This window comes from Lactuca virosa, chromosome 1, assembly GCF_052849685.1.
Source record: "Lactuca virosa cultivar CGN04683 chromosome 1, Lactuca_virosa_CGN04683_v6, whole genome shotgun sequence".
Lineage (NCBI taxonomy): Eukaryota > Viridiplantae > Streptophyta > Magnoliopsida > Asterales > Asteraceae > Lactuca > Lactuca virosa.
In genome coordinates this window covers 219,344,543-219,488,721 of record NC_136426.1, presented here as the reverse complement: position 1 = coordinate 219,488,721, position 144,179 = coordinate 219,344,543, and the positions used below count along the sequence as shown (strand labels likewise).

Below are 144,179 nucleotides of genomic sequence, written 5' to 3'. Positions count from 1 at the left end.
GCTAGAGCCGATTTTGCAAGTGTAAGATTCTCTCAAAGTTTACTCCTTTGCATTTGGTGTTGTGTGAAGCATTTGAGGCATCACACTTGGGGTGCTAGGCTCACAAGGTTTCAAGGATCATAATCAACAACAAGGTAAGTTATTCTATCTTTCATTCAAGTTAAAAATGTTCCCCATGTATGCTAGATAGGAATATAACCTTGGAATTCAACTTTGCATGATTATTAGACAAACATAGATCCAAGGTTATTAGGGTTGCATGTACACTTAGGAAGTGTTAGAATGCTCAAAACCCATCAGTGGTATCAGAGCCTAGGTTTGTTTGTTGTTTTTTTTTGTGCAAACAGCTTGAAAAAAAATCGTTTTTCTGTTTTCTGCTCGTATGAAAGTTTGCACATTTGTTGCTTGAAATGGACTAGAAACATTACCCTAAACTGTTTTGATGTTTTAAAGCTTGTTTTAGATGGTGTAATGTTTATGCTAATCCATTTACAATGGCAATTATTAAAATTACAAGTTTTTTTAAGTGTAATTTTTTGATTCTTGAAAGTGTTCATATTCATGTTCTTGAACTTATGAAGATTAGATGATCATAGGAATTGTTTGTAACCTTCATGGTAGTTTAATTCATGATCATAATGTGTTTTAATGGAGTCCATAACTTGTCCTCAAGTTATGGAAAACCAAAAGTCTCACTTTTATTAAAGCCATTAAAAGAACACAAGAGTTATAAAAATGAAGAGTCTTCATTTTTATTACTCAATTAATTCATAAGTTATAAGAAATGAAAAGTTTTGGTAGTTTACAAAACTTGCCCTCAAGTTTTGGAACATGTAAAGTCTTGATTAAAACTTTAGTTCCAACCCTTAGAATTTTAAAAGTTAAAATTCAACCCTTATACTTTATAATATTATAAGTTACTAATATATATATGTATAACGTCAACTCGTCTTACCGCTAGTACGCCTCATTCACGAAGCCGGTCTATAAGGGGGGTATAAGGTTGTTGCCTATAAAATGGCAACTTAATGGGTGTCCACTCTCACCCACCGCTTCCTTGATCGGTGGAGGGTCGTTAGCCGAACGGGTAAGACAATGACTTATAAATTCTCATTAAAAGTATGATGAATATTATAAAGTAACTAAATGCTTTTATTAAATTCCCAATGTTAGTTACTTTAGGAAAATGTGAATAAGGTGCTAATCCATGAAATTACACTTTACACTTTGTTTAAGTCGTTGGTGGAGCGTGTGTGGTTAACCGGCACACTAACTTGGACTTAACAAGGTAGGTAAAGGGTGACTTAAGGTTTACCATAGCATCGGTGGAGCGTGTATGGTTTACCGACACATCGATTGAGTGATAAACCTTGAGGGTACCAAGTGATTTGCATGGTTACTTCACACCTCGTTTTGTGATCCTCGGTATCCCAGTCACAAAACTTGGAGGGCACACTCGAGATTGAAACATGCCTTTGAAAAGTTCATTGAATCTCAAAAGAATCTAGGAATTTCTAAGAACCAATTAAAAACCTAATATCTATATTTCGTTTTTCATGGTGGAAATTGGTGAATCGTCATTCACCTACCTTTCAAATATGTTATAGCTTGGATTACGGCATACCTCTTCTAAGTTATAATATATTGTGATTGGATTCTAGCCTTAATATTACATTTGGGTGTTTTATTAAGGACTCTCTTAATATCTAAACTAATCTTGTCCTCTTCTTTCAGATGTCTTCAAACAATGTTGCTTCTGGCTCTAATCCTAATGGCTCCTTTACCCTTATGAACTTGTGTGGGAAAGTCACTTTTGATGGATCCAACTTCAATGAATGGATCAGAAACATCAGGATGATTACCCGCTACGAGGACAAAGAATATGTCCTTGACAAGGAGCTTAAGGAGATTGATGAGACCACTGCAACTCCCCAGGAGATCGCTGACTTCCGGGCACATGAAAGGGATGCTACAAAAGTGGCATGCATCATGTTGGCCACCATGACAGCGGAACTCCAAAAGTCCTATGAGGACTTCTACCCTTTTGAAATGCACCAAGATCTGATGGAAAGATACCATCAAAGTGCACGACAAGAGAGGTATGAAATCATATGCTCTATCATAACAACCATGATGAAGGACGGGGAATCCGTCACGAGCCACATGTAGAAAATGCAAAGGTATGTGGATCGGTTGCTGAAGCTTAATGTGAACTTCCCTGAGGAGCTTGCAATAGATATCATTTTGCACTCCTTACCATCGTGCTATGATCAATTCCGCATGACATATCACATGAATAAGGAAGAGGTCACACTCAGCAAACTTCAGGGACTCCTCAAGACCGCAGAAACAGGTCTTAAGGGTAAGTCGGTTGTTAACACTCCTACTCCAAACTCCGCCCCGGTTTTGGCAATCGGGAAAGGTAGAGGGAAGAAGAGGAAGAGCTCTTCGAAGGGTACCAAGGCCAGGACCCTTGATGGCTCTTCTTCAAGTGGAACCAAGAAAGGTTTTGTCACTCCTTCTTCTGACCCTAAAGAGGCTGAATGCTTCTATTGCCATGAAAAGTCACATTGGAAGCGGAACTGCCCAAAGTACCAGCAAGATGTGAAGGATGGGAAAGTTAAACCCAACCATGCAGGTATTTACACTATCTTATCTAATAACTCACCCCATTCTAACTCTTGGGTCCTTGATACCGGTTGTGGTATTCATATATGTTCTGATTTGCAGGGACTAAGAAGAAGTGAGAATGTGGAGCATGGAAGAATAAACTTAATCATGGGGAATAGGAAAGCTTTACCGGTCACCAAGATTGGAGTTGATACTTTATCGCTAAGTAGTGGGTTTAGTTTAGATTTGAATAAATGTTGTTATTCGCCAGAAATGGCAAGAAATATTATTTCCTTTCATGCATTGTATAAACAAGGTTTCACCTTTTCATTTGATAATGAAGTTGGTTCGATTAATGCTTTCTTTAATAATGTTCTTTATTTTAAAGCATTGCCTTGTGATGGTGTGTATGAAACTGTATCTGTGGTTGATAACTTAGGAAATAATGTATTGTGTATTGATTCTGTTAATGATAATAACTTGGATAAAGCGTCATTATGGCATTGTCGTCTTGGACATATAAGCAAGAAACGCATAGGCCAACTCCAAAAGGATGGAGTATTGGAGTCATTTGACCTAAAGTCAGATGATAGTTGCGAATCATGCTTACTTGGAAAAATGACAAAGTCACCATTCACAGGTTCTTGTGAGAGGGTTGAAGGTTTGTTGGATCTTATACACACGGATGTGTGTAGGCCCTTCAAACATGCCACAAAGGATGCTAATCGTTATTATTTGACTTTTACTGATGATTACAGTAGATATGGATATGTCTACTTAATCAAGCATAAGTCAGAGACTTTTGAGAGGTTTAAAGAGTTTAAACAAGAAGTCGAGAATCAATTGGGCAGGAACATTAAGATGCTTCGATCCGATCGAGGTGGTGAGTATCTTAGTTCAGAGTTCCTCGACTATCTTAGGGAATGTGGGATTGTCTCACAATTGACACCTCCCAGGACACCGCAGTTGAATGGTGTAGCTGAGAGGCGTAATCGAACCTTGTTGGATATGGTTAGTTCCATGATGAGTCGAGCTTCGCTACCAATCTCATTTTGGGGGTATGCCTTAGAGACTGCCGCCCATATCCTTAATCTAGTTCCCACAAAGAAAGTTGCCAAAACTCCTCATGAGATGTGGACTGGTAAAGTACCCAAACTAGAGCACATTAAGATTTGGGGTTGCGAGGCTTTCGTGAGACGCGAGACTCATGATAAGCTCGAACCTCGAAGTGAGAGGTGTATTTTCATCGGCTACCCACAGAAATCCTTTGGTTACCTCTTCTACAAACCTAGTAAGAATGTGGTCTTTGTAGCTAGGAGGGCTTTCTTTCGAAAGAGAGAGTTCATAAGCCAAGGAGACAGTGGGAGGCAAGTTGACCTTGAAGAAATTCAAGAGTCAAGTGGTGAAGGAACTTCAAAACCTAGCACTCAACTTGAGGAGGAAACTCCTGTTGAGCCAATTGACAAGTCTGTACCACAAGGGTTAGGAATGCACCTGAGCATTACTATGGATTCCATATTACTGCGGAAGGTGATACACTTATTAGTGATGAGACACTGATAGGTATGGATGATAAGCATCTCCAGCATGCTCGGAGCATAGGGCTGAAGGATGATATTAGATTTAGTAGTTAGATAACCTTGAAATTTGTAAAGTGTAATTGACATTAGATGATGAATAAAAGGTGTTTTATTTATGAGTAAAGTGTTGCTATCTCTTGTCGATCGTTTACTATATTTCTTTTGCATGTTTTGACTTCCAGAATAATTATGTTTGGTATATCATATTATTCGAACCTCCACAGGCGGTCATATGTCGGAAGTAGGTATGAATCAAGACTGTCATGATTGGTTGCAGAGGTCTAAGTTGTTGGACATGGCTACAACACTCATGAGTGCTCATAAGTTCTGAGCATTGGAATCAACCCACGCTCACTGGAATTACTTCATGGAATTTATCTCGAGTGATCGTGAGACGGTAATATCATATAAGTCTTCAAACCTAGATATATGATTTGTTACTTATGAGTTGGTTATGCATTGATTGTACGAAAACGCATTGGTAACTCGATGTTATAAAACGTGCTCTTGTGTATAATTCAATGAGTAGTAGAACAAACATATGAGTCGAAGTTTATCTGTTCCTTCTTGGATTAGAAGCTGATATCTGGGCCCCTCGATGATTTTGTTTTGACCTATGTACCGGGCCCGGTCAGAACTAAGTTGATGTGTTCAATTAAGTTCTTTGTCAAACAAATCGGAAATCGGGAAACAAACTGTTGGACAATAAGTAAGACATTGTTCCATGTATTTGTCCGGCTGATATCTAGAACATAGGATTATATGATCACTTATCTTAAATGGCGTATCATCATCTTCTCAGTTCCGAGAGACCTTGAAAGAGCTACGATTGCCGATCGGTTCCTGAAGTATTGCAGTTATAGTTATTAGACTTATCCAAGTGGGAGACTGTTGGATAAGGTGTCTAAGTCCATAACTATTTCTGGTATGTACTTGACCTGACCCGACATGGTCCATTTGGGTTGCATGGCATCATGCAATTGGATAAACTAAAATGAGAGAAATAACACTTATGGTTTATTAATATATTATAAGTTCTAATATATTAATAATATTATTTAATTAGTTTGATCAAGAATTAATTTAGAATTAATTAAGTGATCAAAAGATAACTAATTAAATATATGGGTAGATTATGTAAATCTTCCATATCTTATATAGTGGGCTAAGAGGCTCCATGGATTATCAAGTTGGGTTCCACCCATAGGATGCTCCATGGGAGTTACAAACCCATGGGTCAAGGAAATGAAGAGTCATGACACATTAGGGTTTACATGGTGTAACCCTAGATGTGTCAACACTATATAAGAAACCCATTCTCCACCAAAATTGGCTACACATAAGAAACAAGAGGGCTAGAGCCGATTTTGCAAGTGTTAGATTCTCTCAAAGTTTACTCCTTTGCATTTGGTGTTGTGTGAAGCATTTGAGGCATCACACTTGGGGTGCTAGGCTCACAAGGTTTCAAGGATCATAATCAACAACAAGGTAAGTTATTCTATCTTCCATTCAAGTTAAAAATGTTCCCCATGTATGCTAGATAGGAATATAACCTTGGAATTCAACTTTGAATGATTATTAGACAAACATAGATCCAAGGTTATTAGGGTTGCATGTACACTTAGGAAGTGTTAGAATGCTCAAAACCCATCACAGCCATCATAGCTTCTCTAAACGGATCCTTTAGTTCTTTTGAATACCGTGACTTGTTCCTATGAGTAAGTTATTATAATTACTTTTAAGAGTTATCCCCAGGTCTTAATCTTATATAAATATAAATTAATTTTTAAAGCAATTACTAAATCGAAACGTACCGCTGCTCGATGGCGACTCCGAGGTCGATTCTCCTGCGGTGATCATCAGAATTCTTCCATCTGCGCCTGAGTTCTTTGTTATCGGGTAGTCCCTCTGGTAGTGTCCAGTCTCGCCACAGCCATAGCAGGCCTGGTTTTCTTCAACTCCGGGGACTTGGGAGATCGGTTGAGCCGGTGCCCTGCAGAAACGGACTGTGTGTCCTATTCTGTGGCAGTTCAGACACTGCATTTTCCGGCATACTCCGGTGTGGTGATAGTTGCATTTCCCACACTTTGGAAGGGTTCCAGCATATCGACTGGCAGGTGCTGGAGTAGCAGGTGTTGTGGCGGCGTACATAGTACTCGTTCGTTCCTCCTGGGGGTGTCCTGTGTTGTTTGCTTCTTCCTCATATTGTTCCCCGACCTCTGATTATAGTCCTCCCCTTTTGATGGCTCGGGGGTCGGGACTTCTATGTCATGGCAGACTTCATGGTCGATGAGTAGCTGGCCCAGGCGTTTGGCACCATCGAATGTGGCTGGGTTAGAAGACAACACATTTCCTTGGTTTGGGGCAGTCAGGCCCCTGATGTATCTTTCTATCTTCTTGCTCTCTGGGGTAACCATCCCGGGGCACAGTGCTGCCAGGTCGCTAAACCTGTCACTGTAGGCCACTATGTCTGAGCCGACCATCTTGAGTTCCCATAGTTCTTGTTCTAGCTTCTGTACTTCGCCCCTTGGGCAGTACTCTCTCATCATCATTTCCTTCAAGTTTTCCCAGCCCATAGAGTTTGCCACTGATAAAGTCAGTGACTTAACATGGCTATTCCACCATGTTAAGGCTCTGCCGAAGAAGGTGCAGGCAGCAAACTTCACTTTGCTCCCTTCGGGGCACGAACAGATCTCGAAAATCGACTCTGTTCTCTTGACCCATTATATCAGAGCGGTGACTCCACCATTTCCGTCGAAGGACTTGGGTTTGCATTTCATGAAGTCTTTATACAAACATTCCCTTGGGTGTTCGTGGGTATCTCCGTGGTTGTTTAGGTGAGCAACGCTACCAGATCCACTGATACCACTTGCGCGAATTTGGGTTAGGGCGGCTGTCGTTTAAGGCCATGGTTTGGTGTTTACGGCCAAGGGATTTTACGGCCGTAAACTCATGGTCAAAGATACATATGAGGGTGTTTGAAGGCTAGGGAAGCTTGAGGGAATTTTGCTCTACACAAGGATGTGAAAGACCCACTCAATGGAGAGTGTTGAGGAGTTTACGGCCCAGGGGAGTTTACTCCTAGCCGTAAACTCTCTAAATGGTCACATTTAGGGTCTTAAAGGTAAGGAGTCTCAAGGGTCTAGAAGTGTTTAAGGTCCAATACTTGACCATCAATGGAGTTTACGGCCAAAGGTGTTTACTCTTGGGCCGTAAACTCTCTAATGATGGGTTGGGTGATGATTCAAGGTCTTACAAAGCACATGGGAGTGTTCTAGCCTCAAATCCAAGCCTTAGGAAGAGTTTATGGCCAAAATGGCACCTTTATAGGGGTTTGCATCCTTGGGAGATGGCTTGGCCGTAAACTCCTTTTGGTCCTTAAATCTTGATGTTTTCAAGGTCCTAAGCACGAACCTTAACTGGATATCAAGTATAGGGAAGAGTACTTACGATATAGAGGCTTGAAAGGGTCGATTTTGGCCAAAAACACTAGTGTGTGTTCTTGGTGAAACTTGAAGATCTAAGAAAAGTTGATTTCCATGGATGAAATCAAAGAGTGTAACTAGGAGATGAAGTGTAACAACAAATCAAGGAAAGAACACTTACGTTTTTGATGATCTAAGATGATGAACTCGATGATACTTGAGAGGATTTGGAGTGTTCTTGAGGTTGGAATGCAAGAAATGGCTAGAAATGACCAAGGGCCATATATATGGACTTGAGTTTACGGCCACATGAGTTTACGGCCGTAAACTCATTGGCTTTGTGGCCGTGAACTCATTATGATGAGGGTAAGGCCCTAATGTTTGCACAGTGTCTATAGCAGGTACATTCTAACACTTATTCCTTAAGTGTACTAGGCTTAAAACTCTTTAGAATGACCTTTAACCAGGCTAGAACTCATTACCAATGAGTCTGACACTCAGTTGAGTTGACTGACTGAGCTTAAAAAGCAAAAAAAATTCGGGTTGTCACAGAAAAGAAAAGTATAAACCAATATTTTTGTCCCAACAATCTCCCCCTTGGTTTATAGCTTTCTTTTCTTTTGACCCAACAAACTCCCCCTAAAAATGTAGCTTGCATTTTCTTTCTCAAGCTCAGAAACTCTAATGTCTAGAGTTCCAATCAAAACATCTTTTTCAATGAGCTCTTGGTTTAAGAATCCAATCTCCTTCTTGAGTTCAAAAATCGTTGAGTCTTCTTTGTCAGGGCTCCCTCCACCAATTTATATTCCTTTGCCCCTGGGTGCAGGATCAACACATTCACGAGCCAAAAATCTGGCAAGCCGTTCAGAGGCTACATCGTGCGTAGGCTGAACTTGTTGCCTAATAAGCACTCCCGGCCATGGATTTGCTCTTCTTCTTTTAAGTGGAGGCTGGGAGGTTTGTGCCTCTTGTAGATCACTCTCAAATGAAATAAAGGTTGGAGTTGCAACTGCTTGGGGAGGAATCCTTGCAGTTGAATCCAGTTTAGCAATTACGTCGGCCATCTGATCGGGTGTTTGAGACGACAGCTTGAGAACATTAGAATCTCCCTCTGTCTTAGTTGGAGAAATCCCAACTTCATCGACATAATCAAAGAACGAACTGAGGTCTTCATCATTCGGCTCGAAATCAAAGCAGAAATAACCTTCATCAAACCCTAATGCATCACCCTCTTGATTTATCTCAACTCCTTCATCACCATCATCTTCTTCATCATCATCACCAGCATCATCAGAAACATCATCATCATCAACATTGATCATTGGAACATGTTCCTCTGCAACAATTGCTACAGGAGGAGTAGTGTCATCTTCCTGATCAGAAACAATAACTTCATCATCTTCATCATCTGAGACTTCTTCTGAATCTGAACCCTCACAATCTCAGCAAAACAACCAAACTTCTCTAAGGGCTTCGTTCCTTGAAACACAAATTTCGAACCCTTGCGGTTCTGCTTCATTAGGCCAAAAGTGCTAGGACCCAGAGACTTCAGATCCAAAGTTTCTCCCCTTCCTTTCAATTCTGGATATTTGGAATTAATGATCATCTGGAGGAACCTTGGGTACATTAAAAATGTGTCCTTTCTCTTCCCCTGTAGATTATTCTTCATTTCATTCAACACATATCTTGAAAAATTGAAGTCAAGATCCATGACTAGAGTAGTGATGGCACCGGTATTCAAAAGATAAATTTCATCTGCACCTGCTTTCCTTCCAGATATGTATATAACAAAGGAATGGGAAAGAAAGCGCCAGTATGGAGGTAACAACTTCTTTATTGTAGGAGGGAAGACTCCTTCATAACCCATCCGATTGAGGATCTTCTCGATTTGATCCACATGAATTTTAGTTGGAAATCATGGCTGATCGTTAAATTGAAGAACATCTCGAATAACCTGCTCAGACACAATAATTTCTCTGCCTTGAATAAATGATTCCACTGTGCCTTCCCCATTCACTCCCTTTTTGTTAACAAAAGCTTTGTCCCAAAATTGCTTCACTAATTCCTGATAGATAATGGGATTTGATTGGAAAGCGTGAGCAAGTCTGCAGTTTTAAGTCCATGAACCATGGACCTAAATTCTTGATGTGCCATTAGAGGATCTGGCAAACATGCTGCAATGTTGTGGTTTTCTGAGAATTTTAGGTCTGCCATTTATCTGCATCAACCGAGCCAAGTGAGAATATTTAAAAATTTAAACAATTAAGATTAATTTTCTCAAATATAGGTTGATTTGGCTCCAATTTAATTATATTCAAGTTGAAAATAAGGTTGATTAGGGTTTTTGGCCGAAAACACTACACTTAAAATTTAAAAACATTTGAATATTGGTTTTCGGCCGCAAATGGTTTCCAGTCGCAAATGCGTTTTCGGCCGCAAAAGGTTTTCAGCCGAAAACGTTTTCTTTTCCAGTTTTGACGAAGAACACCGCTGGGATAACACTTTGGCTTCTAAAATCTGCAAAAACATGGTCGAATCTCATGAAGATTAGTAGTGTGGGGTTCGCCTTCATTATACCTAGAAGAATCGATGGTTAATTTCAGATAACAACCACAAACAGTGAAGAATCGATGAAGAGGATTGAAGAATAGTCAAGAACACGAGAGAGAGAATGAGAACGGTTTTCGGCCGCAAATGATAAAGTGAGGGATATCAACCGAAAATCCCTCCTTTAAAGTCGTATACCATTCTCGGCCCAACACCCATAAGCATATGGGCTGTAAACGGAAAACCTTTAAGACAAAACCAATAAATCCAAAATTTTAAAAAAATGAAACATTTTGAAGACACAAAATTAAAAATTGAAATAAAAAAATAAAAAAAAAATCTAAAAATTTAAACTCAAACCAAATTTTTAATTTTTAGAAAATAAAAAAAAATAATAAAAAATTAGAAAACAAAAATCCAAAAGAAAGAAAGCATATTGCTCCTTATTATGCTCAAGGTAGAAAACACGAGTCATGAGGAAGATCTCTTAAGAGAAAGTCCTCAAGATCTCATTCTGTTGACGGTGATTGGAACATCAATAAAGAAAGAAATCAGGCTGATCTTGAAAAGAACAAAAAGTTTTTAAACAAAAATACAACAGGTACTTTAACGAGACCAAAATTGGTTAAGCCAAGATCGGTATCGTCAAAGTCATCATCCAGGTCTTCCTCTAGTAAGAGACAGATACACAAACGATCCAAATCAAAGAAAACCATTTTAAAATCACCTGTTAATGTTTCTAAACCTAACTATAAATGGGTGCCCAAAAACTCAAATGTTAAATTACCTCAACGTCCTTTATGTGCATCTGGTAATCAATCTGTCTTAAAAACTGAAAAGACTAATTTTGCTGCTAATAAGGGAAAACCCAATGTTTCTATGACCTGGGTTCCAAAATCTAATTAATCCCGCACATCATGTAGGAACAACTACTGAGGAATATCGTCTGACCTTGGTATGTCGATAGTGGTTGTTCCAGGTACATGACAGGAGACATCTCCCAATTGCACGACATTCAGAATTTTAATAGCGGGTTTGTTTCCTTTGCAGGAGGAGAAGGTGGAAAGATCACTTAGAAGGGTACCGTGACGAATGGTGTGCTTAGCTTTGAGAATGTTAATTATGCTCCCGAGCTGAAACACAGTCTGTTGAGCGTATCTCAGATCTGTGATAAAGGCTATTCAACTTATTTTACGAACAAAGAGTGTCTCATTTTGAAGCCCGAAATCATTATACCTTAAGAATGGATTTTGGTTAGATCGAAGAGGGACGGAAATGCTTACATCATTGACATGAATCATAACATTCCTGAAATCATAACATTCCCGAGCAAGTCACTTGTCTTTTCTCAAAAGTCTCTAAACACAATGCCATGCTCTGGCATCGTCGGCTCGGCCATGCAAATGCCAAGAGCCTCAATGGTCTTGCTAAAAATGAGATTGTGCGTGGACTTCCTATCAAAGACTTCATAACCTTTGAAATGTGTGTTGCTTGTGCTCAGGGAAAACATCATCGCAAGACATATAAGCCAAAGTTGGTCAACTCAATCAACAAGGTTCTTCAGTTATTACATATGGATTTATTCGGTCCGGTCAACGTCCTCAGCATCAACAAGAATTATTACTGCCTGATTGTGATTGATGATTTCTCACGGTTCACATGGGTTTTCTTCTTATCCAACAAAAGTGGGATTGCTGACATGATCAATAAATTCATTGTGATGATTGAGGATCAGACAAATGAAAAGGTGAAGGCGCTTCGAACTGATAATGGCACAGAGTTCAAGAGTGCTATTCTGGATCACTTCTGTGCAGAAAAGGGTATAATGCGTCGATACAGCTCTATTCGGACACCACAACAAAACGGTGTTGCAGAACGGAGACATCGTACTCTGATGGACGCTTCAAGGACTATGCTTTGTGATTCCAAATTACTTGTCTTCTTCTGGGATGAAGCAATCAACACTGCTTGCTATGTCCAGAACCGTGTTTTGATCAACAAATCTCAGATGAAGACCCCATATCAAATTATATATAATCACAAACCATCGGTCGCTTATTTCAGAATATTTGGAGGTCCTTGCACCCTTCTTCACCTCGAATCCACTCCCAAGTTCAACTCAAAGGCCGATGATTGCTATTTTGTGGGATATGCCGCACACACCGCTTACCGAGTGTACAACAAAACCACCAAGAAAATTATGGAATCCTTGGACGTGCGTTGGCTGGAAGAGAATGAGACAGATACGAGAGTTGGACCTGACTGGTTATTTGATTATGCATCATTGTTTAAATCCTTTAATGTGTATTCATAAAATGTGTCAGGTTCCTGCTCACGTACAAGTGCAGATGTTGAAGATGAAGAGGAAGATGTTGTATACAGACCACCCTTGTGAATCCCATGTCTCCTTTAGTAGATGAAGCTGCTTCAAGTACTTCCTCAGTCTCTCCAAGCCAATGAATTAGTTCTGACGCTCAAGCAACTCCACTTTCCCCTGCTGAAAGAGAATTCATGACAAGAGATTCTTCTGCTGCCACTCCATCGTTTGTGGAGCTTCTTTTTCATGAACCTATTTCAAATGAGTATGTGGCAAGTACCTCTCACGGTCCTAGATCGTCTGAGGAGAGTGATTCAGCTGAAGACTGATTTATCACTATCAACAACCTTCCTGTCTCATTCAATGACATTAGCCATGAAATTCCTACCAAAGTTCAACGCAATCATCCTATCGAAAATGTCATTGGTCCAATGGCCGACGGAGTTAAAAAGAGAAGTCAAAGTGGAGATGTCAATTCGTGTCTCTACTCTTGCTTTATATCCCAGATCGAGCCCAAGAGTGTCGCCATGGCTTTAAACGAACCAAGCTGGGTAGATGTGATGCATGAAGAACTGAATCAATTTGAAAAATTGGGAGTGTGGAAGCTGGTTGAGTTACCGAAAGGCAAGAAGTCTTTGGACATGCGCTGGGTTTTCAGAAATAAGCAAGATGATTCTGGGGTGATTGTGTGCAATAAAGCTCGATTGGCCATTCGTGGATTCAGGCAGATAGAGGGTCTTGACTACACATAAGTATATGCTCTGGTAGCGCGTTTGGAAGCCATTCGTATTTTCCTAGCATATGCTTCGTACATGGGCTTTACAGTTTATCAAATGGATGTCAAGACCGCCTTCTTGTACGAAGTTGTGAAAGAGGAAATTTATGTTGATCAACCTCCAGGGTTTGTCAATTCAAAGTTTCCAAATCATGTTTACAAGTTGGACAAGGCTCTATATGGGTTACATCAGGCTCCTCGAGCTTGGTATGCAACCCTCAAGGAACATCTGCTCGAGCATGGATATACAAGGGGAACGATTGATCAGACCTTATTCATCAAGCATGTGGATGCCGACTTGATTCTTGTACATATCTATGTGGATGATATCATCTTCGGGTCGACAAGTACATAGCTATGCAAAGAGTTTGAGTATGTTATGAAGAAAAGATTTGAGATGAGCTCGTTGGGTGAGATGATAATGTTTCTAGGTCTTCAAGTTCGATAGGATTCAACCGAAATCTTATTACATCAAGGCAAATATGTCGAAGACATGCTCGAGAAGTTTGGTTTTAAAGATTCAAAGATTGCTTTGACTCAATTGGCAGAAAGACCATTGTTGACTCCAGATCCAGATGGGGAATCCATAGATCAATTAGAATATCGATAGATGATTGGATCTTTGATGTATCTGACTGCTAGCAGACCCGACATCATGTTTGAATTCTGTCAATGCGTTCGTTATCAGGCTAATCCTAAACCTTCTCATTTAATTGTTGTCAAAAGGATTTTTAGGTATCTTAAAGGTAGCCCTAAACTGGGTCTTTGGTATCCTAAAAATCCCAATTTCGATTTGTATGCATTTGCTAACAGTAACTATGGAGGATGTGAGCTTGATAGGAAATCAACATCGGGTGGGTGCCAGTTTTTAGGAGATCGGTTGGTGTCATGGCAATGTAAGAAACAACAAACTGTGTCAACTTCAACAGCTGAAGCTGAATACGTTGCTGCCTTTGCTTGTTGCTCTCAAGTCATCTGGATTCAACACCAACTTCTGGATTATGGTTTGAATTTTCTTGACACTCCCATCTTCTGTGACAATGATGCTGCCATCCAAATCGCTAAAAATCCAGTCCAACATTGCAAAACCAAGCACATCGATATCAAAGTTCATTTTATTCGAGACTGTTATGAGTGTTCGCTCATTCGTTTGGAACAAATCCACACTGATAATAATGTGGCAGATTTGTTTACCAAGCCCTTCAATAAAGCTCGATTCGATGTGCTTGTGAGCTTTCTAAAAATGATTCGTTTTGAAGACTAATTTTTCCTTAGCTTAGTGTAAATTTGCGCATTTTATTTTCATTTTCATTTATTTTCTCTCCTGTGCACAAATTTAGGGGGAGAAATCAAAATAAATAAAAACTTAGAAAAGCAAAGCATAAACCAATATTTTTGACCCAACAATCTCCCCCATGGTTTATAACTTTCTTTTCTTTTGGCCCAACAAACTCCCCCTAAAAATGTAGCTTGCATTTCTTGTCAATCTTCACTTTGAGCTTGGCTTCAGCGTTTCTCTTCGATTTCTTCACAACTTCAAGATGAACAAATGAATGTTCTATTTGAATGACTTCATATTGAAATGTTGGGCATTTCTTCAAAATTTGACATTGAATGCACGTTGGGTGTGGAGGCTTCATGTAGAGATTCTTGAAAATCAACACTTTCAGCTTGAGAATCTTCAGAGTGAATAGAGAACAAAACTTCTGGATCACTTCAGCAGGTACATAGATAGCAACAAATTTATTGAGGAGGCTTCAATGCAACTTGTCACATAATCTTCAAGTCAGTTTCACCTTGCTTCTGGGGTTGAAACATTGTATGTTGAAAAATGATCTTCACTTCTAGTTCCTTTGAATAAATGTTCTCGAATGATCACCGTTGCGCCTTGGAAGTAACAAAAGACTAAAAAGTCCATGTGGATCACAGAAAGAATCATAAAGACCTTTCTCACCACAGTTGTTCAAGAAAGAGACTTCTCGCAGTATCTGTGTGAACTCGGAGGAACGCACTGCGATTTGTTGAGTATCAGAGAAGTACTATTGGCTAGTTTTGATGTTAGCCCCTGTATATCCTTGATCATAGATCTCAATACAATTATCAAGTTAACAAGTTAACTTGGCCCTTGGCGAGACATTCAACGATACCTGTTTCCCTGTTGGGTGAATCGCCCTCGTGCCGTAACAATTCTTAGGTAGAGAAAGCTGACAAGACCAATCTGAAAATTTTATACCGTTTCAGTCTTTCAATTCCTTAGATACGACAGTTCTTAGAAAAAAACTGCCTGACTGGCATTTTATACAGTGTCACACCAGGTATGAGCCATTATCCGTCAATTCATGGGTGAAATCTAGAACATTAAAAATATTGTTCACCGTCAATTCAGAATTAAAATGGTTTTGGATTTTGGGTTTCACTTAGAGTCATGCTGACAATGACATCTAAGATAAAAGACACAGACTTTTTTGTAACCGTCAGCCGAGTTGTTTTATACTCGAACCTCAAGGGGTACCGGTACGTGGAAATGTTTTGATTGGGTGAAGAATGGTTGGGTGTTTCACATTGGTCATGGTGAAAATGACCTTTGATCATTAACATTTGATGCGAAGACTCCTATTAAGACTGGTATATGTCTCAATATGGAAGAGTCTATCACTCGCATTTGAATCATCCGTGAATTCCTTGTGAAAGTGGTGTGAAGTGTAATGACCGTCAAATCCTTTCCACTTTCAGGTTTCTTCTCCTTGCTTAGAATATTTGGATGCAGTCACCTTGAGTTTCATCTTCTTCTGAATTCACTTTTCAAGACAAATGAAATTTTGAGGTAAAAACAAAATAAAACTAAACTTAGCACACAAATAAAGCAACTAAGAATAAAAATAAAAGGTAAAATACGCTCAAAAACAATATTTTTGGATAAACATAAAAATAAACATATTTTTGTATTTTTGAAAATTTCTGATTTTTGTTTGTTTTTTGTTTTTTTTTTTTTTTGAAATTTCTCCCCTAAATTTTTGCATATAATAAAATATGAACAAATTTAATAAAAAACAAAAGAAAAATACAAAATGCTTTTGGGATCAAAGTTGTCAAGCAATTGAACTTTCCCTTTATCACTAAATCTCATATCATTTCCCAAATAATATCTACCAAGGAAAGACACATATTTTTTATTTTTTTTACTTTATATATATATATATATATATATATATATATATATATATATATATATATATATTGTATTTTGATTTCTCAACCTTAAATTGAGCATGGGGAAGAAATAAAATAAATGCACAAAATTAAAAGAAATTTGTCTTTGAAACAAACATCATTTTAAGAAAAACTCAGGAGTATAGAAAGAATGCAAACCGAAAGTCAGCAATTGAAGACGCAAGCAACAACAAATTCAGCCTTAGCTGTGTTTCAATTCTCGGAACAGATCCAAATTTTGTTTTTCAATTTCATTAAGCACAAACCCCATTTGTGATCTTCTCCTTTCTTCCTTTCCCGCAAAAGGACACATACTCTCACTCAAAGTTCTGAGTGTTGTACAGTTGAGAGATGCCTCCTATCATGTGCTTGGAACAGCAACTATCAACAAACTGGAGTCTGATGATATTCCTCCATAGCTCCTCCAACATAGTGCATGATTAGTTGGTCTTTGGAACCCAATCCATTTTGAAACTGGATTGACCTTTGTCATCAACGCAAGGTACTCTCTCCCATGACATATCCTGCTTATCACAAACAGAAGATGAAGAAATGTTAGAATCATTTGAGGATTTGGGAGTGTGAACCTTTGGTACCCATCTGTAGTCGGGTTTAACCCATGTCTTGTTCGATCGGTTGGGTCCCTTATCGCTTGCTTTGGAACTTGAAGTCGATCGCTGATATGACTTTAACCTAACCGGTCTTGGTTTCACTGGAGCATCTCTTGAATTTGGCTTCTTGGCCGGGATTCCCATCTTGTCCTTGGGATTTTGATTCTTGGCCTTCGGAGTTGGATTCTTGGCCTTCTGCGCGTTCCAGTCACCATTGCACGATTGTGACCTTGAAGGGTTCCTTTTGGAGAATCTCCCTCTTGGCGCATTCTACCATCCTTGTGCGTAGTAGGGAACATATGCACGATTTGGACAATTTCTGGCTATGTGTCCAGGTGTTCCACAGTGAAAACATGTATGTTTCTTCACGTAGGATTTGTTTCTTCCAGCCCCTGGTGGTGTACTCTTGCCTTGTCTCTGATTGTTCCCACAAGCACACTTGCAGCAAGTAGTCTGATTCGCTTGTTTTGGTGGCATGTATATACCAACAACAGGTTGATTAGAAGTAACCAAGTTAGAAGCAATAGATTCAGAGTTCAAGGATACATTGGTTTGACAGTCAGTAGAATTAACAGAACTAGAATTAATTATGTTCTCCTTGTTCTCTTCTTCCACTACTTTACTTGCACAGGAAGTAGAAACATTAGAATCCTTCGCCTCAACACACTCAGTTGGGCTTGATTGTTCAGTCTTAACAGAAACTGGTACAGGGGGTTGACCATACTGAGTAGGTATCTCTTCCTCGTTGGTCTCAAGGGGTGTGGTATAGTTGTCATTTAAAGGAGGTGGAACACCGTGATACCCTAGACCCTTGTTTTGATTATCTTTGAATGTTAGTTGTTTTTATATCATCGATGCAACTACCTCACTTGACACATCAAATTTCTTAAATGTAAAATTTGCATCTTTATATTTAGCTTTTAATGTATCAAGTTCGGCAGTCAAGTTAGCAAGCTTTTCCTTAACATATGTATAATTTTCACATTTGCTGTTGTATTCCTCTTGAAGTGTTCTAAAATCCTTGGTTTTGGCCTCTAGTTGTGTTTTCAAAGTTTTTTGGGCCTTCCTAAGAGACTTAATCGTAGCTTCACAAGATTGAGAACATGAAACTTCATTGACCGGGATTTTTGAAGAAGTCATTGTTTATCAAAAGTGCCCTTTGACTTGAAACCAAGAAATTCAACCTTAAAAGTCAAGTTTAAAAAGTCAAACTTAAAAGTCAAACCGAAAAGCTAAATGTGAAAACTTAAAAGTTAAATGAGAAAGTCAAAGTTTAAAATCAAAGGTCAAACTTGAAAATCAAAGTCAATTTTTAGGGTAAAAAGTCCAATTAGAAAGTCTAAAATTAAAAGTCATAACTTTGGATTGAAAACAAAACTTAAAATTCGAAAAAATGAATTTTGGGCCAAAAATGTCAAAATTGCGAAAACTTGGACCGAAAATGCGATATTTGATCCGGATCGGGAAAATGTTAACCATGTGGCATACTAGCCCGATTGGTAAGGGTGTGGGTTGCGTGTGTGAGAGACCCGGGTTCGAATCTTGTTCCACTCAATTTTTGAATATAAGCTGCTGACCGAGAATCCAAAGACCACAAACGCGTTCTGACCGAAAGCTCGCTTTGACCGAACACATGCGCGACTGCTGACCAAACACGTGCGCAACCGAACACGTGCGCAACCAAAAATACGAAGCGAACACCGCTTCGGACTGCAAACTCGCTTCGGCTGTAAACGCTTCGGACCACAAACCGGCTGCGAACCCTCGTTTTCGGCTGCAAACTGCTAAACCGCAAATGTGATTGCGGCTGCAAACCCTCGCAAACCCTAGTTGCTGACCGAAAACCGCCGCCACCCCTTACAGAAGCTTGCTGTTTGTGCGAAAATGGCCGCCGGAACTCGCGTTTTTTCAACTTTTTAGCACCAAAACTCGATCAAAAACTCATTTTTATGAAAAACACGAAGAACAAACCCCCAATATTTTGTCCAAAACTATTCAAAAACATAAGATCCTTTAAGAAAAAGTGGAAAACGCTCCATATCTTGCCAAAAAGATTGATACAATCCAAGCTCTGATACCAATTGTAAGTCCCCAAAACTAAGAACCAACTAGTGATCAACACAATGAACAAGTCAAAATGATAAGAACAAGAAGGAGTAGAGGCAAGATCAATCCAAATGCACACGTTTTATATCAACCGAAAACGTCAGGTACAATGGATGCAATACACACACTTAAGACCGCAAACGGCTACTGACAACTGACATGCTAGGACACTATTTATAGGGAACAGTAAAAACAAAAGAGTTTCCAGCCGAAAACACCACATGGACCGAAAACGTGTTTTCGGTCCACCCAACCGAAAACCCACAAAACACCTATACAAAGTGTAATAAAGCCTATAAAACATGTATGCCTAGCACAAACCAACAAAATAGCTTCTAACAGGTTTCCACCTGAAAACCCTAGCAGCCACAACTATATATAGGACCCTATACAAGGGGATTTTCGGAAAAAGCATTCAAGAAAGAGACCCTAGCCGAAATCGTTCTCTCCTAAGTCATCCTCCTTGCATTGGTGTTTGTGACTCCATTAGAGGTGCAACACTTGGGCACTAGGCTTTCAGAAGTCAAGATAAAGAAGGATTATACTTGTTATTGCTACATAACAAGAGAGGTAACGATTTTAACCCTTATCATATGTGATTTTCGATATATGTATGCTAGTCATAGGGTTATTGCTTTGGCATTCATAGTTGTATGTTTAAATTAGAAAAACCTAGATCCAAAGCAATTAGGGTTGCATGAACACCATAGGAATGATGTAATACTAATAACCCATCAGTGGTATCAGAGTCTGGTTCGTTTTTCTATTGAATAGATGCAAAAGTGATCTTGCCAAAGATCAAAAAGTCGAGAATTTTGCTGTCTGACAGGTCTACACGACGAGTCCATGTATGGACTCGATGAGTTGCATGAACTCGATGAGTTCCATAGTGGACTCGGCGAGTCCAGGGTTCTGTTTCCGGGATTTTCGATTTTTTGGCCAGTTTTTTATTAGGATAATTACAAAAACTCGTTTTTCTTGCCTAAAATCGATTTTTATGATTGGTATGAGATATCCTTACCAAAATTGGTGGATTTGGTTAAATATGGATAATATATGATTATTTTGATTCAAATATTTAACCTAGTAATTTTGAAAAAGTTTTAAATTACACCCTTTAGGTTTTATAGTTTAAATTTGAAATTAAAAGTTTTAGTTTTTGAAATTTAAATAGTTAAACCCTAATATTTTGAAAAGTTTCAAAATTTTCCTCAAGTTTTGGAATTTAAAATTTAATTGAAAGGTATTAATTTTGAAATATTAAATTCTAAAACCCTAATATTTTGAAAAGTTAAAATTACACCCTTATGGATTTTATTAAATTAATTAAGTGTTTAATTAAAAGAAAGAATTAATCAATCCATAATAATATGGCTTAAGTTTAATCAAATTAAAAGTATAATTTATTAAAAGATTAAACCACTTAGTATTTTAAATGTATAAAATACACCCTTATACTATATAAAATTAAAAGTTTAATATATTATATGTATAAGTAAAAGGTCAGTCTTACCGTTAGTAGGCCTCATTCACGAAGCTGGTCTATAAGGGGTGGTTAAGGAAGCGGCCTGTAAAATGACCGCCATTAGGTATCCACTCTTACCTACCGCACCCTTGACTAGTGGAGGGTCGTTAGCCGAACGGGTAAGATAGGACACAACCTTCCATTATAAGTATAATGAAATACGAAGTAACTAAACACTTTTATAAATTCCCAAATCTTAGTTACTTTAGTAAAAATGTGAATTTGGTGCTCATCCATGAAATTGCACATTGTACCTTGTTGGTCGTTAGTGGAGCGTGTGTGGTTAACCGGCACACTAATATGGGACTAATGAAGGATGGCAATGGGTAGCTCGTAGATTATCATAGATCAATGGAGAGTGTGTGGTTAATCGGCACATTGATTAGGTGATAAACGTCTTCGAGAGTAACAAGATAATTTACATGGTTATTCACACCTTGTTTGTGATCCTCGGCATCCTAGTCACAAACTTGAAGGGCATAATCGAGATTAAACAAGCCATTGAAAACTTCAATGATTCTCAAAAGATCTAGGAATTTTAATTCATTTAAAACCAAATGTTCTTTTTCGTTTTTAATGGTGGAAATTGGTAAATCGTCATTTACCTACCTTCAAATATTTTACAATTGGATTACGGCATACCTCTTCCAAATTGTAGAATATTGTGTTGGATCCTAGCCTTGATATTTCATTTGGGTGTTATATTAAGGACTTAAATCAACTAACTTGAATTTCTCCCTTTTGTAGCTGTCAAATTCTAACAACTATTATCTTCTCGAATCCTTGGGAAAAAGCTTTTCACATGAAGATGATGTTCCACGATTGGATCATGGAAATGGAAATCATTCTTCACTTCCTCCACCTCCTCCAATAGTTCTCCATGACCCACATGTTCGAAGACTTGAAAAGTTCAAGGTCACTCAAGCCCTATTGGCAAGCAAACACGAAGATGAAAAATCTATATGTGCTCACGTCTTAGGGATGAAGTTGCATATTGACAGGCTGGGAATGTTGGGTGTCGATGTCTCCAGGAAGCTGGATGTTGACTTGGTTCTTCAATCACTTCCTAAGTCATATAGCGGGTTCATTAAGGACTACTATATGGGAGACCACGACGTGACCCTTATTGATATAACCTATTTGCTTAATGCTGCTGAATCAACAATGATTTGGCACACTGGTAAAGCAAATTTGACTGGTAGATCAACCTCCCAAACTTCCATGGACATTGACAATGGAAACATTGGAAGTCCAGAAAAGTTTTCTCGTCCCAATGGAAAGGGATTTGCCATGGTCAAACTGTTTGACCGAATGGTAAAGAGAAAGACTGAATCTGAGATTGTCCCATGTGCCATTCCAAAAGAGTATGTTTGCTTCTACTGCCAAGAGAAGGGGCATTGGTTACAAAGCTGCCATACTTACCTGAAAGATCGCAAGGATGGGAGAGTCAAGATGTATGACTCTACTTCAGGTAAAATCCACTATCTAACTCTATTAAGTTCCTATTAGTAGATTCTTAATACATGATGTGATGAGATTACATAGTTTTCATTTGTAACTGAAAGGAAGCTTAAAAGAAGAGTGAGCTGAGTCTGATTGCGAAGAGATGGATTTCGATCGCTGGTTCGATGATCGGATTTTTGAGATGCTGCATAGGAGTTATGATTGATTGCTTAGGAATATTTAGTAACATATTTTTCATTTGTAATTGCGTTGTAAGGAAGAGTTTTTTCGCGTTTTTTATAAATAAAATAAATTTTGATTTTGTCTTATTTATATAAATCCTTGCAATGACTTTTGTGAAAATTAATGTTTGTATGTTTTTATTGTAAGCAATATTGAAAAATGGATGTGATTCTTGGTTATGTTATTTGTGGTAGTGTTGAAAATTTACCAAATAAGGAATGATTCTCATCACCCAAGTTTCAATTGAACAGAAACTTGGAATCATGCAACCGGTATTGTATGATGAATGAGAACCTTTGTATTTGGGAAATTAAGACTAATTCCTTGTTCACATAAGTATGGTAGTCAAGTGAAGGACTAGGGGATCTAGTACACATTGTTGTGCACTAGGTCAAGTACACCACAAAGAACGATAAGAATATTCATCATGATTTGCTAAAAGTTTAGTAAATATGGTTATGCTTATATGATTAAGTATAATTCTGACACTTTGAAAAAGTTTCTGTCACACCCCCAAACCAGAATGGAGGAAACATTTGGGGGCGGATGACTTCATGTAGTATCATAACAGTTGAATATTTGTAAAGAAAATAAACCCAACCATCATAAATATAATAAAAAGTTACATTGTTGCATGTAATACATGTTTCAAAAGAATATTACAAACATGATGATTTAAAATGTTTTGATAGCTGACGCCTTAGCGTTCCTTCTCCAAAAGCTGATGTTTACCTGTATTACTGATTCCCTGAGAAACACAAGTAGTTTTGAAAAGGTGTTAACAATTAAGTTGGTGAGTTCATAAGCGTTTTTGTACTAAAATTTGTATGTTTTTTGGTAAAAATAATTGAACGTGTTTTTCCAGAAAATCTAATATTTTCTATGTATGTGTGATAGTTTGAAAAGGTTCCAAAGGCTGGAATGCAATATTATCTTTCATGCTAAATGGTGAAAGTGGATTTATACATATATAATGTAATTATTGAATGCATTTAAGAGTCTCGTAAATCAAAAATATTTCAATACCCCATGTGAGTTTTATAACCATACTATTGACCCAGACTGCCTGTAACAACGTTCTTCAGGCGTTGCAGTGTTATAACGTTTGTCACTCCAGACCTGCCGGTCTAACTGTAGCTAACAGTTTAGGTGCGGGATTGTCAATCCCGTATAGATCTATACACAAGTATTATGCTCTCCCTACAAGAGATTATGGTTTATAATACAAGACTTGAAATGCGTACTTGAGAGTACGGTGAAGCTGGATGTCTCACAAAACTTAGTATCAATAGATTTACGGAATGAAAAGTCCACGTTTCTTGTAAACGAAAGTGTTCCCTTTTTACAGTGTTTATGTAAAGATGTCATGAATAACTCGTAAACTATACCCATTATAGTTTTTCAAAAGTGTGTTCTATTTGGTGATAAAAACTCGATGTAATACCAACTTTGCATGTAAAGTGTAACGTTGGTATTAATCTTGTTTAACATTTATAAAAAAAATGTAGGTAAAATATTTGAAACCATTTATATAGATGCGTATTTTAACATAAGTTTTTCTCGTGTTTCACTTGTATTTCCCCCCCTAAAACATGAAAAATACGTGAAAAATGTAAGGGTATGAACTCACCTGGAAAGTGTGGTGATTTGAAGAAAACGAGATTTTCTCGGGCAGCACTTCGACCAGGAAGTGGTAAGTTTCTCAGGATTCTCGGAGCTTCGGACCTTCGTCGGAACTTGGATATGTAACCGGAGTGTCGGGGTCGTCTCGGGATGCTAAACGTAGAGTAGAAGTGAGAGAGAAGAGGGAAATGAGCAAGGGAAGTCGGAACCCTCGCATCTTATTTATAGGGTGAACTTTCGGGAATCACGTCGTGAGCATGGGATGGCTCACGTCGTAAGTTTGGCCCATAGACGCGACGACTGGTGGTCTAGCTCTGGCACACATCAGTCATAGACTCACGTCGTGAGTCTTCGGATAAGGTTGTTGTGCGTGCCCCGAACTTCAGAAATTCATATCTCTCGCATACGAGCTCCGAGTCCAACGTTCTTTATATCCACACATAGGTGAGATTATGCTCTACAACTCGTTTAGACCCCGTCGGCTAATTTTGATTTAAGTTTTTAATATTATATTTTTAATAGGCCGGGACAGGAAAAATTCATTAAAAATTCATAACTTCTTCATCCTATGTCCGTTTTTGTCTGTCTTTTTACCATTGTACTACTAATGTTGAGATCTTCAATTCTCGTTTAGGTTGCGTCGGCTAAAAATCGTTCGATCTTTATTTCGAGTTTTTAGTTGTCTACTGCTATATCCGAAACTTCGAAAAATCATAACTTCCTCATACGGAGTCAGATTTGGGCGTTCTTTTTATACACGCTCACGGTTTAACATAATCTACAACTTTCATTTAGATACATAAGGCTAAAAAGTATTTTATTGAAATTTCACTTTTTACGCTTAACAGTGTTTTACCGGTTGTGTCGCGGATTTTCGATTGGTCCTAACTTCTTCGTTATAACTCGGATTTGAGGGTTCTTTATATTTCTGAAAACCTTGACACAATATCTAACATTTTATGTATCCCAATTGAGACTTTAGAACACTTTATTTTTGACGCTATTTTTAATGATTCCAAAATAGATTATAACATTTGACTTTTAAACAATACATTGATTTGGAATATCGGGTTCTCACATCATCCCCCGTTAGAGGGAATTTCGTCCTGAAATTAATTCTACATTAAGTATTTAATGACTAGGGAAAAGATGCGGGTATTTTTGTTTCATTTGATCTTCGCGCTCCCAGGTGTATTCAGGGCCTCGTTTGGCATTCCAACGGACCTTCACAATGGGTATGCGACTTTGTTTTGTTCTCTTAATTTCCCGATCCATGATTTCTACAGGCTCTTCCACGAAGTGGAGACTCTCGTTGATTTCAATTTTCGTCCAGAGGGATGACGAGGGTCTGATCGGATAAGCACTTCTTTAGGTTCGACACGTGAAAGGTAGGGTGTACTTTATTGAGTTCCTGCGGTAATCGAAGTTTGTATGCCACCGGGCCGATTCTGGCAAGGATCTCAAAGGGTCCGATATACCTTGGGTTTAGTTTCCCACGCTTTCCGAAACGTATTAATCCCTTCCAGGGTGAGACTTTCAATAGCACCCGGTCCCCAACCTGGAATTCCAAGGGTTTTCGTCTTTTATCCGCATAACTCTTTTGTCTATCTCTTGAAGCCTTTAGGCGTTCTCGGATTTGGACAATCTTCTCGGTGGTTTCCCTTATGATTTCCGGGCTAGTGAGAGTGCTGTCGGGTACTTGATCTCTAGCAAGTTGTGTGTCACCCACTTCAGCCCAACACAGAGGTGATATGCACTTACGGCCATAGAGGGCTTCGAATGGGGCAACTTTGATGCTAGTGTGGTAGCTATTGTTGTACGACAACTCAACCAATGGTAAATGGGCATCCCAAGCCTTACCAACATCAATTACACAAGCTCTTAGCATATCTTCCAAGGTGTGAATGGTTCTCTCACTCTGACCATCGGTTTGTGGGTGGTAGGCGGTACTCATGTCTAGCCTCGTTCCTAGAGATTTTTGTAGTGACTGCCAGAACCTCGAGGTGAATCTGCTATCTCGGTCCAAGATAATGGATATTGGTACACCATGCAGTCATACAATCTCCCTGATGTATGTTCTAGTTAGTTTCTCCAGCTTATCCGTTTCCTTTATTGGTAGGAAGTGCATGGATTTGGTTAACCTGTCGATGATCACCCATATGGTGTCAAGTCTACCCGTTGTCTTGGGTAACTTCGTTACGAAATCCATGGTTATCCGCTCCCACTTCCACTCGGGTATTTCAGGTTGTTGCAATAATCCCGAGGGCTTTTGGTACTCTACCTTGACTTTAGTGCAAGTCAGACATTTGCCTATATAGGTAGCAATTTCGGCTTTCATGTTTGGCCACCAATACAGTTTCTTGAGATCCAGATACATCTTATCTGAACCGAGATGTACGGAGTGTCGAGTCTTATGGGCTTCATTCATGACAACATCTCTGAATCCGCCAAACTTCGGCGTCCAGATCCGATTCATGAAGTAACGAACCCCGTCATCCTTGACTTCAAGATTCTTATCCATTCCTATTAAGGCTTTATTCGCCACATTTTCGGATTTCAAGGCTTCTATTTGAGCTTCCTTGATTTGTGCGGACATGTGTGAATGGATCGTCATGGTTAAGGATTTCACTCGGCGGCCCGAGTATTCCTTTCGGATGAGGGCATCAGCTACTACATTAGCTTTCCCGGGATGATAACGAATTTCGCATTCGTAATCGTTTAGTAGTTCTACCCACCGCCTTTGTCTCATGTTGATTTCCTTTTGATTGAGGATGTGTTGAAGGCTTTTATGATCGGTGAAGATTGTACATTTCGTGCCATAGAGATAGTGCCTCCAGATCTTTAGAGCGAAAATGACTGCTCCTAGTTCGAGATCGTGCGTGGTATAGTTGACCTTGTGCGTCTTGAGTTGTCTCGAGGCGTATGCGATGATCTTCCCTCGTTGCATTAGGACACATCCAAGTCCCTGGTTTGACGCATCACAGTAGACCACAAAGTCTTATGTTCCTTCTGACAAAGATAATATAGGTGCGCTGCATAGAGCTCGCTTCAGTGTTTGGAACATAGTGTCTTGTTTTTCTCCCTGGCTGAAGGTTACACCTTTTTGAGTCAGGGTGGTAAGTGGCTTAGCAATCTTTGAGAAGTTTTGTATGAACCTCCGGTAATACCCGGCAAGGCCCAAGAATTATCGGATTTCCGTTGGAGTCCTTGGCGTTGTCCAGTTCTCGATTGCCTTGATTTTGGAAGGGTCCATGTGTATCCCCTCCTTGCTGACCACGTGACCTAGGAAATCTACTTTCCGAATCCAAAATTCGCACTTTGAGAATTTTGCGTATAACTTCTCAATCCTTAATGTTTCTAAGACCTGTCGGAGGTGTTGGCTATGTTCCTCCTTGCTCCTTGAATAGATGAGTATATCATCTATGAACACGATCACAAATTTATCCAGGAAAGGACGAAATACTCGGTTCATCAAGTCCATGAACACCGCCGGTGCATTTGTCAATCCGAAGGGCATTACTACAAACTCGTAGTGACCATAGCGAGTTCGGAATGCCGTTTTGGGAACGTCTCCTTCCAGGACTCACAGCTGGTGATACCCAGATCTTAAATCGATCTTTGAGAAGTACCTCACTCCTTGTAGTTGGTCAAACAGATCGTCTATGCGCGGTAAGGGATATCGGTTCTTGATCGTGAGCTTGTTCAGTTCTCGGTAATCAATGCACATGTGAAAAGATCCATCCTTCTTCTTTACGAACAGAACCGGTGCTCCCCAAGGTGAGAAGCTTGGTCGGATGAATCCTTTTCTTAGAAGCTCGTTCAGCTGGCTGGATAATTCCTGCATCTCTGCCGGTGCTAGCCGGTACGGCGATTTTGATACGGGGGTAGCTCCGGGAATCAAGTCGATTCTGAACTCGACTTGACGTTCTGGTGGGACTCCTGGAAGATCTTCAGGGAAAATGTTGGGGAAATTACATACTTCCGGAATGTCTTTAATGTCTTTCAATTCTCGTATCTTGTCTACCACGTGGGGTAGGAAGGCATGATATTCTTTGCGCAGGTATTTTCGGGCTTTGACGCAAGAGATGATTTGTAAATTGGTACCGGGTTTGTCACCATAAATGACAAGAGTTTCGCCACTTGGCAGATTTAGGCGAACAACCCTTTCGTGACACAAAATATCGGCATGGGGAAGGCTAAACCAGTCCATACTGATGATGATATCAAAGCTTCTTATAGTGATCGACATTAGATCGATTTGGAAAAAGTGTTCATTTAGAGCTAGCGTACAGCCTACATACAAATCGTTTGTGCTTTCTGTTTTACCGTTTGCCATTTCTACTATAAATATCTTATTGAGTGCTTGGGGTTTTTGATTAAGTAAGTGTTTGAATTTATGACTCACGAAACTTCTCTCTGCACCACAGTCAAAGAGTATGCATGCATAAATGTCGTTGAGGAGAAACGTACCCGTAACCACTGTGGGGTCGGCTATTGCCTCGTTCTGCCCTATTGCCAGTACTCTTCCTACGCCGCCAACATTCTTTGCCTTAGGGAAATCCCTCTTGTAGTGCCCAGTTTCCCCACACCCATAACATGCCTGGCTTACTCCAGCACCAGGAACTTGGGTGATTGGTCGCGCCGGAGCCTTACAGAAACGAGCAGTATGCCCTTTCCTGTCGCAGTTTTTACAGTGCATCTCCCGGCAATTCCCGTTGTGATGGTAATTGCATGTGTTGCACTTTGGTAGGTTCCCAGTATATCGTTTCGCTGGCGTAGGGGTAACAGGGACAACAGTTGGGGCAGTAGCGGCATGGACCGCCACTATCTGTTGTTTCTTTGAAGGTTCTTGCGAAGATTCACCTTTCCTCTCGTTCCAAAGCTTCTTCTTGTTGTTGTTGTTGGCATTGCTGTTATTGTTGTTGCTTCCTCTAGTTGGTTTCGGGACGACGGTCATGACATTTTGGCAGACCCCATGATCAACGAGGGACTGTGCCAGTTGTTTGGCACTGTCGAACGTCGTGGGTTTGGAAGCTAGTACACTTCCTCGAAGCTGGGGCGACAGCCCCCAGATATACCTTTCCACCTTCTTGCTTTCTAGGGCCATCATCCCTGGGCAAAGTATCGTCAAGTCACTGAACCTATTCGTATAGGTTGTGATGTCCGAGCCCACCATAGTTAGGCCCCAAAGCTCCTATTTGTATAGGCAGTACTCTCGCAGTACTCTCGCAGTGGCATTTGTTTCAAGTTCTCCCAACCCATGGAGTTTGCCACCACCAGAGTTAGTGACTTGACGTGGCGATTCCACCACTTTAGGACCCGTTCGGAGAAAGTACAGGCGGAAAATTTTACTTTGCTTTCTTCGGGGCATGAGCAGATTTCGAATACGGCTTCCGTTTTCTCTATCCATTGGGATAGAGCCATTACTCCCCCGGTTCCATTAAAGGGGATGGGTTTGCTGTTGGAGAAGTCCTTGTAAGTACATTCCCCGGAAAGACCCTAGTTTTGGCCATTAGTAGAGCTATTTATTCCTCCTCCTGATCTGTTGTTACTCATTTGTGCCATTGCTATGGTTACGGCAGCTGTTACAGCAGCCTGAAAGGTAGCAGCATCCATCGATGGAGGTGGTGGTGGAGGTGGTGTTGGTGCTCCTTTAGTATTGAAGCGTCGAGGATTCCTTCTTGGCGGCATGATTCTGCCATAAGTTAAGAGACAAATTCTTGATAAGTCTTCAAAAATGATTATGGAAAGTCTTAGTATTATATGTTTTGCGTTCCGAACATTACCGAGTTTAATGGAAACCTTCAATAATAAGTGTATGATTTCCTTAGTATTTTAAGAACTTAATGGAATACTCAAAGAAATAATAAATGCGTGTCAATTTCATTGATATTAATATTTGATACAACGATCAGGAAAATTTGACCTTACATGGGTCTAGGGTACATCAATGAAAATGGGAAAATTTGATAGCATTTGGGCCCCCAAATTGTGCACTCACAATCCGTCGGATTTACATTTAGAATGAAAGAGTAACACCAACATTTAGTCGATAAGTATATACATAGCGCCAGAAGTACGCGCTCTACTCCGAGCGGGTAGCACGCTGCGGGCCATGGTATGTGGTTGTGGAAGTCTGAGCTCGGGCTACTTGACGTTCAGCCTCGATGATGCGCCTCTCCATTGCAGCTTGGCTTTTACGGTACTCCCTTACTTCGGCTCTAGTAGCAGTAATGTCCTTCTGAAGGGAAAAGGTGTGCTCTATTGTTCGCTCATGTTCTTCGTCCAGACGACGAAGACGTACCGCAGTGATAGCAGCGGTGGCCCCAATGTCCAAGAGTTGGCTGGCATTCACTCTTGCTTGCTCGCCTTGGTTGTCAATGCGACGAACCATGACAGGGAGTGCCCTGTCAGCTGAACCCCCGTTGCTGAGGTTATAAAAGCCTCGTCCAGTGCCGTAAGGTGGTCGTTGTCCTTGTTCCTTTCTCCATCGTTTCAGGTCTACAGCCCAGCGGGGCGCCGGGCCCTGAAAGTTCCTTCGGGGAATTGCTGCTTCTCGGGGAGGATTGTAGATCTCCGGTTCCGAGTCAGTGCTCCCACCATCTCCTTCCTCTTCCGATTCTTCGTCTGGGTCCTCCTCGGGATCCTCTTCGGAATCCTCTTCTGGCTCTTCCTCGGGAATCTCTTCGGGATCTTCCTCTGGGTCTTCCTCAATCCAGCCCCCATTACCTTGGTTAGGGTAGTAGGGATCCCCGGGAATGTGAAATCCTGCCATTTCGTCTGATCGAGAATAGAGGTACGAGAATTATATATAAAACTTGGGAGCAAAAAGGTAATTTTTGATAATATAAATTCTATTTATTTGACGATTTCTATTTCTAACTAAATATCGAGGTTCGCATGATTATAACAGTTCTTTTAGTTTTACAAAATACTCCTATAGTATTTCAAAATTGTAAGTTTGATTTTAGTATTTTCTTTGGTAAGTTTTTGACTTGTTTCTCACTACGACCATTCCTCGACATACGTTGGTCACATCTAGGATAAATATAGTTGATCAGGCTATATTTATTCTCGATCAGATTACATACCCCGAGGCCTAATCGTAGCGTCGCAACTTGCCTTAATACTTTTGTAAAGTTTTAGCTATGATACGAGACCGATGCATGCATGTACTTATACTTTTATAAATATATATATATATATATATATATATATATATATATATATATATATCATTTTAATTTATTAAAAGTATAGTTTGTGAAAACGTTTTGTCAGAGGGTTTTACTCCCTTTGCATTTATAGTTTGTATATCTTATGTGGTTCGATATACTTAGTTCACTACAAACAATGATCTGATACCAATCTGTCACACCCCCAAACCAGAATGGCGGAAACATTTGGGGGCGGATGACTTCACGTAGTATCATAACAGTTGAATATTTGTAAAAAAAATAAACCCAACCATCATAAATATAATAAAAAGTTACATTGTTGCATGTAATACATGTTTCAAAAGAATATTACAAATATGATAATTTAAAATGTTTTGATAACTGACGCCTTAGCGTTCCTTCTCCAAAAGCTGATGTTTACCTGTATTACTGATTCCCTGAGAAACACAAGTAGTTTTGAAAAAGTGTCAACAATTAAGTTGGTGAGTTCATAAGCGTTCCAAAGGTTCCAATATTTTCGGTAAAAATAACTGAACGTGTTTTTCCAGAAAATACAATATTTTCTATGTATGTGTGATAGTTTGAAAAGGTTCCAAAGGCTGGAATGCAATAGTATCTTTCATGCTAAATGGTGAAAGTGGATTTATACATATATAATGTAATTACTGAATGCATTTAAGACTCTCGTAAATCAAAAATATTTCAATACCCCATGTGAGTTTTATAACCATACTATTGACCCAGACTGCCTGTAACAACGTTCTTCAGGCGCTGCAGTGTTATGACGTTTGTCACCCCAGACCTGCCGGTCTAACTGTAGCTAACAGTTTAGGTGCGGGATTGTCAATCCCGTATAGATCTATAAACAAGTATCACGCTCTCCGTACAAGAGATTATGGTTTATAATACAAAACTTGAAATGCGTACTTGAGAGTACGGTGAAGCCGGATGTCTCACAAAACTTAGTATTAATAGATTTACGGGATGAAAAGTCCACGTTTCTTGTAAACGAAAGTGTTTCCTTTTTACAGTGTTTATGTAAAGATGTCATGAATAACTCGTAAACTATACCCATTATAGTTTATCAAAAGTGTGTTCTATTTGGTGATAAAAACTCGATGTAATACCAACTTTGCATGTAAAGTGTAACGTTGGTATTAATGTTGTTTAACATTTATAAAAATAATGTAGGTAAAGTATTTGAAACAATATATATAGATGCGTATTTTAACATAAGTTTTTCTCGTGTTTCACTTGTATTTCCCCCCCCCCCCCCCTAAAACATGAAAAAGACGTGAAAATGTAGGGGTATGAACTCACTTGGAAAGTGTGGTGATTTGAAGAAAACGAGATCTTCTCGGGCAACACTTCGACCGGGAAGTGGTAAGTTTCTCGGGATTCTCGGAGCTTCGGACCTTCGTCGGAACTTGGATATGTAACCAGAGTGTCAGGGTCGTCTCGGGATGCTAAACGTAGAGTAGAAGTGAGAGAGAAGAGGGAAATGAGCAAGGGAAGTCGGAACCCTCGCATCTTATTTATAGGGTGAACTTTAGGGACTCACATCGTGAGCATGGGATGGCTCACGTCGTGAGTTTGGCCCGTAGACGCGACGACTGGTGGTATAGCTCTGGCACACATCAGTCATAGACTCACGTCGTGAGTCTCTTGCTCACGTCGTGAGTCTTCGGATAAGGTTGGTGTGCGTGCCCCGAACTTCAGAAATTCATATCTCTCGCATACGAGCTCTGATTCCAACGTTCTTTATATCCATGCGTAGGTGAGATTATGCTCTACAACTTTCGTTTAGACCCCATCGGCTAATTTTGATTTAAGTTTTTAATATTATATTTTTATTAGGCCGGGACAAGAAAAAATTATTAAAAATTAATAACTTCTTCATCCTATGTCCGTTTTCGTCTGTCTTTTTACCGTTGTACTACTAATGTTGAGATCTTCAATTCTCGTTTAGGTTGTGTCGGCTAAAAATCGTTCGATCTTTATTTCGAGTTTTTAGCTGTCTACTGCTATATCCGAAACTTCGAAAAATCATAACTTCCTCATACGGAGTCAGATTTGGGCGTTCTTTTTATACACGCTCTCGGTTTAACATAATCTACAACTTTCGTTTAGATACCTAAGGATAAAAAGTATTTTATTGAAATTTCACTTTTTACGCTTAACAGTGTTTTACCAGTTGTGTCGCGGATTTTCGATTGGTCATAACTTCTTCGTTATAACTCGGATTTGAGGGTTCTTTATATTTCTGAAAACCTTGACACAATATCTAACATTTTATGTATCCCAATTGAGACTTTAGAACACTTTATTTTTTACGCTATTTTTAATGATTCCAAAATAGATTATAACATTTGACTTTTGAACAATACATTGATTTGGAATATCGGGTTGTCACAGTTTCAAAGCATAACATAACGAATAAGAAGAATCAATTAGGCAGAAAGATAAAAGTTTCTCTAATCTGAAAAGAAGGGAGAGTACTTAAGTATCGTGTTTTATGATTAACTTAGTGATTATGAAACCGTGTCACAATTGATCCTCTAAGGATACCTTAGTGCACTAGTATAGCTAAGAAAAGGAATCGGGAATTGTTCAAATAGTTAAATCGAAAGGTGAATCATACTTCTTTCCAAAATCGAGTCATAGAGTCATACTCCAAGATTGTGACTTGAGTGACATAATCTTTATTAGGAATGTTCTTACTCTTGCACATTTGAAATTGGTAAATTGTGATGTCTTGGATAAGACAAAGACCAACTAAGACCAATTGTGTGAAGTGTTTGTCTTGATAAAAAAATCCGCACTAACTCTTGATGTTTTGTTTGTCAAGGAATGTTTCTTGACAAGAGAATCTTATAGGTCAAGAGGTCAGTGGGAGTCTTAATGGTCTTGAATAGCTTCAGGAACTAATCAAGAATAAACCTATTGTCTATCACTAGCACACGACTTGAGGTTTATAACCTATCGTGTTGACATATTCTTGTTTTCTGTGCCATTCCAGTTAAGTTAACTATGCATGTGAGTCCTAAGAGTTCTCAATTGATTGTATAAGACAAATCACCTTGATTGGTGAAAGGTCATTGATCTATATGGGTGAGCTACTTGACTACTTGGAAGACATGGTAGGCCCTTGTACTGCCAGGTGGCAAGAAATTAAGATTGGACAAGTTCGGTCCATATGAGTTGGATTTGTCACAAACATTGTCTTGTGATAATGGTTATGAAAAATTCACATGGATAGGAACGTATACACCATAAAATCTAAGTGGTAAGGTTTCTCTCCATTTCATGAAAATGATTGTGAGGAAACGCTTTCACTAAGAATATTTTAAGGAGATAGCGATTGTAGTATTTACATTCTCGAATTCGATTATAATTACATCATCCCTCTTCATAGTTCGAATCGTGAGAAATGGCAAAAGGTTTAAACATTTAGGACTTACTGCTATAAGCTCTGAAATAGTTTAGACACACATATGAGCTTTCTAATAAAAGGTGTATGAGCTTAGATAAAGCTTATCGAAACATCTCGTATTAGAAATCTGAACTTTGGTAAAGAAGTCAATAAGTAGTGATTTCTAGAAAGTCCAGCTAATTTCTGAATACATGTCAAAGCTAGTGGGAGCATAAGTGTTATGCTGGTAACGATATAATTATCATTTTAGTGGGAGCATGATTATTGTGTTAAGTGTTGTGAGTTAGCAATATTAATTATAGAAAACAAAAGTTTCAATTCGCAAAGTTGCAGAGGTTGAAAAGTTGTTTTGCTATAATTAAGGGAGAGGAACTTTTACTTCATTTCAAATCTAAAAGCTTAGATTGAGAAATTTTAATCAAATTTAGTCAAAGGACATATATGAACGTTATATTGAAAAGGTTCAACATAAGGAAATTCTATATATGGCTATTTTATAGCAGGAGACTGGTAAAGTATCATGTCTTTATGTAAGACATTATGAATCGTATCCCATACGCTTCAGGTATAGGATCGATTGTATATGCTATAATATTCGACCGTTCTGATTTTCCAAGTGCCTAGGGCATTAAGAGGGAAAAGGGACCAGAACCGGATATGGCTAAAGTAGTTAAACAACTGTCAAGGACGATCTAAGGTTCACTAAGGATTGGTCGCTTGTGGGCAGTTGGAAGTAAAGTATTGAATGGAACATATTGACATTATTATGAATAGATAGGATTCTATTAAGAATGAGTTGTCATATGGCAAATATTGAAATATTTCCATAATGGGAGTTGGATATTAAGAATCTATGTAGATTAGAAATCTTTATGCAAGAAGGATTTTCAAAGGAATGTACTTTGAATGTGAGACTTCATATATGTGGAGTTGCCTTGTTACAATCTCAAATAGAGCGCTTTGTAATATCATTGGCAAAGTCTTTGTGACTTTTGTGTTATGTCATTACAAAAGGATCATTGCCTAAATTGTTAGAATCTAAAATATTCTAATAAGTGGCAAGAATTTGGTATTCTTACACTTTTGATAAGGATTGGGAATTGTGAAATGAGCATCATTGGAAATGTGTTCAACTGATCTATTTCACAAAGTAATGACCATAGGTAAACACAGTGTGCATGCTTGGATGACTATTGTTTCAAATCAAGTATTAAGTTGATTATCCGAAACATTATATAACGAATAATGTGTAATCAATATGGTGATTAAATAAAAGGTGTTTTGTTTATACTCAAAGTGTTGAGGCCATATCAGATTCAATTATTCTTGTGTTTCACTTTGCATGTTTTGACTTCCCGAATAATAAGATTGTTCAAACATCCACATTCGATCATACGTTGGAAGTAGGTATTGAGACAAGACTGTCATGAATCCGACTGTAGATTGTCTAAAGCGTTTAGACATAGCAAAAGTTTGCTACAGTGTTCATGAGTGCTCCTAAAATAAGATTTGAGTATTGGATTAAACCCACACTCATGTGAATCACTTCATGGATTTTATCATGGGTGATTGTGAGACGATAATATCTTATATTCTTGAAACGGAGAGATATGAGTTGTTGTTTGCGAGTCAGTTGCACATTGATAATGCGTAAACGCATCAGTAACGTGATGTTATAAAACATATTGTTGTGTGTGATTTGATGAGTAAATGGTACAAGCATATGAGTCGACGTTTATCCGTTCCTTTTACCCAAAGTGGGATAAAAGCGATATATGTGGGCCCATCGATGATTTAGTGATGACACCCCTAAGCGCTTGGCCAAGCCTGGACTAAGTTGATGTGTTCAATTGTAGTCTATTGTCAGTCGTCATAAATCGGAAATCGAGAAACAACACATGAACAGAGAGAATGATTATAATCCATGTCTCAGTTCATACGATATCTTGTAGAATGGAGGAATATATGATCCCTTATCTAAAGGACGTATTGCTGATAAGATCAGAGTTCGACAGTGGCTTTTGAAAGATACAATTGCTAATCAGGTTCTGAAGTCGTACTTACAATAATAGTTATTAGACTTATCCAAGTAGGAGACTGTTGGACTAGGTGTCTAAGCCCATAACTATTATTGGTATGTACTTGACCCGATTATGAGGATGGTCCTTTTGGGTTGCCTTCACTCATGCAACTTGATAGGATGACAATAGGAGAGAGAGTTGAATTTATTATGTGAATAATATATTGGTACTCAAAATGGTTTTGTTAATATATTACAAGATTAATATATTATTTGGAAATCATATTATTTAATTAGTATTTATCAGAAATTAATTTGGAATTAATTTAGTGGTCAAAAGAGTCTGATTAAATAATTTGGGGACTGTTATGCAAATCATTGATAGTTGCATAAATGGGCTGATGGACTCCATAGAGTGGAGTGGACGAAATCCTATAGGGAAGCCCTATAGATTTCGTCCATGGGCTCTAAGGAAGGAGTTCATGGGCTGCTTGTTGCCTAAGTTAGGTATATAGGGTTTCCACCTGAAAACCCTAGCAACCACAACTATATATAGGACCCTATAGAAGGGGATTTTCAGAAAAAGCATTCAAGAAAGAAACCCTAGCTAAAATCCTTCTCTCCTAAGTCATACTCCTTGCATTGGGTGTTTGTGACTCCATTAGAGGTGCAACACTTGGGGCACTAGGCTTTCAGAAGTCAAGATCAAGAAGGATTAAACTTGTTATTGCTACATAACAAGAGAGGTAAAGATTCTAACCCTAATCATATGTGATTTTCGATATATGTATGCTAGTAATAGGGTTATTGCTTTGGCATTCATAGTTGTATGTTCAAATTAGAAAAACCTAGATCGAAAGCAATTAGGGTTGCATGAACACCATAGGAATGATGTAATGGTAATAACCCATCAATAATAACATTACAAACTATAGAAACTATCCAAGACATTCGACACCTCACAACACTATTCGACATCTACATTCTCCCCCTTTGTGAGCAGTGACGAATCAAGACATCAACATATTTACAGCTTGATGGATAACCCATTGAATCTCAGCATACCAATTAACAATCTTCTGAATTTCATCCTTCCCCTTATCATTGTTCTTGGCACAACTGTTCATTCGCACCATGAGATTTGTGTAATGAGGCGTGGTATACCTTTCGACATCACACACTTGAAATAAAAATTTTGAGTTGTTTCCTTTCTTGTTTTTGCCAACAAACACAATTCCTAAAGGTTTCAAGCAAATCTCTCCATCTTTGAAAATTTTCAAACTAGCCTTACTCATAAGCATAGTCTGAGGAACTGTGATCTCTTTGTCCAATGATTTTGCCAGTTCGACATCAGTTAAGGCCAAAGCACCATAGTATCCATCTATAAAAACCTTCAAATGAGCAAAACCATTTAAAAACTCTTCTTTGTTGGTCACTTGCAGCTTCGAAATATCAACACTCTTCATCATCTTCACAACAACCGGTAGATCATGAAGATTCATCAAAGGGAAGTCTGCAACCGAGAAGTCGAATCCAACTTTGTTGGCTTGGACTGCATGATATCGATAATTCTATAACATACCCTCGAATAGAACATCTTTGGATATGCCAAGAACTCAAACTATCTTGACAAGAGACCACATCTCCTCCTCCCCTTTTCCAAGTACAACGTGTTATCAAAACTTCAAACGCTTAAACTCAACTTTGTCCTTGTATTTATCAGCAATTTCGAACTGCTCATCCAAGAACATCATTCTGTTTACTGGAAAGTCCAACTGATTCAAGTTTGTGTTCTCAGTGTTGAAGCTTTTCTTAGGAGCCTTTTCGAAGTCTTGCATCTCCCCTATAATTGTTAAAGCTTCGATATTCTCATAAGAATAAAGCTTTGTAGGATCACCTTTGTTGAGACCAGGAGGATCATTTTCTCTTTGACGAAGAACACTTTGTAGTTGTTTCTGTTTTTCCATTTCTTGTTCAAAGGCAGCTTTCTTCCCCTCTTTCGAAAGCACAACACTAACACCTTTTTCCTTCCCTTTATCTGCTTCAGTAGGCTTGGGTTTCGAAGAAGTTGAGTCTCCAATAACAATTCCTTTTGTCAAAGGCTTTGTTGTTGTTTTTTTTGTTGTTGATGATGTTACAGTGGAAGTTTTTGGTAAAGAAGTTGGAATCTGAGTAGGTAAAACTTTTCCAACTACTTTCGCATCACCACCTGCATTTCCAGAACCTCCTTCGCCTTTATTGATGCCAACATTCCTCCTTTCTCCCCCTTGCACCCCTGTGACAACAGGCGGGACATTCATTGGCATGAAGTTTGCAAACTTCGCAAGTGGAGCCAAGTCATTATGAATGGCTGACTCTAGCAAGCGAAATTTCTCAGTGAAAAATTCAGGAGAAAGTAATGAAGACTTCGAAGATTCATACTTTGACATAAGATCCTTTAACTCTCCCAACAACTTATCAACATTTCCAAAACTTGTAGCATCCACTTCAGGCTTCTTATCAAGTTTCAGAGCTATGGATTGATACCATTGAACCATTTTCGTGACTTCATCAACATATATATCAACCTTCGTGAGAAGAGAAGAATAATTGTGAGTCAAGTCAATAATCTCTTTCTCCATATCAGCTCTCAACTCTTCGATTTTTCTATTCACATCCTCTCGAACAGTCTTGACATCTTTCACAAACAGAACATGCCTTTCCTTCGCAAAAATCCTCAATTCTTTAAGTTCTCCATTAAAAGAATCAGATTGAGCTTTTATTCTTGACGCATTGCTCTGGTCAAGCTGATCAAGTTTATCCTGAATGCGATGCTCTTGAGCTTTCAACATCACATCCACCTCAATTCAAGATACCGAATGTTTTCCCCCTCCATCTTCTTGTAATTATAGAAATGAATTAAGTTTCCTATTCAAAATCTTAAATTGCTTCCTGGACATCAGCATGTGATCTGGGATGTTCTCTTCTTCAGAATCAAACTCTATTTCGGCAAATGAACCCTCAAATCCACCATCATCAGTTTCATCATCGTTAATGGTTTTTGGACCTTCTGTGGATTGGGATGGGAATAAGGAAGTAATGGGTTGTTGCAGGACATTTTTGAAGGTGGGTGAGTAGGTTGAGGTAGGTATTTGAGATGAAGTAGGAAGAATAAATGGTGGTAAGGAAACTGTGGTATCAACAACAGATGTTTCGAAAGTAGAAGAGACAATGAGAGTAGGATTACCTTGGGCTTCTTTGTTCGATACTCCTTCACCCTTATCGATATTTGCATCCTTATCAGATACGTTTGCAGTGATTCCTAAAGTGCGAACCTCCTCAAATATTGATTCAGCTGTCGACACTCCGTGTGGTGTGACTATTGTCTTCTCAGGAGTAGAAATTTTCGGTTGTTCACCGTGATTGATGGTTGTGTCGACTTTAGAAGCTTCCACATTGCCACCAGGATTTCCAGTCGCCTCGAGATTCGACTTGACTGGAGAATCCCTCACTTGTGAAGAATTACCCATTTTATCATTTCTCAAAGGAGATTCAGGAACTACTTCCTCATCAATTGAGTCTTCATTTAGAATTAACTTCCTTGGTTTCTTCTGCTTCTTCGAGATTCATTTGTCCATGTCTTCAACACGCCTTTTCTTTGATCCTGGAGAAACTAGTGTTGGAATTTCACGCAATATAATCTCCTTTCGATTAACATGAGGCTTGAAAGAATATTTTGGTGAAACACTTGTGGATCGTTTAGGTGAATGGCGTAGTTTATGAGCCATTTTCTTCAACCTTTTCAATACACCTGACTTCGTAGGAACCACCTCCTTCGAAGGTATGGCAGTTTCTTCAACAACAAGCTTTTGAGTTTTCTTCGAAGATTTGTCTCCTTTATTAGCTTTCTTTGGAGACTTAGCCAATTTTTCAACTGATACAGGACTAGGTTTCGAAGGACTAGCCTGATCATCTTTCTTCGATCCTTTACGCTTCTTTGAAGGACCTTCATTTGACTTTTCTAACAACACGCCTATTTCAATGGAGGGATTGATAGTCTGCAAATATTCTACCAATATGGGATTGGCTGGATCAACGTTTTGAAGCATCGCATCAGGGATACGAGCAACAGTTGTAAATACATCAATATCATCTTCAACTGCTTTGGGATAATGATACATTGAGAATTCAGCTGTTTCTTCGTTTGCAGGAACCATAATTCCTTCCTTCTCGTAGGCAAATTGCAAAATTAGGCTCCAATAGCGAGCAAAAGAAATCCCATCGACAACATTTGTATTCCAGATGCTTTTGACAAACTCATCCCACAATTGTGTTGCATAGTCTACTTATAAGTCATAGTAAATACCAGCCACCATAGCATAAACTTCCAATCGAGCTTTATCCAACCCCACAGTTCTACCCGTCAAACATCGAATGTATATGCCAAATAAGAAATTCCAAAGACAAGGCAAGCCTGATTTCTTAAATTCACTGATCTTTGTAAGAGTAGGTTGATAACCTATCTCATTAAACATATGAATGACTTGGGCATTCGTTACCTTGTAGAAAGGTTCAACATTGAGGATATTGAGAATCTGAGCAAAAAGCTTATTCGATAACTTGAATTTCTTGTCATTCACCATCTAGAATGTCACAATCTTCATCGTCTTGCTGTAAGTGGCCGTAGAACCAACAAGTGACAACCAAGAAAGTGGTACAAAAAAAGAACTGAACATTGCGGTGGATAACACTGAATGTTGAAGAGCAACAATCAGCATCTGTAAGCCCTCTGGATAAGCACTAACATCAGATTGAACATGATAATTGGTGCTTTGAATCTTCATGATGGGTTGAGAAGAAATATCTTCTGTGGTGTGGGAATGAACATGCTTAACCGCCATGGTTAGGGTTTTGAAATCTTGAAGAATATCAGAGAGAAAAAGGGCACCAATCGTTTTAGAATTTTGAGTGAGCGTAAAATTGGAATTGGATCCCCAATCCCTTTTTATAGGTACACCAAATTTGAATTCCAAACGGTTTGAGCATTAAATGCTAATCCATGTGTCACCAAGAAAAGCAGACCTAGTGTCGTAAAGATAGCCACGTCTGAAAAAAGTGATGATCATTTTTCCTTGAAACCCGTGCAGTAACTAGAACGTCACATCCATCAGTCTGTTCGATAGCACCAAGAGGATAAGAACCGTCAGAAACCTTCGGAATGGAGGTTAGGATCTTTCACTTTTGGGATGAGAAGCAAAGTGATGTGCCAGACTTTCGAAATCATCAGCCTGAGTTGGTATTATTCAGAATCTCAAGGATTTCGTGAGTGCAAAGTGTGCCAAAGAAAAAGATAAGAAGCAAAATAAGAAAATTTTGGTTTTGTGATGTGAAAAATATTTCGACTCAAATGCAGTAAGATCCCAGACAAAGATCACTTCGCTAATCATCAAGAGAGGCGACTAACAGCTTGTGTGGTTTCCCGTGAATTACAAGTGAATACTTATTGATAAGTATCGAAGGGCATCTTTTTATAAGGCTTCATGGACGGCTAAAAATTTCGTTACATTTCACATCTAAACATAAGAGTGAAAAATTGTAAACGAAAGTACATGTTTGACCAGTGTAGTCATTGACAAGTATGCTTTGGAAAACAAATTTATGAAGTAACGAAGAATCAGATTGATACTCATACTGAAATCATATTCCACAAAACAAAATTATTCCTGGAACATGTTGGGTAAAAATTTTGTGGGTTTCGAACATTTTAGCAAGACCACGCAAAAAGAAAGAATATGATTTGGAGTATCGGAAAGTCGTACTGAAACAGAAGTTTCATTAAAATCTGGAACAAAGTTCCTCGTCAATTCCTTTAATGGTTCGAAATTTCGGGTTTCACTTTCATCACAGGTTCATGAAGCCAGATCATTAACACAGATTGTTTACATACCTATAACCTGATTGGTTTCAATTAGAGATGTATTGGGTATGTGTCTTTGTGTGTGATCATGAAAGAACTTTAGGATGAAAAAGAGTGGTGCAAGAATCGAAAGTACCTCTGCTATGATTGGACCAAGCAGTTAACTCTTAACTCATATGTAAAGAGTAAGGTAGCTCAGAGACTATTGTGAATATAGCCTAATTGGGAAGGATTTTTCGTGATGAGATAGTCCATTAAGGCTTTCGAAAACACATCGAGTCATGGAGGCTTGGGTCGACATGCTGTAGCATGCTTCTAGGGACATCTTAACTAATCCAAAGTTTCGAAGATATACCTTTCCCTAAAGAATCAATCATGAGTCATCAAGAATCTTCGCTAATAGCTACACAAGAAAAATTAAAAGAACAAAAAAAATATTTTTAGATTTTTGTTTTTCTGAAAAAAAATTACAAAAATAAGAAAATCTTTTTGATATTTTTGAATTTTTGGAAAGGAAAGACAAAAATGAAAAATCTTTTTGTTGTTTTTGATTTTTAAAGAAACATAACAAACAATAAAAGAAATGTACCTGAGTAGTGAAAATTGGAAAATAACAAAAGTAGCGAAGATTTTTGTCAAACCATTGTGCATGAATGTCAAAAGTGAAGCATGTCGAAGCGTTGACTGTGAACAGTAACCACTGAATACTGAACAGTAACCGCTGAATCGACATTTTTCCACGACTTTGGCTTTTAATCCTAACGAACTTTGTCCAGGAACTGAATTTACATCGATCATTCCTAAACCATTCAATATTCTCACGAAATATTTTTCATATAAAGGTTTTGTAAAGATATTAGCAAGCTGATCAGTTGTCTTTACAAAATGAACTTCAATGTTCCCATCTTCAACGTGATCTTTGATAAAATGATAACGAAGAGCAATGTGTTTGGTTTTCGAATGTTACACAGGGTTATGGAAAATGAGAATGACACTTTGTGAGTCGCAATACAATGGAATTTTCTTCATATTGATTGCATAATCATGCAGTTAACTTTGTATCCATATGATTTGAGAAGTGCAAGCAGCAGCAACAACATATTCAACTTCTGTTGTGGATATTGAAACACATGTTTGCTTTTTGGATTGACAGCTTACTAACTTCCCATCCAACAGTTGACATCCGCCACTTGTGATTTTGTGATCAAGTTGACAACCACCCAAGTCAGCATCCGAAAATGCTTGAATGAAAAACCCTGTCTTCGAAGGATACCATAATCCTAATGAAATTCTTCCTTTGAGATAGCGAAAAATATTCTTGACTGCAGTTCGATGAGGTTCCCTAGGATTTGATTGGTACCTAGCACAATTGCACACATAAAACATAATATCAGGTCGACTTTCCGTAAGGTATAGTAACGAACCTGTCATGCTTTGATACATTGTGAGATCAACAGCTGGTTTATCCAAAGATGGACTTAGTCTTGTTCCAACTGCCATCGGTACTCTTAACTCTGTGCTATTCGTCAATCCAAACTTCTCAAGCAGATTTCTTGTATATTTTTCTTGATTGATGAATATTCCTTCTCTGCTTTGACGAATATTTAATCCTAGAAAATTGTTTATCTTACCCATCATGCTCATCTCAAATTGGATTTTCATTAAATTTTCGAATTCTCTTGACAAAATAGGGTCAGTTGAGCCAAAAATATTATCATCAACAAAAATTAGAACAAGCATAAGATGATTCCCAACTTTCTTTCGAAAGAGAGCGAGATCCACTGATCCTTGTTTAAATTTTGATTGCTTTAAGAAAGTGGCAAGAGTTGCATACCAGGCTCTTGGTGCTTGTTTTAACCCATATAAAGCTTTATCTAAGATATAACAATGATGAGGGAATTCTTCGTTAATAAAACCTTGGGGGTTGTTCAACGTACACTGTTTCTTAGTTCACCGTTGAGAAACACACACTTGACATCCATCTGGTAGACATCGAAATCCTTGTATGCTGTATAGACTAAAAATATTCGAACAGTCTCGAGTCTTGCGACATGGGCGAAGGTTTCCTCATAGTGTATACCTTCTTGTTGCGAATAACCTTTAATTACAAGCCTAACTTTGTTTTGAACAACATTACCATCTTTATTATTTTTATTTTTAAAGATCCATTTTAAGCCCACGATTGAAACATTATTTGGTTTGGGAATTAATCTCCAGACCTTGTTTCTTTCGAATTCAGCAAGTTCAGATTGCATAGAAACAACCAAATCAGGATGTTCCATATCAGCCTTGACTGATTTAGGTTCAATTTTCGAAATAAAAACATTGAACATGCAAAATTCCTGGTGTACATTAAGTACCTCATTATTTGAACGAAGTTGAGCTCGTGTTAACACTCTCATAAGGATCACTAAGAACTTGTTCCTTTGGATGACTTCGAGTCCATCTATCCATTGGAGGATATGCAGGATCAAAGTCCAAAGGTGAATATTTGAACATTTCTTCAGTTTTAGATCCATCACCTGCATTTGACAAATAATCATTAATATCATGAAATTCATCATTTTGAACATTCGAAACATTTGTATTATTTCGAACTTTCTCCCCCTCGACAATTGGATTATCATTAGGATGCTCCCCCTTGCAATCAACAATCATTCTTTATCTCTCCCCCTCGAAAGTATGCTCCCCCTCAACTTGAGCAGACAAATTCAAGTGCTCCCCCTCTACTTGAACATTCGTTACAACAGGTAGACTTTCGTTATTGCTTGAAGAATGTGTTGATGAAAGCGAATCATTGTTATCTTGTGTGAGAGTGGAATCATCAGAATGTTTTGATGCTTCAGGCACTTGATTGTCATCAACATTAACTTCTGCATCAATAGCCCGATCTGGAACACCAAAAATCAAATTATAATAAAAATCTAACGAATTCAACGATTGAGATTCATTATTTGATTCATTCATAATTGGTTGTTGTTCAAAAGTCTTTTCAACTTGTTTAACATAATAATCATCAAAAGTGAGATTAAATGTTTCTTCAATTTTCCTCGTTCGTTTGTTTAACACCGTGTAAGAAACCGAATTATGAGAGTATCCCAAGAATATCCCTTCATCAGCTTTTGACTGAAATTTCGAAAGATTGTCCTTGAGATTCATAATAAAGCACCTTCATCCAAAAACATGAAAGAATTTAACATTAGGTTTTCGGTTGTTGATAATTTCATAAGGAGTGATGTTAAAATGACGATGAATAAAAGATCGATTTTGATTAAAACATGCAGTAGAAACTGCTTCGGCCCATAGATATTGAGGAAGATTCGTATATGTAAGATTTGTTCTTGCTGCTTGGCGAAGTGAACGATTTCTCCTTTCTACAACACCATTCTGTTGAGGAGTGTAAGGTGAAGAGAAATTATGAGAAATTACTTTGTTGGTTAAGAACGAATCAAGAACATTGTTCTTATATTCTAAGCCATTATCACTCTTGATCTTTCAAACCTTTTTTTCAAACTTAGTTCAATATGCTTGCTGAAGTCGATCATTGCTTGAGCAGTTTCAGATTTTAGTCTTAGAAAGTATACCCAAGTAAACCTTGAAAAGTCATCAACAATGACCAATATTTTTCACTTCTTGTTGAGAGTCTCAACAGCCGAGGGTCCATAAAGATCAATGTGAAGAAGTTCCAAAGGTTAAACAATCATTGAATCAATAACAATCGGATGACCTTGTATGTGTTGCTTTCCTTGTTCGCAAGCTGCACACAAAGTATCATTATAAAATTTTAACACAGGTAAGCCTCGAACAAGATCATTTACCACCAATTTATTCAAATTTCAAAAATTCAAATGAGAAAGTTTTTGATGTCAGAGCTAGCTAACATCAGATGAAGCTTTCGAAAGTAAGCACACCGAGGGAATCCTAACAATTGGTTTGATGTGGAGAGTAAACATATCACCTTTTCGTTTTGATTTGAGCAATACTTCCTTTGTGTCTATGTTCGAAATCACACTTCCTTCTTCATTAAAAACCACTTGATTGTCAGTGCCAACAACAATTTGCGAAACACTTATCAAGTTATGTTGAAGACTTTCGACATAAGCTACCCTGTTCACTGTGAATTTCCCATTTGTTACTTTTCCATAACCTTTCACATAACATTTGTTATTGTTGCCAAACTTCACCACTCCAGCATTATCTAGACTTCCATAATCACACAAGTTTTCCTTCTTTCCAGTCATGTGACGAGAGCAGCCACTATCGATATACCATTTGTCATCATATTGCTCCTCACTTAAAACTTGTAATCAATGAAAGAATTTAGGTCCCCTAGGCTGTTTGGGTCCTTGGTTATTAGATTGAAAAGCATTGTGAAAAGAAGATCCTATGATCCAATTGCGAACTTTAGATTTGAGACTATCAAGTAAGTCAACTTCGTTAGTTAAAGGCACAAAATATAATCATTCACAGGTTTAGGATGATCACTGACTTTTGCCTTTTGCTTCTCAGTTCGTTTCTCATTAGCCTTTGCTTTCGGAATAGCTCTCCATTATTTGACTGAAGGATTCGATTCCTTGGATGAAGAACTTCTATTCAAAGATTCATTCAGATATTGTTCATAAGCATCCTTGATTTGTTGTTGAGAAAACTTCCCTGATTGAAATGATTACCCTTTTCCTTCGAGCCAATGGTTAATGTTTTTCACATCTGACTTTCCTTTGACATACGAAACTTTGGAAAATTGTTTCGTAGGAGGATTGGGAAAAGTGGATTCACCTGGTGTGAAAGTCACATTTCTTTTTGAATGGAATTTATCAAACTTTTGAGTTGAAAACACCGGTTTCATTTGAGAATAAAAGCGATTTTGAACATTCGTTGGTTTATTCAAAAAATGGTTTTGTCTTGAAAATTGATTTTGTGAAAACCGTGTTTGTTGATTTGAATTGAAACTCCTTGTTGATTGATGATTTACAAACCTCTTTGTATTTGATGTTTGACCTTTTGTTTGGAAATCTGATTTTGACTCATGAGTTTTAGACTTTGAAAAATCATTTTCTGGTTTATGTGGAGACACATCTTTTCGAGTTAAAGCGGGATTTTTCTTATTTTCAACTTTCTTTTGAACAGAAGTCTGAACCGATTTAGACTTTTTCTGTTCAGATGATTTATTTAGCATAACATTTGGTTTCTTTCGAGACTCATTGGTTTTCCAAAAAGCTTTCTTTCTTGCTTGTCTCTTTGAAATACCACTTTCTTTCGAAATCTTGTCAATTTGTTCCTTAAACTTTTGAGAATTAATTTTGACATGTTGAGAAACAATGTCATCTTGTTTTGAAACATCTTTTGATTTTTTAGATTTTTCAACCCAAATTCGTTGTGGTTTTTGTCGTTGAAAAGTGTAATAATTATTTGTTAAATTGTTTTCGAAACATCTTTTGAAACATCTTGTTTTTAGATTTTTCAACCCAAATTCGTTGTGGTTTTTGTCCTGAGTCAGTATTTTGCCTACTTAGATATCGGTTCTCATCAATAACACTCTGTAAGTGAGCTACACTTACTGTGCCTCCATGTAATTTATAAATATAGTTATAAGTCGTTACTAGGAACCAATAATTAAGATTTATCAGTAATTTCAAGTCGTTATACTAACTGATCTACTTATGGGAGAGGTGTCTAGAATGGTCATGTTGGCTTGGTTGTTGGATTTCAGAAAAGCTATATGCCGAAATGGTCCTGCCTCCTAATTGTCCGGCCTAGCAAATCCTTATTTACTAGAACTATCGGTAGTCATTGGGATTAGTTTTAGGTCTAGCCTACATTACAAATTCTCATAGAACTAAAAACTATAGTAATATAGGTTAATCTTCGTTGAAGTGTTGGCCGTCAGCTAAACTATCCGGTTAACTATTGTATTTCAAGGTGAGTTCTTCTCACTATATTGTATACTCTAATATGTATCCTATGCGTGTTAGGAAATAGTTACCCCATAGTATGCACTTAGGCAATTAGGCTAGGATAGTTAGTTGCATGCTATGTGGATTGTTGCTATATGTATGTTGATATATATATATATATATATATATATATATATATATATATATATATATATATATATATATATATATATATATATATATATATATATATATGGACTTAAGGGAGAACTAGCCCATTGGTGAAGGCTAATAGACTCGGGCGGACTAGCTTTAGGCTAAGGGCCAAGGTGCGGTCCAGCTATATGTTGTAGGCAAAGATAGGGCGGACCAACTTTATCCTGAAGGCCAGGGGCGGACCAGTTATATGTTGAAGACCACTATGTGTATGCATTGTATATGTGTTGTGGTATGAAATATTTTAAGGGAATTCACTAAGCCTCAGCTTACAGTTGTTGAATATCTATTTTGTAGGTTGTTTAACAGGCCGTGGAAAGGTTCCCGCATGATTGTATCAGCATCGAAGCATCAGTAAAGCTTTATAGTCTTCCGCTAATATACTCTTTTATATAATAATGAATTGTGATGATTTTTAAAACTAATATTTTAATAAATAAAAACGAAAAATTTGCCTTCGAATTTCGCGACGTAACACAATCCATCCCCACGATCACCATGCTCTCACGCAAAGGAATAGGAACCAAATCAATGGGGTATCTCTCTCAGAACAGCTCAAGGGTATAACCACGATGAACCCTCTATAATCTCCCTAAATGATCATCAACGATTTCTACCTCTAACGGCTAATCAAGCTCCCTAGGAGCATCAATCTCTTGCTAAGCGCAAGGGAAACAAAGGATCGGGTAGCGCCCGAATAAAAAAGAACTAGAGTAGGAAATTTGTTCACTAAGAACGAACCTAAACATTACAACACAAAAAATAGGCATAAACAATAATGAAAGCGCGTAAATAAATGGAAAACATACCCGTAACCACGTCACGAGTCGCACGCGCCTTCTCAGCCGTCAGTTGAAAAGCCCTGCTCTTCACTATAGAGGTCTCCAACTTGCCCTCCAAAACATCTATGATCCTTAATGTCGCCGAAGAGCATGTTGCAACCGTTGATATCGTTAAACTCGGGAAATCAGCCTTCTTGTTGCCCTTCTGATTGCAATAAAAGAAAATCATACCTCAAGCATGGGTAGTGGTTGTGGTGGCAGTGCAATCCCTGCCGAAATGCTCTGTCTTGCCGCACTTATAGAAACCTAAATGATCCTCCCTTCCTCTTTCCAATGTGCTCCAAATCAATTTCCCCTTCCCGAGCCCTGGATATCATGTCCTCCAATGTCGTACATGCTAAATAACTAACAAACTACCTGATATATGATCTCATCATGTCGTGGTACCGAGCCTTCTTCATCTCCTCATCTGCAACATATTAGGGTACCAATAAAGCTCTTTCTCGGAACTTGGCGGTGATCTCCGCTACAGTCTCAGTCGTCTGACGTATATCCTGCAACGAACCTCACCTTCGATCGCTCAAGGTAGAAGCTAGTCATCTAGGAACACTCCATGTCTGGTATCCATCCCCTGAAATCCTTGAAGGAGAGAGCGCGGGCTCCGTACTAACCAATAGCTAACTTGACTCTAAAGGCCCAAAAATGCTCCACCATCATCTCGATTATACCTTCCTTGATCATCTCGAACATCATCGGGGTCGCATCAAGGATACTTCTCGTAATATTAGACACGATGAACTCACACAGTCCCTCATTAATTGGTTCGTTGCCCGAGCCTAAACCAGATCCAGATCCCAAACCTCCTGATCCACCACGTGTCATCACCATGATGAAACACAATACATAAACAATCAGTACACGAACGAAGAGGTTTACACTCTTGAAGTTTCTCGAAATCATCAACGCCTTCCTTGTCTCGGGTATAGATCATGTTCTTTCAGTAGTACGACCCCAATACTACCATCCACACCTATCTATATCATCCTCAAGGACGGTCTCAAATCCTCCACTTCACTTCCCTACTATAAATTACTTTACTTTCAATATAGAGCTCCTTACGCGCTAAAACGCTTCCTAGGATTTCCTAGGGTTCCTTTCCCTCCACTCTCTGCCATTAGCTGCAGAAGAGACTCCCTACAATACCTTCTAACTACCTCACAAATACAATTACATGTTACCGGCACAAGATAATTTTTGACTGCTAGGTCCCACCCTACAATTGTTTGACTCAAACAAGAGTTGTGCAATAGGGTTGAACATACCTTCAAAAGTTATCTACTCCCCACAACATGTATCTTAACATATTCACTTAGTAATTACCTGAAACCAGTGGAGTCCCTAGAAGCACAAAGCAAGCAACATTCAAGCATTGAGATCTAAACCAGTGCACTACCAAATTAGTCCACTCGGTCTAACTATCTGAATTGTGTACTAGCGTGCATTTTTAAAGGCTCATACAACCAACATAAAAAGACATCTCTCCTAGCATCCTACCATGCGATTCTGAGTAGCTCTATAGCCCTAATCGAGAATGTTATACACATATACGTATACTGAAACAATAAACATGTATGGGTATTTTGGGAAATAGTTATTTGAGCTCGACTGATTGTATTCATCACACCCCTTTTCTTTATAAAAATATATTTAGAAAACTCATTTTCTTTCAAAAAATATTACCAATTCCTCAGTTTGAGTTTAGACACACCCGAGAGTGTGCTCAAATCCCTCAAACCAAGGCTATGATACCAACTTGTTGTTGGATTAGGTTTCGAAGCCCATAATTATAGTTGGTAAAACTTGAATTGATGGTAGCACAGTCCTTTTGCGTTGCCCTCAAACCTAGCAATTGGACATGATCTTTTGAAGATAAAGGTTGATTTATTATTTGATTAATAAATTGAAATAAATAATTTCCTAATATATTATAAAAATAATATATTAATTAGAAATAGTAATATTTAATTAATAAATCATAAATTAATTGGAATTAATTTGGGATTAATAGAATTAATTAAAAGTGCAGGGGTTAAAGTGTAATTATTCAATAGTTGAGCAAAAGGCATTCTAGAACCTCCCTAGGCTGTGGACAGTTTTGGGAGTGTTCTAGATGTTCTAGAATTATCCTTGGAGGATAATCAGGAAGCTGGATAATTACCAATTCAAGATAATATTATTATATTGGGTTTGGGTTCATCTAGGGTTTCCTGGCTGCACAATATAAAGGCTCCTAGGTCTTTGATTTTCGGCACTCATTCCTTAGAAGAGCAAGGCCGAAATTCTGATCTACTCCCTCCTGTCTCCTTAATATCCTTCTTGCTTGTGTTGGGTGTGAACCACTAGAGGCACGACACTTGTGGTTCGTGCTTCCAAAAGGTCAACAAAAGGATTCTTGGTTTTTTACTTCAACAATCAATAAGGTGTGTATTCTTACTAATGATTTCAAGCTTGAATAGAAAAATTTTGTAGTTTGATAGTTCATAGTATATTGCCTTTATGTGAAAGACATAGATGCTTCTTAGGTTGCATGTGCCCTAATCATTTAATTGTTAAATGTTTTTCCGCTTAGAGCATTTCTTTTTGTAACCTCCATAACGCATCACTTGTAACATCCCAAAATTACTATGTAAAAATTTTATTTTTAAAAAACTATCAAAACCATCATTCACTCATTCCAAAATCCATGAAATTGCAATCTTAGTTACTTTAGGAAAAATGTGAATTTGTATGCTAACCCATGAAATTGCACATTATACTTTATACTAGTTAGTGGAGTGTGTGTGGTTAACCAGCACACTAATAGTGACTATAAAGAGTAATAATGGGCATCTCAAAATTATCATTGATTAATGGAGCACGTATGGTTAACCGGCACATTAAAATGAGATGAAAAATGACATTGAGAGTGCCAAGCATGGTTATTCACATATTGTTTGTGATCCTCGGTATCCCAGTCACAAAAGGGAAGAGCATAATCTGAGATTAAACATGCCATTGATAAGTTTCAATGAGTCTCAAAAGATCTAGGAATTTCACTTTACTTAATTTCGTTTTTCAATGGTGGAATTGGTAAATCGTCCATTACCTACCTTTATAAAATTTAAAATTAGATTACGACATCCCTTTTCTAAGTTGTGAATTTTTAGTTGGATCCTAGCCTTAATATTTCATTTTTGGGTAGTTATATTAAGGATTGTTCGTATCTAACAAAAACTACATTTCTTTTACAAATGTCTACTCCAAATGACGCTTCTGGTTCCTCCTCCTCCAATCATAACTTCTCGTTGCTAAACATCTGCTCAAGGGTGACATTGGATGACACCAACTATAATGAATGGATGCACAACATCAAGATGGCCCTTCGTTTCAAGGACAAGGAGTATGTCCTTGAGAAAGAGTTCAATGAAATTGACGAAGAAAAGGCCACTCCTGAAGAACTGGCCGCCTACAAGAAACACTACAATGATGCAACAAAATTTTCTTTCATCATGGTGGCCACGATGACTCCTAAATTGCAGAGATACTATGAGGATTACTGGTCGTACGAGATGAACAAGGATCATATGGAAAAGTACCATAAGCGAGCTTGTCAAGAAAATTATGAGGTGGTAAAGTCCTTTATAGCAAGCAAGATGAAAGAGGGAGAATCTGTTAGCAACCATGTGCAAAGAATGCAACGATACGTGGATCGGCTTGTCAAGCTTAATGTTAATTTTGATGAGGATTTGGCTATCGACATAGTCTTGAACTCTTTACCAAGCTGTTATGATCAGTTCATCTTGACATTTGATTTGAACAACAATAAGACCACTTTTTCTTAATTGCACAACCTCCTGCGAACAACTGAAGCAGGGATGAAGGGAAAAAGTGTTGCCTCCACTCTTGCTAGTGATCCCATTCTGGCCATTGGTCAAGCGAAAGGGAAAAAGCGGAAAGTTCCTCCAAAGCAAAACTGGAAGGGAAAGTCTCAAGCTGGGTCGTCAAGCAATGGACTCAAAAGTAAATCCAGTTCTGATGCTCCCCCTGTCTCTGATTCCAAAGAGGCCACCTGCTTCTACTGAAACGACAAAGGGCATTGGAAATGAAGTTTCCCAAAGTATTTGAAAGACCTTAAAGATGGCAAAGTGAATCCGACTTTTGTAGGTATATACACTATCTTATCCAATAACTCATCAGCTTCTTGTTCTTGGGTCCTTGATACAGGATGTGGATTTCACATTTGCTCTTATTTGTAGGGGATAATGACACAACACATTATTTACTTTCATGCATTGTTTAAACAAGGTTTTAGATATTCTTTTAATGATGACGTGGTTCTATATCTGCTTATAAAAATGGTATTTTTTATTTTGAAGCTTGACCTTATGATGGTGTGTATGAAACTATGATGTGTGTAGACAATATAGGAAATAGTGTATTTCAAATTGATTCGTCTAATGGTATAGACAAAGCAAGCTTGTGGCATTATCGTCTTGGAGACATTAACAAGAAACGCATCGCCCAAATCCAAAATGATGGAGTGTTGGAATCATTTGACCTAAGGTCAGATGATGAATACGAATATTGTCTTTTGGGTAAGATAACAAAATCACCTTTCACCGGTTCTTGTGAAAGAGGTGAAGGTTTGTTGGACCTCATACACATAGATATGTGTGGGCCCTTCAGATCGACTACAAGGGATGTTAATCGATTCTATGTGAATTTTACTGATGATTATAATAGATATGGTTATATATACTTAATCAAGCATAAGTTAGAAACCTTTGAAAAGTTCAAGGAGTTTAAACATGAAGTCGAGAATCAACTGGGCAGGAAGATAAAGATGCTTTGATCAGATATAGGTGGATAGTATCTTAGTATCGAGTTCCACGACTACCTCAAGGAATGTGGAATAATTTCACAATTGACACCTCCTAGGACACCACAAGTTAATGGTGTGGCTGAGAGGTTAAGTCTTGGCTTGGAAAGTGTTTCGCTATGAAGGATCTACGAGAGGCTGATTATATTCTAGGGATAAAAATTCTTAAGGACAAGAATAAAAGACTAATTGGACTTAGTCAAAGTACATACTTGGAAAAGGTGCTAAAATGTTTTAGCATGGAGAATTCCAAGAAATGAGAACTGCCTATACAGAGTAATTCCAAATTGAGTAAGACTTTGAACCCGAGTACCGATGCTGAGATAGGAGAAATGAGTAGAGTTCCATACGCATCCACCATTAGATCTATCATGTATGCTATGACATGTACTCTCCCTGATGTGGTATTTGCTTTGAACATGGTCAGTCATTATCAGGGAAATCCAGGTAGAGCTAATTGGATAGCAGTTAAGAATATTCTCAAGTATCTACAAAGGACTAAGGACTGGGTCCTAGTACTTGGTGGCAGTGATACATTGAGGGTAACTGGGTATAGTGACGCTAGCCTTCAAAAAGACAGAGACAACTTCCGTTCTCAATCTGGTTGGGTGTTTACCTTAAATGGAGGAGCGGTAACCTGGAAATGTTCCAAACAAGAGACAGTGGATGATTCTTCCTGTGAATCAGAGTACACAACGGTGAGCGGAGCATTAAAGGAGGCAATTTGGTTGAAGAAGTTCATCGGAGACCTTGGAGTTGTTCCAAGCATCAAGGAGCAAATGGAAATTTTTGTGATAACGAAGGAGCGGTTTCCTTGACAAAGGAACCAAGAGATCATGGCAGATCAAGAAATATTGATAGAAAATACCATTTCATCCGACATAGAGAAGAAGAAGGTCACCTCGTAGTAAAGAGGATATCATCAAAAGAGAATCCTACAGATCCCCTAACAAAGGGTTTGAGTAGGGTGAAACACATTCAACATGCTAGGATCATTGGTCTGAGAGATGATATTAGTTTTAGTAGTTAGATAGTTAGTTGAAACTTGTAACAAAGTAAATGTAATTGACTTTTGGTGATTAAATAATAGAGAATTATTTATGAGTTTGATTACTACTGTAAGGACCCAATTTTCAAAAGAAATTTTTCATTTTTAATTAACCAAAACACGTTCCATCAATCATGTAATCCCAAATACAATTGTTTTCAAATTCATAACAACAAAAATTTTTATTTTAAAACATCAGAGTGTCCCATGATAACGACTGAGAGAGAGTGCACCCCGCGCCATCACGCCTTGCCTTTGCCCTTGGGCTCAAATGTACCTGAAACAAATCCACAAACTGTAAGCTAATGCTTAGTGAGTTCCCCAGAGCATACCACACATACACAATCCACATGGTCTTACATCCAAGTGTCATGGGCTCTCCCATGGTCTTCCATACAAACATACCACATATACCACTAGCCTACTTCCTAGCTCATACCAACTAACATGCCACATAATACAACTTCATCTAGGATACCACATATCATAAAATGGGCCAGCGTTGGTGCCTTACACCCATTGGTATGTTGAGGAGACTCACATCTCGAATGTTGAGCTGAAGGCTAAGATAAGATGTATCCCACACACTGCTCCTTCTCACTGCCTATAACCCACATATGATTAACATGTTATAATCCCATAATTACTCTCAAAGTCAACCCTGGTCAAAGTCAAAGTTAACAGTCAAGGTCAACAGTCCATGTTGACCTCAACTCGTCGAGTGCATCCAAGCAACTCGTCGAGTTCCTACCGTTTTCATTCTACCGGATCCCGCATCAACTCGCCGAGTCACCCTAGTGACTCGTCGAGTTCATAAAATGTCCAGAAAGTTAAAGTCCGTTCAGACCAAAACCCTAATCCTTCACTGCACCTATCCAGAAACTCAGAGATGGACAAACCCTACTCCGACTCGTCGAGTCAACTAAGGGACTCGACGAGTTTCTTCAGTCCTTTTCAAGTTTAGCCCTTTTTAATGGGGTCTAAGGTCTCAAACTCCAGATCCAAACTCTCCTAGTGCAGATACCACATAAAGTTGCAAACTTTACGTCCATGCAAGGCCCTTCAAGGCCATAACATCGAAAATAGGCTTCTTACAAGGTTTTTGTGCATGGAAAGGGGCTAAGCTAAATAAAGTGAGCAACTTTATATCATTGGGGACCTAGAGAGGTCCAGATCTAGAAACATATCCTTGTGATAAGTCCAGATCCGATTTTGACTCCATTTTGCACCAAAAATGGTCATTTACTTCCAAGAAAAGGGATCTAATCAACTAGAGATCAAGGTGACGACTTTATACCTCAAGATGATGGCCAATACAAAGTATATGTTAGATCTACTACTTCTCTCCTTGTGGATCCTCTTCAAGCTCTATAATCCTTCACAAATACCCCAAAATTTCTAACAAAAGCTCTTACTCTCACTCAAGAAGGTACAAGGTCGAATTAGGGTTTTCTCTGTCTAGAAGGGTGATAAGGGAGGCCACAAGAGGTGGATTATGTTCTTTAAATAGGGTGCAAACCCTAAAAACTAGGGTTTCTCTTTACAGCTCCTACTCGCGAGTCGGGGCCTTCCGACTCGTCGAGTAGAACCCGAATCCTGTGTCCTCATAATAGTCTCTACTCGACGAGTTGGAGCACCCCAACTCGCCGAGTCCATGCACAAACCCTAAAAATCATATAAATTAGTCAATACCTGGAACAGGTGTTACAAGTCTCCCCCACTTGAACTAGACTTAATCCTCGAAGTCTGCTGACCCAAATAAATCCGGGTAGTGGTCTCGTATCTCGTCCTCCGGCTCCCAAGTCCACTCGGAGCCCCTGCGGTGCTGCCACTGCACCTTCACCAGCTTCACTTCCTTGTTCCGAAGAACCTTGGTCTTCCTATCTAAGGTAGAAACTGGCCTCTCAATGTAGTTCAGGATCTCATCCACCTGAATGTCATCGAGAGAAACGACTACAGCCTCGTTAGTGACACACTTCCGAAGCTGTGACACATGGAAGGTGTTGTGAATCTGGCTAAGCTCGTCCGGTAGATCCAAGCGATATGCCACCTTGCACACCCGAGCCGTAATCCTGAACGGGCATATATATCGGGGTCCTAGCTTGCCCAGCTTTCGAAACCTTATAACCCCCTTCCATGGTGACACTTTCAGTAGCACAAAGTCCCCCACCTGAATCTCAAGATCCGATCGCCGCTGGTCAGCATAACGTTTCTGACGGCTCTGCGTGACCCGCAGTCGGTCGCGCACCTGTTGAATCTGTCCGGTAGGCTTGAGCACTACTTCAGTGCTCCCCATGACCCAGTGTCCAACCTCGCCCCAACTAACTGGGGTCCTGCATCTCCTACCATACAACACCTCAAATGGAGGTCGGTCGATACTGGCGTGGTAATTGTTATTGTATGAAAACTCTGCCAATGGGAGGTACTTATCCCTACTCCCTCCAAAATCCAACACACATGCACGAAGCATATCCTTAAGTGTCTGGAACGTCCTCTCACTCTGGCCATTTGTCTGGGGGTGGTACGTCGTACTAAAATGCAGCTGAGTGACCAGTTCCTCGTGAAACTTTTTCCAGAACCTAGATATAAACTGAACATCCCTGTCAGAGACTACCGACACTGGCACCCCGTGTCTAGACACCACCTCTCTTACATAAATATCCGCCAACTTCTCAGCGGATATACTCTCAAAGATCGGAATAAAATGGGCACTCTTCGTCAGTCTGTCTACAACCACCCATATGGCGTCCACACCCATCGCCGTCCTCGGTAACTTCATGATGAAGTCCATAGTGATCTCTTCCCATTTTCACATGGGAATGGGTAGTGGTTGAACCTTTCCATGAGGCCGTTGATGCTCGGCCTTGACCTTCCTGCAGGTCAAGCACCGCTCCACAAACCAGGCGATCTCCCGCTTCATGCAGGGCCACCAGTAACTCAGTCTCAAATCCCTATACATTTTCGTAGCCCCTGGATGTATAGAGAACTTGGACTTGTGTGCCTCATCCAACATCTTCTGTCTCACTCCTCCAGTCACCGGTACCCATACCCGTCCACACTGTGTCTGAAGACCTCGTTTATCCTTAATAAACAAAGGATATTGTCCCCGAATCCGCTCAATCTTCCAATTTTCTTTCTTCACACCCTCAACCTGGGTCTACTTGATCATATCCAACAGTGGAGAGATCACCGTCATCCTTAAACAAACGTTCCCAATCGGGGAACCTGCCGCCTTGCGGCTCAAAGCATCGGCCACCACGTTGACCTTCCCTAGATGGTACAAGATCTCACAATCATAATCTTTCAGCACATCCAACCACCTCCTCTGCCGCATGTTGAGGTTCTGTTGATCCATCAAATACCCCAGACTCTCATGATCAGTATAAATAGTACACCGTACTCTATACAGATAGTGCCTCCAAATCTTGAGGGAAAACACCACTTGCCCCAATTCCAGGTCGTGAGTAGGGTAATTCGCCTCTTGAGGCTTCAACTGCCTCGAGGCGTAAGCTATCACATGCCCCCTCTGCATCAGTACCGCACCTAACCCTTCAATCGATGCATCACAGTACACCACCAAATAATATAACCCCTCAGGTAGTACTAGAATCGGATCCTCGCATAACTTCCGTCTCAAGGTCTCAAAAGCCAACTGCTGATCCGTGCCCCACCAAAATGCCACATTCTTCTTGGTCAAGCGAGTCAATGGCACAACAATCTTGGAGAAATCCTGGATAAATCTCTGTTAAAAGCCCGCTAAACCCAAGAAGCTACAGATCTCGGATGCATTCTTCGGTACTTCCCACCGCATCACTGCCTTAACCTTGGCTGGATCAACCGAAATGCCTTCTTGGTTGATGATGTGCCCCCAAAAACTGTACCTCCCGCAGCCAAAAATCACACTTAGAGAACTCGGCATACAACCTCTTCGCTCTCAGGGTCTCCAATACCTCCCTCAGATGCTGCTCATGTTGCTCCCTGGTCTTAGAATAGACCAGAATACCATCAATAAAAACGATCACTGACCGATCCAACATCGGTCTACACACCCTGTTCATAAGATCCATGAACGCTGTTAGGGCATTGGTGAGCCCAAATGGCATCATCACAAACTCATAGTGCCCATATAGAGTCCTGAAAGCTGTCTTCGGTATGTCCTCGTCCCGAATCCTCATCTGATGGTATCCTGACCGAAGATCAAGCTTGGAAAACCAAGACGCGCCCTGCAGGTGATCAAACAAATCATCGATCCTCAGTAATGGATAACGGTTCTTCACCGTTAGTTTGTTCAGCTCTCGATAATCAATGCACATCCTGGGTGATCAATCCTTATTTTTCACGAACAGGATTGGAGCTCCCCACTGGGAACTACTCGGTCGAATAAACTCTCGGTCTAGCAGCTCCTGAAGCTGCGTATATAGCTCCTGCATCTCGGGCGGTGCTAGTCGGTACGGTGCCTTTGCTATTGGTGCGGCACTCGACACTAAATCAATGTGAAACTCCACTTGCCTCTCCAGAGGCACTCCTGGTAACGTTTCAGGAAAGACATCCCGAAAATCCTGTACCACCGACACACTGCCCACATCTGTCGTGGTCTCAACCCTCGTATCCGAGATATAAGCCAAAAATCCCGTACATCCCTACTGCAGAAATCTCCTAGGCCCCGTAGCCGAACAGAGGGTTGGCCCTTGTGAGGCCCTCTCACCATGTATAACAAGTTCTCCCCCACTTGGGGTTCGAACCCTCACTAGCTGGCACTCGCAATCGATCATGACCCCATTGGGCCCTACCCAGTCTATCTCGACAATCACCTTCAGTCCTTGCAACGGTATCGGGACTAGATCCACACGAAACCTTTCCCCAAGCACATTCAGGACACAGTCCCGATAGACACGCGCCGCACTCACGGTGCGGTCATCCGCAATCTCCACCTCGAGCGGGGAATCCAATGTTCCTGGCGCATCCCGAAATGTCTTGCTAAGCGCAAGAGACACAAACGATCGTGTAGCTCCCGAATCGAACAAAACATGAGCCGACATACCATTGACCAAAAAGGTCCCTATACATATGCACAATGTACACACAAGCAGTGCAAATAAATATAGAGTACAGAAGAGTAAATACATACCAGCCACGACGTCTGGCTCTACCCGAGCCTCCTCGGTAGTAAACTGAAAGGCGCGACTCCTTACCGTTGGAGCATCCGCCTTAGCAGGGCGGCCATCTGTGATTCTCAGTGTGGCGGGTGCAGGCACCGCCACCGCTCCACCCCCTCCCTGCAACTTCAGACAATCGGCCTGCTTGTGGCCGGTCTGGTTGTAGTGAAAACAAAGCAAGCCATTCTTAGGGAAATCCCTGATCATGTGGCCCGATTGGCCACATGCATCGCATCCCGAGCCTGCCACCCGACAAGCCCCATTGTGCGGTTTACCGCACTTGGCACACCGGCCACGACCCTGCTGGAAGGATCCGAGGTCTTAGGCTTTTTAACCTGACCCACTGCTGTCTATGCCTGCTCAAGCTTCCGCTTGGTGCGGAAGTCCAACTCCATTTCCCGCTCACGGGCCTTCTCTACCATCTCGTTCAGGGTTTTGCATCATCCCTCAGCATGGAATGATATCTCATTTACCTCATATCCTCATCTGTAGCGTACTGTGGAATCAAAAAAGCTCGTTCCCGAAACATGGTGGTGATCTCCGCTACAGTCTCGGTGGTCTACTGAAGGTCATGAAACTCCCTCACAAGCCATTGTACCTCAATAGATGGTGCAAACTCCGCATCGAATCGCCGAACAAACTTGCCCCATGTCATCTCAGCCACACCGACTGCTCCCACCAGGCTGGTCACCTCTCCCCACCGATCTCGGGCTCTGTCTCTCAGCATACATGAAGAAAAACCCACCTTTTCCGCATCAGGGAAAGAACTCATGCACTGGGCGTTCTCAATATCTGCCACCCAACGTCGGATAACAATGGGGTCCCTGACCCTGAAAAACTCCTCCCCCCTGCACGCCTTGAACTCCCAAAACGAGGGAGCTCGGACCCCGACCTGGCCCGCATAAATCTCAGCTCTAAATGACCTGAGCCTCTCCTCCATAATCTCCATCACACCCTCCTTGATTGTCCAAAGATCACGGGGGTAGTGTCAAGGATGCCCTTCGTCACTTCGGCTGCAATGAGCTCGTGCAGCCTCTCATCAACAGGCTCAGTACCACTGCCCGACCCGGATCCAGATCCCGATCCTGATCCCCCTCCTTCAAATCGTGTCACCACCATGCTGAACTAAAATGTCATGAATCATAATAATCAGGATACATAATTGTAGGATTCTCTCACACCATTTCTCCTTAGAGCTTATAGATCTAACAATGGTTCGGGTACAGGTCCTGTGCTTTCAGTAGTACGGGCCCAATACTACCTTCCACACCTACCTGTACCTTCCCCAAGGCTCTACCTGCTAACTCTAATTCATTCCAAAAATAAATCATATCCCATAGACTATCACATATCTCAAATCCCAGGCTATCCTAAGATTCGCTTTACTCACATCAATCAAACCAATCATAACGGGTTGCCTTTATGCATGCAAATTATACACAAAAAAAAGATCAAATAGACTTTCGAATAAGAGATTCTACCCTAGGACCACAACCAAACAAGGAATAGGAAATAAGGCCAAATCAATCATTCTAAGGCTATAAGCTCCTAACCGTACACAATTTTAAAAGCATACACATAGCAATATCCATACAGTTATCATGGCTCAAATATCAGTATAACATGGCTAATCATATTGGGGAACTACTTACTTGGCTCGGCCGATCACGCGCGTTGCACTCTCAGCTTTTCCATCCTTTAAAAGTTTTAACTTTTATTTTATTTTTGAAAACAATTTTACCATTTCCTTAGTTTGAGTCCTGACACACCCGAGAGTGTGCCTGCATCGCTCAAACCAAGGCTCTGATACCAACTTGTAACGACCCAATTTTCAAAAGAAAATTTTCATTTTTAATTAACCAAAACACGTTCCATCAATCATGTAATCCCAAATAATTTTTTTTTCAAATTCATAATAACAACAATTTTTATTTTAAAACATCAGAGTGTCCCATGATAACGACTGGGAGAGACTGCACATCGCGCCATCAAGCCTTGCCCTTGCCCTTGGGCTCAGATGTACCTGAAACAAATCCACAAACTATAAGCTAATGCTTAGTGAGTTCCCCAAAGCATACCACACACACACAATCCACATATCACATATCATATTAGCTATAGAAGCTACATATATATCACATAAGCCATGCATACAACAAATAGGGATGCCTTGGGCTCGTCCCCAGGGTCTTACTCTAGGATGCCATGGGCTCCGCACATGGTCTTACACCTAAGTTCCATGGGCTCTCCCATGGTCTTCGATATGAAAGCCATGTGCTCTCCACATGGTCTTACGTCCAAGTGTCATGGGCTCTCCCATGGTCTTCCATACAAACATACCACATATACCACTAGCCTACTTCCTAGCTCATACCAACTAACATGCCACATAATACAACTTCATCTAGGATACCACATATCATAAAATGGGCCGACCTTGGTGCCTTAGACCCATTGTTATGGTGAGGAGAGTCACCTCTCGAATGTTGAGCTGAAGGGTAAGATCAGATGTATCCCACACACTGCTCCTCCTCACTGCCTATAACCCACATGTGATTAACATGTTATAATCCCATAATTACCCTCAAAGTCAACCCTGGTCAAAGTCAAAGTTAACAGTCAAGGTCAACAATCCATGTTGACCTCAACTCGTCGAGTGCATCCAAGCAACTCGTCGAGTTCCTCCCGTTTTCATTCTACTGAATCCCGCATCAACTCGTCGAGACACCCTAGTGACTCGTCGAGTTCATAAAATGTCCAGAAAGCTAAAGTCCGTTCAGACCAAAACCCTAATCCTTCACTGCACCTATCCAGAAACTCAGAGACGGATAAACCCTACTCCGACCCGTCGAGTCACCTAAGGGATTCGGTGAGTTTCTTCAGTCCTTTTCAAGTTCATCCCTTGTCAGTGGGATCTAAGGTCTCAAACTCCATATCCAAACTCTCCTAGTGTAGATACCACGTAAAGTTGCAAACTTTACGTGCATGCAAGGCCCTTCAAGGCCATAACATCGAAAATAGGCTTCTTACAAAGTTTTTGTCCATGGAAAGGGGCTAAGCTGAATAAATTGACCGACTTTATGTCATTGGGGACCTAGAGAGGTCCAGATCTGGAACCATATCCTTGTTATAAGTCCAGATCCGAGTTTGACTCCATTTTGCACCAAAAATCGTCATTTACTTCTAAGAAAAGGGATCTAATCCACTAGAGATCAAGGTGACGACTTTATACCTCAAGATGATGGCCAATACAGAGTAGAGGTTGGATCTACTGCATCTCTCCTTGTTCCTTCCACTTCAAGCTCTAGAATCCTTCACAAATACCCTAAAATTGCTAACAAAAGCTCTTACTCTCACATAAGAAGGTACAAGGTCGAATTAGGGTTTTCTCTGGTTAGTAGGGTGATAAGGGAGGCCACAAGAGGTGGATTATGCTCTTTAAATAGGATGCAAACCCTAAAAATTAGGGTTTCTCTTTACAGCTCCTACTCGTCGAGTCGGGGCCTTCCGACTCGTCGAGTAGAACCTGAATCCCGCATCCTCATAATAATCTCTACTCGACGAGTTGGAGCACCCCAACTCGCCGAGTCCATGCACAAAACCCTAAAAGTCATATAAATTAATCAATACCTGGAACAGGTGTTACAACTACCTTTTATCAATTGTTTATTATTGTGTTTCATTTTTTTTTGCATGTTTTACTTTCTGAATAATTCGATTATTCAAACTCCACAATCGATCATACTTTTGGAAGTAAGTAGTGAATTAAGACTGTCATGAATTATATTATAGATTGTCTAAAGAGTTTTAGACATAGCAATGGCATTGCTACAATGTTCATGAGTACTTTGAAATGGAGATTTCAGTATTTGATTAACCCACACTCATAGAATTACTTCGTGGAATTTATCACGAGTAATTATGAGACGATGAAATCTTATAATCTTGAAACGGAGATTATGAGTTGTGGTTTACGAATCATTTGTGCATTGATGATACGAAAACGCATCAGTAACTTGATGTTATAAAACTTATTGTTGTGCATGATTTGATCAGTAAATGGTGCAAGCATATAAGTCAAAGTTTATTCGTTCCTTTTGCCCTAACAGGAAAAACGATATCTTTGGGCCACTTAGTGATTTGGTGTTGACTTATAGTGTCAGGCCCGACCATGACTAAATTGATGTGTTCGATTAGAAGTTCTATGTCATTACAAATCAGAGATCTGGAAACAAAGTATTGGAAAATGAAATTGATTCTATTCCATGTCTCATATCTGAATAATATCTTGTAGAACGGAGGATCATATGATCACTTATCTTAGGACACGTAACTGACTGGGTCAGAGTTCGATAGCAGCTTTTGGAAGCTACAACTTGCTGATCAGTTTAGAAGTTATACTAGCAATTATAGTTACATACTTATCCAAGTGGGAGACTATTGGATTAGGTGTCTAAGCCCATAACTATAATTGGTATAAACTTGAATTGATGGTAACACAGTCCTTTTTGGTTGCCCTCAAACCTAGCAATTGGACAAGATGTTTAGGAGAGAAAGGTTGATTTATTATTTGATTAATAAACAGAAATAAATAATTTATTAATATATTATGAAAATAATATATTAATTAGAAATAATAATATTTAATTAATAATTAATCAGAAATTAATTAGAATTAATTTTGGGATTAATATAATTAATTAAAAGTGCAGGGGTTAAAGTGTAATTGTTCAATAGTTGATCAAAAGGCATTCTAGAACCTCCATGGGCTATGGATGGTTTTGGGAGTGTTCTAGGGGTTCTAGAATTATCCTTGGAGGATAATTAGGATGCGGAATAATTACCAATTCAAGATAATATTATTATTTTGGGTTTGGGTTTGGGCTTATCTAGGGTTTCCTGGCTGCACTATATAAAGGCTCCTAGGCCTTTGATTTTCGACACTAATTCCTTAGAAGAGCTAGGCCGAAATTCTGATCTCCTCCCTCTTCTCCCCTTAATATCCTTCTTGGTTGTGTTGGATGTGAACCACTAGAGGCACGACGCTTGTGGTGCTTGCTTCGAAAAGATCAACAAAAGGATTCTTGGTTGTTTACTTCAACAATGTGACAACCGTCAAAATTCGAGTCAATTCTAGATTTGATAAACTTAGTTGCACGTGTAGGCACGACACATACTAGACTTAGTAACTAGAAGGTAAGTTATAACCTAATAGAAACTTGGAAACAATTAGAAACGATGGATAGTGTGCTAAGATTTCACATTGATATGTGAATTCTGCAACTACTTAACTGTAGTAACTATCCATATTCGGGTCACTCTTTGACTCGGACACATTTTCATGAATCATATACACACATCATGCATTTGACCTAGTAATAGAAATTAGGTCCGAGTCTCGTCGGAACTTAAGTCAAAGTTGAAAACTAAGACTAGTATATTGGGAGACTATTGGATTAGGTGTCTAAGCCCATAACTATAATTGGTATAAACTTGAATTGATGGTAACACAGTCCTTTTTGGTTGCCCTCAAACCTAGCAATTGGACAAGATGTTTAGGAGAGAAAGGTTGATTTATTATTTGATTAATAAACAGAAATAAATAATTTATTAATATATTATGAAAATAATATATTAATTAGAAATAATAATATTTAATTAATAATTAATCAGAAATTAATTAGAATTAATTTTGGGATTAATATAATTAATTAAAAGTGCAGGGGTTAAAGTGTAATTGTTCAATAGTTGATCAAAAGGCATTCTAGAACCTCCATGGGCTATGGATGGTTTTGGGAGTGTTCTAGGGGTTCTAGAATTATCCTTGGAGGATAATTAGGATGCGGAATAATTACCAATTCAAGATAATATTATTATTTTGGGTTTGGGTTTGGGCTTATCTAGGGTTTCCTGGCTGCACTATATAAAGGCTCCTAGGCCTTTGATTTTCGACACTAATTCCTTAGAAGAGCTAGGCCGAAATTCTGATCTCCTCCCTCTTCTCCCCTTAATATCCTTCTTGGTTGTGTTGGATGTGAACCACTAGAGGCACGACGCTTGTGGTGCTTGCTTCGAAAAGATCAACAAAAGGATTCTTGGTTGTTTACTTCAACAATGTGACAACCGTCAAAATTCGAGTCAATTCTAGATTTGATAAACTTAGTTGCACGTGTAGGCACGACACATACTAGACTTAGTAACTAGAAGGTAAGTTATAACCTAATAGAAACTTGGAAACAATTAGAAACGATGGATAGTGTGCTAAGATTTCACATTGATATGTGAATTCTGCAACTACTTAACTGTAGTAACTATCCATATTCGGGTCACTCTTTGACTCGGACACATTTTCATGAATCATATACACACATCATGCATTTGACCTAGTAATAGAAATTAGGTCCGAGTCTCGTCGGAACTTAAGTCAAAGTTGAAAACTAAGACTAGTATACTTGATTCTTTAATTTCGCGTGAATCTCGAAACCACTACATAGAATGCCAATAAACCAATAAAATAAGTTACAAACATTATTTATAACTATAAAAGAGTTATAATACCATAATATAATTTAAACTCTCAAATATTTTATTTATTTTGATATCCAAAGATTTACAAACTCTCAAAAACCCTAAAAACCATAAAACCTAAATTTTATAAAGTTTAACATCAAGAATTCTATAAAAATAGTTATGAAACTTATAATATTATCTTAAAATAATCAAGTTGGGAAATATAGTCAAGGAAATCATAGTTTAATGTACCAACATCTATCCTTATTTTATAAGTGGAAAATCAAGGATTTTATAAAACAATGTAAAGCTTAAGCATATTTTATAAAAACTTTAGAAATTTATAAAAATTGGGGGTACTGATTTGAATGGGATTTATGAAAGAGAAATCCTCTCTCCTTCTCCCAAAAATCGGACCCATCCCCCCAATACACCATTTTTCCATGTCATTAATAAATTTCACTCATTCACTCTACCTCTCATTCTCTCTCACACTCTTCATCACCACCACTCCATTTCTCCTCTTTACCTCTCACAAACCCACGAAATTTCTGGAAAAATAAGATCAAATAACACCTATAATCATGAAATCTTCATCATCTTAAAGTATTTTTAAAGGTAAACCCGAAAATCTTTCAATCTCCTTCACTTTTCTTTCTAGTTTTAAAGGTTTTTCTTACACTTTCTCCTTTTTCTACTCCATTCTATGGTAAAATCATGAACACTTGCTCAAACTCACGGTTTTGATGATGGTGGTGGTAGGATTTCACCTAAAAACAACGTGCATGTTGTAAATGGTGAAATCCAAGGACCAAAACCTAAGTCAAAATCAACATGATGCACTTTTTCTACAAGTTTTGTGTGAAAAACACCACATGCATCCAAAGTTTTCTATCAAAAACGATTTCTGAACATTTCAAACTCATGAATGGTCTTCAAACCAACATGCATGTGATGATCTTCAAGCTTAGATGCTTGATGATCAAAGTTTGTTGTTAAAAAGCTTTCAAATAGGTTTATAAAGGATTTATTCCCAAGTAAATATCTAAAACAACTTTTCTAATCAAATCCGATTTTTCCCTGTATTCCACCAATAAAAGGAGATGTTCTACAAATTTTCAGAAAATAATTCATTTTTCTCGAATTATTATAATTATTGCAATAAACTAGGGCAATAAATCATATAAAATACTTTCTGAGGTTTATAAATCCTAGGTACGTTTGTGGATGACCCCTATGCTAAATAATGATTTCTCACTAAGTTTCATCGATTTTTGTTACTGTTTAGCATGGTTTTGAATTTTCTTTTTGTTTAGCCCCAATAAATCATAAAACCACTTTAGACAATTTGAAAAGGGTATCTAATAATTTTCGCAGCTCCTAACCTATTTTTAATACTTAGAAAAATATTTTCGGAATTTTTCATAATGCATTCCTATTTTTCCCTGATTTTTGTATTTATAATGGACTAATAATGGGAAAAATCTTAGTACTCATCCAAAATTCATGAACATTTACCAGAAGACCTTAAAATATATTAGAAATCTAAATAAAAATTGTGATGATTTTTCTATTCAGTATACTATTTTTCTACTATTTTCTAAGATTAAATACACTTAAATCTACAAAATCGGATTCCAGTAGATAAAAACCACCTTTGGGATTTTTCCTAGATTATTTACACTGTAAATGAACTATACAAAATTTTTGGTAATTTACTTTTACTGTTTAATAATTATTCTTCAATTAATGATTATTTAAGAGGATTAAACAAAGAAAAATAGCAACACTAATTGAAAAATATCTTTTATATTTTTCACAGCTTCTATATATATAATAACAGTGTTACAAAAAGTTTGGGTAATTTTTGAAACTGTTTTCTATTTATTTCAATTTGTATTAGAATAAATGCTCAAAAATCATAAAATTGGGTTAAATAGTTTGGACATCCATTTTTATATTTTTCCCAGCTTAAGTATGTCTAATGGCAGTATTGTAAAAAGTTTGAGAATTTTTATCATCTGGATTCTATTTTTCACGAATTTATATTGTTATGAAGGCATAAAAATTTGGAAAAATAGTTAATCGCATCAAAAATTCAAGAAAAAATTTCTGGAAGACGTCTACTGTATTTGGAACAAAAATGTAAATTTTGATGAATTTTGAAAACTGTTCGATAATATTTTTGGATTTTTAGGAGTTTAAAACATCTTTAAATGTATTGAAATACCCTCAATTAATATTACAAAAATATGGAAAATGATATCCAAAATTATCTTAATCACATGATTTATAAAAGTTCACCATTTCAGAAAAATGTTTGTAACTTAACAGTATTAAATTTTGACACATTATTAGCATAATTCTATTGTAGTAGTAAATATACTAGTATTAGATTTCCATTAGAGACTCATTAGTGTGTAACATCGTTGTAGGAAAACGATAGTGGTACGAGTGGAGCGTAGTTCAAGGCACCATTTGCATCATCTCAATACATATTGTGAGTATTCACGACTTCCCCTATTTTCGATTTTAAATGTTTTGGGGTGGAAAAGCATGTCCAAAAACTGTTTATGTTCGTTGTATTTATTTTGACTCGTATAAACTTGGTTGCTATATTTTTCATGTATGTGTATGTTACTTTAATTCATGAGGACTGTATCGCTGTTAAGTCCCTAGAATCATTCGACACAACTCATTAACTCTTTTGAGCCTATGGTTATTATGGATAGCGCTATCAGGAGGTAGACAACTCCTCACTCGCACGATTCGCTTCAGTGCATTTTACCATTTTATACACTATGTTTGCGATACACATAGTAGTCAATAGGGCACGATTCGGTCATTAGGCTTGGGTTGTGAACTCATGAATGGAAACTTGATGCATATACGAATCTTTATACACATACGAAACTTGTATTCTCATGTTAGCAACGACACTTGTATACTTATTTTTAGTAATGAAACTTGTATACTTATTTTAGCAACGAAACTTTTATGCTTATTATAGCAACGAACTTTGTTTCTCATTATAGCAACGAAATTTTATTACTGAAAACTTATATACTTGTTTTAGCAATGAAATTGTTTGCTCCTTGTAACAACGAATATTATTTCGATTCTTGAAAACTCATTTTAGCAATATACTTTTATATATGGAAAATTTTATCAAAACTTTTAAATCGATTCTTGAAACCAATATTATTTTTAATCTGTGAGTACTCACCAACTATTTTTATAGTTGACGCTCGTTTTACATGCTTTTTCAGGAATCATCGAGTAAGTGGCACTTAGGGACACATCACTTTTAGGAGCATTCGCATGTGTTGTATTTTAATTTTCATTGTAATTTCTTTTAAAAGTTGTTCAAACCCATTGTGAATTTGTAATGATTTTTAATACTATGGTTGGTGTTGTCTTTTAACTTTTGCTATGAAACCCTTTATACTGCCACGCCTCGTGTTTCCGCTTTAGCGGGGTGTGACAGAAAATGGTATCAGAGCCGAAGGTTATAGAGAATACCGGTTTTCCTTTGGAGATCCACAGCTATAGCCAAAAATTTTCAAAACGTTTTTAAAAAACTGAACATACTACTGGTATAACTAATGCGAGTACGCATTATTGGGATTTAATTAAGTATAGCCTGGCCAACTATGCTTAATTAAGGAAAATTTATGTGAGGCTGGAAACGGTTATAGTAGAATTATGTTCAAAACAATTTTCAACTTAAACTTTTGAAAAACAAAATTTTTCGGTGTGCGTGTGGGCATTGCATATTATAAGCATTCATCTAGATACACTTAGAAACTAAGTGCACTTTTATAACAATGCATTTATTTAGAAATATTCTTATCGCTTATAAAGTGTTAGGTTAACCACTTAGGTTATATCACTAGCCACTCTAGGAGCAATGCACTTAGTACTGAGGATGAGTATTCCTCGGTAGCTATTGACTTTAGATGTAAGGTTAGTAGCTAGATATACACTAGTAATAATCTTAAGTCGAAACCTATACCGATTATTTATCAATACCTCTTCATCGTCTTCGTACTAGAGTTACAACTAGGAAAGCGTTCCTATACCAACGCGGATGAAAATTGGAGCATCGGGTAAGGAGGTAGATGAGTCGTTACTAAGTAATCACTTGGATACCATTGGCGGACATTCCAGATTTGAATCACGAGGAGACACGGAGGTTTAACCCATACGTGGGACCTTATTACTACGTTACGACTTAGCTCTAGGTTGTTTCCACCTTGAGCTTAAAACTTAACATATGATGTCCCTTTGACCTCTATAAAAGGGTCATAAATTGCATTGACACCATAAAACGTTTTTCAAACAATTTTTCTTGTCCTTTATCTTGGGGAAAAAGACATTGGTACTCGTCTTATACTCACCTTGTACTCGCCTTAGTATTTAGGTATGATTAGCTACACTAACATACTTATTCCTTACATTTTAATCTTCCATCGAAAAGTTATTTCGTTTCATTGGTTTTATTTATAATCGATAAAATACTTTATAAACACTTCATACAACTTATTAGACCTTTCCTAACAATGTAAGTCATATTCTCGCTAAAATCTTTTGACAACTTGCTTTAACTTAACACTTTTCTTCTAAACTCAATTTAACCAATATTGGTTTTAACATTGCTATTTCAATTTCATTTCAAATCCATTTCAATGGATAGATGTGCTTTTAAGGGCATATAAACCATTTTAAACCTTGCTTACCATTTTGACACGTTTTCGAAAAACTTAGAAACATTTTCTTTTATAAAAGTGTTTAAACTTTATGCTATAAAACTTAAACATATGACATTGAAGTTCATATTATGTGAAAAAGTTTCACCGAATCTTCAAAACACTTTTGTTTTGACACTTTTAACAGCTTTCTCATTTAGACATTGTGATTTACTTTAATGTGTTTCCTCGAAACCCAACATGATGTTTATGCAAATTTCTACTTCAAACATGTTTATAAGACATATCTAATGCTTGTATTTCAAAACATACCGTATTTGTGTACTTTGCTTCAATATAGTTTTATAATCTATAAAGTTTTTGAAATTTATAGCATTTGAAAACTTAGTGTTCACTTTTAAATTTCCAGTGATACACTCTCAACAATGAATAATTATTCTTCTAAATATATTGAGTCTTTACCTTATCCATTTTAATCATAGTTGGACTTCAGTCTAAAAAGTCAAAATTGTCAGATTTTCAATTACCATTTGTAGGGCTTCTTCTTTTTCACAAATGGAGTTTAACATAATAGATAACTTATGAATTTTTAGCAATCCTTAGCAAACACTTTAAAACTTCCACATTTATATCTAATCATCAAAATACACTAAGGATTGAATTTTGAAGTATTTCTCAAGCCATATTTTTTTTATCTACCTATATGTATTGTTCTTAAAATGTTAACAATAGCAATCATTGCTGCTACCTTCCTTTTCTTTCCCCCGCACTTGATTTCGCCTTCTCCTTCTGATTTTAGATCTCGCACACCCCTAATAATAACATAATACATTGTCTAACTTTATTTCTGTCTATTTTGCTTCTCTTGGTACCATGTTCGTACACATATAGACTAGAAGTCTACCCTTTCGTTTTGAGCGATTAATACGTGTATAGTCGTGAGGAATAATTTTGATTTAGTCAACTTTGATATATCCAATTACGCCTTTTATCACATACATTTTATTTTTATTATGAAATCTAGAGTAAGTAAGTAATTTGTATTTACATTTGCTATTTCGTTCTAAATTTAGAAATTTGATTTAAAATGCAATTTCCATTGTATTTTTCCTTATAATTTATACACAAGATGAATACCTTTATGCTTATCATATTTTCTAAAACCGGAAAGTATATGTGAAGGATAAATTTTCTTATGTTTCTTCTTCTTAAAAACATAAATATATATTTTTTTAAATATTACGATTATCTATCCTTCAAATGATTGTTTTTGGTACAATCACTGAATTGAGAAAGCACTATTTTCGATGATCGATATTTTTACTCACTTCTTAAAATAACATTCTACTTTTCAATTTCTAGTGAGTTCCTAAACTCTCAAACATGTTTTCATAAATACTCTGACTCCTCATAAACTAGTATTTGTCCTGACTTAGACAATTGGACAATTTCTCAAAAATTTAATACAAATATTTCTATACAAATTCCTTTAACGACGACTTAAACCTTTAACCTTAATTAATCTTTATATTATTTTACTACTTCGTTTGATCGCCACACATGTATCTTCATTATCTTGGAATTATTATACATTTTGATAATAATGAGATTAATTATCACTTCTAAACACTTAAAATGCTATCTACACAATGTGATTTAATTTATCATAAACTTTCATCGCCTCCATTTGGAACAATGACTCTCTAATTATATATACTCTTCGAATAAGGTTTTATTATTGTAAGAGTAACCGTAGTAGTAATTATAACCTCAGAGATCCTCAATCATTTCGTAATTTATTTTGTCGGCGACACTTAAATAGCCTTTACATTCGAGATGTACCAAAACTTCGTTGCCTACCCTTAATACGTATCATTAGGAACTTACCGTAGATTGCTTCTCTTTCATTCGTCCTACCCCTTCTTATTTCAGAATATATATATTTCCAGATTTAGTAGCCAACCCGGAAGGGAACAAATTGTTCCTAATCTCTTCTTTATTAGACGACGAATTTACACTTAGTGCTAATTTAGAATGCAACTTAAGGATCAATGTGGATTTAACGTTGAATGCAGTTGGTGCTTCAGCAAAAATTATAGCGCTCTTTTAAGTTAGATAATATCTAACTAGACGATCTTTTTCTACTACGTCGCCATGGTTGGATCATGATTTCCATGATCCTAATTTCTCGCAATCTAGACTGTAGAACTCGAATTAGGGAAACACTAATTTGATTATAGCTAAAAAGTTGGGCTCTTCCCTTGAGGACTTAACCCAAAATAATCAAAGAACTCTTCAAGTCACCATCTCTCCAGCTATACCATTGTATTCAGCTAAGTTCTAATAGAATACATCACGAATTGAATTTCAGGACGAAATTCTTTCAACCGAGGGAGACTGTGACAACCGTCAAAATTCGAGTCAATTCTAGATTTGATAAACTTAGTTGCACGTGTAGGCACGACACATACTAGACTTAGTAACTAGAAGCTAAGTTATAACCTAATAGAAACTTGGAAATAATTAGAAACAATGGATAGTGTGCTTAGATTTCACATTGATATGTGAATTCTGCAACTACTTAACTGTAGTAACTATCCATATGCGGGTCACTCTTTGACTCGGACACATTTTCATGAATCAAATACACACATCATGCATTTGACCTAGTAATAGAAATTAGGTCCGAGTCTCGTCGGAACTTAAGTCAAAGTTGAAAACTAAGACTAGTATACTTGATTCTTTAATTTCGCGTGAATCTCGAAACCACTACATAGAATGCCAATAAACCAATAAAATAAGTTACAAACATTATTTATAACTATAAAAGAGTTATAATACCATAAGATAATTTAAACTCTCAAATATTCTATTTATTTTGATATCCAAAGATTTACAAACTCTCAAAAACCCTAAAAACCCTAAAACCTAAATTTTATAAAGTTTAACATCAAGAATTCTATAAAAATAGTTATGAAGCTTATAATATTATCTTAAAATAATCAAGTTGGGAAATATAGTCAAGGAAATCATAGTTTAATGTACCAACATCTATCCTTATTTTATAAGTGGAAAATCAAGGATTTTATAAAACAATGTAAAGCTTAAGCATATTTTATAAAAACTTTAGAAATTTATAAAAATTGGGGGAAATGATTTGAATGGGATTTATGAGAGAGAAATCCTTTCTCCTTCTCCCAAAAATCGGACCCATCCCCCCAATACACCATTTTCCCATGTCATTAATCAATTTCACTCATTCACTCTACCTCTCATTCTCTCTCACACTCTTCATCACCACCACTCCATTTCTCCTGTTTACCTCTCACAAACCCACGAAATTTCTGGAAAAATAAGATCAAATAACACCTATAATCATGAAATCTTCATCATCTTAAAGTATTCTTAAAGGTAAACCCGAAAATCCTTCAATCTCCTTCACTTTTCTTTCTAGTTTTAAAGGTTTTTCTTACACTTTCTCCTTCTTCTACTCCATTCTATAGTAAAATCATGAACACTTGCTCAAACTTACAGTTTTGATGATGATGGTGGTAGGATTTCACCCAAAAACAACGTGCACGTTGTAAATGGTGAAATCCAAGGACCAAAACCTAAGTCAAAATCAACATGATGCACTTTTTCTACAAGTTTTGTGTGAAAAACACCACATGCATCCAAAGTTTTCTATCAAAAACGATTTCTGAACATTTCAAACTCATGAATGGTCTTCAAACCAACATGCATGTGATGATCTTCAAGCTTAGATGCTTGATGATCAAAGTTTGTTGTTAAAAAGCTTTCAAATAGGTTTATAAAGGATTTATTCCCAAATAAATATATAAAACAACTTTTCTGATCAAATCCGATTTTTTCCCTGTATTCCACCAACAAAAGGAGATGTTCTACAAATTTTCAGAAAATAATTCATTTTTCTCGAATTATTATAATTATTGCAATAAAGTAGGGCAATAAATCATATAAAATACTTTCTGAGGTTTATAAATCCTAGGTACATTCGTCGATGACCCCTATGCTAAATAATGACTTCTCAGTAAGTTTCATCGATTTTTGTTACTGTTTAGCATGGTTTTGAAGTTTCTTTTTGTTTAGCCCCAATAAATCATAAATCCACTTTAGACAATTTTAAAAAGGTATCTAATAATTTTCGCAGCTCCTAACCTATTTTTAAGACTTAGAAAAACATTTTCGGAATTTTTCTAAATGCTTTCCTATTTTTCCCTGATTTTTGTATTTATAATGGACTAATAATGGGAAAAATATTAGTACTCATCCAAAATTTATGAAAATTTACCAGAAGACCTTAAAATATTTTAGAAATCTAAATAAAAACTATGATGATTTTTCTATTCAGTATCCTATTTTTCTACAATTTTCTAAGATTAAATACACTTAAATCCACAAAATCGGATTCCAGTAGATAAAAATCAACTTTGGGATTTTTCCCAGATTATTTACACTGTAAATGAACTTTACAAAAATTTTGGTAATTTACTTTAACTGTTTAATAATTATTCTTCAATTAATGATTATTTAAGAGGATTAAACAAAGAAAAATAGCAACACTAATTGAAAAATATCTTTTATATTTTTCACAGCTTCTATATATATATAATAACAGTGTTACAAAAAGTTTGGGTAATTTTTGAAACTGGTTTCTATTTATTTTAATTTGTATTAGAATAAATGCTCAAAAATCATAAAACTGGGTTAAATAGTTTCGACATTCATTTTTATATTTTTCCCAACTTAAGTATGTCTAATGGCAGTATTGTAAAAAGTTTGAGAATTTTTATCATTTGGATTCTATTTTTCACGAATTTATATTGTTATGAAGGCATAAAAATTTGGAAAAGTAGTTAATCACATCAAAAATTCAAGAAAAAATTTCTGGAAGACGTCTACTGTATTTGGAACAAAAATGTAAATTTTGATGAATTGTGGAAACTATTCGATAATATTTTTGGATTTTTAGGAGTTTAAAACATCTTTAAATGTATTGAAATACCCTCAATTAATATTACAAAAATATGGAAAATGATATCCAAAATTATCTTAATCACATGAGTTATAAAAGTTCACCATTTCAGAAAAATGTTTGTAACTTAACAATATTAAATTTTGACACATTATTAGCATAATTCTATTGTAGTAGTAAATATACTAGTATTAGATTTCCATTAGAGACTCATTAGTGTGTAACATCGTTGTAGGAAAACGATAGTGGTACGAGTGGAACGTAGTTCAAGGCACCATTTGCATCATCTCAATACATATTGTGAGTATTCACGACTTCCCCTATTTTCGATTTTAAATGTTTTGGGGTGGAAAAGCATGTCCAAAAACTGTTTATGTTCGTTTTATTTATTTTGACTCGTATAAACTTGGTTGCTATATTTTTCATGTATGTGTATGTTACTTTAATTCATGAGGACTGTATCGCTGTTAAGTCCCTAGAATCATTCGACACAACTCATTAACTCTTTTGAGCCTATGGTTGTTATGGATAGCGCTATCAGGAGGTAGACAACTCCTCACTCACACGATTCGCTTGAGTGCATTTTACCATTTTATACACTATGTTTGCGATACACATAGTAGTCAATAGGGCACGATTCGGTCATTAGGCTTGGGTTGTGAACTCATGAATGGAAACTTGATGCACATACGAATCTTTATGCACATACAAAACTTGTATTCTCATGTTAGCAACGACACTTGTATACTTATTTTTAGCAATGAAACTTGTATACTTATTTTAGCAACGAAACTTTTATGCTTATTATAGCAACGAACTCTGTTTCTCATTATAGCAACGAACTTTTATTACTGAAAACTTATATACTTGTTTTAGCATTGAAATTGTTTGCTCCTTGTAACAACGAATATTATTTCGATTCTTGAAAACTCATTTTAGCAATATACTTTTTTTTATGGAAAATTTTATCAAAACTTTTAAATCGATTCTTGAAACCAATATTATTTTTAATCTGTGAGTACTCACCAACTATTTTTATAGTTGACGCTCGTTTTACATGCTTTTTCAGGAATCATCGAGTAAGTGGCACTTAGGGACACATCACTTTTAGGAGCATTCACATATGTTGTATTTCATTGTAATTTCTTTTAAAAGTTGTTCAAACCCATTGTAAATTTGTAATGATTTTTAATACTATGGTTGGTGTTGTCTTTTAACTTTTGCTATGAAACCCTTTATACTGCCACGCCTCGTGTTTCCGCTTTAGCGGGGTGTGACAAACAATCAATAAGGTATGTATTCTTACTAATGACTTCAAGTTTGAATAGAAAATTTTTGTAGTATGATAGTTCATAGTATGTTGCCTTTATGTGAAAGACATAGATTCTTCTTAGGTTGCGTGTGCCCTAATCATTTAATTGTTAAATGTTTTTCAGCTTAGAGCATTGCTTTTTGTAACCTCCATAACCCATTACTTGTAACATCCCAAAATTACTATGTAAAAATTTTATTTTTTTAAAACAATAAAAACCATCATTCATTCATTCCAAAATCCATCAAGATGTGATAATGTATAAAATAGTCATCAGAGTACAAATCATATCATAAAATGCAAAATACTGGTGGATGCGGTGCGATCATGTCGGGCCCTTCCCTTTCGAACTGGAAGTACCTGAAACCATAAATATAAAATTGTAAGCACAAAGCTTAGTGAGTTTCCTCAAAATACCCCATACAGAAACATACATATCAGTCAGAAACTAGGCTAAGCCTATTTCACCCCGGAGTCTATTTCAACTCCTTCGGTATCTTTCAACCGGTATTGGGTCTATTTCACCACTTAAGTTTATTTCAACTCCTTCGATATCTTTCAACATGTACTGGGTGTATTTCACCCCCTAAGTCTATTTCCACTCATTCAATATCTTTTAACCGGTACTGGGTCTATTTCACCCCTACATCTGAGCATACAATAACATCAGCAAGAGTTACAAAGACAACAAGCACATACAGACATATCAACAAGTGTCACAAAGACAACTATCATTCTACAAATAATTCAATCGGCCAGTATGGGTGCATTTGACCCACGAGTATAGTGAATAGACTCAGCTATCAAACGATGATCAACTGCTATCGCTTCTACTGCCGCTAAAACAGATGCTATAAACCACTTATACAGCCATACAAAGTACACCCTTAGCTTACCTTCCAAAGCCACGGGTTTGACCACAAGTCAACGCAAGTCAAAATTCAATGGTCAAAGTCAACGAAAAGTTGACTCGCCACGTCGTGACCCTCAAAGGACAAAACAGACGCGACTTCCCCCAGTCGCCACACCGTGGCAACCTAGGGCCACGCCGTGGGAATTGTTTTCAAAACATCTTAATGAGTTAAGCTGCTTCCTTCAGCCCCAAGAGATCTAAAGCTCAGATCTAGTCTGAAATATGGTCTAGAAGGATAAAGTTTCCAACTTTATCCATTAGTTCACCCAAAAGAACAAAATCTCAAACCCTAGGTTCCACAAGGCAAAAAACAAAATGGTAAAGACTCAACCATTTAACACTTAATCCTGAAGGTCCTTAGTCCAACTTCTCCAAAATGCTACGAGGACCCCTCATGGTCCATAAAAATCCAAACTTTATGGACATGCGCGACCCATGCATGTCCTTCTTCAAACTAGGTCAAAAGGGGAACAATATGACCCAAAATCCATGCATGGTTCATAACTTACCACACAAATCTAGATCTATAAGATATAACATTCAAGGGATATTGAGAAACCATAAAGTTGCAAACATTATCTCTTATAACCACTCAAATCACTCCAAAAGGACCAAAACATGCTCCAAAACCTAGATATATGAAGAAGAACACAAAAAGATTGAAGCTTGAAGAGTTACAAAGAGTCCAGAAGACGCACACCAATAGAGGAAAGGATCGTAAGCTGAACCAATGCACTAAATCTTTTTCTTCTTCCTTCAAAACCACCACAAGTTTAAAAAATGATCACAAGAGCGCCAGGAGGATTAGGGTTAAGGTTTATGGGGTTGGAGTATGATGGAGGCTGAGAATGAACAACCCTAGCCTCCCACTTTCCTTTAAATACACAGAAAATTAGTGTTTAAGACGTCAGCGGTGGCCACGCCGTGGCCTTTACTTGCCACATCGTGACGAGTTAAAATAGACCCGCGACCAAAAATGTCTCACCACGCCATGGCGGTCCTTCCCCACATTGTGGTGACTCCCAAAATCAAATTTTTAATAAAAATAAAACATACCTCAAAAACCAGATGTTACAACTCCCAACACTCTAACTCATTTAACCATGGACAATAAAGCATAAAACTGTAGATCTAGCAACAAGAAACCATAAAGCATGAAGCTTGAATACTCACAAGGGTCCATAATGGTTGCTAGAAGATGGTAATGAGGCTTGCAAGCTGAATCTATGCTCCAAAGATGATATCTTCACCTTCAAATCACCATTCACCAATACCACACGAAATGTTCATGAACTCATAAATGGGGCTAGGATTTTGTTTTAAATGAGTGGAGGTTGAAGAAGATACCCTAGGTCATGAGATAAGGTCCTTAAATATGGGGAGAACCCTAAAATTCGTTGGCATAGGCTGCAACCACTCTCATGATGTGACCATTCTCTTGTCATGTCATGACAAGCCCTCTGGAACACGCATTTCATTTTAACTTTTCGCGTCGTGACCTCGCTATGATTATGTCGTGACACCCGATGTTACTCAAAAACCATGTCTTTGACTTTTTGATGCCATAAACTGACCCGTTCTGGAAACTGAGTGTTAGAATAGTGACTTTTGGATTAAACTTCATTGTTGTGGTTTACAAGCTAAAAATGTCTGAAATGAACATCCATTCCTTTCATAAGCGTGGAAGACTTCCATGAAACGAACCCTCCATATAAGGATTTCCATTCATAGATTTACTTTGACAAAGGTTTTCAAGTAATGTTCGGGAAGTCTCTCTCCCAAACATTTTTTAATAATTCAATTCACCTCCTTTGAGTTTCTCTTATTATCAGTATGAGGTGAACAACTTCCTTGAGACCATGACAAGTGTGCACTCATAGGCACCTTTTTGACAATAATTTCAATTCACTTTAGTCTTGTTCATTTTGGTTTGACATATAACTACTTCTCATAGGCACCTTTTTGACAATAATTTCTGAATTTTATAAACTTATATTCATTTTCGTTATAGGAAAGTGTGCACTCAAATCGTGTAACGTGATATCGTATACAAATTCCTAATCATGAGAATTTATTCTTTATCGAAAAAAAAACTAAAAATTTCTAAATTCACAACTTCACATTGTGAATGCTAAAAAATAAATTATATATATTTTTCGGTACACCATGTGAATTCAGACTCACATTGTGAATCTGCACAGTTCACACTGTGAATTTGACGAAAAAAAGTAAATATTTTTTATCGAATTAGATATCATTGGAAAAAGGATAAAAAGTTATGAATTTCTATATTTTTAGTTTTTTTGATAAAAAATAAGATCTAAAAGTTGAAAAAATTATCGGTTCTTTGGTTCCATGGTTATATATATATATATATATATATATATATATATATATATATATATATATATATATATATATATATATATATATATATATATATATATATATATAACGCTAGGTTAATGTATTTCTTACATTTATTGTGTGGTAGAATGCACCAATAATAATTTAGTAAAATTCAATAATTATTTAATTAAATAAAAATAGATATTACATTATTTCCGTATGTATATTAAATGATATCCATAATTATAATTCTCTTTTTATGGAAACTAATTAAATTCGTCATTAATGTCAGCAATAACGTCATTTCAGAATGAATTCGTGTCTAGGTTTTTATGTATGAGTTCGTTTTTTGTTTCAGGACTCACTCACTTAAAATACAATAAAATTGCATGGAATATGAAGAACGAGAGTGTATTCTAGTAGAATACACTCTCATTCTACTAGAATAAATTCTTATTTTTCTAGATACGAATTCATTGTAAAAGAATATTATTGTTGTCATTAACGACGAATTTAATTAGTTTCAATAAAAAAGTATTATAATTATGAATATAATTTAATATACATATAATTTTTACTAAATTCGTATTGGTATATATATATATATATATATATATATATATATATATATATATATATATATATATATATATATATATATATATATATATATATATACTTCAACCATTTATCTTATATAATCTAACGAGGGTATGATCAAAATTTAAAATAGTGATATATTTGGAAGTAAATCAATAGACGTTTCAGATGCTAATATATTTTACATCGTTCAATAATTTACTTTCGGCAAAATTTTCTAATTCTCCAATTAATGACTTCTTTATTGTGCTTTTTTCAATCAATATTTTATCGTACCCGATGTCAAAAATTGCACAATAAACATGCAAGTAACAAATATTTAATGTGTCAAAATCAAATAATACTATTTGTTCATTCTTTTAGAATATTTGATAATAGGCAAATCTCATATTACTATCATCTTTAAGAATAAGTAATCGTATAACTTATTACAACCCCATTTACTTCATAACAACTAATCATTCTTTAACGACCTTATAACATAAACAACATCTTCTTAAATCATTATCATGTGTGCATTCTTAAATAATATTGTAAAATTTGCAATAATTGTTTTCGAATTAGTTGAAAAAGAGAAATTAACAATGCAAAATGTTAAATGGAGAGACAAGAATTCTTTTAGATTTTTAGACACTACGTAAATCTATTATTACTCAAACTATTTGTGAAACTCATGTATTACATGAGTTAATTTAAAAAAATAAATAAATATAAGTGTATAAATATTTGAGAACTTCGAATTTATAAGAATATATGAAAAATAATGAATTATTAAAATTGAAATGTTTTTTTTATCTTTTAAATTTAAACAAATAATTTAAATAAATAAACAAAAAAATAATGAACTTTAATTTGGAAATTCTGAAATTAGAAGGTAAGTCCATTAATGAAATTGATATCCATTTATTATTACATTTATTGTAATTATTACATTAAAATATTATGTGGAATTTAATAAAATAAGAAACCCATAAAATTACATGTGGAAAAAAAACTTAATTCAAAATAATTATAAAATGACATTTGACAAATTAAATGAGAGTGTGACATGTGACAAAAAATCTTCATTTATTAGAGTAGATCATTAAGAATTAAATAATTTTATAACTCATGACAACCTCATATACCCCATAACATATAATCATTCTTTAGGAACCTTATAACATAAACAACAAGAGTGTTTATTACAAAATTACAAAGTCATTATCATGTATGTATTCTTAAATAAAATTACAAAATTTGTAATTATTCTTTACGAATCAGTTGCAAAAAAGAAGTTAACAATGTAGAATGTTACATGGATAGCCGATAATTCTTTTAGAATATTTGATACTAGGAAAATCTCATATTACTTCAATCTTTAAGAATTAAGTAATTTTATAACTCATTACAACCTTATATATGACATCACACATAATCATTCTTTAGAAACCGTATGACATAAACACTACCTTCTCAAATAATGTGCATTAAAAGATTACAAAGTTCATTATCATGTGTGTATTCTTAAATAAAATTATAAAATATGTAACCATTCTTTATGAAATCAGTTGAAAAATATAATTTAACAATTTAGAATGTTAAATTGATAGAAAAGAATATTTACCTCCTCATCAACAGTCTCTCTTTCAACCGTATCCAACTCCTTATCTGTGTCACTACATTCATCTTCATGCTCATCATCTTCCCTTCCAATGAACTATCCCATCCCAAGAGCATTCACAATCACCTCAAAGTCCTCAACCTGTTATCTCCAATAACATGTGTTATAAAATGTGTTTTTTTTAATTTAATGCTTTTACTGATACAACTATTAAAGACATAAACCAATTAGAAAAATATAATAACATATACATTATAAACTAATAATCAATTGTATTTAAAAATTACGTTCATACCAACAAATACGGTAATAGGCCCCAAAAATAGCAAAATCAGTTGTCCTAATTCCACAATTGTTTCCTTGTCAGCAAGCTATCAACCATGTACTAACACCAATCGATAGTTGAATAGTCTTCTAACATAATTAACCTCTAAACAGTTTTGCTCATCTTAGTCGATGACATTCTACTGTTTAGTCTACCATTGACAATTATTCTTCATCTTCCGATTTTGCTAGGGAGGTAGCTCTATTACGACACCTTCTGTCAGTGAAAACAATTTACAAAATGAGTATTAGTTAGCTGAACCATTACAATTCTTTTACAATAGTTTAAAGTAAACCATTCTACTAACCTACTGTATTCACAACAAAAAAAATTGATATCTTATTGTGTAATTTTTTTTCACAGTATTCTCAAAGAATAGTTAACTTCAATTACTATCCCACTCTATTCTCAAATAACTGTTTAATTTCCTGTATTATAATAGAATACATAACAAAATAATATGTGCGCAAAAAAACCAATCTACTAACCCATCAATATATAGACAATCATAAAAGCATGCTTTTAAGCAATTAACCTGACAACCAAAACCATTTTCATGTACACACATTACAAACATAACATTTTATAACCCAACCTTTCTCTAATATTATCCTTGTACAAGCAAAACCAATATACAATCCAATAATAATAAAACTAGTTCATCTGAACAAACAAAAGCATTCTAATAAACAATTTATTATTAGAGAATTAATTATACATGCACAACGGAATATTTGAAGAGCTACTAGCATTACCAACAACACCAACAAACCTAAAATGTGCTTAACATTGTAAAAAAATAAAACTTTTTCTAAACTCTAACTTGTTCGAACTCAAACTTGTTCAAACCCTAACTTGTTTTAAACTAAAATTTCATACCACATTCTACAAGAATACGTGTAAATCCACAAAGAATGTATGTTTCTTAACCTTATTCTGGAAGAATAAACTGCAAAAAAGACAAAAACCTACTGGTGGTGGAGCGACAAAATCATTGTCGTCGCCGTCGAGCATCAACGGAGTAAATGTTGTGTTTGTGAACTTCCATTTTGTCACACCCCCAAACCAGAATGGCGGAAACGTTTGGGGGTGGAGGACGTCATGTACAGTGTCACAACCATTGCATAATAGTAATCAAGCAAACACAACCATTACATTGATAAAATATAGTATTTACATCTGTTCAATACATAGTATAAAAGACGCGACTCTATAAGCTCCGCCTTCTCAAAACCTGTGGGTGTATCTATCTACCGGTTCCCTGAGAATACAAGTGGTTTTGAAAGTGTATCAACATTTAAGTTGGTGAGTTCATAAGTATGTATTTGAGATGGAAAACTTGTCTTTGTTCTTTGAAATGTTATAGTGTACTTCCAAAAAATCCAATATTTTCTTAGTGAATGAAATGTAGTCTTAGGCCTTACGACCAAAATTTATGTAGTTACTGTATTCTGAAATAGTGAATTGTATTCTGAAATAGTGAACTGTAGTCTTATTAATAAATAAAACAATGTCATGAATGTTTCTCGAAATTGTATCTAGTACTAGTGTACTCTATACTAGAAAAGTAGTGTACTGTAGTAGTGTTTGTAGTAGTCTCTGTAGCAGTGTTTGTATGAAAACCTTATTGTATGAGTACCTGGAATGCACCAGCTGTAATGTAAATAGTGTATTGTGGTTTCATTATTTAAAATAAAACTCTTTGTATGAATGCTTGGAGATCCACCAGCTGTAGTGTAAATAGTATACTGTAGTTCTATTTTTTAAAATAAAACCCTTGAAGAAATGTTAATCCCGTAAACAAATGTTTTAGTTAATATTATTGTGAGTTTCATATAACCATGCTTGATATGACCTAGTGACCTCTACGACGTTCTCCAGGCGTCAGAATGTTATGACATTTGTCACCCCAGGCCTGTCGGCCTAGCTGTTGCAAGCAGCTCAGGTGCGGGATTGTCAGTCCTGTATAGATCTATACACAAATTCACGTTCTCCCTCCAGGAGACTCTGGTTATAATTTATAGGATTTAGACCTGTACTATGTTCCCTTTTGCTCGGCATGTTACAAAAGGGTTAAAATATATAATAAATATATTTTGATATTTGTAGTGATAAAAACAATTGAAAATGGTTTGTAACGGTTTGAAATCGTTTGAATGATATCACAAGAGTCCTTGTGTTCAACTTGTCCCCCCCCCCCCTAAAAACATTGAAAATAGTGAAAACGTAGGGGTATGAACTCACCTCTAATGTGTGTTAAAGTCTGGATAGTGGAACTGTAGGGATGATCCTCGGGCTAGCGTATGTGGAAAGAACGATATCCTAGTATTATTTAAACACGTAATCGTATTTAAATTAGCGAAATAATTAATTAAAGTTTTAAACAACACTTAATTTATGTAAGGAATAATTACCGAGAATTATTTGGAGTGATGATAAGGGTTTTCGGTCTAGCCTTCACCGAAATCCCTTGATTTCGGCCTTAAACCTCAACCGAGAACCAAGTTCTCGGTCTTAAGGTGTTCTCGGTCAGGAACGAGTTCTTGGTCCGGGGTGTTTTCGGTCAGCTTGAAGATTTGAAGACTGTTCTTGGTGTTCTTGGTGAAAGTTATGAAGATTTGAAGGATTTTTCTTGAAGATATGAAGGTTCTTGTATGATACTTGAGAGCAAAATGGGAGTGTTTCCGGCTGGAAAAGTGAGAAAATGACTATGTTTTCGAGTGAAACCATATATATAGGTGGGTTTTCGGCCGGAAAGGGGTTTTCGTTCCGAAGGGTTTGCGGTCCGAGGGTTCTCAGCCGAAAAGAGGTTTTCGGTCCGAGGAGTTGGACCCTTCGCACGTTCTTGGTTCCTATTTTGGCCCCTAAAATTGCGTTTTGGTCTAAATGTTTTTATCCCAAACATTAAAATACTTATATTAAAACATCATTTATATAATTTAAGTCATATTTAACCCTTATGATCTTAACAAAATAAATAAAATCAATAAAATTCGAGTTTTTATTTAAAGGGGTTTGGCTTTTATTCACTTGAAAAATAATGGGTTGTTACATTATCCCTCCGTTAGAGGGAATTTCGTCCCGAAATTCTTTCTGTAGTGAATACATCATGGACTAGGGAAAAAGATGAGGGTACTTTTGTTGCATCTGATCTTCTCGCTCCCATGTGAATTCAAGTCCCCGCTTGGCATTCCAGCGAACCTTCACTATTGGTATGCGACTTTCTTTCGTTCGTTTGATTTCCCTATCCATGATTTCTACTGGTTCTTCCACAAATTTAAGGCTCTCGTTTATCTCAATTTCATCGAGTGGAATCACAAGAGTCTCGTCAGATAGACACTTATTTGGATTTGACACGTTGAAGACAAAGTGTATGTTGGTAAGTTCTTGCGGAGTTTGTAAGCCACCGGGCTGATTCTGGCGAGAGTCTCGAACGACCCGATGTACCTTGGGTTTAGTTTTCCACGCTTTCTGACGCTTATCATGCCGTTCCAAGTCGAGACCTTCAACAGAACACGGTCACCCACCTGGAATTCCAAGGGTTTTCGTCTCTTGTCTATGTAGCTCTTTTGCCTATCCCTAGAGGCTTTCAGTCGTTCTCAGATTTGAACGATCTTTTCTGTGGTTTCTCGAATGAGATTCGGGCCAGTAAGAGTGCTGTCAGGGACTTGCCCTTTTTCTAGCTGCGTGTCACCCACCTCAGGCCAGCACAGAGGGGATCTGCACTTACAGACATAGAGGGCTTCGAACGGGTTAGCCTTGATGCTAGAGTGGTAGCTATTGTTGTATGAAAACTCGACAAGTGGAAAATGGGTATCCCATGCTTTAATAAAGTCAATCACACATGATCTCATCATGTCTTCTAGTGTTTGAATGGTTCTCTCACTCTGCCCGTCAGTTTATGGATGGTAGGTTGTGCTCATGTATAGCCTCGTTCCCAGAGATATCTGTAAATGACTGCCAAAATCGAGAGGTGAATCTATTGTCTCTATCCGAGATAATAGATATGGGCACACCATGCAGTCATACTAAGTCTCTGATGTAAGTTCTGGTTAATTTCTCCATCTTGTCTGTTTCCTTTATTGGTAGAAAGTGAGCGGATTTGGTTAATCTATCGACGATTACCCAAATAGTGTCATGACCACCCGAGGTCTTGGGCAACTTGGTTATGAAATCCATTGTAATCTGCTCCCACTTCCACTCAGGTATCTCTTGTTGTTGAAGTAAACCTAAGGACTTTTGATATTCTACCTTGACTTTTGCGCAAGTTAGGCACTTTCCCACGTAGGTAGCAATCTCAGCTTTCATGGTTGACCACCAATAGAGTTTCTTGAGATCCAGATACATCTTATCTGAACCTGGATGAACGGAGTATCGAGTTTTGTGGGCTTCGTTCATGACAACATCTTTGTAGCCACCAAACTTCGATGTCCAGATCCGATTCATGAGATAACGAACTCCGTCACCCTTAATTTCCAAGTTCTTTTCCATTCCTCTTAAGGCTTCACCTGTCACGTTCTCGGGTTTCAAGGCTTCCAGCTGAGCCTCTTTGATCTGAGCGGACATGTGTGAATGGATTGTCATAGTTAGAGACTTTACTCGGCGGCTCGGGTACTCTTTCCGACTAAGGGCATCTGCTACTACATTGGCTTTGTCGGGATGATAGCGAATTTCACATTCGTAATCATTGAGTAGTTCTACCCATCGTCGTTGTCTCATGTTCAATTCTTTTTGATCAAAGATGTGCTGGAGGCTTTTGTGATTTGTGAAGACTGTGCATTTCGTACCATAAAGGTAATGTCTCCAGATCTTCAGAGAAAAAACCACTGCTCCCAGTTCAAGGTCGTGTGTGGTATAGTTGACCTCGTGGTTCTTAAGCTGTATCGAGGCATAGGATATGACCTTTCCTCGCTGCATAAGAACGCAGCCTAGACCTTGCTTGGATGCATCGCAGTAAACTACAAAATATTTTGTCCCTTCCGGGAGGGACAAGATCGGGGCGCTGTAGAGGGCTCGCTTTAGTGTCCGGAAACCAGTTTCTTGTTTCTCCTCCCAACTGAAGGTTACACCATTCTGAGTCAGAGTGGTGAGGGGTTTTGCGATTTTGGAGAAGTTTTGTGTGAATCTGCGGTAATAGCCAGCAAGTCCTAAAAATTGGCGAATCTCTGTTGGCATTCTGGGTGCTGACCAGTTCTCGATTGCCTTTATTTTGGAGGGGTCCACGTGTATTCCTTCTTCGCTGACCACGTGACCAAGGAAATTTACCTTCCAAATCCAAAATTCGCACTTTGAAAATTTCGCATAAAGCTTTTCCGCCCTTAGAGTTTCTAAGACTTGTCTTAGGTGCTGGCTATGATCTTCCTTACTTCGTGAGTAGATAAGTATATCATCTATGAACGCTATCACAAATTTGTCTAGGAAGGGACGTCACACCCGATTCATTTGATCCATGAATACCGCGGGTGCATTGGTTAGACCGAAGGGCATTACTACAAACTCGTAGTGACCATAACGAGTTCGGAATGTTGTTTTGGGAACATCATTCTCATGAACTCGTAATTGGTGATACCCTGATCTCAGCTCAATCTTTGAAAAGTAACTGGCTCCTTGGAGTTGATCGAAGGGATCGTCTATATGCGGAAGAGGGTATCAGTTCTTAATGGTAAGGTTGTTCATTTCGCGATAATCTATGCACATTCGAAAAGATCCATCCTTTTTCTTAACGAACAGGACTGGTGCTCCCCAGGGTGAGAGGCTCGGTCGAATGAATCCCTTACTGAGCAGTTCATTTAATTGGCTGGATATTTCTTGCATCTCTGTTGGTTCTAGGCGATACAGGGATTTGGCTATGGGGGGTAGCTCCAGGAATCAAGTCGATTCGGAACTCGACTTGGCATTCAAGAGGAACTCCTGGAAGATCTTCGGGAAAGATGTCAGGAAAATTATAGACTTCGGGAATCCTCTCGAGGTCTTTTACTTCTTGTTTTTCGTTGACTACATGGGCTAAGAATGCGTGACACTCTTTTTGCAAGTATTTATGGGCTTTGATGCAAGAGATGATACAGAGCTTAGTACTGGGTTTGTCGCTGTAGATAACGAGGGCTTCGCCATTTGGCAGATTAAGGTGAATGGCTTTTTCGTAGTATATAATATCGGCACGGTGAGAACTTAACCAATCCATGTCGATGATGACATTGAAGCTTTTTATAGAGACCGACATAAGGTCGATTGAGAAAGATTAATCATTTGGAGTGAGGGTACAGCCTATGAATATGTCGTTAGTGCTCTCTTTCTTTACATTAGCCATCTCGACAGTGAATGTTTCGTTTAGTGATTGTGGTTTGTGTTTGAGTAAGGGTTTGAATTTATGGCTGACGAAACTCCTCTCCGCACCACTATCAAAGAGTATGCATGCATAAGAGTTATCGAGAAAGAACGTATCCGTGACTACTGTGGGATCCGCTACTGCCTCTTCTTGACCCATTGCTAGCACTCTTCCTGTGTTGCCAACATTCCTTGCGTTCGGGCAATCCATCTTATAGTGCCCGGTTTCACCACAACCATACCAGGTCTGGCCTACTCCAGTTTCGGGAGTCTAGGTATTAGGTTGCACGGGTGACTTATAGAAACGGACAGTATGCCCTTTCTTGTTGCAGTTGGTGCATTGCATCTTGCGAAAAGGCCCGTGGCGGTGGAAGTTGCATTTACTTCACTTCGGTAGGTTACCAGCATATCGACTGGGAGGTGCTGGAGTAGTAGGAACAACATCAGGAATGGTAGCATTGTGGACTGCCACTGTTTGCTGCTTCTTTGAGGGCTCCTGCGAAGATTGGCCCTTTCGTTTGTTCCAAAATTTCTTTTTATTGCCACTCTCTTTGGGCTGTTCAAGAATGGCTATTACGGAGTCTTGGCGATCTCCGTCATCCACTAGTGTCTATGCCAGACGCTTGGCACTATCGAAAGTAAGTGGATTGGCAGCTAGGACATTTCCTTGAGTCGGGGGAGTTAATCCCCAGATGTATCTTTCCACTTTCTTTCTCTTCGGGGAGACCATCCCGGGACACAGAAGGGCCAGGTCACTGAACCTAGCAGTATAAGCGTCGATATCGGAGTCCTTCATCTTCAGACTCCATAGCTCCTGCTCTAGTTTTTGCATCTCGCCCCTCGAGCAGTATTCTGCTAGCATTAGTTCCTTTAAGTCATCCCAACTCATGACATTGGCTATTGGGAGAGTCAATGATTTGACTTGGCTATTCCACCAAGTGAGGGCTCTGTCTGTGAAAGTGCATGCTGCAAATTTCACTTTGCTAGATTCGAGGCACGCACAGATTTCGAATATTGATTCGGTCTTCTCGAACCAACGCGTTAAAGTAATGACACCTCCAGTTCCATCAAAAGATTTGGGTTTAGCTTTCATGAAGTCTTTGTAGGAATGCTCCCTTGGGTGGCCCTGACTATCTCCGTGGTTAAAAGGGTTGGCACCACTACCCGACCCGCTATTACCGGTTGCATTGATCTGAGACGTGGCGGCTGCCACAGCGGCGGTTACCGCTTCTTGGAAGACATCAGGGTCGTATTGAGGAGGTAGTGGCGGTGGTGGATTTGTTGGAGGGTTGTTTTTCTTCCCGTTGGACTTCTTTGGAGGCATATTTCTCTATAATGATTTAAGAGAAAATGATGATAAGTCCCCTATAGTGGCCATGAGTCAGGTGATAATGAACAAGATATATCTTATCCTGACTGTTATAGTCTTCTATTAAGCGATTTACAGTGGAAGTCTACTAATAGAAGTAAACAATCGCCCATTTCATTTATAGAAACACTTGTAAAGAATTTGTATAGTGTGACTCGCACTGGTCTCTCTATAGTCACCTAGTGTACACAAATTATGTAGAACTATCAAGATCTAAATGTTCTTGTTCTAGTGTTGTAAAATGATCCTATAGTATTTTATCTTTATGTTTGGTTCTAGAGTTTCTCTTGTATGTATTGTTGGTAAGTTTTAGACTTGTTGCAATACCGCAATCACTCCCAACCACATGTTGGTCGTATCTCAAATAAATGTTGCTGATCAGGCCATATTTATCCCAGATATGATTACATAACTGTCCAGGTTTAACCGCAGTGTTGTAGCACCTGGTTCCTGGTATGTATTTTATTTAAGTAAAGTTGCATTTTGGCCTGGGACTCGGCGATTTGAAGGCCCAACTCGCCGAGTAGAAGCGGGATGAGACGTGGGATTTAAGTGATGGACTCGTCGAGTCGGGTCCCGGACTCGACGAGTAGGCTCTGAGTGGACAAAACCCTAATCTGAAGGTTTGCACCCTATTTAAACAACCTTATACAGCCTCCATCGCCCCTTTATGCTCCTAGAAACCCTCCATAGCAAACCCTAAGTGTTTTGGTGCAAGATCTAAGGCTTTTGAGTGATTTTTGGTGGTTTTGTTCACAAGGAAGAAGGAAGACCATAGAAGGATCAAGAGGAAACTGAAGGATTCGAGTTTGGTTCATCATTTGCAGTCTTTGAGAGGTATAAAGTCTGTACCTTGCTCTTTCATTTGATAGATCCCTTTTTGGGGAGATTTAGGGCTTTTATAAGCCATTTTTGGTAACCAACCATGATTGCAAATATGGTTGGGGGTTGAGGCTTGGAATCAGGTCTTTAAAGGGGTCACAAGGCAGATTTGGGTTGCTTTTGCACCCAAGGAAGGCCCCATGCAACACTAGAGCCATTTTAGAGCCTTTGTGGCTCAAAAGTCTCATGCATGCACGTAAAGTTCGTAACTTTACGTGCTAGATCGAGCTTAGGGGCTTGGATCTATCGTTTGGTCAAGTGTTGTACATCTGAAATCCAGGATTTAGGGTGTGGATGTTATCGACTCGGCGAGTCCGTTCTTGGGACTCGACGAGTCCAAGGCTTTGAGTCCCATATCTGTTGAGGGTCAAAAGAACTCAGATGGGTGTTAGAAGGGTTGTAGCAGGACAGAAAGAGTGACCCAACGCGTTGGACTTAATTTTAGACCTGGAGTTCATGGGACTCGACGAGTGCTAGAACAAACTCGGCGAGTCCAAGGCAATCTCCTTATGTTTGAAGATGAACTCGACGAGTTGTTCATACAACTCGGCGAGTCAAGGTCAGGACTTGTTCATCAGTTGAAGGTGAACTCGGTGAGTGTTCACCCGACTCGGCTAGTAGGATGAAGGTTCATTGATGTTCGTAAGGAAGGGGAACTCGTCGAGTCATTGCCAAACTCGACGAGTCGAGTCATGGATAAGGTCGAGTAAAGGGAAGGGACTCGACGAGTTGACGTCCCAACTCGGCGAGTCGGGTCAACTGGAAGTTGACTTTGACTTGGACTTGGTTAGGGGTAAAATGGTCATTTTACCCTAAGAGTAGATATCAGTTTCTAACTAAGTGTTTTGTGGGGATTGTAGCCGGAGGATTTCCGGAGCAACAGCGGACAGAGGTTTCCCGCACAGATTATCAGCAGCTACTCGTACGAGGTGAGTTACCTTTCAGTAGGGGTGGGTCTAAGGCCACAATGCCGGCCCACCAAAGAGGGATATTTAGAAGATGATTGTCTTTGTGATAATTATCTTGGTCTGGTTACGTGCTTTGGTCATGAGTTTTATCTGTATGATATGTTACGTGTATAATAGGGATTAGTTTCCCTGACGGCGGTCCTTAGGACCGAAGGGTAGGTCAGTACCCGGATATGCCTGACTGTATGCTTATATCTTGTTGTTGTATGCTAGTGGTAGGGGGTGGAATAGTCCCCAGTTATCGGTTGAAAGATACCGATGACAGCTACCGGTTGAAAGATACCGATGATGTTTACCGGTTGAAAGATACCGACGATGATTACCGGTTGAAAGATACCGATGATATTGTATGGCATGATGATTACCGGTTGAAAGATACCGACGATGAGTACCGGTTGAAAGATACCGACGATAATTACCGGTTGAAAGATACCGATGATATTGTATGGTATGTGGTATGATGGGGGAACTCACTAAGCTTTGTGCTTACGGTTTCAGTTTTGGTTTCAGGTACCTCTTCGTCTAAGGGGAAGGAGCTGGCGGCGTAGCATCGCTTCACACACACACACATGATTTCCGCATGGAGTTTTCTGGGATTGTACTCTGATATGTTATTATTTTATGACTTGGGTTTTCAGACATGATGCATTGTTTTATGAGATGATGTGTTTCCACAGTGTTTTCTTATGAATGTTTTTATGAGACAGTTAATTAAAAAGAAATTTTTGGACTTGAAAATTGGGAGGTTACAAGTGTCGACCATCTAAATACTTTTGTGTAGTTCTTTCTATGATACTGTTTCTGGTATGTATGTATGTTTGTATACTTCTTATAAAAAACTTAGATTTTAAAAGTATACTTTTAGTCAGAGCACTTCGACCCCATTGCGTTTATAGTTGTATATCATGTAAGGTTTCATATACTTAGTTCACTATAAACAATGCTCTGATACCAATATGTCACACCCGCAAACCGGAACGGCGGAAACGTTCGAGGGTGGAGGACGTCATGTACAGTATCACAACCATTACATAATAGTAATCAAGAAAACACAACCATTACATTGATAAAATATAGTATTTATATATGTTCAATACATAGTTTGTATGACATCAAAAGTGTATAGCAAAAGAATAAAAGACGTGAATCTATAAGCTCCGCCTTCTCAAAACCTGTGGGTGTATCTATCTACCGGTTCCCTGAGAATACAAGTGGTTTTGAAAGTGTATCAACATTTAAGTTGGTGAGTTCATAAGTATGTATTTGAGATGGAAAGCTTGTCTTTGTTCTTTGAAATGTTATAGTGTACTTCTAGACAATCCAAACTTTTCTTAGTGAATGAAATGTAGTCTTAGGCCTTAAGACCAAAATGTATGTAGTTACTGTATTCTGAAATAGCGAACTGTATTATGAAATAGTGAATTGTAGTCTTATAAATAAATAAAACTATGTCATGAATGTTTCTCGAAGTTGTATGTAGTACTAGTGTACTCTGTAATGTAAAAGTAGTGTACTACAGTAGTATCTGTAGCAGTGTTTGTATGAAAACCTTATTGTATGAGTGCCTGGAATCCACCAGTTGTACTGTACATAGTGTACTGTGGTTTCATTATTTAAAATAAAACTCTTTGTATGAATGCCTGGAGATCCACCAGCTGTAGTGTAAATAGTGTACTGTAGTTCTATTATTTAAAATAAACCCTTGAAGAAATGTTAATCCCGTAAACAAATGTTTTAGTTAATATTATTGTGAGTTTCATATAACCATGCTTGATATGACCTAGTGATCTCTACGACGTTCTTTCGGCGTCGGAATGTTATGACATTTGTCACCTCAGGCCAGCCGGCCTAGTTGTTACAAGCAACTCAGGTACGGGATTGTCAGTCCCATATAGATCTATACACAAATTCACGCTCTCCCTCCAGGAGACTCTGATTATACTTTATAGGATTTAGACCTGTACCCTAATGGGTACAATGAAGTAGTGCCTCACAACCCTGTATTAACTAGTTTACGTGCAGTGTAGTAGTGTTCTCTTGTACTTGGAACTGTATGTATTGCCTTGTAGTAGTGTACTTTGTAATGTAAAATAATTATACTTAAATAATCATTTCTAGTAGTGTATCCTTGAAATAGTGGGATAGAGTAGTGTTCCATAAACTATATCTATTATAGTTTATATACTTGTCTCTGTATAGTGTTATTGTACTTGTAAAATAGAGTAGTGTTTCCCAAACTATACCTATTATAGTTTAAATGTATGTTCTTGTATCGTTTGTTGACCTTATCAAAATAGTGTAGTGATTCACAAACTATGTCTATTATAGTTTGAATGTATACTCTATAATGAATGAAAACCTTTGCAATTTATCAGTGTGTATAAAGCAGAAATAAAAGATTTGTATAACGTTCCCTTTTGTTCGGCATGTTACAAAAGGGTTAAAATATATAATAAATATATTTTGATATTTGTAGTTATAAATTGGTTTGAAACAATTGCAAATGGTTTGTAATGGTTTGAAATTGTTTGAATGATATCACAAGAGTCCTTGTGTTTAACATGTATACCCCCCCACCTCTAGTGCGTGTTAGAGTCTGGATAGTGGAACTGTAGCGATGATCCTCGGGCTAGCGTATGTGGAAAGAACGATATCCTAGTATTATTTAAACACGTAAGCGTATTAAAATTAGTGAAATAATTAATTAAAGTATTAAACAACACTTAATTTATGTAAGGAATAATTACTGAGAATTATTTGGAGTGATGATAAGGGTTTTCGGTCTAGCCTTCAACGGAATCTGTTGATTTCGGCCTTAAACCTCAACCGAGAACCAAGTTCTCGGTCTTAAGGTGTTCTCGGTCAGGAACGAGTTCTTGGTCCGGGGTGTTTTCGACCAGCTTGAAGATTTGAAGATTTTTCTTGGTGTTCTTGGTGAAAGTTATGAAGATTTGAAGGATTTTTCTTGAAGATATGAAGGTTCTTGTATGATACTTGAGAGCAAAATGGGAGTGTTTTCGGCTGGAAAAGCGAGAAAATGACTATGTTTTCGAGTGAAACCATATATATCGGTTGGGTTTTCGGCCGGAAAGGGGTTTTCGGTCCGAAGGGTTTGCGGTCCGAGGGTTCTCGCCCGCAAAGAGGTTTTCGGTCCGAGGAGTTGGACCCTTCGCACGTTCTCGGTTCCTATTTTGGCCCCTAAAATTGCGTTTTGGTCTAAATGTTTTTATCCCAAACATTAAAATATTTATATAAAACATCATTTATATAATTTAAGTCATATTTAACCCTTATGATCTTAACAAAATAAATAAAATCAATAAAATTCGAGTTTTTATTTAAAGGGGCTTGATTTTTATTGACTTCAAAAATAACGGATTGTTACATTATCCCCCTGTTAGAGGGAATTTCGCCCTGAAATTCTTTCTGTAGTGACTACATCATGGACTAGGGAAAGAGATGCGGGTGCTTTTGTTGCATCTGATCTTCTCGCTCCCAAGTGAATTCAGGTCCCCGCTTGGCATTTTAGCGAACCTTCACTATTGGTATGCGACTTTGTTTCGTTCGTTTGATTTCCCTATCCATGATTTATACTGGTTCTTTCACAAAGTTAAGGCTCTCGTTTATCTCGATTTCATCGAGTGGAATCACAAGAGTCTCGTCAGATAGATACTTATTTAGTTTTCCAAGCTTTCCGAAGCGTATCATGCCCTTCCAAGGTGAGACCTTCAACAAAACGCGGTCACCCACCTGGAATTCCAAGGGTTTTAGTCTCTTGTCTGCGTAGCTCTTTTGCCTATCCCTAGAGGCTTTCAGTCGTTCTCGGATTTGAATGATCTTTTCTGTGGTTTCTCGAAGGATCTTCGGGCCAGTGAGAGTGCTGTCAGGGACTTACCCTTTTGCTAGCTGCGTATTACCCACCTCAGCCCAACACAGAGGGGATCTGCACTTACGGCCATTGAGGGTTTTGAATGGGGCAGCCTTGATGCTAGAGCGGTAGCTATTGTTGTATGAAAACTCGACAAGTGGAAAATGGGTATCCCATGCTTTACCAAAGTCAATCACACATGCTCTCAACATGTCTTCTAGTGATTGAATGGTTCTCCCACTCTGCCCATCAGTTTGTGGATGGTAGGTTGTGCTCATGTCCACCCTCGTTCCCAGAGATTTCTGTAATTACTCATAAATTCGTTTTGTTAAATCAAAAACATGGATTTCTTCACATTGTGAATCTGAACTATATATATAATTTAGTTTTCAAAATTCAAAGTGTGAATCTGATTTACTATTATTAACACTGTAAATATGAGCAGATTCATAATGTGAATATGAGCATATTCGCAGATTCACAATGTAATAATTTCAATTTTTTTAAACATTAATACGAATCTATGTTTAAAGAGTACCAAAAAAATATGAATTTTGATATATTTATTAATTTTTTTGATAAAAAATAGACCTTAACTTTTCAAAAAACAAAGAAAATGATGTGAGATTTTTTTTTAAAAAAAGTTTATTTTTTATATATTAATATGGATCTCTATGGAAAGAGAACGAAAAATCATGAACAACGGTATATTCAATTTTTTTTTCGATAGAAACATGACCTAAAAAAATTAAACTAAAAGAAGGAAGTGGGTTTTTTTTTATAATTTGGTGCATGCACGTCCATTGTAAAAGTCTACAACCCTTCATTTTTCTATTGATCGCTTTAAATTCCGACACTTTGGATTGGTTCTTTGGTTCCTTGATTAATAATGGTTCTGTATTGAACTTTTCTCTCTCTCTCTCTCTCTCTATATATATATATATATATATATATATATATATATATATATATATATACTAGTTTATAACCCGTGAGAACCACAATTATAAAATCAAATAAACTATCATATTAAAAAATCAAAATTATTAATCAATTATTTTAAATAAATTATTACTTAAGAGATATTTTTTTAGTTATATAAAATTATAATCGTTGATTTAAATAAATACGTGAAGTTATATCACCTTATAATCTGTATTAATTTTATTTTATTTTTTAATATAATGTTATTAATTTAATATAATTAGAGTGAGAAAATTTAAAATTTGAAATTTAAAATAAAGAATCAATTATTAATTTAATGCAATTAGAGTGATAAATTTAAAATTTGAAATTTGAAATTAATGATTGATAGGTTGACAAGTAGCATGATAGGTGACATATAATATTAATGAGGAGTTCTAATAGTGTAACACTTGTCAATAGGAGAATAAACCTATTCCTTTATTAGAATTGGGATATATATATATATATATATATATATATATATATATATATATATATATATATATATATATATATATATATATATATAGGAGTATGATCAAATGAGAACACCTCAATGGTTGAGAACGCAAGAACAATCGAGACCATCTAAATATTCAAATATAAGGCTATTATCAAACAAACAATTTATGTAAATTATGAAATTGTTGGTATTAAAGTGTAACTTTAAAAATATGATAAGGGTATGATGGTAATTACAACTTTGGTCCATTCTTATAATTTCTCACTCACTCTTATATTTCCTTTCAAATTTCCCGTAACTTTATTTACCTCTCTTTGTATATCTATGGTTTAATCAATAAACTGTCTCCTCCACACCACAATCTCTTCTTTTCTCTAACTCTAAACCTTAATCTAACTGTTTTTGTAATGCCGACCACCTCCTTCAGCATGTCACAACCACCTCCATCAACATGTCACGACCGCTTGCCTTCATCATCTTTCAATGTCTTCATTATCGATCAAAGGAGACAAGGTTTTGAAACATAGAAGCAACACCAAAATAATCACCACCACTGTTGTGTGTCACCTACTTCTGTTTTCACACACCCATTGTTAATAAACGTCAAAGGCTCTGCAACGATGGCTCTCAACCCAATTTGTCGTTAATGGTGTAGATAGAACTCCGGTTGCTGTGGTGAAAGGAGGCTTGTGGAGACAAACCGTTGTTGTTCGTGATTAACAAATCGGTACATAACTTTTCTCCTAACCTAGAGCTTATTCATCTCGATTCAGTAGTGGTGATTTGCTCGTGATTGGCAGATTAGTGAAATTTGTTAATTTTTTTATTTTTTTCAAAATAGTGTTTCGATTTTTTTTTAATATAGCTCGTGGTTTTCTAATTAAGGTCTACTGATGTTGATATGTGAGGAATGAATTTCATATTCCAATTTGCCATATATTCTATTACCATGCTAATGCTTAAATAACTCCCCACTATGAACAAGTGAATTTATACCCTCATTAATTGAATTTGGTACCTTCATTTTGTAAGTTTTCATGAACTTTTCTCAAATTGTTAGTATATTTTTTTAAGTACTTGTGTACACACTTATGTATCTGAATCCGTAAAGGGAAAACAAGATTCAAGACAAGACGTGAACTTTTGTTAATGAAGTGTTATGGATATATTGATTTTTTTAAGTTCGTATATTTGTTATTAATATTAATCATGAACTAGTATAAAGTGGCTGTTGAAATCGCATGTCATTATTAAATTTATTAGAAGTGTATTCATTTGTGATTAATGATATATATTTATTTATGAATATAATTACACTTATAGGAATTCATATGTATTATATAATTTGTTCATGTTTGTTCATTTATAATTTGATGTCATACGTGTTTTTCTAATTTTTTTTCATTTATTTAATTAGTAATTGTATTTATTTCTTTATTTGACGGTGTGTAGAGGAAATCGTGATGTTTCTACAATGGAATGTTGGAGTGCTAATATACAAACAAACACTACAAAGTGGAAAAGATCTTGCCTTATTCATTTATGATTATAGCATAATAGTTAACTATTTTTATTATAATTTTTGTTTATGTTCTACTCATATGTGATTATAGAAAAATAAATATTTATTACATTGTAACTTTTTGTGTTATTATTTGGGAATAGATCTATAATCTCTCTCTCTCTCTCTCTCTATATATATATATATATATATATATATATATATATATATATATATATATATATATCCAATGTGTTTTATTTGTTTATGATTATAGTTGTATTGTAGTTTTTTCTCTATAAATTGTGTTATATTCGTTTATTATTATAACTTAATTCATTTATTCATTTAAGATTACAACCGAATTCATATATGATTACATATATGTTTTATTCTTGTATGATTACACATATTCAGATAAAATGATTAATTCATCAATATTTTTGAAATACTAGTAAAAATAAAAAAAAATAAAAAATACGTTTTTTTAATTATTGTAAAAACTTTTTTTAAATAATTTTATTGATTAAAAATAGATTAAATACATTTCTAGTATTTAGGTAAAAAATCAATTAATTAGATAACATCCCATGATTAGGAATTATTAATTATTTATATAATTATAAAATTCATTTTATGCCTTTATGAAATGATTGGTCTAAAATTATTCTTGTGTTCTCCACCTTTTAAGTGTTCTAATTTGATCTTCTCCCTATATATATATATATATATATATATATATATATATATATATATATATATATATATATATATATATATATATATATATATATATATATATATATATATATATATATATACTATCTTATAAAACATACATAATCAATAATCAATGTCTTAAATACAAATTTTTAAGCTTATGGTACAATACAAGAAAGCATATTTAAGAGAATTGTCTTAAAGACAACCTATCAAGCATAATGTACAACCCCTTCAATTTTGGTAAATTGGGCGCTCACTCGAATTTTGAAAATTCAAACCCTTTTTCTCTGCCAATATCTTGTCACTTTCCCCACCACACAGATTGGTGATCCATGTGAAAGGATTTAAACCAATCAAATTTAAGCATTTAAAATATACAGCTTTTAAAGCTAAAATACCTCATATTAAGCACAAACAAACACAAAAACAATTCAACCAACAACACATATTAGACCCTTTTATAAAATACTCTCTCACAAACACTCTCAGCCAAGATATTCAACCAAACACTCCCATTATGAATTTACACACAAACAAACACGTAAAAACACACACATACACACACTCTCTCTCAACCTCAACCATCAATCTCTCATTAGAAACCCAAATCTAGCAGTCTCTGTCGTCACCACCATAAGCCACCACCTTCGTTATCACCTTGAGCCATTACATCCGCTGGTGCTATGTCACCACTATGTTCTCTATATTTCATCACCATCATCAAAACTGACAACCGCTACTCTGTTAAACCATCACTCCCACTATGAACATCTTTTTTTCTGTCTCTAACCACCCACATCGGTCGTCTTCTCTAGCCTCACCTTCACTGGCATTTGTGTCGCTTTTGCACACCATTAAACCACCGTCGAGAACCTTCATCCATGGTCACTTTCACCACCGATTGCCGCCAGGCTATGAACCACTGATAGCCTCCACTTGAAACGCCACTTGCAACCTTCGATCTTCACTACCCCGTTTCCGTCGATTCAACCTTCAGCCTCGACAACCAGCCACCTCATCATCATCATCATAACATACTAGATCGTACACGGCTCGTGTGGTTTGAAATCACCACTTCTGAACCAAAACAATGTTTCCGTCGTTTTTACCTCCAAACCGAAACCCACGAACCACAACAGTTCCAGCCTTTACCTACGAAACCCACACCTTGTGAAAGGCATTAAAACCGACAATCACTCACCTCTTCCTTTGTTCCAGCTTCTTCGAACACATCGTAGCAATCCTTCACTTTGCCGAGAGTCATCTCAACCTGAGATCCTCCTGCTACCATCGAAAAACAAAAAGGAAGAAGAAAGAAAAAAACCAAATCAGTTCCTTTGTTGTTGATGTTGTAGATCGAAACAAAATAGAAGGAGAAGAAAGAATGAATTGTTGATGTTGTTTTGGTGCTGTCGATCAAACCAAATCAAAAGAAAAGGAAACAAATAAATTTGTGTTTGTGCTCTTGTGATTTTCCATTAAAGCAAAAGGAAAATAAAGTGTTTTAATGTGTTTGTGTAGAGCAAAAGAAAAAGGGAAATTAATATTTTGATTCTTATCAAAAATTGTCGGCCATGATGATTTATGAAGGAGAGCCTAATTGTAAATCCAAGTAAATTTGTGAAAATAAATAGATTTTTATTTGTTATTTACAATTATTGTCAAAGAAATTTTTTTTTATAAAATTATATTCTATTGTATTTTCAACATTATTATTTATGATGGTGATGTGTTTAGAATATTTCTTAGTATTTAACTTATGTGGTTGTATTTGTCCAAGTAATATCAATGAAAACTAATTTATTTTTATGGATAAGTAAGATTATCTTTATGAGCAAATAAAAGATAAAATGGGTGGAAAAAAACCTATTGTCAAAGTCAAAAAATTATGTTCTACAGATAATATCATTTTATTTATTAAAAAAATAAATAAATAAAATATTAATTACTTGAATAACTTTAAATTATTTTCCCCGTAATTAAAAAAGATTCATTATGATTCTTGACGGTTGTTGTTATTTATAGACATAGAAATCATTATTATATTAAAAGAGATTCATCGTAAATATAATCAAATCTTTAATGTTCCACTTGCAAACTCATTTTGTTGTTTATCATTAAAATTAAATACATTTACGTTTTATCGTTTAACATTATAAACTCATTTTGTACAAGTAAATAATTAAATCTATCAAATGTAGATACAAATAACAAATTATACTAACACTAACTATTTATGATAAATATAATATAAAAAATACAAAATATCTAGATGTCACAGAAATTCTAATTATAATGGAGGAAGATTTTAAATAACATTTTCACTCGGTTAATAATCAAATTTCTTTAATTTAACTAATGTTTGTCTTTGCTTTCACTACTGTCAAATATACTAAACTTTTGTTTTTATCATTATAAATAAATAATATAAGTTTAAAGGATAATATATTAAAAATATTGGTCGATTGTTAAAAAGAATTAATCATTGCATACCGTATTTTTATTCTGTTCTTTTATTTATATCCTGAAAGAGCTTCTAAAAACAAAATACTAATTGCCGAAGAAAAAAAAATACTAATTGCCGAAGGAACTATTCGACGCCGATGCACACCACATCGCGCAGGTATTCGTTAAATGAAACTAATCGCCGCCCGCTGCCAGATAAAGAGTAATAGACGGAAGTTACTATTTGTTGTCCGTCTACAGACAACTGATTGCCGAAAGGAACAAATCGCCGAAATGAAACAAATCCAAAAGAAACAATTTAACGACCGTCAAAATGACAATAACTTTCGTCCGAAAACTAATCGCCGGAATGAAACAAATCGCCGCCGCCGCATCGCGCGGGTATGCTACTAGTATATATATATATATATATATATATATATATATATATATATATATATATATATATATAATCTCTAATTTGCAGCCACCAACCTTCATTTCCAGCCTCCATTCTTAAGATATATTATTTTAGGATTCTTATCCTTGGAGGTGTATTGAAGAAAAGAAGAATATTGAATTGGTGGGTCTTCTTGGAGGATTTTTGGTGGAACTTTGAAGATTCTCTCCTAGCAATCCTCCTTGAGATCATTACTAGAATTTCCAGAAGGTAAGAACTCCTTCCATGAGTTCATCTTGTTGTCCTAAGAATCACACACAAGTAAAGACCATGAATGATGCAAAATTCTTGGTCTTGGGGTGTTAGATTGTCCAACTTTTGTCCTTATCATTGTACTCACTTAGAAATGATCTTGAAGGGTTAAGATAACCCAATAGAGATTTTGATCGGAACAAATTTAAGCAAACGAAGATCATAAATCGATAATCAAGAATCTATAATTGCCCAGTTTTCAAGACGTGAACATCAGCTTGTCACGACGTAACGACGAGACTTGAAACGATTTTAATCGCGTCTGTTTCTTAGCCACGACGTGAACATCCCCTTTGTCATGTCGTGATGGCGTGGATTTGACTTGTCCAATCCTAACAGTTACTTTGTGTCATGATGTGGACATCCTAGTGCCACGACGTGATGATGAAACTGATCAGGAGAGAATCGCGATAGACCCTTAGCTCACGACGTGACACCTCCTTAGTCACGACGTAAGACTCGTCTGGAAAAAATAATTTTTATTTTATGATCTGTTTTTGATCAATTCTTCGAGTATTCTTTTAGGGTTGTTACAATACCTTTGAGAAGGTGGTTTTACTCTTTTCATAGCTCCACATAACTTGGACTAGAGGTGAGTCATTTCTTATGTGGTTTAAGAACTAGTTTAGAAGGATAACAAGCACCTATACTTGTGTTCTTGTCTATTTGATGTTATGTGATGTTCTAAATTGAATGTCAAGGGTAAAATATTGTTGGATTAATGTCTAAGCCCATAACTATATTTGGTATGTACTTGAACCGGTTGCGCATGGTCCTTTTGGGTTGCCTTCACCGAAACAACTGGACATGATGATTTTTGGAGAGAGAGAGAGAGAGGTTATTATGGTTTATTAATATATTATATGATTAATATATTAAAGGAGAAATCATATAGTTTAATTAATATTAGTGAAGAATTAAATAAGAATTAATTTTGTGACTAAAAGAAATTAATTAAATAAAGGGGACTGGAACTGTCAATTGTGTGATAGTTGGTTTTGGGCTGTGAACTCTCATGGACATAAGAGGGACGAAATTAGGAGTGGAAGCCCACTCTAATTTCGTCCAAGGAGGCCTTATTCCAGAAGGTTCTCAAGCTGCTTAGGGCCTAAGTCATCCAATTAGGGTTTTGACTGAAACCCTAGCTCCTCAGCTATTTAAGGGACCCTAGGGCTTCAGTTTCGGCTACACCAAGAAACCTTAAGGTTACTATAGCCGAAATTGTGCCTCTCTTATCCTCTCTCCTAGATCATCTTCTTGCTTGTGGTGTTTGTAAGTCATTAGAGGTGTTACACTTGTGACACTAAGCTTCTTGAATATCAAAGATTCTTGCAACTATTGACAGGTATCATCTAAACTTGTTATATTCTAGATTTCGTGTTAATAGTATGCTAGATTAGGGTTTCAAGCATTGGATAAATTTGCATGTACAATAGAGAAACCTAGATCCAAAGTTTTAGGGTTTTGCATGTGCACATAGGGTGTTCTTTTGCTTAAAACCTATTAGTGGTATCAGAGCCTTGCTTGGTTTCTATTGTATTTGATGCATTGTATGATTATTCATTGCTTGAATTCGATTTTTTGGCCTTCTTTCTGACAGACTCGTCGAGTCCCAAAGAGGACTCACCGAGTAAGATGAACTCGACGAGTCCAGTAAGGGACTCGGCGAGTTGGGCAGTCAAACAGAGGGAATTTCGGGATTTTGCTTATTTTGACTTGGGATAATTACCATATGTGTTTCTAATTGATAAAATCCGAATTTTATTAATTCTATATGATTATCTTTGTCAAAATAAAAGATTTTTGTCAATTAATTAAATAATTATTACCTTATTTGATAAATGTTAATTATTTGAATTATTTGATCATTATCTTGCATGAAATTGGATTAGGTCAAAATTAGATAACCACCAAATTAATTATTTATTTGTATTATTAGAATTTTGATCTAGATATTTTTGAAATGTTTCAAAACTTGCCCTCAATTTTTGAATTTGAATATTTGGATTAAAAGTTCAATTTTGAAATATTTAAATTCTAAACCCTAGAATTTTACAAGTTTAAAATTCAACCCTATACTATTATAATATTATAAGAATAACTATTATATATGTATAAGTTAAATGCTAGTCTTACCGTTAGTAGGCCTCATTCACGAAGCCGATCTATAAGGGGGTATAAGGTTATGGCCTATAAAATGGCCGTTTAATGGGTGTCCAATCTCACCCACCGCTTCCTTGATTGGTGGAGGGTCGTTAGCCGAACGGGTAGGATAGGGCAACCTAATTCCTCATTAAAAGTATAATGATTAATAAAGTAACTAAATGTTTTTATAAAATTCTCAATCTTAGTTACTTTTAGGGAAAATGTGAATTTGATGCTATTCCATGGAATTACACTTTGTACCCTTGCTAAGACGTTAGTGGAGCATGTGTGGTTAACCGACACACTAATATGGCTCTAAGCAAAGGTGGAAAAGGGTGACTTGTTGTTTGTTATAGATCAATGGAGCGTGTGTGGCTAACCGGCACATTAATTAGGTGACTATAACATCGAGGGCACCAAGTACATTCGCATGGTTATTCACACCTTGTTTGTGAGTATCCCAGTCACAAACTTGAAGGGTATATCGAGATTTAAACATGCCATTGAAAAGTTCAATGAATCTCAAAATATCTAGGAGTTTTCAATACATTTAAAACTAAATTTCTTTTTTCGTTTTTCATGGTGGAAATTAGAGAATCGTCATTCACTTACCTTCAAATTATTTGTTGTTTAGATTACGACATCCCTCTTCTAAATTGCAAATAATGTTGTTGGATCCTAGCCCTAATTTCTCATTTGGGTGTTTAATTGGGGATTCTTATCTAATCAAACTTTGTCTCTTTTTTCTTTTCAGATGTCTAACTCAAACAACATCAACCTCTTCAGGCTCATTCTCACTCATGAATTTGTGTGGGAGGGTGATTTTCGATGGGACCAATTTCAATGATTGGATCTGCAACATTCGAATGGTTACCCGCTACGAGGACAAAGAATATGTCCTCGACAAGGAGCTGAATGAGGTGAATGTCAACACTGCTACTCCAGAGGAGATTGCTGCCATTGAGGCCCAGGAGCGAGATGCTACGAAAGTCCATTGCATCATGCTCGCGACTATGACTGCAGAACTCCAAAATTCCAACGAGTACTACTATCCCTATGAGATGCACCTGGATTTACTGGACAGGTACCACCAGAGTGCCAGGCAGGAAAGATACAAGATCATCACTTCGATGATCACGACCAAGATGAGAGACGGAGAGTTTGTCACTGCTCATCTGCAGAAAATGCAGAGATATGTCGACCGCATGCTGAAGTTAAATGTTAACTTCGATGAAGAGCTGGCGATTGATATTATTCTTCACTCACTGCCACCCTACTTCAACCAGTTTCTCATGACCTACCACATGAACAAAGAGGAGGTCAGCTTGAGCAAGCTTCAAGGCTTGTTGAGGACTGCTGAGAGCAACCTCAAGGACAAATCCGTTGCACCAACTCTTACTCCTACTGCTGCCCCAGTCTTGGCTATCGGGTAAGGAAAGGGTAAGAAGAGGAAGGCTCCTTCAAAGAGCCACCATAAGGGAAAGTCTCACGATGACACCTCTTCTAGTGGAACCAAAGCTGGTACCACTGCGCCCTCCTCCAACCCAAAGGATGCAGAGTGCTATCACTGCCACGACAAAGGGCACTGTAAATGAAGCTGCCCGAAGTATCTGCAGGACATCAAGGATGGAAAGATAAAACCATCCTACGCAGGCATTTATACTATTCAATCTAATGACTCATCGCATGCTATTTCTTGGGTTCTTGATACAGGATGTGGTTTTCACATTTGTTCTGATTTGCAGAGCTTAAGAAGAAATAGGGATGTGGAGCATGGGAAGATAAACCTGAACATGGGAAACAGAAGATCGTCGCCTGTCACCAAGATTGGAGTTTACTCTTTAGTGCTTAGTAGTGGGTTAGGACTAGAGTTGAATAATTGTTGCTATTCGCTAGAAATGGCTAGAAACATCATTTATTTTTATGGTTTGTATAGACAAGGATTTAGATATTCATTTGATAATGAAAAGGGTTCTATTAATGCTTATCTTAATGGTGTTTTCTATTTTGAAGCATTTACTTGTAATGGAATATATGAAACTGTGATGGTTGTAGACAATTTAGGAAATGATGTATTGCATATCGATTCTTCCAGTGCTTTGGATAAAGCATGCTTGTGGCATTGTCGTCTTGGACATGTCAACAAGAAACGCATAGCCTAACTCCAAAAGGATGGAGTGTTGGAGTTATTAGACCTTAGGGACGATGACGTTTGCGATTTTTGTTTACTTGGAAAGACGACCAAGTCACCCTTCACTGGTTCTTGTGAAAGGGGTGAGGGTTTATTGGATCTCATACATACAGATGTATGTGGACCCTTTAGATCCACCACAAGGGATGCAAGCCGCTTCTACGTGACTTTTACTGATGTTTATAGCAGATATGGCTATTGTTGGATAAGGTGTCTAAGTCCATAACTTGTTTGGTATATACTTGACCCGACCCGGCATGGTCCATTTGGGTTGCACTTCACCCAAACTGTTTATGGATAATTTTATGAGAATTGTATACTTACGATTTATTAATATATTATAAGTTATAATATATTAATATAAAGTCATGTTATTTAATTAGTTTTAATCTTGAATTAATTATGAATTAATTTAGTGATTAAAAGGAAGACTAATTAAATCATGGGCTATTATATTTATATGGTGTGGGCTAATACTCATTTGTTAATGGGCTAAGCTTATGTGGAAGTCCATGGATGATCCATGGAGCTTTTAACCCATGGATCCTTGGAAAGGAAAAGACATGGGTTATTAGGGTTTCACCTTAACCATGCACACTATATAAACAAGCTCATGTTGCATGAAATAACACCCTAGTGTGTGTGTAATAGTGGTGGCTGATTTCTAAGTGTTAGTATACTCTCTCATACATTTTCCAAGTTTGTGGTGATTTGTGATTTCCATTTGAGGCATTCACATTATTGGTGCTTGGCTCTCAAACTCCAAGGAATCAACAATCAACAAAAGGTATGTAATTCATCTAGTCCTTTTATGTTTAAAAGTACCCCATGCCATGCTAGATAGGTTATAAACCTTGGAAAATAATATTTTGCATGTACCTTAGACAAACATAGATCCAAGGTTTATTAGGGTTGCATGTACACTTAGGAAGTGTTAGAATGCTCAAAACCCAACAGTGGTATCAGAGCCCATGCTTGTTTGTTTGATACTTGATGCAAAATAGTGATAAAAAGTCGATTTTTTGCTTTCTGACTGATGAACTCGCCGAGTCCATGGGGGGACTCGCCGAGTTCATGTGTAAACTCATCCTACTCGCCGAGTAGCTTCGTGCACTCGGCGAGTAGGAGCCTCAGAATGCAGATTTTCGACTTTTGCTGCTGGAAATGGACTAGAAACATTACCCTAAACTGTTTTGGTGTTTTAAAACTTGTTTTAGTTGGTGTAATGGTTGTTCTAATCCATTTACAATAGCTTATATCAAAATTTCATGCTTTGTATGTGTTCATATAATTCTTGAAACTTTGATGATCATGTTCATGTTCTTATGAATTTAGAAGATGATAGGAATTATTTGCTGAATTGTTTAGGATTAATTCTTGATCATTTATGTGTTTTAATGGAGTCCATAATTTGTCCTCAAGTTATGGATATCCAAAGGTCACTTCTTTTAAACACACACTTAAAACACATAAGTTACATGGAAATGAAAAGTCTTCATTTTTATGAACCTTTAATTCATAAGTTATGAAATGAAAAGTTTTGAATAGTTTCAAAACTTGTCCTCAAGTTTTGGAATTTGTAAAGTTACACACACTTTAATATACTTTAATTCCAAACCCTTAGAGTTTTAAAAGTTAAAATTCAACCCTTATACTATTTATAAATAGTTAATTATTATATATATATGTATAAGATCAAAGTCGTCTTACCGCTAGTACGCCTCATTCACGAAGCCAGTCTATAAGGTGGGTATAAGGTTGTTGCCTATAAAATGACAACTTAATGGGTGTCCACTCTCACCCACCGCTTGCTTGACTGGTGGAGGGTCGTTAGCCGAACGGGTAGGACAAGGACTTATAAATTCTCATTAAAAGTATAATGAATATTATAAAGTAACTAAACCTTTTATAAATTCCCAATCTTAGTTACTTTAGGAAAATGTGAATATGGTGCTAACCCATGGAATTCACACTTTGTACCTTACCAAGTCGTTGGTGGAGCGTGTGTGGTTAACCGGCACACTAACTTGGACTAGTAAGGATCACGAAGGGTGACTTAATGTTTATCATAGATCGGTGGAGCGTGTGTGGTTAACCGGCACATCGATTAGGTGATAATATTAAGGGTACCTAGTGAGTTTGCATGGTTATTCACACCTTGTTTTGTGATCCTCGGCATCCCAGTCACAAAACTTGAGAGGGCACAATCGAGATTGAAACATGCCATTGAAAAGTTCAATGAATCTCAAAAGATCTAGGAGTTTCAAATCCAATTAAAACCTAATAAATTATTTCGTTTTTCATGGTGGAAATTGGTGAATCGTCATTCGCCTACCTTCAAATATTTTATAGCTTGGATTACGGCATCCCTCTTCCAAGTTATAAAATATTGTGTTGGGTCCTAGCCTTAATATTTCATATTGGGTGTTATATTAAGGACTTGAATCAACTAACTTGATTTTCTCCCATTGTAGATGTCTGGTTCAGACAACTATGATCTTCCCAAATCGCTTGGAACAAGCTTTCCTCTTGAAGATGATGTCCCTCAACATCATGCTTCACTCCCTCCACCTCCTCCATTTATTCTCCCTGACCCACAAGCCCGAAGACTTGAAAGGTTCAAGGTCACTCAAGCTCTACTAGAAACGAAACATAAAGATGGAAGACCTGTGTGCACTCATGTCTTAGGAATGAAGTCACACATTGACAGGTTGAGAATGTTGGGTGCTGTTATTTCAAGGAAGTTCGCTGTTGACTGGGTTCTTCAGTCACTTCCTGAGTCGTATGGTGAGTTTATTAAAGACTACCATATGACAGATCCTGACATAACCCTAATAGATCTTTCTTATTTGCTTGTTGCTGCTGAATCAGCAATGATTTGGCGCAATGGTCAAGCAAATATTGATGGAAGGTCTAATTCTCAAACTTCCATGGACATGGACAATGGTAACATTGGAAGTCCAGAAAAGCTTTCTCGTCCCAATGGAAAGGGATCGGCCTTGGTCAACCCGGTTGACCAAAAGGTAAAGGGAAAGGCTAAGTCTGTGATTGTCTCGTGTACCATTCCCAAAGAGTCTATATGTTTTTATTGTCATGAGAAGGGACATTGGAAGCGAAGCTGCCCTGAATACCTGAAATATTTGAAAGCAAGTAGAGACAAAATGTTTGACTCGGCTTCAGGTAAGTCCACTATCTAACTTTGTTAAAGTTCCTAATTGTTGATTCTTATTACATGATGTGACTAGGTTGCATCTTGATGTTTAGCAGGATCGAGCAAAGGAAGGTTAAAAGAAGAGTGTGCTGAATCTGATCACGAAGATGGATTTCTATCGCATGGTTCGAGGATCGGATTTTTGAGCTACTACTTAAAAGTTGTGATAGATTGCTAGGAAATATGTAATAGCATAGTTTTCATTTGAAGATGCATTGTAAGGAATATTTTTCCGCCTTTTATAAAGAAATAAAAGTTTTGTTTAGTTTATTTTATATTACATCCCCTAACAATGGCATTTATGGAAAATTGATGTTTGTATGTTTCTAGCAATATTGGAAATATGAGTTTGATTCTCTCATTTGTGGTAGTGTCTGAATTTACCAAATGAGGAAAGGTTCTCATCACCCAAGCTTCAGTTAGACAGAAACTTGGAATCATACAAGTTGTATTGTATGATGAATGAGAATTCTCATCTTTGTAAAATTGAGACTAATTCATTGATCACATGCATATGTGAGCCAATTGAAGGACTAAGGAGTTAGGCACACTGGGTGTGTGCTGGTCAAGGTCCACCACAAAGATCGATTCGTCATGATTTACTACAGATTAGTAAATATGGTTATACTTATAAGGTTAAGTATAATTCTGTAACATTGGAAAAGTTTCAATGTATGGCAGAACGGATGAGAAGAATCAAATTTGGCAGAGAGATAAAAAGTTTCTCAAATCTGAAAAGATGGGAGAGTACTTTAGTATCATGTTTTATGATCATCTTAATGATTATGAAACCATATCACAAATTCATACTCTAAGGACATCTTAGTGCATTGTTATGACTAAGATGAGGGGTCGTGAATTGTTGGAATGGTTAAAATCAAGAAGATGGATCATACTTCGTTCCAAAAACAACTCTTAGAGTCATACTCCAAGATTGTAACATTGAGTGACATAAAGTAAGGTTTAAAACACATATCAAATGTAGTGTAAAATGTTTTCTACTCCTGTACATTTGAAATTGGTAAGTTGTGATGTCTTGGATAAGACAAAGACCAACTAAGACCAATTGTGTGAAGTGTTTATCTTGATAAGAGTCTGCACTATCCCTTGAATACTTGTTTTGTCAAGGAATGGTTCTTGACTAGGGAAACTTATATGTCAAGAGGACAGTGGGAGTCTTAAAGATCCTGAAAGGATTTCAAGATTTAATCAAGAGTAAAACCTGAGTTTTATCACTAGCACACGACTTAAGGTTTGCAACCTATTAAGTTGACATAATTCTTGTTTCTGTGTCTGTTCCTATTGAGTTAACTATGCATATGAGTTCTGTTAGTTCTAAACTGTATGCATAACAGCTTGGAAGCATTGGTGGGACTTGTGTTACCAGATGACAAGAAATTAAGATTGAACAAGTTCAATCCATGTAAGGCTGAATTTGTTACTAACCTTGTCTTGTGATTATGGTTTTGACAAATTCACATGGATAGGAACTCATACACCATAAAATCTAAGTGTCATAAGGTTTCTCTCCGATTCATGAAAATGATGGTGAGAAAATGCTTTCACTAAGAGGATTTTAAGTAGATAGCAATTGTGATGATTGCATTCTCAAAGTCGTTAGTGGAGCGTGTGTGGTTAACCGGCACACTAACATGGACTTGTGAGAAATGGCAAAGGTCTAAACAATTAAGACTATGATTACGGCATCCCTTTTCATAGTTCTGGAAATTGTTTAGACACACATGTGAGCTATCTAAGAAAGGGTGTACGAATCTAAATTTCAGAAGTCCAGCTGATTTCTGGAAATATGTCAGAGCTAGTGGGAGCATAAGTGTTATGCTGATAATCATCATGTTAGTGGGAGCATGATTATTATGTTTAGTGTTGCAAGTTAGCAATGTTAATTATAGAAAACAAAAGTGTCAATTCGTAAAGTTGTAGGGGTTGAAAAAGTTGTTTTGCTATAATTAAGGGAGAGGAAATTATACTTCATTTCAATTCTAAAAGCTTAGATTGAGTTCTTAATCATCTTTAGTCAAGGATATATATATATATGAATTTTATGTTGGAATGGTTCAACATAAGGAAATTCTATATATATTGCGTTCTCAAATTCGATTATGATCACGACATCCCTCTTCATAGTCGATTTTTGAAAACATGGAAAATAAAAAAATATTGTAGCAAAAGACTGATCCAGTATCAGGTCTTTATGTGAGACATCGTGAATCGTGTCCCATATGCTTCGGGTATAGGATCGGTCACATGTGCTATAATATTCATCCTTTCTAAATTTTCCAAATGCTCAGAGCATTAAGAAGGGAAAAGTCTAGAATTGGATAAGACTAAAATGATTAAGCAATTGTCGAGGACTATCTAAGGCTCACCAAAGATTGGTTGCTCAGGGACAGTTGGAAGTATAATGTTAAATTTTCGAAGGACCATATGGATATATTCTGAAAAGAGGTAGCTCTTGTTCAGATATGATAATCAAAATAGGAATATGAAAATTTTCCATATTGGGAGTTGGATATTAAGAATCTATGAGAAAGTTAGAAACTTTTATGCAAGAAGGATGTTCAAAGCAATGTACTTTGAATATGAGAGTTCGTTTCCATAGAGTTGATCTCTTTTAGAATCCTCTGTAATGACTGATGACAAGGTTTTGATGACCTTGTGCATAATCATTACGAGAGGATCAGTGCATATAAGTTTAAAATCTAACAGTTTTTTTGGTAAATGGTAGGAATTAGGAATTCTTACATTTACAATAAGGATTTGGGATTGTGAAATGAGCATCATTGGAATCATGTTCAATTGATCTATTTCACAAAGTAAAGATCATAGACAAACATAGTGTGCATACTTGGAGTATGGCATAACTATTGTTTAGAAAAACAAAGTGTACGTGCTAGGAGCATGGGACGACTGTTGTTTTTGTTCAAGTATTAAGTTGATTATTTGAAACATTATACAATGAATAATGTGTAATCAATATGGTGATAAATAAAAGGTGGTTTTATTTATATTCAAAAGGGTTCTGAGACCATATTGGATTCGATTATTATTGTGTTTCACTTTGCATGTTTTGACTTCCAGAATAGCTAGGTTATTCTTTCCGAATAACTAAGTTATTTAAACACTCCACAGTCGTTCATATGTTGGAAGTAGGTATGAATTAAGACTGTCATAATCGAGTTTGTAGATGGCTAAACGTGTTTAGACATAGCAATGGTTGCTACAACATTCATGAGTACTCATAAGTTATGAGTATTGGAATTAACCCACGCTCACTTGTTTCACTTCATGGAATTTATCTCGAGTGATCGTGAGACGGTAATATCATATAAGTCTTCAAACCTAGAGATATGAGTTGTTACCTATGAGTTGGTTGTGCATTGATTGCACGTAAACGCATCAGTAACTTGATGTTATAAAACGTGCCTTTGTGTATAATTCAACAAGTAGTAGAAACAAGTATATGAGTCGAAGTTTATCTGTTCCTTCTAGTCCTTGGAGGATTAGAAGCGATATCTGGGCCCCTCGATGATTTTGTTTTGACCTATGTACCGGGCCCGGTCAGAACCTAATTGATGTGTTCAATTTAGTTCTTTGTCAAACAAATCGAAAATCGGGAAACAAACTGCTGGACAATAAGTACGACGTTGTTCCATGTATTTGTCCGGCTGATATCATGAGAACAGAGGATTATATGATCACTTATCTAAAATGACACTTCATAGTTCAACAGAGTTTTCGAGAGCTACGATTGCTGGTTGGTTCCTAAAGTAACATACACAAATACAGTTATTAGACTTATCCAAGTGGGAGACTGTTGGATAAGGTGTCTAAGTCCATAACTTGTTTGGTATATACTTGACCCGACCCGGCATGGTCCATTTGGGTTGCACTTCACCCAAACTGTTTATGGATAATTTTATGAGAATTGTATACTTACGATTTATTAATATATTATAAGTTATAATATATTAATATAAAGTCATGTTATTTAATTAGTTTTAATCTTGAATTAATTATGAATTAATTTAGTGATTAAAAGGAAGACTAATTAAATCATGGGCTATTATATTTATATGGTGTGGGCTAATACTCATTTGTTAATTGGATAAGCTTATGTGGAAGTCCATGGATGATCCATGGAGCTTTTAACTCATGGATCCTTGGAAAGGAAAAGACATGGGTTATTAGGGTTTCACCCTAACCATGCACACTATATAAACAAGCTCATGTTGCATGAAATAACACCCTAGTGTGTGTGTAATAGTGGTGGCCGATTTCTAAGTGTTAGTATACTCTCTCATACATTTTCCAAGTTTGTGGTGATTTGTGATTTCCATTTGAGGCATTCACATTATTGGTGCTTGGCTCTCAAACTCCAAGGAATCAACAATCAACAAAAGGTATGTAATTCATCTAGTCCTTTTATGTTTAAAAGTACCCCATGCCATGCTAGATAGGTTATAAACCTTGGAAAATAATATTTTGCATGTACCTTAGACAAACATAGATCCAAGGTTTATTAGGGTTGCATGTACACTTAGGAAGTGTTAGAATGCTCAAAACCCAACAGCTATATCTACTTAATCAAGCACAAGTCAGAAACCTTTGAAAAGTTCAAAGAATTCAAGCAGGAAGTGGAGAATCAGTTGGGCAAGAAAAGCAAGATGCTTTGATCTGATCGAGGTGGAGAGTACCTTAGTCTTGAATTCCACGACTACATCAAGGAATGCGGAATCGTTTCGCAATTGACGCCACCTAGGACACCGCAGTTGAATGGTGTTGCTGAGAGGCATAATCGAACCTTGCTTGACATGGTTCGTTCCATGATGATTCGTGCTTCACTACCTATCTCATTCTGGGTGTATGTTTAACACCCTAATTTTTTTTAAACTTTAATATGCTATGGTTTTAAAAACATTTGGGAGTTAACCCACATTTAACAAAAACCGGTACCACAAAAACATTTACAAATTTAAAACAATGGGTGTTACCATTAAGCATCAATACAACCATAGCAAGCAAATAATAATTACATCAATACAATTAATAAGGAACTTAACAAGTTCCACTCCATTCTCTATCACTTGACTTCTAGCTTCCATCTATCATTTTCTCTTCTTAAGTGTAACCTGAGATACATGGCATTAAAAAAGATACATAAGACAATAATGTCTCATGAGCTACGTGGGTTTGAGACCCAAAACATTTATCACATTTTCATCAAAAACGTTTCATCCTTGCAAAACATAGTTTTAGACCATAAAATATTTTCAAGCATTTTCAAGGAAAACTCATTTCATACATTTCATATCTTCTCATTCCATTTCCTTTTATTTCATTTCAAAAGCCATATTTCCATATTTCATTTTCTTTTATCATTAAGGGCTAATTCCGGTATTATACCGTTGCCATTTTTATACTTAGGGTCTACATCCAATAAAGGAACCACTCCCAAGTCTAGACCAAGATGGAAAAACAAATAAATCCACCAAGGCATCATTTCCAAGGCCAAGGTGGAAAGAACAAATAAATCCACCAAGGTATCATTTCCAAGGCCAAGGTGGAAAGAACAAATCAATCCACCAAGGTATCATAATAGGACATCTATCTCGAGAAGGGGAGGAGCCACCCCGATAGATTCCTCTAGTGCCTCTCACGAGGTATCATGGCCCGGGCAGTTTTCATTTCATTACTTTCCAATTCCTTTCATTACTTTCCATTCTTTTTCATAACTTTACATTTCTTTTCATTACTTTCCATGCTTTACACATTTCATACATTAGTGTCATAAAATCATTTCAAAAGTAAAGCACCTATATTTCAAAACATTTCAATCATATTTTCAAAACATTCGATCTTCCAAAACGTTCTTTTCTTTCAAAAACATTCCTGCCTTTAAGGCACTCTTTCAAAATACCCTTTCCAAAAACATTTGACGCTTTCGTTTCAAAACAATTCATATATCAAAGCATTGAATTTCATTATCATAAAATCATTTTGCCATGTACCCCAAAGTGGGAAAATTCCAACACGTACTCACCTCAATCACACATAGGTTAGCTAATGCTCTTCTAGTTCCTTTCCCCAGGTTAATCCTCTTCAAACACTACCTACACTATGTATGGACATAAGTCATTAAAATGACCAAAATACCCCTAAAATGTTCAAATACTAAATTTTATTGTTCCAAATCATTCCTCATGCAAAAATATGAATGTAGGCGAAAACCGTGCGTAAATCCGAGTCCGTATGCAAAAGTTATGAAGAAAACAAGAAAATCTCCAAGTCAGGGGCTACACGGGTCGTGTTTCCCTGTCTGTACACACACAAAACTCATTTTTTTTCTCAAAATAACACTATACTTTACATAGTTCTTGAAGACCCTTTTCCAAATCACTTTGTACCATTTGTATATGTTATCACACGTGTTTAGGAGGTGTTTTATCATCTTAAAACACTCCACTTAATTCATTAAGTGTTCATTGAAACCTTAAGATCATGATGATCCTCAAGTGTTTAGAAGAAGATAAACTAGTCCATTTTTTACTTGAACATTCCAAAGCTCACAATGCTTGTTCCCAAATTATTGAACACTCAAATAAATGTTGTCAAGCACATAAAACCCCCATTAATCTCATTAAAAATGCCCAATCTAACTATGAAATTCTCAATTCCATTCCACATTCCAAAATTGCCTTTGGGTCATAACAATCACTAGAGATGCATATTTGCTAACATTCCTTGATGTTTATGTTTGATTATCACCTCTTGAGTGTCAATTCATGTTCATGAATATCATTCACTTCTTATATGAGATTTATTTTGAAATTATCAATAGATTTCCCAAAATGACCTTATGGCCAATTATTCCATAAATTCAACTATAGAACACCCAATCCTTCATGTTATTGCATTCAAATCATATTGTTAGTATCAACTCATGATTATGAGTATCATATACTCATCAAATGCTCACATTCCAAGAATTTAATTGTATTCATCACAATTTCTCACATAACCATCTAACCCATCTTTATGCTTGATTCTACCATCATTGATGAATTAGAGCATTCTAATTGGATTTGTTTCTATAAAATATCATCTAGGTCATAGAATCTAATCTCATTTCATTATCAGTTGCCATATTCTCAATTTGGGTTTTCTAGGGTTCATGAGGGTTTTCACCCAAATCATCAAGACCATTAATGGAATGATTGGTTTGAGATTGGGACCATCAAAACAACTCAAGGGAGGTTAGAAACCAAAACCCTAATCAATGAATCAAACTAATTTCAACATTAGGGCTTTCCCCAAACTTTGAATTCGAAATACAGAGTTAGAGGATGAGAAATTATACCTCTCAAGCTTGATGTTGCTTCATATCTTCAATTCCTAGCTTGATTCCTCAATAACTACTCTAAATCTTCCTTTGTGTCATATAAATCGCCATTTCCTTGTTTCTTTCACTCAATCTCGTTTCTCTCTCTTCAAATGAAGAGAACCCCTCATAACTAGTGACTACTTTCGATAATTGGCAGAAATGACCCCTAACCTTCCTTGTTCTCATATTTAACACCATTTAATCAATAAATAAAAGGAAACATACATCTTTCACACTTTGACCCCCAAACAATTCATTTTATCTGATTAGTCAAATGACTATGTTAACACTAGCCACAAAGTTTTCTGTTTGTCGAAACTAGTCCCTCAACTTTACAACTCTTGTCAAATTTACCATTACTTCAATTATTTTCACATTTATATAAAAGTATGACATACTAACTCCTCCTCCATCCATTATATGAATTTAGTAGTCCTTTCCACTAACTGAGTCAACCCTTTGGTCAATTCACTTCGCAAATTTTGACACTTTTGCCCCTTTAACTTTAAAGTGTTACTATTTTCACTTATAACTTTCCAAACTTCAGATCAACTAATGATATGATTATCCCTTGATGATTTAACTATATAAATCATTTTTCATTTATTTAATTGATTAATTTAAGAACCCGGTCTTAAATTTTAGGATGTTACAGTATGCCTTAGAGACTTCCGCCCATATCTTTAACTTAGTCCCTACGAAGACGGCTGCCAAAACACCTCACGAGATGTGGACATGGAAAGCTCCCTCATTGGCACATATCAAGGTTTGGGGTTGCGAGGCTTTTGTCAGACGAGAGACTCATGACAAGCTCGAAGCTCGTAGTGAGCGATGTATTTTCATCGGCTACCCTCAGAACTCCTTTGGATGTCTCTTCTACAGACCGAGTGACAATGTTGTCTTTGTTGCGAGGAGAGGGGTTTTCCGAGGGCGAGAACTCATAAGCCAAGGAGACAGTGGGAGGCAAATCAATCTTGAAGAGCTTCAAGAATCCAACGATGAAGGAACCTCCAACACTGGTGCTCAACCTGAGGAGGAAACTCATGTTGAACCAATTGACGAGTCCTTACCTCTTAGACGTTCCATTAGAGTTAATGTTCCACCTGTGGTATATGGTTTTCATATAACAAGTGAAGGTGATACATTTATTAGTGACAATACACTAATAAATTTGGATAAACCTAACAGCTTCAAGGAAGCCATGGCAGGCCCGGAGTCTGCAAAATGGAAAGAGGCTATGGACAGCGAGATTCAGTCCATGTATGACAACCAAGTTTGGAATTTGGTTGACAATGTGCCAGGTCGTAAGACGGTCGGGTGCAAGTGGATCTTCAAGAAGAAGACCGACATGGATGGGAAAGTACACACTTATAAGGCGCGATTGGTTGCGAAGGGCTTTACTCAAACTCCAGGAGTTGACTATGATGAGACCTTCTCACCAGTTGCATAGATAAAGTCTATTAGGGTGATGCTAGCCATTGCTGCATTTCATGACTATGAAATATGGCAAATGGATGTCAAAACCGCTTTCCTTAATGGGAAGTTGGCTGAGGATGTTTACATGAGTCAGCCAGACGGTTTTGTCGATGCAAAGCATCCTAATAGAGTGTGTAAGCTTGAGAAATCCATTTATGGATTGAAACAGGCATCTCATAGATGGAAACTTTGTTTCGATGAGAAAGTCAAAGAGTTTGGTTTTCTGCGAAGCGAGGATGAATCATGTGTATATGTCAAAGCCAGTGGGAGTATAGTTAGCTTCCTCGTATTGTATGTCGATAACATACTACTCATAGGAAACGACATACCGACCCTGCTGGAAGTTAAGTCCTGGCTTGGGAAGTGTTTCGCTATGAAGTACCTCAGAGAGGCTGCCTATATTTTGGGAATAAGCATAGTGAGAAACAGGAGTAAGAGACTAATAGGACTTAGTCAGAATACTTACTTGGATAAAGTACTAAAAAGTTTTAGTATGGAGAATTCTAAGAAAGGGGAGTTACCAATCCAAAGCAACGCCAAACTGAGTATGACTCAGAGCCCGAGTACAGAGACTGAGATAGCAGAGATGAGCCGAATACCTTATGCTTCCGCAGTTGGCTCAATCATGTATGCTATGGCTTGTACTCGCCCTGATGTGGCCTTCGCTTTGAGCATGGTCAGCAGATATCAGGGGAACCCTGGCAGAGCACATTGGACCGTAGTCAAGAATATTCTTAAGTACCTTCGGAGGACCAAGGAATGGTTTCTAGTCCTCGGTGGGAGTGATGTCTTAAGGGTGTGAGGGTATAGTGACGCCAGTTTTTAGACAGACCGAGATAATTATCGATCTCAGTCAGGCTGGGTCTTTACCCTAAATAGAGGAGCAGTGACTTGGAAAAGTTCCAAGCAGGAGACCGTAGCTGATTCAACGTGCGAATCAGAGTACATAGCAGCAAGCGAAGCGTCAAAGGAGGCGATATGGTTGAAGAACTTCATTGGAGACCTTGGAGTTGTACCAGCCATAAAGGAGCCTATGTAGATTTTCTGCTATAATGAAGGAACGGTTGTCTTGACCAAGGAACCGAGGGATCATGGCAGATCTCGACATATCGACAGAAAATATCACTTTATTAGACATCGGGTGGAAGAGGGACTCCTCGTGGTGAAGAGGGTATCGTCAGAAGATAACCCAACAAATCCCCTTACGAAGGGACTGAGTAGGGTTAAGCACTTGCAACACGCTCGGAGCATTGGGCTGAAGGACGATATTAGTTTAGATTAGATAGCTTCGAAACGTGTAATAGATAAATTGTAATTAACATTTGACGGTTAAATAAATGTGTATTATTTATAAGTAAAGTTACCGTCTTGTGTTAATCATTTACCTATTGTTTCACTTTACATGTTTTGACTTCCTGAATAATAAGATTATTCGAACCGTCCACACTCACTCATACTTTAGAAGTACGTATGAAAGAAGACTGTCATGAATTGGCTTGTAGATTGTCTAAAGTCTATTAGACATAGCAAAAGTTTGCTACAACGTTCATGAGTGCTTATGAACTAAGATTTGAGCATTAGATTAAACCCACACTTGTTGCTATCACTTCATGGAATTTATCACGAGTGATCGCAAGACGATAATATCATATAGTCTTTAAACCAAGATATATGGTTTATTGTTTGCAAGTTGGTTGTGCATTGATAATGCGTAAACGCATCAGTAACTTGATGTTATAAAACGCATTGTTGGGTACGATTTGATGAGTGAATAGTAAATACATATAAGTCGAAGTTTATCTGTTCCTTTTATCCTAAGAAGGTAAAAGCGATATATGGGCCCCTCGATGATTTGGTTTGACTTATGTGCCGGGCCCGGTCAGGACTCAATTGATGTGTTCAATTAAGTTCTATGTCAGACGAATCAGAGATCGAGAAAGAAACTGCTGGACAATAAGTATGACTATGTTCAATGTATTTGTCCACACGATATCTAGAACGAAGGATTATACGACCCTTTATCTGAAGGACATGTTACTGATAAGATCAGAGTTCGACAGCGTCTTTGAGAGCTACGATTGCTAATCGGATCCTAAAGTCATACTTGCATTTATAGTTAGTAGACTTATCCAACTGGGAGACTGTTGGATTAGTGTCTAAGCTCGTAACTACATTTGGTATGTACTTGACCCGGTTGGTCATGATCCTTTTGGGTTGCCTTCACCGAAGCAACCTGACATGATGATTTATGGAGAGAGAGAGGTTGTTATGGTTTATTAATATATTATATGATTAATATATTAAAGGAGAAATCATATAGTTTAATTAATATTAGTCAAGAATTAAATAAGAATTAATTTTGTGACTAAAAGAAATTAATTAAATAAAGGGGACTGGAACTGTCAATTGTGTGATAGTTGGTTTTAGGCTGTGAACTCTCATGGACATAAGGGGGACGAAATTAGGAGTGGAAGCCCACTCTAATTTCGTCCAAGGAGGCCTTATTCCAGAAGGTTCTCAAGCCGCTTAGGGCCTAAGTCATCCAATTGGGGTTTTGACTGAAACCCTAGCAGCTCAACTATTTAAGGGACCCCAGGGCTTCAGTTTCGGCTACACCAAGAAACCCTAAGGTTACTATAGCCGAAATTGTTCCTCTCTTCTCCTCTCTCCTAGATCATCTTCTTGCTTGTGGTGTTTGTAAGCCATTAGAGGTGTTACACTTGTGACACTAAGCTTCTTGAAGATCAAAGATTCTTGCAACTATTGAAAGGTATCATCTAAACTTGCTGTATTCTAGATTTTGTTTTAATAGTATGCTAGATTAGGGTTTCAAGCTTTAGATAAATTTGCATGTACAATAGAGAAAGCTAGATCCAAAGTTTTAGGGTTTTGCATGTGCACATAGGATGTTCTTTTGCTCAAAACCCATTAATATAACCTGGACATGTAATGTTATTGATGATGCAACTAAATTTTGGGATCCTTTGTATGCTAGGGTTCTTAAATTAATGATTTGGTGCAATTTGAGAGGGTTATGTCCATGCCAGAAGTGAGGATTATTTGTATGGTTTAATTATGATGATATGGATGTTATAATTATGTTTTGACACTCTTGAATGAAACTAGGATATGCATGCTAGAAGTAGTTTTGTTGAAAGGTGTATCTCTTTACATACTACTAGTTGATGTTATGTTATTTATGTCGATATACCTTGATGTGTGATTACAATATGTAGTATGCCATGGATTAATTATAATAATAATTCACTAGCATGATTACATAATGATATTGGTGAGGTGTGTGTGTTTTCCATGTGAGAGAATTAATTAACTATATAATTATTTAAAATAAAAAGGGGAACACACATAACGAGGTTAAAAGGGTAGCAACCTAACCTAGGTACGTGCCCTTACGAGATATCACAATGGAAGGATATCGTTGGAAGAAAAGAGCTTAAGCAAATGTCGACGTGGAGTCATATTTAGTTGACCATTTCAAGACATGGTCCTGGTGCACGTTGGTATACTGGGACTGGAGTGATATCAGTGATCTTGGATGCCATGTACAAACATCATGTTTGGGTGTAGATATGCTCGTGGAGGTACTAGATACCACCCTCAAACGACAACTCATCGTGCCCGTACATGCAAAGTCGGAGTAGCGAAGGCGGAGAACCAGGGACAATGTTACGGGTGGGAGTCATGCCCCATTTCGTGCACTGGGTCGCAATGACATGGTCTTTATTTGGGGAGTGTTAGACATGTAATAGAGCCTATTTAGCGAGGGACATTAATAGTTTATAGCGAATCAAACAAATTAATAATTATTGTGATGAAAGAATGTCCGGATTAATGTATACATTTATATATTAATAACTATCAATGTATACTGCATGGATTGATGTGATTGCATGAATTTACATGATGTATATGTATGCTTTGTTTCCATGCTTATGTGCTTGAGATTGAGTCACTGTGCTGATGTTGACACTTGTTTCTTGTATGTTGTTGTGGCTTTTGCATTGGTACAGGTAGCTTGATATTGATGGTCTGGTGATGTTGAAATCTTATGGGTAGTTATAGTCTTTTGGTTAGTAGTGATGAAACAAGTTTGAGACTTCTTGTGATGTTTCATTTGCACTTGGTTTTGGTATTTGTTTTGGTTGGGTTTTTACAACTATGGATATTGAAGGGATAATTTTGATAGATTTTCTAATTGACTATTGTTGATGTTTTTATAAGACTTATGCTAACGTTTTTATGATAATAATTGGTTAAAATAAAAGAAAATTTTTGGGTGAAAAATCATGGTGTTACATCTAACACCTTTTCCTTACTGCAACTTAAGACAGAAGAGAAAGGAAATGAAAATAACTTGTAAGAAAAGAGAAGTTATCTTGTTCTGAGATTATTTTTTGGAAGAATTGGAGAGAAAGATAAGAAAATATAAGGGATCCTATTCTCTCATAATATTCCTTTCAAATTGGAGGGATTTAAAGGGAACTAGGCATAAATTCGTGTTTGTTTATGGATTATGAATAAGGGATTATCTTGTTCCATTTCCTTTTTTCTTAATCGGAAAGCAAAATTACTTTTTCCTTTCTTTCCCCCCCCCCCCTTTCTTTGTTCTTCATATTTTTCGTTGCTCTCCATATTTTCCTTCCATTTATTTTATTTCCTTTACAAAAACTTGGAAACTAGGTGTAAGAGAGAATACATTTCGAAAAAAACTATAATTACTCTTTTATTCATACACAAATTATAACTCTTATGTGGTTTAAATTCATTATTTTTTAAGAAAGTTTCTTGGCCATGATGCTTATTTGAGTATATTATCATTGTAATGGATCTTCAAAACGAATACGAACCTATGTTGAGAATTTGAATCGACGGTAAGAAAAAAGGTTTGCATAATTATTGTAAAGTCTCCCAAAGGCTTTGTCGAACACAGTGAACCGTGTCTTATCTTTGATAGCATTTGTAACATCCCTCAAAAGACACGTATTTCCATATTGTCCGCTTTAAACTACTTGACACAAAAATTTCTCAAGGGATCACTTATCCTCGAATTGTTTTTGCCCGGACATGTTTAACTACACAATTTTTATGAGATTTGTTTCCTCGTGACTTTAAAATGCATTGTTACATGGATGAGATCCGCATCCTTATAATGAATGTTTAGTTCTCCTTCCGAACTAATGTAAGATCAGATACATGTAGTCAACCACCTTGGGGGAATGTTATATTTTTCTTTGGTAATGGTAATGATACGTTTTTAATTTACCCAACGATCATATCTAGGCCCATTGATTATTGTTGACATGAAAACGACCTTTCGGTTCTCTTTAGTGACGACTAACCAATATCTAACGATATGCCAAATTTATCCATTCAAAGTCAATCTCTCCATCATCTATAAAACCTAACACTTATCTTGTTTCATAGTAGTTTAATTGCCAAAATTATGGGTTATCAATGAAAAGAAACAACACCGATAGGATGTTTATTGGCTAATAACTTATGGTTTTCTTCATATTTCTTTCCCCCCTTCCGGGTCATTGACCGATTCTGAGAAATAAGCAAATGAAAGTTGGACGTGTAAGTTTTAGAATTTTGTTAGATATGTGGCTCATTATAGAAGTATAAATAAATAATGGATAATGTTGTTTTCCAATGAACCAAATTTGGTTCGATCACAGGCTTCCTGATTATGACTAAATGGAAGACATAGTAACATAAATTTAATTACCTTTGTATTATAGTATTAATTCTCATGTTTTCTCAATTATAAAATTATAAATTATATATATATTTTTTCTAGCTTATCTTCGCAACTATTAAGAATTTAATTTGGAAAGTGTAAAACATCAATATATGAATATATGCTTGTGAATTATATATGTGAAAACAAACCGATGCATGAGAATTGAGTTAGTCACTCAATTTTGATGATTGGATCGAATGGATTTTATTTTTTCAACAACTGTTTCAAAGGCTTCAAGTGTCAAGTCCTTCTCAATGTAATCGATATTAGATGGATCAAAAGGACCTTTGACTCGATCAATAGATTTTATAACCGCTCTTGCCGGGAGAATGCTCCTTGTGGGGTCAGGAGAAGTTCCTGAGCTCAAGCTCGATGAGAATCCCTACATCACCATATGTATATATATAATCGAAAACATTATTTCAAAATAAATCATAGGCCACAAATTAAAGTACATCGAGACTAAATACTAATGATTTGTAATTTGATAACATTTGGAACCAGACCGAGGATAAGTTAACTAGTTGTGATTAAAACAAGTTTTACAACTTCAAACTCACATTTAGAAAACATGAAACTAATAGGGCAGTTAAAACTATTTGTATTTATGAGTCGTTAGCTCGTTATTCAGTATTCACCATGTACCTTAAAGATTAGAACTTCAACTTCTAGGTCATCAACGATTGCTTTAACCAAAAGTGCTTCGTCTTTTGCCACCTGGCTATAGAATTCTAACAATGATATCGCTTCATTGTGTCCATATTCTTCATCATTTTCACATTCGTCTTCACTATATCTTAGTTGCCGTCTAGCCCGACATTGACTGCCAGAAACTTTACGACTTTGGCTACCAAGTTCATGAGGTTTGCTGGTGAAAAAGTTATTGTGCCCAAGTGTGATGGTTGAAGTGGTGTTGACATTGTGAGAAATGGTAGGGAAAAGAGAAGGGAAGGATAATGTAGTATACATGAGTGGTGGTGAAGAATAAAGTTCTACTGATCCACAAGACTTGATAAGAGGTTCATGTGAGTTTTGGCTTTACATGACAAAAATAATTCATGTCGTACGGGTCATTGTTTGATATTGAAGGTACATACTATTAGAGATAATCACATCACATAAGATAATTAAAACGAGTATTCAATTTTTATATGCTAGTTATTATAATTGTAACTCATATACAATTGTCGCCGCTTTGTAGGGATACAATGCTAACGTACGCCACAATATTGAATTTGTATTCTATCTGTCTCAAAATTATTGTTCATAAACAAAAAATACACAGATTAAGAAAATATTAATTACAACTAACTTCATTAAATGATATTTATTTTTAGAGGTAGACTATTATTATATGCTAGTTATTATAATTGTAATTATTCAATTTTTATATACTAATTATTATAATTGTAACTCGTATACGATTATCGCCGCTTTAAAGGGATATAATGCTAACGTGCGCCACAATATTGAATTTGTAGTATTAATTATAACTTTAACATGTGCAATATTTAATTTCAATCTATAGATTTGGTTTCTATAGTTTTAATTTGAGCAAATTACTGAAATCGTCCCTATGGTTTGGTCAAAATTTCACGTTTGGTCCCTAACTTTTTTTTTTGCACTTGAATCGTCCCTATGGTTTGATTTCGTTGCGTTTTTCGTCCCTATGGTTTGGTCAAAATTGTACGTTTGGTCCCTAATTTTATGTATGTAAGGGACGAAAAACACAATAAAATCAAACCACAATGACGATCCGAGTGCAAAAAAAAGTTAGGGACCAAACGTGAAATTTTGACCAAACCATAAGGACGATTTCAATAATTTACTCTTTTAATTTCAATAGGTTTCTATAGTTTTAATTTCAACTAGAAAGGGTCCCCCGCGTTGCGGGGGTTGGAAGATGTTTGGTAGCCACAGTAAAATATGTTGCTATTCTCTACAATTTGACCATTTACAAATGCATAATAGTCAAATATGTTGAACAAAATGAATGTACATTGCTATTTCTTAATTGCATTACTATAACTGAAAAACAAATCAATGAAGGTACATTGGTACTTCTTGTATTTAATCCAAGAATAAATAACAATTAACCATCCACTCCATGCTTCTGTCCATATTGCGGTCTTATATTGTTTGTTAGGAGTAAAAGTGTCGCAATAGAATCCATTGTATGTGTTTATCCTGTCATTTTTGGAAATATAGGCAAAAAATCTTGCATAAGAAAATGTCAAAAACTGTCAGGAACGAAATGTCAAAACTGAAATGGATTTTTCAATCTTTCAATTAGAAATGATCCATGAAAATTGAATGATAGTTACTTAGTCAAAACTTAAAAAAGTTTTCCTAGTAACCACACATAAAATGTCAATGAAACTAATCCAAGAAACCATTTTTCCAGTTAGTTTTAGGGAAAAAAAAACACCAACAGTGAGAAACTAATCCAAGAAAATATTTTTCTAGTTGGTTGTGGAAAAAACACCAAGAGTGACCTTCTAAACACCTGCACATATTTGTTGATCTTTTTTTGTTACTTTTGGGACAAAAAGAAAAGTCTGTAGCTGTTTCTTCTTTCCCCCTTAAACCGACGACTATATAAAAAATAATAAAAATAGGGAACCACTTTAATTTATAAAAAAATAGTTCAAATGAAAAGACTGTTAAAAGGGGAAACCGTCGATTTAACATAAATCGCATGTAAAAAAATTGAATTTCAAAAGAAAAAGAAAAGGGAATGTATCTCACTTGATAAAGTCTTTGGCTGAAATGACCAATCTCATAGAGAGGTCTGTCAAAAAGGACCTTCATATAATAAAAAATTGAACCCGTAAGTTTATATTACACCATTTCAAACATATTTACTCAATAAATTTAGAATCGATATTCTTCACAGACAAAAAAGGTTGCTAACATCCAACCTTCATACGTTTTCTAAACTTTGGGACAAAACTATAAAAATGGTTCATTCAAAAAATGATACAATATGTCTTTCACCTGTTATAAGTAATATGATTCAGAAATGGTTCATTCCATTCCATTCCAATAGCCGTTATTGATTCCAATGGAATATACAATTCCATTCTTTCCCCATACCTCATCTTTCATCATGTTTTGTGTCCTTTGCACCTAAGCAAACTTTTGTAATCATCAAAAAGAATGTTGAATCCAATCGATTTTTTCCAGTCAAATTATTAATCTTCCTACAATCAACATCAATAGAAGGAGAATTTATAATATCTTGAAACTTCAATTCTAAATCATTGTTGTAAATTGTTCAACAATGGTCCATATGGCAGTAAATTGATACATAAATGGTCCATGTTATCATCGTTTTAAAACTCGTCAAAAGCGTACGCCTTGAGGCGCGCCTGAAGGCGAAGCGGATCATGACCAAATCAGAGGCGCCGCCTCTGTGGTTGGATTTGAGACGTACGCTTCGTCCAGGTGAAGCGTAGATGAATCGGTAGAGGCGGTGCGTTTTTCAGAAACGTACGCCTTGATTTTTAGTCTAATTTTGACTTATTTTGACTTAATCTAATTTTGACGATCCCATCCCATGGCCAAATTGAATACTGGAACGTGTTTTTACCAAACGGAATTGCTTCAATTTGCAATTGGGATCGTCAATTTGGATTTTGGAATGCCGAATTGGAGATTGTCAGGAAATTGATTGCCGACTGAAAAATTGACCACTTACCTACAAATTCCAGTCTAATGCTTTGATGCTTTGATGGTACTTTAATGGATTCAAGTGACATTCCTATTGTCCTATATTCCTATTCCATGTATTCTACAATTCCTTCTAGTATTCTATTCTGCGTAGTCTACACTTCGCGTAGAAGATATTGAAATAGAAGCACCATAGAACTTTATTGGTATTGGTGAGGAGAATGACGACCAAAGACAATTAGGTGCATTAGGAAGCCAAAAAAGTTCAGACCCTTGGAGATTCAATTATACATTATTGGAGATTCAATTATATGTTTAGTATTTTATTTTTTATAAGATATATAGTTTTTATATTTACTTTTTAATTCCGCCTCGGGCTTACGCCTCGCTCCGCCTCGAGGCTTACGCCTCGTGAGGCGAAGGGAAAACGCCTTGAGGCGCGATTCCGTTCTTTTAAACCTTGCATGTTATGGTTAACTGTTACATAATTGGTTTTTGTAATAGTAAACTGTCACAGGGACCATTTACGTAAGAATTTAATGTCATAGGGACTTTTTTGTAACATTTAACTGTGATGGGACCAATGACGTAATTGTTTGCTACATCAGGCACCAGATATGTAATTGCAAATGCAGATTTTTTATGTTGTCTATTGTACAACAGGGACCATTTCTGTCAACTATCATGCTAACATAAAAAAAGAAATGTAAATTGCCTTTTCCTATTTAAAGAGCAAATGATAAAGATGATTGGTGTTTAAATAACACAAACTAAAAAATGTCAGAAATAGCATAACACACACGGTAAACCAATCAAATTATCATAAAATAATGCATAAATGAGAATATACTTGAGTTAGTTTGATATGTTTAGGATGTAGAAAACTTTTTCTATGAATGTTCTATATATTTTCTGTAAAACACTAATTAATAATTGCAATACCTCTTTCTTATGAAAATGCCTGCATCAGGCATTGAAGCCTTTTTCTTTTGAAAAACATGTGAGAAATGTTGAGCAATTCCTGCACCAATACTTGCGATCACTGGTATGCTCATAGCATCCGAGAATAGTTTTATCAGATTAATATCAAATCTTTTTCCCTGACCTGGATATAAAAAAATAAAAATTCATACATAAACTATAACACTTTTTCAAAAAAAAAATAAAGAAAGAAAGAAACTGAAAAATATGCGTGTCGTTTGATTATTGATTAGATACCATCACAGTTGAGCAAAATTTCACCGGTTCCTAATTCTTCTACAACTTTAGTAAGCTCATATTTGTATTTCATTAATGGTCCATTTTACTCTTTACCTTATGATTTTTTATCCACTTATGAACGAAAAAATAGAAACAAATGAAGGGTATATAAGTCATTTTGTCATTTGCATACACAGGTTGAAAAAGAAGAGTATAAGCACACTTTTGGTACCTAAGTATAGATGATTTTTATACTTTTGGTCCTCATTTTCAGTTTTTTTTTACATATAGTCATTTTACTTGGAACAAAGAGAAAAAACGTTTAAAAAAATCTCAAATAAGGTCAAAAACAGCAAGAGATTTTTTTTTGGGAAAAAAACTGAAAGAGTCAGTTTACTTAGCGACCAAAAATGTGGAGTACACTAAAAAATAACTAACCCGTTCAAGATATATGAGGGTGTGGGAAGTTCCAGCAACATCCAGATGTAAACCTAGAATAATTGATAATTAAGTTGGGATGCAAATTCAACAATTACATAGCTAATCCAGAAACAATGACATGTACTGAAAAATAGAAAGTGAAATATATGTTAATGGCTTGTAATGCTCAAAGAAAGTGGGTTTTAATAGATCCATTCAATTGTTGCCTCGATTTACAATCAAATTCATGAGGTGGAAGACCTTCTATGTTGTCCAAACCATACTCGACAATTCTAATTTCAATCCAATAACATGTTTCTTTGTTATGTTTGTCGATATAACTACCAACCTTACTTAACTTCAATGTAAGATGGGACAAAGTAAATTAACATGAATTTATGACAAAAATATGTGAGGATACTTACCTGAACCAATTTTTTTTTTTTTTTTTTTTTTTTTGTGATGAATTTACTCTTTCAAGTTGTGCGGGACACTGGAAATAGACAAAAAAAAACTAATGAGAAAGAAAATTAGAGAAACTAAATCAAGCAAAACTGAACAAATATTAGGTAAAAAAAGGAAAATCAGCATACCTCAGCTAAGCAGACATTTGGTTGACAAAAGCAGTGGAGGGAACAGATGTAGACGACTGAATTTTGGAGCAGTTTTGACTTTAAAGGTCAAATCATTGTATCTCAGAGTATTCAAATTTTTCATACTTATCTATTGACCACATGATAAATCCCAATCAAATTAGCATAATTCTTGGACGAAACAAAAGGTAAGAAACTCCTAACCTGCTCAATCACTGGTCCATTTGAGAGATCGAAAGCAGCATCATTGAGCTACACAATTTCCACTAAAATTCATAAGAATAATTATTAAACTGTAAAGACTTCCCAGATCGTGAAAAGTAATCAGGTGGAAGACTGAAACTATCCTACAAAACACAACATAATTACATCAAATGCTCGTAAGAAACACGTAAATAAAAACCGATCAACAAAACCCACATAAGAATTAGGGTTTAGATCAATGTTATTGTCTGAAAGGGTTATATGAGTGGAAAAATTAGTAAATATGAAGATTTTGAATGGAAACAAAACCCTACGTTGTTTACATCAATGCGACCGATGAGAAAGTTCACTTTATCATCATTCGACAACAGCGTTGTGTTAATTTTCAACGCCATCAGTGGAGGAAGCCATGGATTAGGGTAGATAGATCAGAGATGGGGCGAAATTGGGTTTTCGTGGCCACGGGAACAATCATGGTGGCGGAAGCTGCTGAGTCGCTTTGCTTGTCAATAATCTTGGTCAGGGTTGTCGTCGGCCTCACCATTTGTAGCACACACGCCCAAGACACTGATGGTAGAAAATGTCAATCCCCTGGAATTTGAATCGAATCTTCAGTAGAGTAGAAGTTAGGTTTTCACATGGATGCTTGTTTAATTCGAAAAAAATATCAAAAATCTGCATACGTACCTTCAAAATCGAAGGCAAGCAGGAATGTACCTTTAAATTGGAGAAAGCTTTTCTTCAATTGGAAGTGATGCAAGGGGTTTAGGAACGAAAGGTTGAGGCGGCAGCAGGAGAAGGAAGCAACTTAACAACTTCTGATCAAAAGAAGAATCACAAGAAGAATATATATGAACGCGAGTTGATGGTCTGTGGAAACCGGATAAACCATCGACAACCAGTGAAGATGGCAGCCGACATCCATCTCGCTAAAAATCCACACTTCGGAACCCAAATCGGAGGTATGGGACAGAACCCTTCCGTTCCTTACTCTAAATAACACCACCATCGCCACTGCCGCTTGCTGATGGCTTCGTTCTGTTGTTTCTGTCCTGGAGGAGACAAATTAGAAAGGTGGATGAAGAAGTAATCGGGACTTGAGCGTAAATAATATCTCGACGGTTAGTGATTGACCGATTAAAACAACAAAGTAGCAGGGAGAATTTTTAAGAACACGACATACCTGAAGTGTCGACTACAATCCGCAACAGACCAAGACCAATACAGGTCGGAGATGGTGGTAGGGTTTAGGAGTTCTGGTGAAGAAGCGGACGGCCGAACGGAGCAGGCAACAAAGGTTTGATGCAATATTTGACAGAGAAGTGTGCTCTGTTTCCCATTGAAACGTAACCAAATAGAAAAACCTCGACCCTTTGACGATTCGACAAAAGGAGCTCTCGTAGGTGGGTGGGTGTAGCGACTGTGGTGATGAAGGGTGCGCGAACGGCGGATTAAATCGCTTCCGAGTTCCGATTTCTGAGGCCCAAATAGAAACCCATATCCGAGCACTGTGCTCTTCTTCAACTCATCGTCCTGAAACAAAAAATTTCATGGAGAGGGTGACCAAAAAATCCCAAATACAGAAGGCGGTGAAGAAGACTGGCTGGATTTCTTATCAAAAGGATGTGGATAAGGAACGGTGGAAGGAAGAAACTGGAAGGATCGATTACCTACAGCTGTGGGGATAAAATGACTGGCAAACCGGTTAGATTTTCCCAAAAGCAAGTCTATTAAAAATACAGTATTTACATTTTCCCAATTAAGAAATTAAAGAAAGTAATAAATTAAAGTAATGGAATGGAACACAAACAAAACGACATGAATAAATTAAAGAAGTACAGGGACCGGATATGTAAATCAAGGGACGGGACAAAGTATGTCAATTTAACTGTTCCTTTCGTCCAGAAATTTAATATATATATATATATATATATATATATATATATATATATATATATATATAATAATAATAATAATAATAATAATAATAATTCATTTTTCAGTGTCTATAGTTTATAATTTTTATTAGTTACAGTTTTAATTCCTACAATAAAAGACATCTAGTGGGATACATCCTCATACATACCCTATTGTTTATGTATGTTTTTATGTAAATACTAATTAGTTTTAGGTTTATTTTAGGGATAATGACTTAAAATGGTAATATAATTTTTCAATTTGTATACATTTGGTTATTGAGTTTTTTTTTTCGTCCACATTTTCCCCCTTCAGCTTGTTAAACTATACACATTTAATCCTTATGACCGGTTACTCCAGGTTAGTTGGGAAAAATGACTTAATAGGATAATATATTTCTCATTTTGTATACATTTAGTCCTTAATATTTTTTTATACATTTAGTCCTTAATATTTTTTTTGTTTCAAAATAAGTCCTTTTTGTTTTTTACTCATTCAATACTTATGAATGATTTTTTATAGGTTTTTCTCATGACATCTTATGTGGGTCAATCATTAATGAGGTGTTTAGGGTTGTTGATGCTTATGTCCATCGCAACCTCGACTGCTTGGTTGCGTAGGTCTTGTAGTTTGGCTTAGGTCTTGTGTTCTGAACGTCGTAACTTCTTCATATGATATCAAAATTTAACGATATTTATATCAATGTGTTTGTTTTTTGAGTCTACTACAACTTTCGTTAAGATTACTCCCGTTAAAATGTAATATATATTTATCTGTGATTTTATAAAAAAAATCATACATGCACTCATAAAAAACATATGGATATAAAGATCATAAGTAAAAATTCATTACTTTTTAACGGGAGTAATCTAAACGAAACTTGTAGTAGACTAAAGTACGAACAAATGGATATAAAGATCGTTAAAATCTGAGATCGTATGAAGAAGTTGTGATGTGCAGAAAACATGACCTAAGCAACCAAGTAGTCGAGATCGCGATTGACATAAGCATCAAAAGCTCAAAACATCTCATTAGTGATTATTCCACGTAAGATGTCATGATAAAAACATAAAGAAATCATTAATAAGTACTGAATGAGTACAAAAACAAAAACGACTTATTTTGCAACAAAAAAATATTAAAGACTAAATGTATACAAAAATATTAAGGACTAAATGTGTACAAAGTAAGAAATATATTATCCTATTAAGTCATTTTTACTGGCTAACCTGGAGTAGTCAGTCATAAGGACTTAATGTGTACAGTTTAACAAATTGAAGGGGTAAATGTGGATGAAAAAAACTCAATGACTAAATGTATACAAATCGAAAAATGTATTACCTTTTAAGTCATTATCAATTTATTTTATCAACAAAACTCAATTTTTTCCGAAGGTGTTTTACAAAAAAGTAATTTTTTTTTAATTCAACATGTTTAGTTACCTTTTAGGAAAAATTACACAAATGGTCCCGATGATGTGGGATAATATGTGTATTTGGTTCTCAACTTCTTTTTTCTTAGACAATTTTTATTATCTACTTTTGTTGTCCATTTGGTTGATATCATATATAAAATGACTGTTTTGTCATTTGTGGTATATATCATTAATTTTTATTTTTTATGTTATTATTATTAAAGGAAAATAATAACTAAATATGAGGGACCGACCCCTGTATCTTTCTTTCGTATCAAACGACTCAAACAGGCGTAATGTCCATTAATACCCATCAAAAGTTTCCCTCCACAACTTTTGGATAATGACCCTACCACTGATACCGTCTATGCCTTAGATATTGTTGTTTCCCTTCCACCTCTGATATACTCCCCCTTTCCTCTGCTATACACAAAACCAATCAATTAAGCCACCACGACCTAGATTACATCGTGTTTAGAAACAATTTCAAAGATGGAAATCAAAATTAAACTTGAGGAACCTATCAAAGAAACCAAAACCAAAACCATAATCACAGTTTCTAAAACACACACACTTCATTAATATCTATAACATAATGATTTTAGATGCCGATTTCAAACCTGATAGAGGACGGATGACTCTGTTTCAGGTCGGAGATAGAGAACAAAAAATATGGATGGTGAAGGATTTGGTTGTGGTGGTTTTTAGTGGTTAGTGAAGACAATTTCAAAGAAAAGAGAAAAAGGGTGAATGTTGGGAGGGCATGGAGGAAACAACTTTATGGTTGCGGAGTTTCGGTTATTTTCTTATGTATTGCTTTTACAAATTACAAATTAATATAAAATAAAAAGAAAGGCTTAAAAAATAACACAAATGGCTAAATTGTAATTTTATAACTAGCAGGGACCAAACATGTGACTTCCCCAAATTTCAAGGCCAGAAAACACCGATCTGTTTATGCTTTATTCGAAAATCAGAGTATATTTTTAAAGAAATATGTTGCGGAATTTGTTCCCAAAAATATGATAAAGAATTTATCAAAGCATTTCCGAAGAAATGTATTTTCATTAAATTACAAATCTCAGGATGTCATTGTCAATACAGATCAAAAGCATAAACCAAATAATATAGGCCTCACAAATATTCCATTTATTTCTACTGGCCTATAATCCATAATCTCTCATCAGATATTCACATCTATACTCTTATTTCACTATCTGTAATACAAAAACTGAGTGGGTCAGACTGGGCAGCCTGGTGAGCACATAGGGTTTTCAACCCACAATAAATAAATTTAATTATTTTCATCAAATCATTCAATCCGATTACCCGTTCCCGTTATCCTCACTTTACGTCCCTAAAGCATCTATCATAAGGGACCTAGCCTAAGAATTTTTCATCGAGATGAAGAACATTGCTTAGGGGATTCCTCAACAATACATGTCAAATAAGTCAACCATGGGATGGGGGGGGGGGGGGATGGAGTACATCTGGTGAACACGTAGTTCAAATAAACATCTATAGTTCACATCTAAAATACATATAAGTTTCATCTACCCATGTTTTACCCAACATATTTGTAGATATAAAATACATATACAGTTTAGATCTGAAAAAAAAGTCTAAATCTTTCATCTAACATAAATCTCAAGATATAAAATACATATACAATTCAGATCTGAAAAAAAAGGTCTAAATCTTTCATCCAGCAAAGATCTCAAGATATAAAATACATATATACAGTTTAGATCTGAAAAAAGCTCTGGACCTTTCATCCACCACAGATCTCAAGATATAAAAAACATATACTGTTCAGATCTGGAAAAAAAAGGTCTAAATCTTTCATCCAACATAGATCTCAAGATATAAAATACATATACAGTTCAGATTTGAAAAAAAAAGGTTTAAATCTTTCATTCAGCATAGATCTCAAGATAGAAAATACATATACAGTTCAGATCTAAAAAAAAAGGTTTAAATCTTTCATCCAGCATAGATCTCAAGATAGAAAATACATATACAATTCAGATCTAAAAAAAAAAGGTTTAAATCTTTCATCCATCATAGATCTCTAGATATAGATATAATATGGACACATATCACGTAATTTATATAAAATACTTCATATCTATGTGTAAGATGAAAGTAACTATGCACTCACTTGATAATGTGGTGATTCCAACTTGGACAGCGCTTCGCTTCGACGAAACCGGGAGGTTTTCTTGAAAACCGGGCTCTGCGGGGGCAGAGTTCCGAGCCGAAGAACTCTTTTTCTTTGACCCTTCGGGCGCTCCGAGGCTTTCTTCTAGTGCTAGAGAAGTTTCCTAGGCTGGGGGGTGTTTGGGATGTTTAGAGAGAGAGTAGAGAGAGAAATAAAGGGTTTTTGGTGTGAAGAATGAAGCAAGTCTCGCACCTCTATTTATAGATGAATTTTGGCTAAAATCGAAGAGTTTTGGGGTTCCAACTCGTCGAGTAGGTGCCAAGTGTCACCATTCTGGTGGAGGACAAGTAGTGGCCTATATTGTGCCACGTCACCCCTTTTGCAGCAGCACCCCGCCGACTTCTAAACCATGTAACTTTGGCATACGAGCTCTGTTTTTGACGTTCTTTATATCCACGCATAGGTATTGACAAGATCTACAACTCTTCTTTTGACCCCATCGACGAATTCTCGACCGATTTTAAATTAATTAGTATGAGAAGATTAGATTGTTAAACGACCGTGTAAAATTCATAACTTCTACATACAGAATTCGTTTTCGTCTGTCTTTTTATCGTTGAACTCTTACTAATGAGATCTTCAATTCTCATTCAGGTTGCGTCGGCCAAAAATCGATCGATCTAAAATTCGAACATCGGGTTGTGCACTGCTTTGCTAAATCTTAGAAAAATCATATCTTCCTCATACAAATTCAGATTTGGACGTTCTTTTTATGCACGTTCTCGGTTTAACGTATACTACGAGTTCTGTTTAAATTGATAAGGCTAAAAAGTAATTTATCAAAAATTCACTTCTTACGTTACGCGGTGCCGTGTCGGTTTAGTCATAAAACTTCGACAGGTCATAACTTCTTCGTTATAACTCAGATTTCGGCGTTCTTTATATCTCCGTAATCCTTGTCACGACCACTACAACTTTCTTCATAGATATTGGGTTTATCTATTATTTTATTTTTTATGCTTATTTTCATTCTTAATTTATTATATCTGTATAAATAATTTTAATGCATATAAATTCACATAATTCACATCGCATTCAAGTAATTCCTATTTATTACTTCAAGATAAGTTACATTTGTTGACCCTAAATATTACATCATCGTATCAATGCTTAGCCTCAAAACACGGGCGTTACAATTCTCTCCCCCTTAGGATGATTCCGTCCTGGAATCATTAACAAAATAGGGCTTGTAAAATGAATCCATACGTTATCTCTTCATCCTAGGTAATAATCATAACTTCTATGTTCCTTCGAATGAGTATCTAATTCTTGGACTTATTGACTGCAGGCGGTGCTCGATCTTGCAACCTCTCTCTATCTCATGTTTGACTTTCAATCGTGACCTTTTTAGTCATAATCTCGATCCCTATTGGAGGCTCCTTCTTCTTTTGTACCAACTTAAGATAAGTTGTTTCCTCCGATTACCATAATAGACCAATGGGTCATGTTCTAATGACCTCTCATCGTATGATGTAATGCTTAGACTCGGGTCTCTTAGGGTTAAATTCTAGAACGTAATATACCTTCTTTCATGTTCTAATGTGATATAATCACATTCTAGCATGCAACACTTCTAGCTACAAGCTTCTTACTTTAACAAAGATCGCGATACTTCTATTGATTTATCTTTCACTTCGATCGTCTAGTTTAAGTCCGATGATACATCGATCTTGTTTCCCCGAACCATGTAACCTACTCATCTTGGTCGGACTCGATATGATATGAACTTTAGGGTCAGAATAACAATCATCTTCTTAGACATTAACGAAACGACGGTAACGACATACCTGAACAAAACGGAATCAATTACTAACTTCTTGGTAACCTTGTGACTTTCCCTGATCCAAGTGCGAGTCTTGTGCTTCCGTTACTATAGGCATCTACTACCAATCACACTTACTCATACTCGTCCCAAGTATTGTCTCGCAGCTTTCCAAGTCATCATCCAAGAATTTTACTTAGTCATTTAACACATTAGATAACATAACCAAGCTTTATATTATTTCTTGAAACGATTACATAAGTGTTTAAGTTCACCCTACACTAGGCCTCTTATAATAGGCTATACCACGTGATACTATCTATATGGCTACTCCATATCCCGATCTATGGATATATAGATCCTCACTCCTGATCTCTTGCATTGTCACCTGCTTCGTCGAGGATCATGTGGAATGCTATTGCCTTTGGCTTTGGTGGAACGTTAGGCCTTGCTGCCTCCTTCTTATTCGGGAAATCTTTCGAGATGTGCCCTTCTTCATTACATCCATAGCACACCCTCTTGTTGGATGTGCACTCGTAGGCATAATGCCCAATCATTCTACACTTGTAGCAAGTCACCCCTTCGCTACATTTCCCGAAGTGTTTCTTTCTACATTTCTCGCACCACTTAGCTTCGCCTCCTTCTTCTTCAAATTTCCTTGAACGAGACTTTCTCTTCTTGTTGGGCCTTGCAGATCCCTAAAACTTCCTCTTTTCGCCAACCTCAACCTTGTTGGCGGCTCTTCCCTTGATCATCTCCTCAACAGACTTGGCAGCCCAGATAGCTGCCTCTCGAGTAGGTGTCTGGCGTACCGGCACTGCGTACTCCCATGGAAGTCCCTTTGCGTACTTGTCGATTTTTGTCAGCTCTTCTGGGACGATGCGCAAAGCAAACTCCATTTCGTCTGTGAAGGCATTGGTGTATTCATCAATGGACATGCTTTCCATCTTCAACGTCAGGAATTAGTTCTCTAGTTCCAACATGTTTTGAGCTGAGCAGTACTTGTGCTTAAAATGCACTAAAAAATCTGCTCATGTCAGTTGTAGTGGCTCATTGGGGCTTATGGTATTCCCTAGAGTGTTCCACCAGCGAACAATGCCACCTCTGAACTGTCCTTGCAACCATATGTTATGAAGGCTAACTCCATCTCTGAGATCCAGTCCATAACTTCGATTGGATCTACTTTCCTAGTGAAAGTCGATGGCTTGCAAGTTGTGAAGTCCTTATACTTGCATTCGTTCCTCTCGACTCCTTCATCTTGGTTGTTCCTCCTAACCACTGGCGGTTCAGCTTGACCAACGGTCCTACTGTAGTCCCCTTCTTCTGATTGTCTGTCATTCAGTTCAGGTTGTTCAATAGGCATCGAAGGTTCACCCCTGTTATTCAGCAACAGTTGCCTCATTTCTTCCCTCTGTTCGGCTATCATAGCCCGAATCATGGCTTGTACTCCAGCCACCGTGACAGGCTCAGGTGCAGCTTCTACTATCGGCACCTTCTCAATCCCTTGGGGATGAGGATGCTGATTTCTGTTCCCATTTGCATTTTCGAGTCCACTTCGGGTTCTCACCATGTTGATCTATACACTAAAGTAGGGGAAATTAGATCTTTATTTACGATAGACGTTTAAATCCTCCTTATCACTCCGAAATGTTACATGCTAGTTCTAATATCGTAGTTGAACGTTTAGAATCCTGAACACATAAGGCTTCCATATCCGGTCGGCAACAGACCATAGATCCGATCAAATAATAGCATATAAGGCATCTTTATAGCTATGACATAAATCATTTAGCACATAAAAACATTTTAGGCATCTTTCCTAAAATAAACTAGTGCTCGTGTCTAAAATATGGTAGACACTCATCTCACGATCATCGCTTAACATTCTAAGTTTAAGTCTAGAAATCCTACAAATTCCTAGTTCGGTTAAACTAATGCTCTGATACCAACTGTGACATTCCCAAATTTCACGGCCAGAAAAGACCGATTTGTTTATGCTTTATTCGAAAATCAGAGTATAATTTTCAAAAAATATGTTGTGGAATTTGTTCCATAAAATATGATAAAGAATTTATCAAAGCATTTCCGAAGAAATGTATTTTCATTGAATTACAAATCTCGGGATGTCATTTTCAATACAGATCAAAAACAAAAACAAAATAACATAGGCCTCACACATATTCAATTTATTTCAACCCACAATAAATAAATTTAATTATTTTCATCAAATTATTCAACCCGATTACCCGTTCCCTTCATTCTCACTTTACGTCCCTAAAGCATCTATTATAAGGGACCTAGCTAAGGATTTTTCATCAAGATGGACAACATTGCTTAGGGGATTCCTCAGCAATACATGTCAAATAAGGCAACCATGGGGGGATGGAGTACATCTGGTGCACACGTAGTTCAATTAAGCACCTACAAATTGCGAGTCTGCTAGCGTTCCACTGTACTGTCTAGAATAGTTTGGGGTCGTCATCCATAGTCCGCTAGATGACTGGATCATCGTCAACATCAAGGCCTTTCATCATTTTATTTCATCACTCAGAAACTATTTAATCTACCCATGTTTTACCCAAAATATTCGTAGATATAAAATACATATACAGTTTAGATCTGAAAAAATGTCTAAATCTTTCATCCAGCATAGATCTCAAGATATAAAATACATATACAGTTCAGATCTGAAAAGAAGGTCTAAAATTTTCATCCAGCATACAAATCAAGATATAAAATACATATACAGTTTATATCTGAAAAAAAGGTATGAACCTTTTATCCACCACAGATCTCAAGATATAAAAAACATATACAGTTCAGATCTGAAAAAAAAGGTCCAAATCTTTCATCCAGCATAGATCTCAAGATAGAAAATACGTATACAGTTCAGATAAAAAAAAGGTTTAAATCTTTCATCCATCATAGATCTCCAGATATACAGATAATATGCACACATATCACGTAATTTATATAAAATACTTCATATCTATGTGTAAGATGAAAGTAACTATGCAATCACTTGATAAGGTGGTGATTCCAACTTGGACAACGCTTCGCTTCGACGAAACTGGGAGGGTTGCTTGAAATCCGGGCTCTACGGGGGCAGAGTTCCGAGCATAAAAACGTTTTTTCTTGGAGCCTTTGGGCGCTCTGGGGCTTTCTTCTAGTGTTAGGGAAGTTACCTCGGCTTGGGGGGGGGGGTGTTTGGGAGGTTTAGAGAGAGAGAATATAGAGAGAAAGAAAGGGTTTTTGGTGTGAAGAATTAAGCAAGCCTCGCATCTCTATTTATAGCTGAATTTTGGCTCAACTCGATGAGTTTTGGGCCTCCAAATCATCGAGTAGGTGCCAAGTGTCACCATTCTGGTGGAGGACAAGTAGTGGCCTATATTGTGTCACGTCACCCCTTTTGCAGCAGCACCCTGTCGTCTTCTAAACCACGTAACTTTCGCATACGAGCTCCGTTTTCGACATTCTTTATATCCACGCGTAGGTATTGACAAGATCTACAACTCTTCTTTTAACCCCATTGGCTAATTCTTGAACGATTTTAAATTTATTAGTATGAGAAGATTACACTGTTAAACGACCGTGTAAAATTCATAACTTCTACATACAGATTCCGTTTTCGTATGTCTTTTTATCGTTGAACTCTTATTAATGAGATCTTGAATTCTCATCAGGTTGTGTCGGCCAAAAATCGATCGATCTAAAATTCAAATTTCGGGTTGTGCACTGCTATGCTAAATTTTAGAAAAATCGTAACTTCCTCATACGAAGTCAGATTTGGACGTTCTTTTTATGCACGTTTTTGGTTTAACGTATACTAAGACTTTCATTTATATTGCTAAGACTAAAAATTACTTTATCAAAAATTCACGTTTTATGTTACGTGGTGCCGTGCCGGTTTAGCCGTAAAACTTCGACCGGTCATAACTTCTTCGTTATAACTCGGATTTCGGCGTTCTTTATATCTCCGGAATCCTTGTCACAACCACTACAACTTTCTTCATAGATATTGGATTTATCTATTATTTTATTTTTGATGTTTATTTTCATTCTTAATTTATTATATCTTTATAAACAAGTTTAATGCACATAAATTCACATAATTCACATAACATTCAAGTAATTCCTCTTTATTACTTCAAGATAAGTTACATTTGTTGACCCTAACTATTACATAATTGTATCAATGCTTAGCCTCGAAACATAGGCTTTACAAAACACGCAATAAAATATATAATACTGGCTATTCGAGTTAAAAAAAAAGTTAACCACCAAACACATATATTACCCCAAACCATAGGGACCATTCTTATAATTTGTTGTACCTATTATAAAAAGACAAATCAAACCTTATTGGTATGTGGTTTAATTATTATAAAATAGTCAATAATTTTTTAATAAATAATGATCAATCTCATAACAAACCAACGAAGGAATCATCGTTCGATACAAAGTTAGAAATTCACTCTCCCTGCTTTGCGGGG

The 144,179-nt window shown here is 36.8% G+C and overlaps 1 protein-coding gene across 1 annotated transcript; it reads right to left on the bottom strand.

Moving 5' to 3' along the window:
- Positions 1 to 126,392: 126,392 nt before the first annotated feature.
- LOC145164871 (uncharacterized) lies at positions 126,393 to 127,299 on the bottom strand. Its single transcript, XM_079083533.1, has 2 exons — positions 126,929 to 127,299; positions 126,393 to 126,665 (listed from the first exon to the last, which is right to left on the bottom strand). The coding sequence occupies exons 1-2, from the start codon at positions 127,250 to 127,252 to the stop codon at positions 126,459 to 126,461; spliced, it is 531 nt and encodes a 176-aa protein (XP_078939659.1). The 5' UTR covers positions 127,253 to 127,299; the 3' UTR covers positions 126,393 to 126,458.
- Positions 127,300 to 144,179: the final 16,880 nt, after the last annotated feature.

What these genes read in the sequence shown, in the direction of transcription:
- LOC145164871 (XM_079083533.1), bottom strand. Translation starts at nt 127,252, where the DNA reads ATGTATACTACATTATCCTTCCCTTCTCTTTTCCCTACCATTTCTCAC. An exon ending in TTGAAGTTCTAATCTTTAAG is followed by an intron (nt 126,666 to 126,928) that starts GTACATGGTGAA and finishes ATGGTGATGTAG; the next exon opens with GGATTCTCATCGAGCTTGAG.